The 144,179-nt window shown below is 44.2% G+C and overlaps 1 protein-coding gene and 1 long non-coding RNA gene across 4 annotated transcripts; both read right to left on the minus strand.

Moving 5' to 3' along the window:
- Window positions 1-12,936: 12,936 nt before the first annotated feature.
- Window positions 12,937-66,206, minus strand: HLF (HLF transcription factor, PAR bZIP family member). Of its 2 annotated transcripts, none has more exons than XM_032872023.1 (4): window positions 65,681-66,206; window positions 63,172-63,507; window positions 20,086-20,306; window positions 12,937-15,275 (listed from the first exon to the last, which is right to left on the minus strand). In XM_032872023.1, exons 1-4 carry the CDS (start codon window positions 65,793-65,795, stop codon window positions 15,057-15,059), a joined length of 891 nt encoding a protein of 296 aa, XP_032727914.1. In that variant the 5' UTR covers window positions 65,796-66,206; the 3' UTR covers window positions 12,937-15,056. The 2 variants fall into 2 exon arrangements, with proteins under 2 accessions (XP_032727914.1, XP_032727915.1); XM_032872024.1 differs by having other exon boundaries at window positions 12,937-15,272; window positions 65,681-66,204.
- A 1,735-nt stretch (window positions 66,207-67,941) lies between these two features.
- Window positions 67,942-94,602, minus strand: LOC116876067. Of its 2 annotated transcripts, none has more exons than XR_004384315.1 (3): window positions 94,534-94,602; window positions 90,475-90,621; window positions 67,942-68,073 (listed from the first exon to the last, which is right to left on the minus strand). It is a non-coding gene; the product is annotated as an uncharacterized LOC116876067 (long non-coding RNA). The 2 variants fall into 2 exon arrangements; XR_004384316.1 differs by lacking the exon at window positions 94,534-94,602 and adding an exon at window positions 93,217-93,247.
- Window positions 94,603-144,179: the final 49,577 nt, after the last annotated feature.

Here is a 144,179-nt window from a genome sequence, read left to right on the forward strand (position 1 = left end):
ACTCTTTGCCAGGCAGATACCCAGTAAGAGTCCAGAAGAACCCACAGATCAGTGGCGACTTGCAGCCAGCTTGGAAAACTGAGACTACCCCCTCCAGTCACTGTAGGACTCCTAAGTTCCATCCCTACCCAAACACAGGGAAAGAGAAGAAGGTGGAGAGAGATCTTGAGGGAAACTTCCCTGGACATTTGTAACTTGAATTAATTGAATTCTTAACCCAAAGAGATCAAGTTGAATGGAAAAGGCGGTTTTAAATGGAAAAAAGAAGAAATTACATTTAATTGGCCAATTAAGTTTTCTGGGGACTCAAATAAAGATGAAGTCAATTATAGATCCTTTTAAGAGCTACATTTTTTCCCCTACCACTGAATTGCAGTGTAAAAATTTTGACCTCTCTATGATAATGACCTTATACAACCACAAATAGATTTAGAGCATACAAGTCATTTTCACATACATTATCTTTTTTGAACCTCCCATCAAAACAAAATAGAAGTTCTTATTCCAACTCTACAGATGCAGAAAACAGGCTCAGTGATGCTAGGAGTCTTGTCCAAGTTCCACAACATAGAGGACGGCCTCCTCCGCGCCCATTTCAACTACAAGCTGGAGATTCTCAATCTAAATAGTGGTTTGCAACCAGGACCATTTCTGGAGACAATTTTGGTGGCCACGCCTTGGGAGGGGGTGGGTGGGAGGAGTGCCATTGACATCTGGAGGGAAGAGGCCAGGGGTGCTGTGACACATTCTATGATGCACAGGGTGGCCCTCACCAGAAAGAATTTTCTGGCCTAAAATGTCAGTAGTGTGGAGGTGGAGAAACCCTCTCATACAGGGGATTCCAAGGGAGGATATTGTATCTCTCCTTTCACATTGTAAAAATGGCCAAGGACCTAGAGCCAAGGCAATTACAATTTAATAGGGAAGACACAACTAATAAACCTTAACTAGCCAGAAACAGCCTCATAGGAGCTTCCTTTCCAAGATTCTGTGAGGGATGGGTGGGGCAAGTCTTGTTGGAGGATTGAGAGGAAATTGTCTTCACCGTGGGGGGATGGAGTGAGAAGGGGCAATGGCGGGGGGGCATAGGGGGTAGGGGAGCACCCAGGGATGTACTCAGAATGGGTCATTTTAGCTTCCTTTTCTCTGTACAACACAATTACTTTAAAACCAATAATAGTGGCAGAAAATTGCGAAATTTTTCTCTCCTTGAATGTCATACACATAATCACATCAGTAACAACAAAAAAAATATGAGGAAAAAGGGGAATAGTACCAGATTAATACTTTTAAAAATTTTACCGATGTATTTTCTTGTAAAGGAAAAACGTACATACCTGCACGTTTTGTCTGTTGCAATTAATGAAAAAGAATATTACAAATTCTATGTTTGTCCCTTAACTTTTGTAAATTTGTCAGTGATTTTGTCAAAATTAGTCTTTGCAAATTCATGTTCAGTAGCCAGATTTGTCAGGCCTATTTTCTTTACTCCTGGTTACTCAAACAATTTTTTTAAACCAATTTTAATTTCAAAACTCTCTTTCACACAAAGTAACAGATTTACAAACAGGAATTTTACAATCTTCATCTGGGCAAGTTTGGCAGAGATACATAAAATAGCTCACTTCTCAATAAATTCCAGAAATTATAGTACTTTCCATGTTTTTGTTTCCCTTCAGGATTTATCTAAGAGTGTTTCAAAGTCTCCACAGTTGAAAATTCCCACTAAAATACCTTCAGCAGAAAATTCCTCATAATTCCTATCATATTTGGTAAAAACTGAAACTTTTTCTACCGTAAGAACAGAAAAATGGCTGAAAAACAGAGAACACTGACATTAATTTTTTTAAAAAGATTTTATTTATTTATTTGGCAGACAGAGATCATAAGTAGGCAGAGAGGCAGCAGAGAGAGAGAGAGGAGGAAGCAGGCTCCCCGCTGAGCAGAGAGCCCAATGCGGGGCTCCATCCCAGGACCCTGGGATCATGACCCAAGCCAAAGGCAGAGGCTTTAACCCACTGAGCCACCCAAGCACCCCTTTTTGACATTATCATTTTGAAAATCACTTCAGGGGTGCCTGGGTGGCTCAGTTGGTTAAGCGTCTGGCTTTGGCTCAGGTCATGATCCTAGGTTTCTGGGGCTGAGCCCTACATCTGGCTCCCTGCTTAGTAGGAGTCTGCTTCTCCCTCTGCCCTTCCCCTCCTCTTGTAGTCTCTCTGTTTCTCTCTCTCTCAAATAAATAAAATCTTAAAAAATAAAATAAAATCACTTCAAACAATGTACTCCTATTGTCCACACCTAGGGCTAATCCATCCTGCTCCAAGCCCCCCACCCAGACCTTGGTATGCATCTGTCCCCGGAAGCATTGTTTGGGGGAAGGATCAATGTGGTAAGGCAGGCTTCATGGAATCAGTGTTCTGAGATCAGATCATTGTTTTTCTTTTAAACTTTGTGTTTTGTTTTTGTTTGTTTTACTCTGCACAAAGAATATAAAAATACAGAAATGCAGGGGCACCGGGGTGGCTCAACTGGTTAAGCATCCATCATCCGCTTATGATCTCAGGATTGTCAGGTGGGGCTCTGCCCTCAGAGTGGAGTCAGCTTGGGATTCTCTGCCTCTCTCTCCCTTTCCCTCTGCCCCTCTCCCATTTGCTGTGGCCATGCACTTGCACACTCTCTCAAATAAATAAATAAAATCTTTTTAAAAATTAGAGGAATGCATTAAAGAATAAGGATTATACATTGCATTGGTTAGAAATTAGGTTTGGTTGCAATCCATATCCTAATCTGTGCCCTCAAAGATGCTGACATCTTAAGTTGTGGACAAAGGTATCATCGTAGGGAGTTAGTCATTGTAAGACAGGGGTGGATGGAGAGCTTGGGTTGGAACTGGGGCGGGGTTCAGAGGAAGGAGTGGCTGCTTCTAACCAGGAGCCTAGAGATTTCATGGGAAAAGTGACATTGAAGTTGTCTTGAAGAATGGGTAGCATTTGGACACTTAAAGACCTTGCTAAAGCCTAGAAGACTGTATCCTGAGGGAGTCCGGCTCTTCATGCCTCCATTTATCCATCAGCAAAGCCAGGATCAGATCATCTTTGCCCCTTGGGTCCACATAGAAAATAGCAAGAGACAGGGTGCTTGATCTGTTGAAGGAGGGGTTGCTATGCTTGTATTTTGCTGTGTGTGACATTCAGCAAGTCACTTTCCTTCCCTGGACAATGTTCTTGTCTGAAAAATGAAAGGATTTGCCAGACGAAGTATCTCAAAGGCATCCTCTGACTCAGACATTATTGTGTGATCCTAAAAGTGCCTTGGAGTGGATTTCTGCCAATGGGAACAGGGCTTCCTGTTCACACAGACATGTTGGTGAATGGGGACTGCTTAAGAGAGTCAACCATGGTGTTTGCAAGTCAGTCAGGGGGCCTGGAAGTCTGGGCTTCTCCCATCCCATCCATCTCTCTGGAGCCTTAAATCTCCACCCTTGATTTTTCCTATGGTCTTTCCCACCTCGTTTCCACATCCACCCACTCACGTCCCCCCTCTACTACCACACCCAAGGGGGAAAGAGGGAGAAGGGAAAGGTAGAAGGAGCATGTCTGTCTTGGTGCACAAATAGCTCCATTCCAGGCTTCCCACTGAGAACTGTGAGACCAAGGGAAGTCTCATCTTCCTGCTCCCCTACCTCCTCTCTGCTTTTAAGTTGCTTTTTCTCTATTTCAGGGATTCATGTTCTTTCAGAGGAAAGAAAGGCACTTTGGTTTTTTGAGGGTACCTTTTCATAAGGCTTTGGTATGAGTCCACTTCCCTCTGTAGTTCTGGGGAAGCAGCAGGGGGCCGGGGAACCTGAAAGAAGGGTGAAGGGATTTCTGCAGGGCCTCCTGCCCGGACAGGAAGTAGGGAGGGTGGAAGACAGGGAGGGGCATCTTCAGGCTGTCTAGAGAGCTCTGTCAAAGGACGCTCATTTGCAGGCCTTCAAAGCTACTAAGAAAAAAAGATAGGGAGAGAATAAGGTTATAGGTGGGAAAGATTCCTTTTAGGAAAGGCAGTCCTATCTCAGATGGAAAATCAACGGGGTTCCTCCGGCACCAATTATGACCTTTGATCTCAGAAGTGGTGAGGGAGAGGGGAAAGCCCCAGGGTGCAGTCTGGAGAGTCAGCTCCCTGACCAAGGCATTTATTATTTTCTTATTTATTCAGAATTCATTACTTATAGCTGAGGAAGCTGGGGTGTGTTTATAGGGCACTGAAGAGATGCAGGAGGTGGACCGAGATGAGAACACCCCCCCCCTCCACCCCAGGCAGGGAATGGAAGGGAGGGACGTCAAAATATACTCTGCAGCACAGACTGCCCCCTGCTCTCTGAATTTGGACAAGGCCTGCTCTGGCTAACCCTCCGTTTCCTTATTTATTCTCCGAGGAGCACCTCACAGGGGTGCTGAAAGGGTCAGCTGACGGAGGACACCTGAGGGAACGTTCCGCTCTGCAAGGGTGTTCAGACCAGGCGGGATCCTCATCCCGCTGGAGGGAATCCTTTCCCTTCCCCGAGGGTGTCCTCCTCGGAGTGAGGCATTCATGAGGACGTTTTTCCTTCCTAGAGCGTCTCTCGAGCCTCCGGATGCGGCCGAGGGACAGGACAGGAAGGAAACATGGACTGTAGCTGCACTCTTTGGACTCCCGCTGGAAGCCCATCTGCAGGAACCCCCCCAGGAAGACCTCATGGTCCCCAGCCCGCTGGCGGCTGCAGGTTCAAATCGAACGGCACAGATCCCCGCTCTTCATGTCCTGGGATTCATTTTCAGTCGTGGCTTCAGAATTTCTATCTGGAAGTGGTCTTGGGGCTGCAATCTATGGGGGGTGGGGGTGCATCCAGAAGAACGTAAAACAAGCATCCCAGGGTTACGTAAGCACGTGCAAATTTGGGGAGGCTTTCACATGTGAGTGATTATGGGGTTCAAAAGTCCATGAAGCCCCTCCACTCTATCAGTGTATCTCTGAGTGAAGGTTCAAGATGGGATCAGGTTCTTAGGTGCAAGGCTGATGTTACTGCGTGGGCAGGAGCAGAAGTTTGCAACCCTGGGGTGTACTCCAGCCTCTACCAACAAGTGCCTGATTCCTCATCTTAAAAGAAGGAGCATGGATGCGAGATTCCCGGAGATTTATTCCTCAATCCACTCCCTCTCGGGTACTACGTTAGGGTAGAAACCTTGCAAGGAAATCTAACCTCAGGGATTAAAGTGCCAAGTGCTTCAGCCTGTGGTGTTATTCGTTTGACTTTCAAAGCCCAGAGAGAGGATAGGAATCCTGGACCACTCCCAGGAGCTCCTTATTCATCTTCTGCCAGGTCAAGGTGGGGGAGGGGGTGCGGTTGGGGGTTGGGCAGCATGAGGGACCGAACCAACACTAGTTGAGTATCTATTACTCCAGCTTGCTACGTGCTTTATCTATGCTATCTTGCTTAGCGCAACCAACATTGAGATGGCCTGAAATGACCCCGAGGTTCAGAAAGACGAAGTATAACGTTACCAGCTAAAAAGCGCTTCTCTGCAGCGAGTGCTCGAGGAGTATTTGTTTCTGGAATAAACGGATGCCAGGGCTTGAACCCAGGTTTGACTCCGCGCCCAAACAGGTACTATTTCCAGGCCGCTTCCTTACGCCCGACTTAAAGAGGAACATAGTGACTGACCTGCGAATGCCGCACGTCGCGGGTCAGCTTGATCTAGAAACACGGCATTCGAGGGACGGTCTCCTGAGACTGCGCCGAAACCCCAGCAACGACTTTCGCGCTCCTGCTATGCTAATGACGCACGCAGACTTACGTGCTCCTGCTATGCTAATGACGCACGCCGCAAAGCACTTTGGTTGATTCCAACCAAAGGAAATTTTTAAACAGCTAACCTCTCGTGGCGCCCGTGGTTGCAGGAAACAAAAGTCTGCTCAGGTTGGCCCAATAAAAGGTGTAGTGGTGGTGGTGGTGGTGGGAGTAATTATAATGCTGGAGATCGTACGGAATGCAGGGGAGGCTGAACGATTTAACATCAAGAAAAGCAAAAATCAGAGTGGCCTAAACTTTGCGGGTTTACGAAGATTCTTACTCGTTTACATGGTCTCGTCCACTGATTTATTCCGTCCCTCCAGGAATGTTTGGAGGAGGGTTTTGCAAACCGCAGCGGGCACAGGCATCACCTGGAGATCTTGTTAAAGCACAGATTCTGATCCAATAAGTCTGGGGTGGGACCCGAGAGTCTATGCTTCTCTCAGGCTCCCAGGTGATGCCGATGCTGCTGACGTATGGACCGCACTTAGAGAGCAGCAAGAACTAAGGTCATTGACTCACAAGATGCAGTTGGAATCACCTGAGAAAAATTTTTTTAACCTTGACGCCTGAATTCCACCCCACCCAGCAGATTCTGATACAACCGGTTCGAAGTATGACCTGAGAATTAGGATTTGTTTTTTTGTTTGTTTGTTTGTTTGTTTGTTTTTTAAGCCTCCCCTCCCAGGTGGTTCAAACAAACGAGCAGCAGAGTTTGATTTGATGGAGGCACTTCTCTGAGGGTTAGAGGTCCATCCTGGTTTTAGGCAGCTGTGGATGGATATGGGGCTTATGAAGTACAAGCGTATCAGCCACAATCGGGAGTGTATAGGGTTAATGGGCAAGAATCAGCATATCTGGAATGATAAAGGACTTGGAGTCCAAAAAGCATGAGTACAAATTCTGGCATTCCCGCTCTGCTCCAGAAATTCTGGGTTCAGAACTCTTTTTAAGCCTGAGGGTGTTTTAAAAAAAAAAATTTTTTTTAAGTGAAAGATGGAAGCTGTGATTTCTGATCCACATTCCCCTTGGGGTCTTTTGAGGCTCAGTGAGTGTTGTTCAACCAGGGGGCACAGAGGAGAATAAACTTGGAGAGCTTTCTAAGGAAGACAGGCTGGCCTTACCCCCACAGAATTCTGCAAATCTCAGGGTGGTGCAGGCATGGGTATTTTTACAAGCTCCTCCCCACCCCGGATGATCCTTCTGTGCTTTCCTGGCTGTGAACCATTGATCAACTGAGATCATGTCATGAAACCTTCGAGCTGTCCTTGACTCTTCTACCAAACCCCATGGATTCCAGCTCCCTAAATAGCTCTTGAATCTATCCATCCATCTCATCCCTAGAGCCTTATTCAGAGACTAATGTAGAAAGTTCCCTCGGCCTCCAATTCTTCCTAATTCCCAGCTATCCATCTTCCGAGTAGCTGCCAGTATCATCTTTCTAATCCAGGAACTGCTTATGTCATTCTCCTGATCAGGATAAAGTCCAAAGGCCTTAAGATGGTGTGCAAGGACGTTCATGGTCTGGCCATACCTCACTTGCCGTCACTCTCCCCCCTCATATGCCACACTCTGACAGTCCTATCACTCCCAGGGGAGTTCTCAGCTCTCAGCCTCTGTGCTGCTACTTGGAATATCCCTCCCCATCTTTGACAAACTCCTGCATTTCCTCTCCCTGCTCCACAGTCCCGTTCCCTGCAGAGCCCTCCCACACCCACCCTGCACCCCATCAGAGGTAGAGGGAGGCTTAGGGTCACTTCTGGTTTATTAATCTTAGGGTATATTTCAAAAGATGAAGAAGTGCCTGAGGAAAGTTACTCAAAAAGTTATCATTCTATTTCTGTGAATATATATTCATTTAGTGACAAATCAAACATCTTCATTTGAGGCCCTTCAGAAATGTAAGACATGGACGAATGACCTCAAGCTACAGGTGTCAATATTTAGCACCATTCAGTACCCTGGTTAAAATAAAGGTCTGCGAAATACCAACACTATCCAAGGCAGCATAGTTGGCTTAAAATTAAAATTAAAATTCATGCTTCATGAATTTTAGGTTTATAAAATCCGTCTCAGAAGCACAGTTTGGCTCAAGAAGTGGCTGCACTCTCTCCCCCGTTTACTCATCCCTGCAGAACTGGAATTTCTCAAAAACATAGCAGTGGCTCTTGAATCGAGTATTTGCAGAATGAAAATGCACCCACTTAAATATGCAATATAGAGCCCAACTCTGTTGTAGCACATACCAGAGAAACCAGATCAAGCAATATTTATTAACAATCACTATGACTATTACAAAAAGCAAGTGTTTGTTGAATTCCTACGACACCGTGAGCACGTTCTCACTTAATCCTGGTAACAACCCTACAAGGAGAGGACTGTGATACCCACTTTACAGATAAAACTCAGGGTGATTTGGTGAATTGTCCATGTTGCATGGACGGTGATTAATGGGTCTGGGATTCCAGTCCAGGCCCACCTGCTCCCCGCTCACCCTCCCGACCACGGCAACTGCCTTCTGCCTTTGCTGAGCTCTGAACAAACAGTGGAGTGGAGTGGTGTAGAACACAAACTCTCAAATCAGGCTTTCAACCTGGGTTTAAATTCTGCTGACTTCTTTCTTGAGCCTGCTCTTCATCTGCAAAACAGGGATAATAATACCTCCGATTTCATACCATAAGGATTAAATGAGATGTGGCAGGTTGAAGTAGTTTAGGACTCCGTGACTGTGAGCTTGTCCTGTTGTTTCCTGGCACTGAGCCAGGTTTGGGAGGCTGAAAAGCTAGAGACAGGGGCCTTTAGACCCAAGTCCTCACTGACTCAAAGCCCAGAAAGGCAGAGGAACCTCACCACCATCTTCACTCGGGCCTTTCTTCTCTAAAGGGTCCTTTTGCTTTATTAGCAAGAAGCCATCTTCTGAGTACAAAGGAAGATTTCAATAATTCTCACCCGGCTGGCTAAAGATGCTCAAAGAGACTTCTAAGCCAGTGATTTTCGAAGCGGGAACTTAATTCATATGCTTTGAAGAGGGGGGTTGATGGTCGGGCAGTTTGTCCTATTTTAAGTGTGAACAGATGAACCATCCCACTTGGGCAGCGCGTGATAGGCCCTGGGGATGGAGTGCTTGTGAATGATGGGGCTTCCTATCGGTTCCTGCCATGTTAGAGGCCAAAGCCTCTCTAGGCGTGGGGAGGCAGTCCTCTCCCCTAAGAGATTTGAAGTTGCCAGATACAAAATCGGTCGCACAAAGAGAATCTTAAGGTCATTGTACCTACTCCCCTGAGAGAGGAGAAAGGTGTTTGATCATGAAAGTAGAAGGCGCCTGGGTGGCTCAGTCAATTAAGTGTCTGCGTTCAGCTCAGGTCCTGATCCCAGGGTCCTGGGGTGGAGTCCCACATCAGGCTCCCTGCTCAGCAGGGAGTCTGCTTCTCCCTCTTCCCTTCTCCTCTGCTCGTGCTCTCTATCTCAAATAAAATCTTAAAAAGAAAGAAAGGAAGAAAGAAAAGAAAGAAAGAAAGAGAAAGAAAGAAAGAAATAGAGCTGAACCGTCACTTGTAACTGCCTGATCTAAATGGGAAGCTGCCACAGAGTGGATGGATACCGACCGCCCTATGTACAAAGCTATGATCCCTTAGGGTTGTCAGAACATGAAGGCCCATCCATGTAGCACCCCTCATTCCCACACCTCCAGCCACCTGCTCCTTCTTCTGAACAGGAGAATAGTTTTCTGTCCTCTTTGAAGGAACAACAAATCTAAGAGAGTGAATTGGAAAAATTCCTCCCAGCCCACAGTCCCCTCCCTGGGCCCCCAGGGCAGAGCTTTGTTGAGGGCCAATGGTGTGTATTATAAAATCCCTGCAACCCTCAGAGGGGGAAATTACACCTTCATCTCACAGATGAGGAGATTCGGGTTAAAAAATGCTTTGTGCTGTGCAAGGTCATACACCTGCTAAGTGACAGATTTGACTCACCGAGCTCCTCACCACAGAGTCCCCTTCTCTCGTGCCCAAGATGCTGAGCTCCTTGGCCTGGGCTGCAGCCCACGCAGTGCTGGTGTTTGGAGCTTCCCAGGGGAGTGTGGTGGGCTGCAGGGCCGGCTGCCACCGCGCTGCGTCAGCCCTGCTAGAAGGCCGTAAGTGGGGGTTTTCATTCCATCTCGTGTCACAGATTCTTTGGGGGAGTGCGGGAAGCTGTGGCTCTCCCCTATAGAAAAATAGGTTTATACGCAAAAAGTTGCATACAATTTTAGGTAATTATGGAAATTTTGAAGCTTCTGCCTGGATCCCCCAATAGTCACGAACTCAGATTAAGGTCAAGTCTGTGAATGCTTGCTTCCAACTCCTTGGCCACACATGGGAGTTAGCTGGAAGCCCTTAAACAATTCATTTTCTTCCTACTGACTCAGAATTGCTGGATCTGTAGTCCTGGGGTATGTTCCCAGTCAATTTGTATACATCCAGCCAGGACTGGTTTTGGGGAAGCAGCTCTCTAATAATGCCCATCCAATGGGCCAGAATTCATTTCTGTCACCTCTGGCTATATAATGTTAGACAAGTTGCTTAACCTCTCAAACCTTCTCTTTTCTCTTCCATAAAATGGGAACAACAATAATAGCCCCCACCTCACAGAGTTGATATGGGATTAAATCAAATATGCCATGTAAGTGTTTATCATAGTGCCTGGCACAGAAGTACTGAATAAATAGTAATGCATCACTGATGACATGGTATTATTATTTATCATCGATGTAATTAATCTCTATAAATGGTCTCTTGGTGATAGGATTGGGAACAGAGTCTAATTTCTAGTAGACTATCAACAAAAATACATGAAAGAAAGGAAAAAATTCAAAGTTTATTAAGCATTAATGACAGACAGATAAAGGTTTGGACTTAACAGCATAAACACCACCAATATCATGGTGTAACAATTAAACTGACCTCATGTGAATTTTTACCTGCTTAACGGATGCGGTCTTTGTGGTGTTGCCAGAAGGATAATGGTTATGGTTACTGTTAGGTTTGGTAAGGTGCTTCCAAATTAAAGATTTATGATTTGACTTAAATATTTACACACACACACTCTCTCCTCTACACATACACACACTTGGCCCACTGCAAAATGTAGTAACTTCAGTTGCCAAGTCCAATTCAGTCAAGATCTAAGATAAGGCTTTGCTCATTTTTAAAGTGACATTATTAATTGTAGAGAAAAGCAGAAAGAGACCACAGCCTCTCCAGGGAGCCCCAGGAGCCTTGGCAGGAAGCTGGCACACTGGGAACAGAAGAGGTTTACCACATACACAGTCTCCCATCACCTGCAGCTTGCTGACCCCGGGTTAAATCCCGGCCTCTGCACTCCACTCAGGTAAGCAGGCCAAGAGAGCCTGCCTTGGGATTGCTCTGATGAACTCTGCTAAAATCTGAGTTTTCCTAAAAGGAACATTAAGGGGGTAATTAGATAAAATATCAGAAAAAAATAAGCATAATTCTGCATATTACAGAATGCCCATTATTTTATTTGCTGGGTAGGGGGGATGGGGGAAAGGGGCTCCACCTAGAATTCTTTTTGACTCTTCCAAAATCAGACCCAAGACCTTTTAAATGCACCTTTAGAATTATTGTGTGTTTTATGTGGCTCCTGGGTGGCTCAGGCAGTTAAACGTCTGCCTTCGGCTCAGGTCATGATCCCAGGGTCCTGCTCAGCAGGGAGTCTGCTTCTCCCTCTGACCCTCCTCCCTCTCATGCTCTCTCTCACTCACTCACTCTCTCTCTCAAATAAATAAATAAGACCTTAAAAAAAAAAAAAAAGAATTACTGTGTGTTCTCTCACAAAACCTGTAATGACTCACCGGAGGAAACTGTGGGTTACCTTAGTACAGCACCCTACCCCCCCAGATCCCATTCACACTCTCCTGGAACCAACAGTCATTCTGCATTGAGGAATGGCTTCACACAGGCCTGTCGCACTGGAAGATGAAAGGCCCATCACAGTCTTGCCCACTGGGTGTTTTGAATGGTCAGAAGGCGGCCACTGTCTCAAAAGGAGGAAACAATCATATACAGCCCTCCCACCCCGTCCCTATAGCCTCAAGTGGCAGGAGCAGCAGGCCAGGCCAGGTTGATTAGTTTTTGCCTTCCTCTGCAAGTCTAGTCCACAGAAAGGATAGCATGACCTTGTCAGGAAGTCCTGGGCCACTCCTTCCAAATTGTATCTAAATGATGTTGGCATGATGTGATTTGGATTCATTTTTAATGGCCAAGTAATTAATCTCTGAAAGATGCTTATGATGAAAAGGTGAAAAATGACAACAGGATTTTTAATAGCTGCAGTCTGCAGAACTCATTTGACCCTGGTTGATCCGAGTTGTTCCAGATCAGGCCATGGCTTCCCACGTCATTTAGCAGAACTGCCTTATTTACTAGTTAATTGCCCTAGACAGAAAGCAGGGAGTCCAGGAATGAGCGTTCATGTGTGTGTGGTGACAATGACCTACATAGAAGGCCTGCGTACAGACTCCAAAGTTTCTTAAATTTTAGGATGAGGTAGGTTTTCTGAAACCTTTCCTGGCACACCAAAGGATGAGTTTTATTATGACCTTTTTGTTTCTTCCGCAGAGAACATTTGCGATCCTCGTTTGATACAAACCACCTAATTCCAAGAATGACCAGTGCTCAAATGTAGTTTTCTCAGCTACCATTTCACTGGGCAGTGAACTTGGATGGTCCACAGTGCATTGCTTCTCCACTTAAAGATACTGCTGGTCTGTGTTTTAGTAACGACTGCCTCTTAATAATTTCTTGGCTGTTGGTCTTTTTACCTATAAAAACGCCAACTTTGTGCGTCCACCCGTGTCTCTTACCGAAAACCACTTACTCGGTTCTGCTGGAGAACTTGGCTGAAGGTCTTATTTATTTTACTAGTTGTATACCGGAACAAAGCATTTTGATTCTAAGCCTCTCCCACATCAGTTGTCAGCTGTGACCTGGGGCAAAATGAATACCTAGTAGGAATATCCTGCTGGTCAGGTTTCCCAAGATGAGGACACTGTGACAGAAGCTTTGCTGCTGGAGACCACCAGGTCATTAAAGAATTAGATACTCTGGAGGCAGGAGACTAGAAAATCCCATTGATGAAAGGGTGTTTTAATCTAGCACAAATTGTTTCTTTGCAATAACAGCAGAATCTCTTGACATTACACAACTTTGTGAAACAAAAGAACAATCATCTTTGAAGTCAAAACACCTATCAAATTAGAAACCATACACTTAACACCGATATCAACCTTATATTGCATAAGACGCACGTGCCCACAGAGGAGAACAGAATTGTTTGGGGTGCTTGCAATGATATTTCATTCCAGGAATTCGTAACTTTGAAGTGAACATTTTTGTGACAGATGCTTTTCCTAAAAAAACACTGTATCATCCAATAAATATTTGACTAACATCCACTTTGTGCTTTTGGGTGACGTTAACTAACTTCTTTCTGAGACCTAATAGGAAACAAGAAAGAACCTTCCATATTTTAGAGCAAGATTCGTCACACCAAGCTTCGATACTGTCATAAAATTTTAATTTAAAGCAAAAAACATGCTGATGTATCAGTGATAGGCTTAAAATATTAAAGACTTCAAAAACCCCCAAGCTCTTCTTCTCTGTACAACATTGATGAATATATATCTTTGCTATATAATTTTAAAACATGGAATAGTTTTCCTTTTCTCTTTGCTATATATAATATATGTCTTCCAAAATACATTGTCAGTATTTATATCTGAAAAATACTGTACAAAAAAGAACTTCCTATAATTACTCTGTATAAACATTAAACAATTTAATAATCTCTCCTTTTGGTCTATAGTAAACATTTAAATTGATTGGATTGACCACAGTTTGTGACAACACCCTCCTCTTCTGAGATACACCAGTGTCTTTTACATTCATTTTTCAGAAGTCCACTTTATAAGAGCACATACGTTCAAAAAGCAAACAGAAAATAAGAAACATAAGCTCCAGAATCATTAATTTATGAAGCATTCAAAAACGACACCACTAGGAAAAAGGGTCTTACAAAACATCAACTTATTAACTTAATTAACTGATTTTTAAAAACAGCAAGGTATAATTCACAAAAATATATATATTACAAAAAATGGGGAAAACTGAATCTTAAGTAATTGTTTCGAGTATCAAGAGGGATATGGAAAAAGGCAACTAGAAAAGGGGGAGGGTGGGTGGATGGGGGAGGGGAGAAAACAAAACCAGACAGATCAATGTCAAAAGCTGTTCCAAGATGCAATTGTTTTTGGCTCCTACACTGATAAGTTAACCCCTCGTTCTGAGACCTGGCATTTCCCTCTGCTTCCCTGTTCTGGGGATGTTCTGGGCATGCGCAAATGCATTACTGTAATTTTTGTGTTGTAAAAGACAGTGAAATTCTTAGGTAGGGAACATATCCTATGCCCACTAGTAATACTCAGGCAGCATGCTCTAGCGTACAGTAGGATTATTGCTTTAGGTACAGACAGTGCAAAAACACACTCTGTGTTCTAGAATAGTATTCTTACTTATCTGGGGTTGGTAGAATTAAAAGGAAACTTAGTAGATAGCAGTAAGTAAATATGGGATCTAGTTAATCTAAACAGCACTTTAAATTTGAAGACAATTATCACCAAAACTGAAAATATGAGGAAAGCAACCTATAACTGAGAGAGACAGCTGCAGTGTAGTGCTAAGTGATTTTTGTGCACCTTATTAGCATGGTAACTTACAGATTAAACAGAAACAAGAGCTCGTAGTCTTGACAACTGAGATCTACTAGTTTACCAGGACCCTGCATGATGAAGCCCAGCGGAGGGTCCTGGAAGAGTAGGCGGGAGTCACCAGGGAGTGACGCTGGAAGGGAGAGGAGCGGAGGAGGAGGGAGAGGCAGGAGACCCACGGGTGTGTGTGTGTGTGTCAGGGGGTGTCTCCTCAGTCCAGTAAAAACACGGCACCTTTCTTTTTCGGAACTGAAAGACGACGAGAGGGCTACCTTAACATGGCAAGTGCAAAGGCACGCGCGCGAGCCTTGGACCACACGGGAGCACAAGCAGGCGCGCGCACGTACACCAGAACGTGAGTCAGTTGTGTTTACGCCTCCGGTAAAGTGCTGATGTCAGAAAGGTTGCTTCAGGTGTGGTGCTATCGGGCGGGAAACACATTGTCCATCTATTCGGAAGCCAGCCCACAAAACCGCCAACCTACAGGGGCCCGTGCCGGGCCTCGTACTTGGCAAGTATGTTCTTGCATTTGCCCAGCTCCTTCCGCAAGTCAGCCACCTCCTGGCGCAGGGCCGAGTTCTCCTTCTCCAGGAAGGACGCCCGGATTGCGATCTGGTTCTCCTTCAGCCTCCGGGCGTCGCGGGAGCGCTTGGCTGCCATGTTGTTCTTCCTGCGCCGGGCCCAGTACTTGTCGTCCTGCTCATTAGTCACAGGGGGAAGGAAACAAGACGTTAGATTTCAGCCTCGGGCGGGTTCACGGTGGTGCCCAGGCACCAGGGACCCAAGCCTCTCACCTCGCGTCTCCTTCCGGGATGGTCTGTGCGAATCTGTCTGACTGCGAGGGCTGTGTGCCCAGCTTCCCTCCCGCAGCAAGAACGCACCTGTCATGGTGCGCCCCTCCTTCCTCTCTGCCCGAATATGTGCCCGACGAGGGGGGCCCCATAAGTTGCATGAAAGCAAGCAGCTCAACTTCACAGGCTAAACTACCTTCAGATCTCTCTGCGTTCTTTGATGAAAATGTTATTTTAAGAACCCTTTCCTTCCATGGGGGCTCCAATGCTTGTTGGTAGAAGTCCACAGGATACTGTTGCAAGGCGACTTGGCAATGTCTATCAACTATTGAAATGCAGAGCCACTGACAGAGCAACTCCCCTTCTAGGATCTCGGCCTCCGCCCATCTGCACGCGTGTGCACACAGACAGGGGCAGAGAAATTTTACTGTGGCATTGTTTCTAATAGAGCTGGGGGGGGGAACTCATCAGTAGGAGATTTAATAACTACATGATGGTGGAGTCATACAAAAGGATACTCAGCAGCTGTTAACAAATAATGATCCAGCTGAACCCAAAAGATGTTCATGATAAACCACGACGTGGGTGGAAACCAATGCAATTTGCTGATAAATATGTATGGCCTCATCCCACTTTGGTTAAAAAATCACAGGATTGTATATTCATAGAAAGAGGCCCGGGAGGATTTATACCAAGCTATTGAAAGCAGTGCCTCTACAAGGGGAATTGGAGGAGGGATGCCAAGGAGAAAGGTCGGAGCTTTCACCTTTTCTATCTTTCCGATGTATGTCTTGGTAATTAGAAACAAATCCAAAAAACAACAAGAAACCAAAAACTTCCACCTACCACTGATCAGTATGCTCATATTGGTGGCTAGCATTTAAATAATTCACCCTAATTTCCTGTTTAACTCTTCTCTGGGCCTTACTCTGCCTCGGTCCTACTTAAATGTGCATCATGTCCCTTCCCGCTCTTCACTGCTCCATCTGCCAAAAAAAGGAAAACTTTCTGAGGAAGACTAAGAAATGTAAATCTTCTTTTAGGCCTCACCCATTCAACTCTGGTCCCAGCTGGCGTGTTTTGCAACCCTTTCTCTTAAACGACTTGCAACAGCAAACCCCTCCATCCTAGCTAGGCCAATCCTTCCAGTTACGCAGTTACAGGTCACCCAGAATAAGTGGGGTGCGGACAGTTCCTACCCTGCCCCAGGACTACAAGGGGCATTTGGCTTTGGGGGAGGTCACATGGGTTGGGACCAAGGCTGCAAGGAAGGGCCAAGGCCAGTGGAGAAACCTCATGCCGGTCCATTCCCCTGGGCAAATGTGTGCCCCGCACCAAGACAGGAAGCCAGAGAGAGTGCGCATGCGCAGGCACCTTCTGCCCGCCACTCAGTCTGGCACCGGTATCTTATTTACAAAGCTCTCCCAGCCTTCTACATGTTTCATAATAATATGTAACAAAGTGAAAAAGTGATCTTCCCAGTAGCTGGCACTAGCATCCTTCTTTTAGAGAAGAAGGCTGTGCTCTGAAGAATAGCTGGGTAGGTCAGCTCGGGGCAGGTGTGCCGCCGCCACTGTCGTCTGTGCTTCAGAAAAGGGGCAGGGGACTGAAGGAAGCGGGGAGAGGCCAGGCCAGCTGCATGGGGTGAGTTGGAAGGAGCCGAAAGAGAGTCAGATGCCTCCAGAGTACGTAGGAGGACCTGATGGCAGCTGTTGGGTTACTTTGATGTTAAGGCCCAATTCCACCCCCCCCCCCCCCCCCCCGCCCCGGACAGTCTGGGTAAATTTACCACAGTCCATGTTCCTTAAGTATGTGGTTTCCAAGATCATTCAAAAGAGGAGCTTAGAATGTATCAGAATCTGACCCAGGGGACCAGGAGCCCAGGAGGTAAAGGAGTGCATGAGAATGAGCCCCTGGGAGATGGCAGAGGCTGGGGGCAGGATGGAGGGAAGGGAAGGGGGGTGACTGCCATGGGCCCTGGACTTAAGAGGTGTGCGACTGGGTGTTAACAATCAGGGGAATCAGCAGCTGACCTCAGGATAACAACCAACTTTTCTGTCTCTTGGAGCTCTTCTCCCTTCTAAGATGTTTTTAATTCCCAGCCTCACCTGTCCACATAAGCAGGGGAGCTAGGAAAGGTGTAGAATGGGGACCATTTCAGGTGGAAGGGGAGCTGGGAGGAGGGGTGCAGTGGAGGACGCAGAAGGCAGGAATGAATGATGGATGGAAGACTGTAATGGACCAGAAAAGCAGCTTGTCCCCCTTTGTTACCATGGAATGGGTAGGTGAGGGGGAAGCAGGCTACTGAGTGGGACTGACAAATCTGGCACTACATTCCTGTCCTCTTCTCCTCTATGCCCAGAGCCATCTGGCTACCCTATTGTCACACCCAACAAGGGCCCACCCAGTCCTGCCCCATCATCTTCCTGAAGGTCTCGTGTTCCGCACTGCCTCCCTCATGACAAGTCAACGATCCCTTTTTCTTGCCAGACTAGAAGTTCCTTGAGAGTAGGAACAATGGCAGTTCTGGCTCACCTCTCTATATCCCCAGGGCTTGGAACACACAAGCATTTGAAAAATATTTGTCAAGCAAATGAATGAACAGTTACAAGTTTGAAGACGTCAAGATGATTAAACAGATTCCTCGGGTAGGAATCCCAGGACCAACACTGCTTACTTCTCCCAGGAGATGCGCGCTAACCCAAGTGAATGGTTCCAGGGAGGGTTTAGGCAGCTGTGGGGAAGACCATTTACTGGCAGGGCCATTTCGCTTGACTGGCATGCTCGTGCCATGCTGGGGGCCACAAATACCTCTCCCCCCCAACTCCAGCTCAGTCCTCTCTGCTAGAAGGAGAACTGTGTTACAGCTTCACTTCTCGTTTCCACGTGAGATCACCGTCTGTGGCCCTGAAGCTTCCCTCACAACTGAAGATATCCAAGGACACTTGGCAGGAGAACGTTCCTGCCTGCTACCCACCTGCCATGGGGAAAGTTCAGGCCCGGCTGTGACAGGAGTACTATGCATAATTCCAGCACACAGTTTTCCCATGGCCTCTTGGTTGCCAGGGTGACCTGGGTTATTCAGTAAGCCTGCTCTTTGCTTTGAACTTGTAAACCTGGAGACCCTGGCAAGGTCTGCCTACAAGTCAGAGCTACCACTCAGGATCATCCTTCCAAACGCCTCTCCGTTCAAAAGCAGACCCATGCTGTATGGCTCCCCAGTTGAGTTGAAGACACAAGCTTTAGGACACACGCACGATCAGATGGCTAAGACGAGGAAAAGCATCCAGTTCAAAGGAGAGACTCAGCTGCCAGGACCTGATCGCCTGGCTCTTTCTCCCCTCTTGCTGTCTGACCACCAGTTCCCGGACTTATTTAGATTTCACAGTGTGTCTACTATGAACTTCACTCTTCAGATTCTTAGGGTGACAGCTACTAGTGACAGCCAACATGCTGCAGTGACATTTCTGGAAACCGGAAGACTCAGGGACCAGGCCTTCCACAAACCAGCGGTGTTCACCTCACTTCGCCTCTCTCCCTGCTCCATTTCCTCAACTGCAAAATGGTAATTTTGGTCTAACGAACCTCTGAGGTCCCTTTCAGCCCCACATTTGATGAGTCTGCCTCACTCAAGATAAATCTCCGGTATGTAGGTAACAGCAGTGATTTCAATCTGATTTCCTTTTCCCCTAGTGCTCTTTCTAGATAGCGTAAACAGGTTATCTGGTCCAAACTGGTTCTAGGACCACGTCCCAAACTCCCATGTGCCCAGCCTACAAGTGACTCTCCATCCACATCACAGTTAGTTTTGAGAAATGGGGGATCAGAAGCTAGAAAATGTTTAATTAAGCCTGATTTCAAGGCCTCGAATGCATACAATCTATCTCTATTGTCCATATGATTGGAAAGAACCATAAACACAAAAAGTTCTAAGCCATGGCTAATCAAAAATGGTTCTATTTTGGGATTAGTGGACATGGCATAGTTTTGGAAAGAATCCTCTTCCCAATTATTGTTAAATATGTCAGATTAATTTTGTTTCAAGTTGTATCAGACTTTGTAAGGTAAATCTATTTTCCCTTCTAAATAATGTGTCCTTTCAATACAGCAGCAAACACCTGGAATTAACCTTTTCTTGAGACAGTCAAGTGATCATTATTAAAGACACAGAGTAAACATTACATATAAATATGTAAACGAACCCACAAGCTTCCTTAAGAAAATCCCACCCAAGTCATCCAAGGGTGGAGGGAGATCCCATCTCTGGTTGTTACTCCTTGGGATCTATAAGGCAAAGGCAGCAAGTGGTTATCAATTTCCCAAGGGAAGGTAACCCTTGAAGGACTTTGTGGTCCAGATGTCCTTTGCAAATAATTTCCTTTCTCTTTCCAACCCTGAAAGATTTTGGTTTGATTTTATTGGGCTTTCACAGGCTTCCCTGCAGATAGTACCAGGTTTGTTTCCTTCATGGGTTGTAAATCATTCCAACATTTCATTACTTCTCCTTATTTCTGTGCTATATCAAGACATGAAAGGCATATTTCAGAAGATACCCAGGGAGAAAGCAACTTGCCTAGAGTCACATGCCAAGAAATAGGATAAGAAATCACAAGTTCTTTGTTCACTGGCTTATGTGATCTTCCTGGAGGTCATGCTTTTTATCTGCCTCTTGATCCCACCCTCCATGTGCCCAAGCCTGATGACCGGTTCCAATTTACCTTCAGATCATCGGGGATGAAGACCTTGCGTGCTTTCTTGATCATGGGCTGTGGCTTCAGTTCCTCCTCTGAGAACTTGCGTTTGCGCGGATCGAACATTTCCTGGCCAGGGATGCTGGAGAGGGCAAGGTCTGCGGGGTCTGGCTCATAACCCACCGGGACCTGGATGGTGTCAGGATCGATGGGACTTGGTGTATTGCGGTTTGCTGGCAACAGCTGACCTGGAATAAGGCAGGAGCTTTCATTCAGAAACACCACGGGAGCCCCATTAGACAACTACTTCATGAAACTCCAGGAAGAGAGGCAAGAGTCTTCGACTTACTAGATGACTAACATTGCTTATTTTATTCATTTCCGTCATGTTACTAAGAACACAGCAGGCTGACTATGACTTGACTCATGTCAGATCAGGCAAAACAAAGACCCACATGCATGTTTGCAAACTAAATTTTAAAAAATTACATGCATTCAGGGGCGCCTGGATGGCTCAGTGGGTTAAAGCCTCCGCCTTCAGCTCGGGTCATGATCTCAGGGTCCTGGGATCGAGTCCCGCATCAGGCTCTCTGCTCAGCAGGGAGCCTGCTTCCTCCTCTCTCTCTGCCTGCCTCTCTGCCTACTTGTGATCTCTGTCAAATAAATAAATAAAATCTTTAAAAAAAAATTACATGCATTCATTCTTTCCTATAACACATTCATGAAGCACCAACTATGTGCTTCTGATTTTTACCTTTAAGGCATTTTCCAGGTGAGTCAAGGAATCAGACCCATAAGGAGTCCATGTGAAGGGACACGAGTACAGTGAAGGGGCGGGGGACAGAAGTAAACCCAACGTGCTTCCAGTGCGTGGGGGACAGTACCTAAGACAAAGGAGGTTTGGGACACTTTCTAGAGGTGACAGGTGCAGCTAAAACACGAGACAAGTAGTTATTGGCAAAAAAGGTAATCCAGGGACAGAAACCAGCCGGAGGGTGATCTTGGCAAGGGGCCACTGCAGTGTTGGGTAGCCACAGCACTGGCTCAGAGCGCATGATGGAGTGATGGAGTAGAGAGAGGCACAATACAGGACGTGCGGTCAGGAGGGTGCGCAGTGGGGATACTAGACCAGGCCCTGAATGCCACCAAAGGATCCTGAGCTCTGAAAGGACAAGCAGAGCTCAAGTTTGGAAAGACGGCTAAGGCAGCGTGAGGAATGGCCTGAAGGAGGCACAGCTGGAGACGGGAGCTCGGCATCCAGACTGCTGTGATGACCCCCGCATGCAGCAGCGGGGACAGTGGGAAGAGGACAGGTTCAAGAAGTATTTCACAAATTAGAAAGGACACACCGGGGAGGACCTGACTTCCACGTGAGGGTTCTGCAGGCCCAACCGCTGAAATGCACAAACGTCGTCCCCCAAATAACGGGATATGTCCTCCTGGTGAAAGTGAACTTAGTAACGGCCCACGATATTGACGTGGACGGCTCTGAGTGTTAACTTCTAATTGCCTCTGAATTTTACAATTGCTCCTTTCACACCCACAGAATAAACGAGAGGAGACAGCCTGGTGGTGTTTGGCATGCCGCTCCCCTGACTCCTCAATGCTAATGGCTGGACAACGTGTGAAAGATCCTTCAGGTTTCATTAAAACCTACCCCAGGTCGAAGCATGAAGCCTCTGGCTCCTGTTCTAGCTGAACTGTAAAACCACGCTCATCTCTTTTCTGGAAAGGCCCGGTGGGGAGCCCGCAGAATGAATGTTCAGGGTGACCTTTGAGGTCCTCACTCTGCTTTGAGCTCTCTTTGTATCCTGCTTGCCAAAGAGGAAGAGCTGGGCCCCCGAGGCATTGGCAGAGGACAGAGATTTCTCATTAGCCAAGCTGCCGCGCAGCGACGGCTTCTAGAGACTGCTGGGTTCAGTATTGGATGGTGTCAAGCTAGATTTGATCTTGTGCCTCTTGACATTGCCTCAGACAATGAGCCATATCTGAGTCAAATGGGGATTTTATTTTCCCTTTAGAAATTCTCTTTGAACTTAGTAACAAAGCTTCCCAAAGCTCTATCGCTCCTGGCACCACTGCTCCGCCACCTCCCCCACAACCCAGGCACACGCCCAGGCATATGCACCCTCTCCTACCCTCTGAAAGTATCTCGTAATTAATATTTCCCAAACCTAATTGCTCTAAGTTACTTCAGAATCTGTAATGATGCTGTATTACAGTGTTCTCCTTTATTGCTTTATAAACGTTAAGCTTGACACACACACACACACCCCTCCTCTACTGGACAACAGGGCCTTTCATGTTTTATCTACTTTATGCCCACCCCACTCTTTGCTGTGGTACCTACTTTAGAGGTCAGCATTTACAAAGAGTTCTCCTCATTTATCGGGGGCCCTCTGAGACCCTGGGTTCTGACATTCATTTGTGGACATTCTAACAATAACACTGCACATTCAGGCAGAAGCTTTCTTGGCATTCTTTCTCTCCAGCCCTTTCTTCCATGGAAGTAGGTCATGCCTACCTGCAAAATGCAGAAAACCTAACTGGACCATAGACGAGGTCAATGGCTTCCCCAGGGTCAGATAGCAAACGGCAAAAGACCCAAGCGAACCTGAGAAACACAACCAGGTCCTCTTTCTCCCCAAAGATACCCTCGTGCCATCTTGTTCATCTTATTTTCTAAGGAGTGGACTCTGCTGGACTCACTTTTCTCCCTTTTATCCAAAAACGCCAACGGTGCCATTGGGTCACGGAAAGGAGGATCTTTATTTCTTTGTCCTACTTTTGTGGATTTTTTAAATTTTAATGGAAGAATTCTCAACCTAAGAATGTATCATTACATAAATTTTGTAAATTACCAAAGATGTTCATTGCAAAATTCCAACAAGTGCAGAAATAGGTCAAGAAGTTCTCCTCTCCTCTGTCCCCAATCCATCTTACCTCTCTTCCCAGAAGTGACTGCCCTTAACTGCTTGGTGTGAACCTTAGTTTTAACACATAAATGATTTAACCCAAGTAGATTATACTACCCACATATATCTTGTTACTTTTTCAATATACCATATACAATTTCCCATGTTAGTACAAATAGAACTACTTTGTTCTTTTTAAAGGGTGAATAGTACTGAGGCACCTGGGTGGCCTTCGGCTCAGGTCATGATCTCAGAGTCCTGGAACTGAGCCCCACACTGGGCTTCCCGCTCAGTGGGGAGTCTGCTTCTCCTTCTCCCTCTGTGATCTCTCTTGCTCACTCTCTCAAAAATAAATAAAAAAATTTTTTTTGAAAATTTTAAACATTTTATTTATTTGAGAGAGAGAGCACGTGTGTGCCATGTGCAAGAGAGTGACCATGACTGGGGTAAGAGGCAGAGGGAGAAACAGACTCCCCCCCAAGCCCGGAGCCACCTAGGTGCCCAATAAATAAAAATCTTAAAAAAAAAAAAAGGGTGAGTAGTATTTACCTACTCATTCCCAACTGATGGATTTTTAGATGAGTATTTTTGTAGAAGAGATTCCTAGAAGTAGGGCTGCTCATCCAAAAGGTATGTACATTTTATATTTATAACTGTACTGCTAAACTGTCATAGCTACTTACACTTCTTGTACCAACATTTATGAGTGCATTTCTGCACAGTATTAATTTTTAAAATGTCGGTCTGATAGACAAAAATATCACTATAATTTTAATTTGCATTTCCCTTATTACTAGTGAGACTGAACAGCTCAACTATTTTTTATTTTTTAAGATTTTATTTATTTATTTGACAGAGAGAGACACAGCGAGAGAGGGAACACAAGCAGGGGGAGCTGTTAGAGGGAGAAGCAGGCTTCCCGCTGAGCAGGGAGCCCGATGTGGAGCTCAATCCCAGAAACCTGGAATCATGACCTGAGCTGAAAGTAGACACTTAACGAAGGAGTCACCCAGGTGCCCCTGAACGTCTCAACTATTTATTATTTATTTCTTTTGCTATGTACCACCTCTTCCTGTCTTTTGCTCCCTTTTAAATGGATTTCGTTGTATATTCATTTGTAAGAACTCTATAGATTGGATATAATCCTTTCGTCTGATTTATCTATAGAAATTATTTTCTCCCAGGCTATTGTTTGTTTTCTAACTTTGTAGATTTTTCCAGTATTGGAAAGACCTTACATTGTAATGTAGTGATATCTTGAAATCTTTTCCTTTATGGCTTCTAACTTCTTACCTTCTACCCCAAAATTATATTACATATGCAGACATATGTATAAATCTCTATGTGTATATATATGTATACTACTCTACACTTTTCTCTAATAGAATTATAATGGATTTGTATTTTTAGAAGTGTGAATCACCTAGGATTTAGTTTTGTTTATAAGCAAGGAATTTTACTTAATGTTTTCTAAATGTCTTAAGTATCAGTAAGGCTTGATACTTGACAAGGCAAGTTCTGCACCCCTTACTGTTCTTTTTAGAAAGTTTTCTTTGGTATTCTTCCTTTTTTTTTTAATAAAGTTTCCTTTTTAATTTTTTTATTGTTTATTTTTTAAAGATTTTATTTATTTGACAGACAGAGATCACAAGTAGGCAGAGAGGCAGGCAGAGAGAGAGGAGGGAAGCAGGCTCCCTGCTGATGTGGGGCTCGATCCCAGGACCCTGGGATCATGGCCTGAGCTGAAGGCAGAGGCTTAACCCACTGAGCCACCCAGGCGCCCCTCCTTTAAAAAAAAAAAAAATCTGATTTATTTATTTGTCAGAGAGACAGAACACCCAAGCAGGGGGAATAGCAGGCAGAGGGAGAAGCAGATTACAGGCTGAGCAAGGAGCCTGGAGTGGGACTTGATCCCAGGACCTTGGGATCATGACCTGAACTGAAGGCAGACACTTAACTGACTGAGCCACCCAGGCATCCCTGAAAAATATTCTTTGGTATTCTTATACTCTTCAAGGTGCATCCCAGAATATACCAATTAAGTTATATTTAAAATTATTATTGAGATTTTTGTCAGGTTTTTCTTTTGAGATTTTTTTTAAAGATTTTAATTTATTTATTTGACAGAGAGAGAGAGAGAGATCATAAGCAGGCAGAGAGGCAGGCAGAGAGGGGGAAGCAGGCTGCCCACCGAGCAGAGAGCCCAACGTGGGGCCCGATCCCAGGACCCCGAGATCATGACCCAAGCCGAAGGCAGAGGCTCAACCCACTGAGTCACCCAGGTGCCCCTCTTTTGAGATTTTTGAATGAAGATTGCATGAAAGCTATGAGTCAATTTGGGGACAAGCGAGGTTTTCAAAATATTGAGTATACCCATAGTATAACTGTCCATTTTTATTTTTCTGGTCTTTTACTTACATCTAGCAGTTAAGGCTTATAATTTCCTTCACTTTAACTATTTACGTTTATTGCTAGGTATATCTCTTAAACGTTTTATAGTAGTTGTTCCTAGTGTAAAATTTCTAGGATACTTCCTAATTGGTTATTGCTGGCATCGAGGAAACTGCCGGTTTTGTTTTTCTTTTTTAAAAGAGTTTATTTATTTATTTGAGAGAGAAAGAGAGCACGCACGAGAGAGAGCATAGGAGGGGAGAAGGTCAGAGGGAGAAGCGGACTCCCCACGGAGCTGGGAGCCAGATACGGGACTCCATCCCAGGACTCCGGGATCATGACCTGAGCCGAAGGCAGTCACCTAACCAACTGAGTCACCCAGGTGTCTGAAACTACGGATTTTAAAATGCTGGGTTTATATACAGCCAGTTTACTCTCTTATTAGTCCTAATTGCTCTAACATTGCCAACTTGGTTTTCTAAGAGAAAACTAACATGATCTTGTCTGCTCCTCTAGGGACAATTGATAATTATTTGATAATTATCCTTTCCGTGTTGATAATTCCTACTTTTACAGAACCTCACTGCATGAGCTAGGCTCTGCAAGACAAGGAGGAGTAACACAAGTAAAGACTAGAGATTGCTGCTTGTCCCAGCCTTTAATGGAAAAAGTTTTTAATACTTCCTAGGAAGTGTTCAAGGATGAAGGTTTGTTTTCTAGCGACCTAACAGGTGCAGTCTGACAAACGAAGACAGTTCCAACGTATTGTAATGAGAGTTGTTTTTTTTTTAATCAAAAAACGGTGCATTACATTTCTTCAAATGCCTTTTTAGAATCTGTTGAGATGATCGTGTGGTTTTCTCCTGTATTTGTTAAGTGTGAGCCCGGGGTTTCTCCAAGACTTGCTTTGAAAGATCCACCCCATGATCTAGACTGCAATTTGCAGGCACACTATTTTCTTCTTCTTCTTCTTCTTCTTTTTTTTTTTTTAAGATTTTATTTATTTATTTGACAGACAGAGATCACAAGTAGTCAGAGAGGCAGGCAGAGAAGAGAGAGGGGGAAGCAGGCTCCCTGCCGAGCAGAGAGCCCGATGCGGGGCTCGATCCCAGGACCCTGGGATCATGACCTGAGCCGAAGGCAGAGGCTTTAACCCACTGAGCCACCCAGGTGCCCCTATTTTCTTCTTTTTAAAAACATCTTGATGAAAGTCACTTCCAAAAGAGCCAGGGAGGATTTCTGGAGGAAAGGGTGGAACAAAAGAACTTAAATCTGGAAGAAGATTAGAAATTACCTTCAAACCCAGAACAGGCCTCCACTTTTGTCACAGATTAACTGTGACTAAACCTCCAAATAGTGTAACCGGAGATTGGTGATTTCTTATGTGCTTTAACAAGAAGTAAGCACCTTGTGTTCAATTAGCTGATTGGCCAGAAGTCACCAGTGAATGGGGATGGCAGCAATCTGTGTCCTGGGTCCTGATCTCTTTCCAAGTCAATAGTTTGTTTAATTTATGGTGTCATCAAAGTGATAATAAGTCTAGCTGTAGCAGCTAGTTCATCCTCAAGGCTAATTGCGACACCTCCAACATTTTGGTTATGCTTCTTGTTCAGGCAGTTAAGTAAACCCAACCTTAGATCCGCAGCAGTCATGTCAGGACAGGTAACACTCCAGTGTTTATCACTGGCAAGCATTATTCTCTATAAAGGATGGCTGAGGAAAGAGAAAGTAATCTGGTTTTGGCTGGAGCGTTCTCTGTTAGCAATGATGGGTGAACTTGCTCGTAATTCGAAGACTGTTCCCTGAGCTTGGCCCATGGTCTCTCCTCCCCATAACCAGTTTGTGGTCCATTGGCTTGCCGTCACCTTCTGGACCCTGGATGGCCATAAACGGATATGAAATCGCACCATTTACCCCCTTTGCACCCACTGCTTTCAGAAGAAAACCACCATCAGGGAATCACAGCCTATTTCGCTACAAAACACCCCTGCTTCTGAGAAGCCTTTCCTTTACAGGGAGCCAATTAACTTAGAAGAACGCAGTAACACTAGCGAATCCCTAAAGAGTCCTCACGATATGTACAGGGATTAAATAAAAATCTCACCAGTACCTCCGAAGGATATGGGCTTTGTGGACCCCGAGGCCGATTAGCCTGTCCTGTTGCAATGGCAGGAACCTCATCTCTTGTTCATCAAGCAAGTCTGCAAAAGCAGCTCCATCCTTATGGTCAAGGCCTCACCCTCCCCTCCACCCCTGTTTGGTTCCGTGTGGCTTTGCAGGTCAGGCAGAGTCCGTTGCCCTGTGCCTTGAATCTGGGCTGGCATTGTGCCTTGCACTGGCCAACAGAGCGTGACGGGCATTAGAGTGTCGGCCCTGAGTCTGGACCTAAAGAGACTGTACGCTCCGGCTTCTCTCCAGCACCCGGTCACCAACCCCCAACACATGCTCGGTCCAGCCTACCGGGGAGTGAAGGGGACATGGGCACACGGCACAGGCCAATCCAGGTCTGCTCCCTTGAGACATGAGCCCAGCCCTGCTCAGAGAGAGCCACCTGATGGACCCATAGAATTTCCGGGTAAGTAAACAAGAAGCCTTCATCTGTGCATGTGACTATTTGGCAGATATAATGTTGAGAACAGAGGATTGACCTGCAAGGCTGAGCTACTGCCCACAGGAAGCTACTTACATAGTAACACTAAGAGTCTAGCAGGGTTTTCGATGTCCAGGCTAGCGGTTAAAGCGTGAAGGGAGTTAGACTTGGGTTGGAATTCTGATTCTGCCACCAGTATGTTACAAACTCAGGTGCTGGTGAATAAGGGATCAGAAAGAAATACCCCGCCATTTCCTAATAAGGTCCATTTTAAGGAACAAGAACTCTTCGTGCTCCCCCCTCCCCTTTCTTGTATTTCCCTCTCTGAGTTTCGGTTTCTTCATCTGCAAACGAAGATTACTATGCCAGCCTCATAGGGTTGTGTGAAAAATGAATGAGATAATGTATATATAAATAAAATGCTTCACACAATGCATAGTACCTGGAAAGTACTCAATAAATTATCTAGATATAAGCACAATTACACAATATAGATACTATAGTCACAGATACTTAAAAAAAAAAATGAAAGACTATGGCCCAAGCCCACCCAGTCTCCCCCAATGACTGCCACAGCCCCCTAACGGCTCTTCTTCCTCCCATTCGTGTCTCTACAATGCACTCTCCACACAGCTACCAGAAGGTATTCTAAAAATGCAGACCTATGCAGGGCACTCCCCCATACCAAAACCCTCCAAAGGCTTTCCATCGCCACATATGATAACATTCAAGACTCCCCCTCACTCAATATGCTTAGCCATGCTGGCCTTCTTTCTGCTCCTCATACACCCCAAGCAGGACCCCACCCAGGCCTTTTGTGCTCAGCCTTCTCTCCCCCTAAACCCTTCCTCCCCTGCTCCCTGTCTGCCTAGTCCTTTTGCGTCATTTAGACACCAGCTCGCAGCATCTCCTCGAGCCTGTGACTTGCCCCCGCACCCCACCTTCCTGACCACCCATCTGGTCACCTTTACCACAGCCATCTCCACCCCAAATTGTCTTTTGTGTTTGCTTGACGTGTGCTGACCGCCTCCCTCCACCAGCCCGGAAGCTCCATGGGCCAGGGACCCTGTCTCGTTTGCTGCCGCAGCCCCGGCTTCTATATGGAACTTGCATACAGGCGGCCCTCGGTACACACCACTGAGTAATCAGAAATAAATACCCCCAGATCCTAACAAGGACTATGTCAGGAAACAGGGACTATTTTCTCTTTTTTATTACATTTTGCAAATTGTCTACAATGAGCATCTTTCATTTCCAAGGTCAGAAACCAAAACATTACTTTTTAAAGAATGGGCTCTGCTTCACTTTGCACATAATCCCTCCAGGAGCCCGTGTGAGATGTAGCTGAGAGAAGGCCACTCGAGTCCCTAGAAAAGAAGAAGAGGAAGGAGAGGAGGAGACAGAGCAGACCAAAGAGAGACAGGAGAACAGGGCAGAGGAAGAACAGAGAGAAGAAGGAGGAGGAATCAAGAAACTAAAGCAGGAATACAGGATGAATGAAAGAAGTGGAAGAAGGGGGGAGGGAGGGAGGGAGGGAGGAAATGTGGGAGGACAGAAGGGCATAAAAAGGAAGAGAAGGCAGAGAGAAAGAGGGAGGAGAGGAAAGAGTCAGTGGAAGACTAAAATGGGGAATGTCCTTCTGGATCCCAGCTGCTGGGAATCGGACATGAATAGTTGACACTATTCAAGTGTCCTGAGCCTTACACGGCAGATACACGGACGTGAGGCACAAAGGAATCTCCCTGTGTGTGTGTCAGAATCAGACAGGGCTCCCAGTAAGTGCTGCCCATGACCACTGAACAGGTGCACCAAAAGGCTCACAACAAAGATGGTTTTCATCCAAGGAGCTCTTCGCCCGCGACTCCCTTCACACAGGAAGACCATCAGCAGAAATCTGGGTTAGGCTTGATGCTGAAACCCAACTTGGTCCCTTACGTGGGACCATCAGTGCCCATGTGCCATCCTGTGGGCTGGCAGGCAGGCATGCCCCACCCACTGGGTGATCACAGTCATATGGGTGGCTGACTGGGTGGGGCCCTTACTTCCCAGCAGGCCCCTCTGACGGACCGCCTCATCTAATCCTCACCATGGCTGTGTGAAGGTGGAATTATTAGTATCCTCCTTTCCCAGATGTGGAAATAAAGAAGTAGAAACAATTTAAGACAAGCTCAGATATGCTAAATAATTTGCCAAAGGTTGCCCAACTAGTAGAGGAAACAGGGACTCCCCTCCCCATTTTTCTGACTCTGAAGCCCAAGTTGTTGTTGTTGTTGTTGTTGTTGTTATTTTTTTAATTTTTTAAGATTTTTTATTTATTTATTTCTCGGAGACAGAGGGAGAGAGAGTGAGCGAGCACAGGCAGACAGAGAGGCAGGCAGAGGCAGAGGGAGAAGCAGGCTCCCCGCCGAGCAAGGAGCCCGATGTGGGACTCGATCCCAGGACGCTGGGATCATGACTTGAGCCGAAGGCAGCCGCTTAACCAACTAAGCCACCCAGGCGTCCCTGTTGTTTTGTTTTTAAAAGACTTGTGTATTTTAAAGAGGGGCAGAGGAAGAGAGAATCTCAAGCAGACTCCATACTGAGCACAGAGCCTGATGCCAGGCTCAATCACACCACCCTGAGATCATGACCTGAGCCGAGATCAGGTGTTGGATACTCAACCTACTGAGCCACCCCCGGCATCCCTGAAACACAAGAATGCCCCAGAAGTTGAGGCCAGAGAACCTAGCCCTGCTACAGGGCTTCCGGAGTGAGAGTCCTGCGTCGGGACCTTGGCTAGGAGCCTAACATTCCACTGAACCATCAGCCTGCCTCCTGGGGGGGCAGATCGTGTCCCGCATTTTATGGATGAGGAGACCTTTGGTCAGAGAGGCGAACCCACCTGCATCATGTCCTGCAGCTGGAAATCTGGGGAGGGCGGGGTCAGGTGGAGCTCAGACTCAAGTCCGCTCAATCCACAGCCCATGCTTTCTACTCTGCTTTCCTCTCCGAGGAGCAGACAAGGGTGGGGAGACCCCCACAGGTTCCCTTCTCTCTAGCCCAGCATGGGCAAGCAGCAGATGGACCCCCAAAGAGGTGGGAAGAGCCCATGGACAAGAGCCCCCAGGAAGTTATGGGCAGCCAGACACTCATTTCCTCTCCCTCTGTTCTCTCTTCTCCTCCAAGTTCTCTCCTCTCCCCTCCACCACCTCCGTCCCCCTGAATGGCCGGCCTGTGCTGAGGGCACATCTGCCTCTGACAGTGCCACTGCTGGCCACAGGCTCAGGGCTCCTGTCCACGTGATGTCTTGCTCACTAGCATCTTTAACGAGCTTTGGGATGGCCAAAGACCATGCCTCATGAAGAGAAGGACGAGGATCTCTGGAAGAAAGGGTGTCTAACATACTGTTGTGTGGATAGGACGTTGGCTTCAAAGGTCACTTCATGGGGGAGGCGTGTTTTCTACCTCTACGCCGTTCAATGATCACTATGCCAGTGAGGGCTCGGTCTGGGTTTGGGCAAAGAGAGACAGCTGGAACTCCCTAGGCAAAGCCAGCCAGCCAGCCGGAACTCTCTTCTGAGACTCAGCTCTGGCCTTCATCCCTCTGCTTTGTCCCATCCTGTGAGACACCGTGGTTCATCAGAAAGCTTAGACAGACTTGGACGCAGCATGGCTTTGCCCTACACAGCAATGTGGCCTGAGGTTGTCCCTGCAGCTGGCAGAGTCTTGTTCCCTCATCTGCCAAGTGGGGCTGGATGAGGTGGGCAGTGGGGCCAGGCCTGGAGTCCACGTGTCCCTCCCGCATGCTCCCCAGCACCTGTTCTCCTGTAGATGCAGCCCCAGCATCCGTGTCCCCACCCAGTGACCCCATGTCCAGGACAAGCACTTTGCCCTGGGATCGTGCATCGGGACCCGAAATGGCCCTGACCTGACTGGGCAGCTCCGAACTTGGCAGGAGCTGGGACCGGATTAACCAGGCCTCTCATGCTGAGCTGTTTATCATCGAGCTTCTTGCCAACGGTGTCAGCAAGAAACCTGCCTGCTTGAACCGCCTGCAAGGTGAAGCCAGAGGAGCTCCAACCACAGCCTGCTGCAAGTCAGGCCAACAGGGGGCAGAACTGATGCTCTAGCTAGAGGTCAGGACACACGTGGGCCCACCAGCCTTCCTGCCGTGGCCCCTGAGGCCAGGCACCTTCCATCTCCTCCCCTGGGGGCCAAGAGCCTCTCCCCATTGCCTCCACAGCACCCCGGGTGCAGAAAAGTCAAATATGGGCCAGAAATGAACTCAGGGCCGAAGACTGGGGCCCAAATGAGGTAGGTGTATCTCTGATCGGGCAATCCTGGGATGGTCACGGAGGGTCGTGAACAGGGAACAAGAGGTCCTGTCCTCCTCCCACACACTCATACCCCACCCCCACCGCACCCCAAAGTGGTGGCGCTACGGCGGGAAAAGATGGGGCCCCCTTGCCCATGCAGGGAATGCAGGGCGGGGTGAAGACCCAAGAGCTAGAAGGTGAAATCCCAGCCACCTGCGGGCTAGCTCCAAGTCTTCAAGTTGTTTTGTATGCCAGCTCTCCCTACTGAAGGACGGGAGGCCCAATCCCTCCCAAAGCTGCCACAGGGCCGGTGGGGAGTGGCCAAGGATGGCCATTTCAAGCCTCCCCGCCACTCCACACCCCAGAAGACAAGCGACAGGAGACACGTGGAGAGGACCAAGTGGATACTGATGTGTGGTGTCAGACCCCTGCTGTGGGGTGCATGGTAGGGGGCGCTCCAGACCCACCCCGTTCCACAGACAAGCGGTGGCTTCCGCCTGCACTCACGGCTGCCCCTGGACCCGGTCCAGCGGCACGTTGCACCCCTGTGGCCTCACCCCACCCTCCTGACAGCCCTGGGAAGTAGGTAGGACCAATGGACGTCGTTTCCAATGGAGAAAGTGAGCCACTGAGCAGCTTCCCTCGGTCCCCGTGGGATGAGGATACTTTCTGATCAAGCAGAGAAACAAGCTTTCCCAACCTAGAGTCTATTTCCGGAGGCTCTTTCCATTTTTAATGACAGCGCGCACCACTAGAATCAGCACCACCCAGGTCCCCGGGGTCTCTTTAATTTTCTGAGTTGGTGAAAATGTGCAGGCCTAGTCATTAGAAACCAGCAGTTTTCAAAGTGCTGCCATGGCGAGTTATTAAACTGTCCATTCTCCTTGGGGCGATGTTAAGTTTTTTGTTTGGACTTAGGGGAGGGAGTGAAACAGGAGACCAGATAAGGGGTGAGGCTTGCCAACGGCTCCCTGCAAACCCAGGCACCCGCAGCAAACAAGCAGCCCACACTCTCCCCGAACAACACCCTTCCTCCTCTCCCCGACCCCCAACCCAAACCAAACAAACATAGGAAGAAAAACAGGATTGTTTTAAAGCCTGAGCTTCCGGATGAACATGAATAGGATTCAGGTGTGTCTGTGGCTCTGCTGCTTCTCAAGGAGATTCACAAAAATTCTTTCCTGTGCACGACTCCAAGCTGAGCACCCAAAAGTAAACATGCTTTTCCAGAGCCTCCTTGCCTTGGCCCAGGGCCAGGGCTCTGTGTGGTTGTCTCCTACCGAAGTTCACAGAGTCCTGGCCTGATCTGGGTGTCACCGCACATTGCCCCCAGGCTCGCTGTCACCTCCCGGCCAGGGTATTTAGACCAAACCCATCCTCCAAGTTCCCAAGGAGCAGCAGCCTCTCACGCCTGCCAACTGTCCATGTCTCCATCCCATCAGGCTTCAAATATCAACCACACACCTCTCATGTGGGAGGGAGACGTGAGCCATGGATCCGGATCCCAAGAGTCCATCCCTTACAGAAACTGTAGGAAGACTCCTTGGGCTTCCCTTTGACCCCCCATTAAATAACAGGATGGGAGGCTGGAATGATAGCAAAAGCTCATTCCAGTTCTGGCAATAAATTATTCCTACGGCTCATGGGGGATTTTCCCTTGTGGTTTAGATCCCCGCTCGAGGCCAGGTGCAGGCCATTCTACAGAGGACTCGGACAATTGCAGCACCTTCCGAGCCAGTCTCTCTGCTGCCTGCGATCCTGTCGGCTGACATGGCCATCAGGTTACTCTTCCTAGAACATCTCCAGGATCAAAGGTAGCCAATGGCTCCCCACTGCTTCCCAGTTTAACCGTGGACAGTCAAGGACCTCCTGACTCAGGCACACAGCCTTCACCCTTGTAGTCTCTGCTCGAGCCAAGCTGCTCTGCCTTGCTTCCCAGACGTCCTTGCTTCACATCCTCTCTACCTCTACCTGTCCCGTCACCCACCAAAGCTGGATTCAAGCCCTCCTCCTGCTGACTGCCCCAGTGTTGGTGGCAAATTTTAATTTCCCTCTCAGTGTCTAGATCATATTATACGAAGCACATGCCAGCCTAGAATTTTTACCAGATCAAGTCACTCTACAACTTCTAAGCAATGACCTATTCTCAAATTAGACTGGAAATCATTTCAGGGAAAAGCCTTGCCGATGCCTTGCATAAAAGGTGATTAACAAAGGCTTGCTGATTAAAACATTCATTTGCGGGGACGCCTGGGTGGTTCAGCGTCTGACTATTGATTTCAGCTCAGGTCATGATCCCAGGGTCCTGGGATCCCACTCCGTGTTGGGCTCTGGGCTCAGCAGGAGACTGCTTGAGGTTCTCCCTCCCTCTCCCTCTGCCCCTCCTCCCATGCCTTCTTTCTCTAAAATAAGTAAGTCAATCTTTAAAAGAAAACCAGAAAATATTTATTTGTGTAACAAACATTCACAGAGCAGCTATGGAGCCACTATGGACGAGGCTCTGAGAATTTATGAATAAAACCCAACCCCTGGGAGCAGACTGGAGGCGGAAACAATGACAAGCAGATGATTACAATACGCGTGCTAAGCGCTCTGCCAGAGCCTTGACTGGGGAACCAAAGGTCGGAGTTCAAAGGTTGATCATTAACCCAGATCCCTGCAGAGATGGCAGGGACGTCAGGAATGGCTTCTCTGATGGAGCTGGCATCTTGGCGGACTCCCAGAATTGGCCACCCAAGTCAAGGCACCAGGGGTGGTCAAGGCAGAAGGAACAGAATATGTGCAGGCATGAAGATGTGAGGAAATTCACGGGCCAGTCAGGGAACTGAATGGCTGGTGTGGCGGGAGCTCAGAGGGCAGAGAGAGGGGTAGAAAGAGTGGAGACCAAAGCCTGGCTTCAGGTACTCAGATCCGATCCTCAAGGGAATGGGAGCGATGGACGAAATACTGCTGTGGCCCTGAGGGGATGAGGGATTCACGGGGAGACTGGAAATGAGGGTCTCCCCCCCATATGGTGGAGGACTGAGGAGGTCTAAGAGTTACTGATGAGGTGGGTTCCCCAACTCGCATATGGGGAAAAGAGAAGGAGAGAGCAAGATAAACTTGTAGGTTTCTGGCCTGGATGGCTGGAAAGGAGGTGATTAGAAGTCACTGGAAATAGGAAATACAGTGGAGTGAGCATATCGGAAGGAAAAAAAAAAGGGTGTGGGACCAGCCCATCTGGGGTGCCTGTGCATTCCAGAGGAAGAAGCTGGAGCACATGGATCTCAGCTTTGTCCACAAGTCTAGGCTTTGGGAGAGCAACCCTAAAGACACATAAACTTAATGATCTTGAAATCCCCCCAGGAGAGGCACTGAGCATGAAGAAGAGCAGAGAAAAGATCCTAGGGGAACACTAACATTTTAGGGACATGTAGGGCCAGGGAGAAAAGGACTCCACGGATGGTACTACAGAGACAGAGGAGGTAAACTAGTTTCTTAGGCAAGCTGGTGAAATGGGACTGACCAAAAAGATGGTTCTCCTAATTATATTGTGAATCCCTGATGGGCAGTCACTGTGCCTCCTAATCAAGGAGCTACATTATTACCTCCATTAAACAAATGAGAAGCAATACAACAAGGCCGATCAAGTGATTTACTCAAGGTCAAATAGTTGCAAGGGCCTCCATCCGAATTAGGGCTAGCTCCGGGGCCCTCACGCATGCACCCAGATGCGTCCACAGCAAATCAGGGGCCAAAGGCTGGCGTCTGAGAAATGCCTTCAGGGAACACGTCCCATCCCTTTGCAGGAGGCAGGGATCCTAGGGTTCTGGCGCACGTCTGGGGATGTCAGGTGTCTACTTTCCATTCTCTGCGGGGGTATTATGTCAGGGGTGCTTTCAAGGGCGTTCCTGTGCTGAGCAACCCGTTTGCTGTGTGTCCGTTGCACCTACCGCCTTAAGTTCCCAGAACTACTTTTGTATCCTTGGTCTGGCAAGCGTATGTTGGGAGCGCATGAGCAGTGGAGGTAGGGAGGGTGGTGGGTGAAAATGCCTGGAGAGGTTCCCTCTCTAGCCCCCGATCAGAGACGTCTGTACCACAGGCTGTGTATGTAACACGGAACAAGGACATCTTCTCTCTCCTCATTAGTTAATGATAATTCTGAAAGGTTGCTGGATAAGAGTTGCTAGGCAATAGGAACTGCTGAGGGGGGGTTATGCTAAGTCAGGGATGTGGATTCTTGGGGGGTGGGGGGGACTCAACTGAATTCTACGGAGTCAGCTCTTATCTAAACAAAATGGACGTTGTACCCTGAGCATCATCTCATTTGGGCTGAGGTGAGCAATCCCCTAATAGTGCTGGCCCTTGTAACTGCTGCCCTCTCCGGGGGGGTGGCAGGGGAGTGGGCAGGGGGGCACTTCAGCTTCATGTAAGTGTTCCCTGCACAAATCTTGTCATTGCCCAACTGGCATACACCTTTGTGATGAGGTGTCACGGAAAGAATTCCGTTATAAAGAAGTGACAGCTCAGTCTCAGTCGTTTAGAGAGAGGGAAAGGCAAAGCTATGGAGTAAAATATATAGTTTACAGCAGTCTCCTGGTTTTTACATTCAAATGCAAGCCAAGGCTTGGAAAAAGGCATACACTCCCATTTTCTTAAATAAATTCAAGTCCCACCTAGGGGGGACAAAAAGCCAGACAGCCACTGATTCACATGAGGAATAAAAGTGGAGGGGTTTATTAAATCTAGTTCCTACCACCATGTTGGTGGTGGGGGGGGAGAGACAGGTCAGTTTTCACCCATATTTATAAGCCTGCAGTGAGTCAGCCTAGAGTCCTACAGTTCCTTAACATACACTACCATTATATCCTAGACCAGACAGTTTCTTAGAAATGTGTGGTTTCAGAAAAATTGAAAATTTTCCACCTTGCACAAAGGGTTTGTAGCCAAGCTAAACCCATCTGGCTCCTGCCTAATGTGGTCTATGGAGAAATCAGCATGGGACAAAAATCTGCCTTTATATATCTCATGGGGTGAGATCTGTGTGCCTCTTGGGTAAACAGAAACTAGACACCAAGCGATTATCAAACACTTTCTCCTTTAGTTCCTCAAGCCAGTGCCCACTGGGACCAGGCTTGCGAAGGGAAGTCCCACCACAGTCTAAGTGGACCAAGAACATTCCAGTACCTCAGAAATCCTTGGCTGTTCCAATGTGTTGACAACCGTCCCCCACGCCCATGCCAATCAGCTCAGATTTCCTAACACAAAACTCCCTTCATAGAAGGCAAGTCTTAATCATCAGGGTGAGTTGGTTGAAAAGGACACCAACTCTAAGGATATGTTGGGCAAATAACAGGTGGGAGAGGCAGGAGTTGGAACCCACTGTTAGATGAAGTCAAATGGTCCTCAGGTGGGTGGGGGTGTGAGGGCTAAAGGTGTCATGTGGCTTCCTAAAGCCACACAGCAAGGGACATAGTCTCTGGCAGCCATTCAGTAGACATATAGAAGAGGATGGCAAGGTATGGCCTCAAGGAAGAAGATAAAAAACTGAAGGTTGGTGAGTTTTTTGTTTTCTGTTTTCTGAAACAGGCTATGAAAGGTCATTAACTAGAATAATTCCTTAGGATGGATAATTCTTTTTTTTTAAAGGTTTTTAAAAAATGTATTTATTTGACAGAGGGAGATCACAAGTAGGCAGAGAGGAAGGCAGAGAGAGAGAGAGAGGGAAGCAGACTCCCTGCTGAGCAGAAAGCCTGATGCAGGGCTCCATCCCAGGACACTGAGATCATGACCTGAGCCGAAGGCAGAGGCTTAACCCGATGCGCCACCCAGGCACCCCAGGATGGATAATTCTTAAAACCAGTTTCCTGGAGAAAAAATGTCTATTCTCTCTCTCTCTCTCCCCCTGCCCCCCACACTCCCCTCCTTCAATCTATTGAAGCTAACTAGGCAAGAGAAAGGAGACAATTTAATTCCCAGAGCTGGCAAGCCATGTACCAGCCTGGGGACTTTTCATACTGAAATCAGAGAAGGAGGTATTGATTTTTAATACCCACAAACTCTACCTACTTCTGATGGAATCTGAGGCCACACCAAAAGGAATGAAATGATTCTTTCTTAAAGGCCTATAAAAAGAAGAAAGGGGTTATGGCTACATAATGAAAGAATAGTGAGAAAAGAATGAAACTGTACCTAGGTGTTCACTCTCTGCATCTCATAGCTTGAATCCTACACTACTTTAATACAGATTCGTTTAACATTTATATCTAAATAAAGATCTCTGGTTCAACAGGAACGTCACAGAAAATGGATGGTTCCATTTCTCCAACTGACCAACCACATTAAGGCGTGTCTCATTGTATGGATCTGAAAGGGCATGACCAAGGCATCATCATTTAGGAGCATAAGATTAAAATCTTAATTTTACCCCCTTTAGCTAAGGCCATAGTTCCCAACCCCAGCTAGGGACCAGATTCACCTAAGGAACTTTTAAAAAATACAGAGGCTCAGCATCCCTCCTATTTCAGTAAGAAGCTCTGAAAAGGGGACCTGGGCTCTGTAGTGTTGTTGTGTTTCATTCGTTTTGTTTTAATGAGAGAGGAAATAGTCTTCTCACACACTTTTGCTGAGAGTATGAATTAGGACAATTCCTTGGGGTCCTCCTATACCCTTTGATCAAGCAATTCCACATCTAGGAATCTAAACTTTAGATATGACACCCAAATGTAAAAACAAAAACAAAAACAAAAAACCCAAAAAAGGGCATCCAAGGATGAAAATAAGCTAAAGGTACTTGCTAAATAAATTACGGCATAGATCCTGACAATGGGATTCCATGCGGCTAGTGGGTCTATATATGCTCTTGTGGAATGATATCCAAAAGGTATTAAGTAAAAAGGGGAAGCTGCATAACATTATGGATAGTATACACATACTATGTGTAGTATACACACTTTTTTGTTGTTTTTTTGGTGCACATGTGTGTGAGCTGGTAGGGGTGGCAATGACAGAGGGAGAGGGAGCAGCACAGAATCTTAGTCAGGTTCCACGCCCAGTGCGGAGCTGAAGGCGGAGATCTCTCTCACAACCCTACGATAACAACCTGAGCCAAAATCAAGAGTCAGACCCTTAAATGACTGAGCACCCAGGTGCCCCAGTGTGCACACTATTCTACGTATAGTATGTGTACACAAGTATATTCCCATACACACACACGCTTATAAACACAAAGAAAATGGAAGAGTGTCCAAGAAACTGTTGACGCTTAAATCTGGGAATGAGATAGAAGAGCTCAAGCTGTACACTTGTACAGTTCTGACTTAATTTTGTGATCACAAATTACTTTTGTAATTCAGTATTTTAAAGTAAATTGTTTCAAAGAGCTCCACTGGCAACTCTCATATGGGGCCAAGGTTGAGAACCAATGATCCAGGGGAAATAGCCCCTGTGGATATAAGGAGATCAGACACGCAAACTTCTTAAGGAAACCCACCGCCCACGCAAGCACAAGTGTTAACACCATGTCATACTTCGGACTGGCCAGAAGATGGAGCCCCAGAGGCAATCATCCAGCTCTTCAGTCAAAACTTGTCAAAACCAATTTTTCATTAATCCCAGTCTTTTTACTACTCTAAGGATGATTTTATGTACACCCAAAGTGTTCTTTCCTGCTGTTTCCATAAACAGAGGTTTACACACATTTATGTCATACTTTTTTTTTTTTTTTCATAGAAATCCACGGGCTGTTCAATATATTCAAATACAACACTGGGAAGATGTTTTCCTGAAAGGAATTGGCAATGCTTGCTCAGACCACCCCCTCCTCCTCAGCACTGTCTCCCTGTTGTGTTTGCTCTGGTTTACTCATCTCCTTATCTTATTCCAGAGTCGAAGCCACAAAGGCAGGCGGTAATCAGCCATGTGGGACGTTTGTCCTTCTAAATCTATCCACACCTTTGGCCCAGAAAGTATGGGGCACAGGGCAGCCCAGGGCAAGTGCCACGAGTTTTCCTGCCCTCCCACTAACACTGATTTTCTGCAAGTGGGTGTGTTGCCACAGCAACTGTCAAATCACATCAATTATGCCGCCTCTATAACCTCCCAACATCTTCTTTAAACACACACGCGTAAGACACGTGGCTGGAAGCGCCGAGCACCAGGCCCCTTACCATACAGCAAAGTTTCCTTTCTCTAGGTTGGAGGGAGTTTGCCTCTTTGTGGATTAACCACCGTATACATTCTTTTTAGTCTCTTGTCTTCCCCTCCTTTTTTTTTTTTTTTAATTCCAGTTCAGTGTTATCACATAACACTATGATCTGAATTGTTTCCAGTGCACTTTTTTTTCTCTGCATATTTAATAGAGACTAATTCTTAACATCAGTTAAGAAAAACTCAATGAGTCACTTAAATGCATTCTTCCTATTAACATAATTTTTGCTCATTCTTCAAGACACAGTCAAGGGTTCTCTCTGATAGTCCCTATACACCTCATTCAGAGCTGACCACTCTTGCCTCAAGAGCTTCTCAAGTTCAAGGGCCAGTATCTTTCTCATCTCTGAATCCCCAACACCTAGTTCAGTGCCTGGTAAGCAGTCCATTCTCAGTAAAATATCTGGTAAGAAAATGGGTAAATGCACTCCAAAACAAATGTTCATCTGCTTGTGATACTCCATTAATTTTTATTATGTTGTTAAGTAACAGGGATCATGATGGGATGACCAGGTATCAGATGTGCAGTTAAGATCTAAATAACAGTACAAATCGCTCTTAAGAGGGGGAATACAGAAAGTTCATTCCTAAGACTTTTATACCATCTTCTTTTTCATTCTTGTTTTTTTCTGATCCAAGAAGTGCACTGAAAGGGAGGCTTCTCCATATGGGGAGAAGCAACAAAGCCCCAAAGAAGGAAGCGACCACATTCCTGGAGTCCTCAGCAGGCAGCCTGACATCTGGTCCGCACTCGGGGAAAAGAGGCCATATCCTCACGCGGAGATCTATTTTTGCATTCCGAACTGCTGATGTTTCACTCATACAACTCGCCTCACACACAGGAAGGGGAAGGGAACCAATATTTACCAAGTGCTGGTTGCATGCTCTCTGCTGCTTCACTTACGCAGCCCTCCAGGATATCTCAGCCCCTTGTCCCGAGCCTGCAAGCAGCTCTCACCAAGCATGTTTCTGAGAAGCACACGGAGGCGAACGCAGAGCGAGCGCCTCCAACTGCTTGCATTCACCCAGCTGATGGCAATGCAGAGCCGATGCCCAGCATCTCCATGTACCCATGGGTGCTTCCCCCAGGATGTCTTTGGGTGGGGAAGGGGGAAAATCCACTGGTCTCCCTGTTGCACTGGGGCAGGTCAGCGGAGGATGGGCGGCGGGAGGCTGAATCCTGTCTTGACTCACAAAAACCATACGGTGGGCTGATTTCAGAGGCATTAAATGTTCCTACTACCCCACTAGAGTATCCGTATGTCTTCCTGGGTCTGCCTGTTTATCATTTCATAGTGTTTCACACTTAAAACTATATTGGAAGGCAGGGTGGATTTCAGAGTCACACAAAAGAGCAGAATTCATTTTTCAGTTAAATCCTTCTTGATTTATCAGTAAAGCCTGTATTTTGAAAACCAGCCTGTGTCCTTGAACATCAGACTCCCTGGCAACTGGCCGAGAACTGAGTAGGCCACGGACACGCAGTGGGGTCTGATGGGGCGTCCCCTTCCACATCTAGCTGCCCGGGTCGCATGTGTCACTGTGTTGTACCCCTGACACCGGTGTTCAGACGTTCCATGACTTCTGCCTTCCACAGGCTAAGCGCCCTCCGCGGAGAGGCAGTGGCGAGTTCCAGCATCTGACCACGTGTGCTCATGTTCCCACCCTAGGTCCTCTGAGCATGTGCCGTTCAGCTTGTATCCTGTTCTCTGGGCCCGTTTTCTCACCGGGGAAAGGACGCCAGTGGTGCCTACCAAGTGCTAATAATAGTAGTACCCAGAGGTGGCGTTTAGTTTTAATGACATCATACACATAAAGCACTTAGCCTTTAATGACATCATACACATAAAGCACTTAACAAGTGCGAAAGAAGGGTGAGCTAGTCTCGTGTCTTTTCTGCCCATCCTGTCTGTTGGGAGCCCTATGTTCAGAGAAAAAACTGGCCCCCGCTGCCAAATGATCCTCCAGATCTCATCAGTCAGGAGAGAAAGAGCAGAGTGACAAGCGAGAACCCCAGGTTGCTGGGGGCAAGTCGGCATCACAGGGCACTCCTGGAGTCCTCCGGCTGCACGCCAAGCCCTTCTTTTAATGTTGGTTTTGCGTATTTGTCTGTTTGTCTTTGGCTTAGAGGAAGGTCAAGGGTTAAAGGATGTCCCTTTTACTTTCAAAGGGAAACACCCAGGAGGCCTGCGGAAGAGCCTCCCCACCTCTGATAAAGTGCAACCTGAGAAAAGGCAGCAGCGTTCTACTGAACCGGCCTGGCCTTTTTTCTAGACTAAAAACAGGATGACTTATTAATACCACACAAGCAAGGTGCTAGGAGGGAGTTAAGAGCTGAGGAAACAGGGTTGGAATGATTTCGGGGCTGCTTTAGGAATTAAGACATTTCTCTTTTTTAAGAAGTTCTCCAAGGCCCCAAAGCGCCCTGTAATGTTTCAATTCATACACAACTGGGTACATACATTTGCATACGAATACCCAAGGTCAGCATGCCCCATTGTTATTTTTGGGAGACAGGAGAAGGGTGACTGCTGTATACTATTTTTTGTATTTAAAACTTTTTCAAAAAATACCTCAGTGGCTTGAATAATCTCTGCACTCTTCCCATCATTTCTCCCTTCCCCCAACCCAACATGGAACTCCGCTACTTACCCCGCTAAAATCCCAATCAAGAATCTGGTGGATGAGTTTTCAGAGCTCTCCCAGGTGACTGGGAACGTGCAGGCTGGAGCTGGCCACTTCCAACTCTGCCTGTCATCGAGGGAGGGAAAATTGGGGGAGGGGTCAATTTCCACTTTTATTTGTGAGCATAGAAATGCTCTTGTCTGAAAACATTCTTCATCCTTGCCTATTACAGAATCAACTGGAAAACAGCAAAAGGTTCACATGAAGACCAGCTCACCAGAGCCTTCTGAGACACTCTGGAGCTCTCACCGGGTCAGCAAGGGTGTGTGTCTACACCTTGCCTCCTCTGAGACCACCCTGACTCAGCTCTGTCCCAGAGGACCTCACCATGCCATCCTATCCCTTTGCAAAGGCTCCCCATGTTCAACACAGTCCTGCCAGCACCCCTGAACATAAGAAAGTCAGCGTACATTCTCTTTTAAATCACTTATAATGAAAGTAATGTCTTGGTTATTTCAGCAAATGTTTCCTGAATGCTAGCTGTGGTCTAAAGCATGTGTTTAGGTGCTGAGGAGAAAAGCCTCTGGAAACTCCGAGTCAGGTGGGGAGTCAACAAGCACCTAACTGCAGAAGTGCTTTGGGAGACGAGAGCATAGGATTCAACACACCTTCATGGACTTCATTTCATGTAAAATGAAAAAAAAAAAAAAAGTTACAAAACCCTATGGGATTAAAATACTCACACTGGTAAGAGGACAGGCCAGACTCAAGACCAACCATTTAACCTACTGATTTTCAAAGCAGTGCAGGTATAGTGCGTTCTGAGTGATAATAGCTCTGCTGTTATAATGCATGAAGAAATGCACAGTGCTTGTCTCAGTTAATTATAAAATGAAATTACATTCCCTGAACCCTTCCCCAGAGGAGGGTAGGGGGTAGAGGGCTGGGGGAAGCGTCTGGCTGGGTGGCAAGTGGCAACTAGCCAGGGCTTACACATTTACCATGGCTAACATACCAAGCAGAGAATCCGCACGAGCAAGGGAGAACTGACACCTGATGCTGACCACAGGCCATCTCCATCATCTGCTAGAGCTGCTGTCCCTTGAAAAGGAAAATGCGTTTAAAAAACACAGGTCTGGCTTATAAGGGGAAGGGTAACAGAGCTTCAAATAAACTTCTGAACCTCAACCTTTTCTCAGTACTTTCAGGAGACTTTTTTTTTAGGAGACCTCTTTGAAATGGCAGGGCGACCGTCATCTCCCCAGTAACCTTCTCTAACCTCACCTGGAATGACTAATGTGATTGCAACAGTATTACTCTGTCAAGGAGCACTCGTTCCAACCCCCACTGAGCTGATGCCTCTACCAGCCATGTGAGAACCTGGCATTTTTAAAGCTAATTACCAGCAGGTTTTTGCGACAGGTGGAATGTGTTTCTGTCACTTCCCTTCCTCAGAGTAAGCAAAGGCTTCACCAGGTGACCGGCAGGAGGCTGCAGCCTGCTCCCTGAGTTTCTGGGCATCTTTTACAAATGAGGGGGCTTCCCATTGGTGGACTGTCCTATGAAATGGCCCCCTGGCACAGGCACCCTGCTGGAAAATTTCTTTAAATCTTGATTCATTGTTGCTTGGCTGGATGGGACCCACAGCAACAGCAACCGTCCAAGGCCGAAAACACTAGAACCAGAGTAAGGCTTAGCACTTGGGAAATCCCTGCAGAATTTATGGGCTGGCATGACAGGGAAGGAGGAGTTTATTCTCAGTCATTTGTTACAAGAGGGGTCTATTTCATTGACAGAAGAGAAGTTAGCATTATTCCCATAAATCTTTGCTTTTGAATCATTTTCATCTTTCCTAAGGAGGGTTTAAAATTCCAGAAGCGATTTTATTTTCAAACCCAAGTCAGGCACCAGACAGCCACCTAGAATAACTGAGCAGGAGGGGATACCACAAGAAGTCTTTTCTATCACCTCTCCCCTCCGATTCCTCTTTTTGAGATTAGATCTGTGTTTTCCTGAAGGAAAAATGATCAGCTTGGTCCCTGAGAAAAGGAAGCCGGAGATAGGACCAGAGGTGAAGGGGGGGTGGTGTTGGGGCTGGGGGTATTACAAAACGGTGAAGTACAAGGGGCGGGGGAAATAAATAAAAATAGACCAGGGAGGGAAAACTGAATGGAAGAGGTCCATTTGTTTGTTTTCACAGTGTTTGCCATTCCAGGAGGCTTGCTGAGGTTCCTGCCTTCAGTGGTTGGCCCTGGACCAACACATAAAAGTCTTAGATCTTTGGAAAGAAAGATTTGGACAACAAAGTTGTTTTATCTGGGAGGGTAACTAGTTTACTCAAGAGTTCCAGGACTTTGGTTTTGATGTTATTACCTCAGCCTAAGCTCCTCGGTCCCAGGCGGTCCTGGCTATGTTTACTGATTTAACAAGGGAAACAAGACATCCCAGGAGGGAGAGGGGCGTCTCTCAGGCCCAGCCTCCACGTCCGGCTGCATGGCCTCGTTACCTGTGCACCCCAAAGACGGCAAAGATGGGGAAAAGTCAAATATTTTTTAAAGGTCCTATCTCTCTGCACTCATGAGAGGGAAACAACACTTTTCTAACTTACTCCCCAAATAGACACTACCGTGGATGTTCTGCCAAGGACTGATGCGAAAGTGTGTTCCAAAGTGAAATGTAAGCTTGGCCTGGCGCCCAGCTCTCGACTGTATTTTGCACAGAGGGCTGCAGGCTGGTGGTACCGAAGGAGCACATTTCCCTCCACGTGACTGCAAGAGCCAGGCAGCCCAAGCAGATTTCTTTGTGTTAATAAAATGTGATCTCTAGACGGTACACGCCAGCAGCCCTGGGGAAACGTGAGCCAGGGAGAAGGACCCAGGGAAGCCCACGGTCCCGGCTGTGCAAAGGGACGGCACTGCCGGCAAATTCACTGGTTTCAAGGTGAGGCATTCCAGGCCTGCCAGTGCAAAACGAGAGCAGAGTCCCAGAGGAAAAGGCCTGTCAGGTGCTCAGGAAAATGCTGCTAGAGAAAGAAAAATAATGCATGGAATCCCATCAAACATGAGCCCATACAAATGTTTATTCTTTCTTGGTAGTCCTTCCTGGACACCTTCTCAAGGTTTGCAATGTACCTGGGATTCTGGGCACCTCATCCCCACGGAGGTTACCCCAAATATGGCAGCTTGACTCCTAGGTTCAACGGTATTCTGATCGGGTGTAAAGGGCGGCGAACACATACTTCTATTCCCTCACCCCACAGGAGCCCAGCAAATGCAGTCAGCTTTCTATGAACACAGGCAGCTATGGGGAGGGAATCATAAGTCACCAGAACAATCACCATGGGAAGGCCTGGGCCGTGAAGACCTCGCTTCTGTGGCCAACTCCTGCCTCGTTACCACTGTGGCTTTGGTCCCTTCTGACCTCAGGAAGGAATCACTGCCCAGTGCATCAACCTCTATCTTTGGCGGGGAGGGTCACCAGCTAAGGAGGAAAAGGGGGATTAACCTCCCCCCTCACTGGGGCTCTTTTAACACAGCAGAGATCACTTAATCTCTGGGATTTTCCAATTCACTATGCCCTCTGGTCAACCTGATCTTCCCAATGTGGAAAGCACGTGGAGGCTGGAGGTACCAGGGGCAGAGCGTCAGGGACCACAGGGAGCTTCTGAACCTCTCAGGGACTATGCTGGAGATTCCAGGCAGTACTTCATGGCCCAAAGGGTTCCTGTGGTTGAAAGGAGTGGAAAGTCCTAGAAGATACTGCTCTTCTGCTCACCTCCCCTGCAGAAGCCCAGCCCCAAGGGTCCTTGACCACCGGCAGGCAATCAGCCATAACCAGCTAATTATGAAGCAGCTGAGTTGATGAGCACTTCCCAGGCCCAGGTGAGCCTTCACCTTGGTTAATCTGCAAACCAGCTAATCAGCCTCAGGATAATTGAAAGTTAATCGTATGCAGAACTCAAGTGCAGTCATTGGAAACATCAAGAAACCACAGTAGCAGAGGAAGCCAGGTCCACTCTCTGCGAACTCTCTCAGTCCACCCTCTAGGTTCCCCACAATGTTTAACCTCAAGGCCACCACCCCACTGCCTCAAATACTCCCGGATCCACCCCCTGTCACACAGTAACCTTGATCCCAAGGAGCACAGAGTAAGTTCTCAATAAAATGTGACCGCTATTACTCCACCAGCTCAGTGCCTGGATCTAAAGCTAGGAGGCATTTGGCTGCCTATGGGAGGCGCACTTGGGGAGCTGTGAGCAGCATCACAAGTTCAAACATTACCAGGAAAACAGCACAAACACATAAAGCTCATTCTAAAAGGGAAGAGAAAGAAATAGACTTTGGAATATCCATTCCATCAGCCTGGATAATGGAAGTTCATCCCGAGCCCAAGCAGACTGGTAAACTTTCCAGTGCCTTCTTTGAGAAGGTGGTGGCACAAGAATCACAGTGTGGGGTACTGAGGGGCCCAGCCTCCTGGTCATTCCAAGGTCCAGGTTTCCCAGGGAATCTGCAGCCGTAACTGCTGGCCGCACCTGCCAGGCTCAATAGTTTGTAGCAGCCTTTGCTGAAGCAGTGAGCGCCCACCCAAGCCCGACCTCCACTGCAGTGTCCACTGGAACCTGATGGGGATTGTTGTGTTTACAGCTTCTGTCCACCTTGCAACTCCTGCCCCCTGATCGCAGCACAGAATCAAAAGATATCCCTTCTTCCATTCTATCAAACTCCCCAGGAGCCTTCTGCAGAGCACAAACTAGTATGTGCCAGGGGCTCGGAAGAGCACTTTTCCAGGACACCAGAATCCGTACTGGCCTGAGTCCTTGATCTTCTGCCCAGCGGAGGGACAAGTACTGAAAGATCTTTCCAACCTGCTCTGTTGGGGCAGCAAATACCTGCCACAAATACTGTCCCACCTGTGCCCGTGACAGACTTCCCTAATTCATCACAGAACTCTTTCCGCTGAGCTCAGCCCAGGCTTCAGTCTTTCCAGAGGACATTCCAGGCACCTAGCAGTGCACCACAGCTGGCTGGGAGCTGGAACCTGCTGCCGTGGTGCCCGGGGTGGGGGGACAGAGGGGACACATAGCCCTGGATCCAAGCGTGCAGGGGAGCAAGCTGAAAGCAGAGCTGGCCACTGCTCTTCTGGAGAAGTCACCATCAAAAGAGCTAGCTGTGGGCCTCAGGGATCCACCCCACCCCACCACAGTTTAAAAAATTTATTTTGTCTGCCTAATCAACTGCTGCTAAAAAAATCCAACTCCGAGCAGTAATTCCAGCCAGATAACCTGCTTACGGGGGGACTTGGGAATGCCAAATACCAGAAGCCAGAGGTTCCCATTCAGAACGTAGGCCATTTTCTAAGGGAGAAACTAGCTTTAAGGCTGTTATTTTTTTCCCAAAGGTGTCAAATGTCTTTTGCTTTTCAGCTCAAGTTTTTTAAACCCCATCATTCTTTATGAGAGCCAGAAGGTCTGATTCTTAATCCACCTCCTTGCCTGGGAGCAGTACCATCAGCCCAAGAGGCTCTGCATGTTTTGCACCAAGATTTGAATGTTAGTCTTCCAGCTCCTAGTAGTCTTAGAACAGAGTCACAGAGCTAAAAATAGCAGCCATGTTTTACAGACAAGAAAACGGAGGCCTTGAGAGATTGGGTGACCAGGGACACACAATCTAATCCTGGCAAACTAGCTCCAGAACCCCAATTTGGCTGACTCCAAATTCAGTGCCCTTTTAAATGCCCTTCCAATTGCTGCTACATGTTCTATCTCTCTTTTTTTAAGATTTTATTTACTTATTTATTTTTTAAAAGACTTTATTTATTTATTTGACAGACAGAGATTACAAGTAGGCAGAGAGGCAGTCAGAGAGAGGAGGAAGCAGGCTCCCTGCTGAGCAGGAAGCCCGACGTGGGGCTCGATCCCAGGACCCTGGGATCATGACCTGAGCCGAAGGCAGAGGCTTTAACCCACTGAGCCACCAGGTGCCCCTAAGATTTTATTTATTTGAAAGAGAGAAAGAGAGAGAGAGAATGTGGCTCGGGGTGGGGGTGGAGGGCAAGGGGCAGAGAGACAAGCAGACTCCCCACTGATCAGGGAGCCCAGCATGAGATTTAATCCCAGGGCCCTGAGATCATGACCTGAGCTGAAGTCAGAGGCTGGACTGAGCCACCAAGGTGCCCCAACCCCTCCTGCCATTTAAAACCCAATGAAAATAATAATGCTAACCCAATGTATACTTTAATTTGAATTTACTTTGGTCAATTTTCTAATTACCTAAATTATATTTATGACAAAGTTATAAATTAGAAGGATATAGATTATTCTCATCTTACAGATAAAGAAGTAAAACCCAAGAGAGGTTGACAACTTGCTTAAGACGTTTCATAGCATAGCTGGAACTATAAAGTAGATCTTTTAGTGCACCTAAAGAAACATCATGGGGCTTTGCAAAGACTCAGCCTGACAATGCAGAAATCTAGGAGTCCCAACACTGAACTACAAGTACCTTTTAGAAAGTAATCTTTAAATACCAGACTCCAGGGGGCTGGGCGGGGGGAGGCGCTGTGTAGTTCAGTAGATAAGCGTTTGCCTTTGGCTTGGGGTCCTGGGATGGAGCCCCATGTCAGGCTCTCTGCTCAGTGGGGAGTCTGCTTCTCCCTCTCTCTCCCAAATAAATAAAATTTTAAAAAATAAGTACCAGGGGGCACCTCGGTGGCTCAGTGTGTTAAGCCTCTGCCTTCGGCTCAGGTCATGATCTCAGGGTCCTGGGATCCAGCCCCACGTTGGGCTCTCTGCTCGGCGGAGAGCCTTCTTCCCCCTCTCTTTCTCTGCCTGCCTCTCTCCCTACTTGTGATCTCTGTCAAATAAATGAATAAAAAAATTTAAAAAAAAAAAAAGTACCAGATTGTCACTCTGAGTTAAAACTTATACTGAGTGACAACTGTGAACAGGAACAATCCCAGATCCCTTCACTGATTTGCCCATTTAATGTAATTTATCCCCATGACCATCCTATGATTGGCTGCCACATTCCAGGTTAGGAAAGGTGGGGGAGGGGCTCATAATTTAAGTGACCTGCCCAAAGTATCATGGGTTCTCAGGAGACCTCCAACTCCAAATCCAATTTAGTTTAGTGCCTAGAGGGTCCAACCATAACATGCTCGTGCTATTAGGACTGTGTTTCTTTGAATATCTTTATCAGAGCTTGTTATTTCTGCCTTGAAGATGATTTCATTCTGATCTCCATGGTTTTTGGCCACGGAGACATGCCCAAATTTATTTTTAAGCTGCCTGTAATGAGAGTGGAAGGGCTGATGAAGAAAAGAGAAAACATACTTTGGCGACATAGCCACAATATGCAATCCTCTTGAGAGCAGACTAAACTCCAGGAAGCAACATCATTTCTAATATGAGCTGATTTCCTACAACCTCTTCCATTAAGTGCTTAGCACCATCCTGGCTTTAACACATAATGGGCATTGCTATGATTTCATATGCATTTAGCTGATTTAAACTTAGGAGCATTGTGCCCACTCTTTTAGGAAAGCACAGAGATATTTCATTAGATATAAAAATATGCTCAGGGAGCTCTAGCTAGAATCCAGAGGGGGAAATCTTACTTAGTTTAATATACTTCGTTAATCTTAGACAGGACTGTTGTACCTTGAAAAGCTTTATCCTGCCACACCCATATGTACAGTACACTAAGTACTATAGCAAGAACTATGCCAAGAACTCCACATCTCTAATCTGGTTGAAAAACAAAGTCATATCAGGTTAATCCCAATTCTTAAATTAATCAACTTCTTGTCATCTTCCTTGTGTAAAAAACTATTTTCATACTTTCCTTCCAAATAATCTACTTTGATTTTCTCAATTTCCTCACATTCCCATTCTGCTTCAACAGAAGTGTCCATTTTTCCTATCTGGAGACCTCCATGACACTTTTCCACCTTGTAGGGGGAGTTAAGAAGAAAGTGTCTAAGAGGTTTACACTAGGGGGAGCAGAAGGCCAGGGACCTGGCTACCACTGGGTCCCACCATCCTGCTTCTCCCCACCCAACAGTCCCTCACCAACAACTGGGGCAGGGGTGGGGGGATGGGGAGGCTGCTAGTTCTCCACTGCATGACCCAAAGGTGTCACCTAAAGAAAAAAAGAAGAAACCCAACTCAGAAATCTTATAGCATGTTGGAAATGCTTGAGAGTTCCCAGGGAGATGTCTATAAGTTCCATTTCTTCCTTCCCCTCTCCCAAGCTCCTTCAGGCACAGGGTCAGATGCTGGTAGGGGGATGGAGATGAAAGACGCAGCCCCGGCCTGTGGAGCATACATCTAGCAGAGCCATCCAAGGAAGCAGGTGGTTACACTGCTACACGACCACAGCCAGGGTTTAGAGGTGGAGTAGATCTTTCCGTAGAAGTCGACACCCCGGATACTTAGCTTTTGCCTCCTCATGACTCTTTCTTCCCTACAGTGACGCGGAAGGTGGGGAGCCATTTCTAGGTCATCAGTGCCATAGCACGAGACATGCTCCTACTCAGGCGTCCATATGATGATGAGGGAGGCAGAGGAAGAGAAGAAAGAGTCAAAGAGAGGTCCCAGTGATGAAAGCTACCACTCCTATATTGAGTACTGCTCAAGGGCTTTGAATGTATCACTTTGTTTACTCCTCCAGGAGTCCTCTGGAACAGGAATGATCTCCCCCATGTTCAGAGCAAAAAACAAGATAGAAAAGTTATAGAGCCAAGATCTAAGTTCAGGCCAGAGGTTTAACCCCCATTTTATGCTGCTCTTTGATGCACAGAATAGTTAAGAATGAGGGGAAGCTGTGCCAACAGATGATCATTAGTCAAATTCAAGGAAAAATAAAACAAAACAAAACACCATCCTTGGGGATTGGTCTAGGACATCCTCTTCGATGGTAGGTAAATGAACAAAAATGCTCTTTGCGTTCCATACACTTAGTATATAGGAAAATTTAAGTTTAATGAATATAAAAGGTAAGTGTGGTGGAACAGGTGGGGGAGGGAGGCAGACGGAGAGAAGCTGCCACAATTTGGTGGGAACTCCAATCAGTACTGCTGTCGGTGTCCAAAGGACAGATAGTCTCCTGCCACTCACTAGTACACACTACAATTACGAACAATCAATTTATATTCACACAGGTAAGGCCTTTAAAAACAAGTTTGTACTGAAGTTAAATGTGCCTAAGATTATATTTGCACAGTTAATCTGCTTGGTGATATCTTTCTTCATAAAGAGGAAGTAAATTTCAGCTTCATCAATAAAGGTCAAATGATCACAAAATCTGAATCAATGCGGTGTGACCATCAGGAAAGCTGAAGGGTAGGAAGAGAAACAATATAACTAAATTCAAATTGCTTCTTCACACCCAGTTTCTGAAGTAGTGAAGTTTCATTCATCTTCAAACTTGTAAGGAATGCAGTCACTAAATGCTACTAAATGGTCTGTTCGGTTTGAGGAAATTTCACTTACAATGCTGAAAAATACTTACTTTTTGACATGATGTAAATATTCTCTTAAAAATCATTTAAGTGGTTACCGGCCATTTGAAATAAACATACCCTAGATTCTATCAGGAAAAAAAGGACACCGACGCCTGCCCCTCCCCACCGCCCCCGCCCCGGGCATCTTAGGAAAGTATATTAATATAAAGAAATCAACTGTAATGAAATAAATTCTATGAAATTCTTTACGAAGTCAGTTTTATGAATTTATCCTCGGAAAGTCTATTAAGGCTTTTTACTTCTCTTTACGCTTTCTAGATCATCACTCTTTCCTCTCCGAATCTTTCAGTGGCCTTTGGCCTCTTAAAAGCAATACTATTTTGACTGGATCTGAGATCCCCATCCTATTTTTAAACTTTTCTCTCATAAAAGCCTCCATAATCTCCTTAGCGATACTAACTAATGAAGCCCATAGCATAATGAATCGATTCTAAGGTGGACCGGAGTCTTCTGTTTAATCCTTAGGGCAGATGGAGTTGAACTGTGTCACTCTCCTTAGAAGTACTCTTCATATCTTGGGCTACTGAGATCTCCATCTGGGTAATCTGATTACTGCATATCTACATGATCTTGTTCTTCTGGTTTCTAGCACGGGTTCCTATTGGTCAGGACCGGGTGGCATCCTTCCCCAAACAAACCTTCCGTCTCCCCATTCAGTTCAGTTCAAGAGGCATTTATCGTGCATGAATGAACAGCCTCGCTTCTTAACTCTTTCCATTAAGTGTAGAAGCACTTACAGAGCAGCAACGAGACTCTCCTTCTCTGCTCTGCTGTCCGGGCCTGGATTCCATGGCAAAGACAGCGAATCAGACTGTTAAACCCAGAGCTAATTAGGAAAAGAAAGCATTGCTCTTCCCCACTTGAGGAGTTTTCTGCCAGAGCACTTATTTTTGCTGATCCATTTATGCAATCCCACTTTCTAAGAGAACATTTTGTCACAGATGATTTAGTGTTGTAGCTCCCCGGAGCATCTTTCTGTAGCAGGCACTCATTGTTTTTAGGAATCTACGGTCTCCCGGGCAAGATTGGAGAGGGAAAGAGGTTTCATTAGCCACAAGCCATCTCTCAGTATAAGACCTCAAATTCCAAAGCATTCTTCCAAAAATCATTAATGAAAAAAAAAAAAAATCCCAGATTAAACTTCTAAAAACAAAAGTTTCAGGAACCTCACGTGACAGTGGAACTGTGTGATTTTTCAGGACAGAAAGCAAGACTGGAGGTTCCCATCATGAGTGCAATGGGTAGGGAGTCAAGACAGTAAGGACATTTGTTAAAGTCAGAAGAGAAAGAAAACAAACATTTTAGGAATTTCCACCTTCAGTCCCAGAGTATGTATCCACCAGTAGCCAATTCCACAGAAACAAGTACTGTGCGGTTTTCCAACAGACCCTCAATTCTGCCAACACTCCTGTAATTGTCTACTGCACATGGCCGGAGGTGAAACTGCACACAGTGACTGTTATTTGTTTATTTAAGTTAACTGGTTTGGGTTCGGCAACTCCTCCAGCTTTCTGTAATCTTGGCTTCATACCAGAGTACACTTCAGTGGTATTTGGGCAAGTCACCTGATGCACGTGCCACTCCATCCCACCGCCACCCAGGCCCTGTCCCCACAACACACACAAAACCCCTTTCCTCCAGCAGCATTCCCAAAGCAACACACCCACCCCATAGCCACCATATGCAAGCATGATGGGCAATTAATACCGGTTTCAGGGAAGAAGGAAGCCACAAATACAAGGTCAGGACTCAAGAATGCGAAACTATAATGATTCCTTTGTCTCTCAGGAGTAAAATTAATCAGCTGGCCAGAAACCTGGCTAAGTATTTTTAGCTGGATATTACTGCTGCAGGTAATCCTTATAATCAACTACTATTTGTATCATTGAGGCATTAATGTCTTCTTTTTCTCACATACATATATACACACAGAACAACAACAAAACCACACTTGGAAGTCAGTTCCGTACACTTGTTTGCAAACCTAGTAAGCTTATAAAATAGAGGCATTTAAAAGTGATGAATGTTAATGGGCTGGGTTTATTAAAATCTATTTCTCTACTCCTATGAGACCAGGCCTGCTTTTGGACTTTTAAATTCTGAACCATTCAAATCCCTCCAACTATTTTCTTGCCAAAGAGTGTTTCCCCCAATCACTAAAATCATAAAGCCCAAAATGATGGGCTTTACAAGTGAAACCTAAACCCTGTGTTTTTGAATTACTTTCTCTAGATCATTAGAACATTGTGTTTGCAAAAGCTGTTTGATGTTCAAGGGAGAGTATTTATTTTCAAAATAATAATAATAAGGAAGTCCCAGTTTGCCAGAGGAAACTATTGTGAAGTATCTAAAAATGTTTCAGATCCAACCTTGAACCCGAGTGGAACCGGCCACATGCCACTTCCCTCCTTGCAAACCTTCAGTGGCTCCCCACTGCCTACTGGATAAAGTTCAAGCTGCACAGCCAGGCATTCCTGAAGCTGCCAGCCTGCCTGGCACCTGCCTCTCCAGACTCCTCTCCCTGACTCCTTCATACGCATTTCCTGCACCAGCCAAACTGGATCTACACCTTGTTCCCTCACCGCCCCGTGGGCGTTCCCACCTCTTCAACTCTGCCTCACCGGCCTCCCACTCACCATTCTGGCTCTCCACCTCTCATTCCCAGACCCAGCTCCAGCTCCAGCGCTTCCAAGAAGACTTGCCTCGGGCACTCTTACCCCAGGCAGTGGCTGCTTCCTGTGAGATCTGTTGTGGTTTCCTATTGCCTGCACTGCTCCCTTATTTATTTTTAAGCGTTCTACTCACTTACTTGATCACTATTCCACAGCCTCTTTTCAGTAGATTTATTGGAGGCCTCTCTGTCCCCATCTTTTGGCACCAAGGACATGCTACTCTGTCCTGTCACTCACCCTTTTACCTAAAGGTTCTATCTTCCCTACTAAATTGCCATTTCTTTGAGACCAGAAGCCAAGCTATACCCTTGTCTGTCTTCCCCCAGGCACACCTCAAAGTGAAAGCTGATGCTATTTCTGGGGACAAGCCAGGCTGCTCCTAAATCTTCCTCCGTTGCTCCTTAACCTTCACATTGACAAGAGAAAAGTAACAGAACAGACTCATGCGTGGTAAAGGCTGGCCCCCTGTGGGCCAGGGGCCATGCTGGACCCTTTGCGCATAATACCTCTCCAAAGCTCACAGAAACCCAACAAAGATGTTACCTGGCAGATGAGAAAAGGAAGGTACAGGAAGAGTAAGGATTTATCCATTATAGGACCCTTTGGGGGAAAGAGGAATTATTATTCTGGAATGTTTTGCAAAGTCTTGCATGTAAACGAGAGGGGGGTGAACTAGACTTCTCTCCTACTCCAGCACCGTGATAGGCCTTACAGCTTCTTTACTCCTGAGGTCCTTCCATTGCCTTCAAGTCAAACTACGAACGCCTATTATTAAAAATTCAATGGTAACATCAACTGATTGATTTGCTGGCAAATATGTCAAGAAGAAACCTCCTAACTGGGAACTTTGAACTGCGTTTTGTCTGTTTTGATTTTTAATCTCTCGAGCAAGGAGGAACCATCACAGGTTCCAGTGAGCTACCCCAGATTACCTAAAACTCAGAGGCTGAGAGGGGCAAGCAAGACTGCGCAGAGGAGCAGAGGAGAAATTCAAATTCCTTGACCAGAGGCCTTAATGCGCTAGGAGAGACAGCGTCTGCAGACTCACCGGGAGACCCGTGCTAGGTCCTCCCAGGAGAAAGATGAGATGGCCGTGAGGACGCCACTCACAGGCAGTTAGGGGCCGTTGCTGAGCGCTTCCTGCGTGCCAGGCACGGTGCCAAGCACGCGCTCTGCACTGGCTCACAGGACCTTCCCCAACCCCACCAGGTAGATCCAGTGATTATTTCCAAAGTTCCAGATGGGAAATCAGAAACAGATCATTTAAATGACCTGCCCCACGTCCTAAGCAAGCACAAGTCAGGGTTCACACCCAGGTGGGTTGGTTGGTTGGATTGTGAGCTCTGAGCCATTGCTCTAGGGCCCCTGCAGAACTGCCTCAGACACAGGGCCACGCGGATGGGCGCTGTGAATGGGAGGAGCTCCCCCGCTCCCCACCCTGCAAACATCAAGGTCTTCAGGAAATTGAGGTTCATTCGAAAACAATGGTTTAGGGGCTTTCGGGTCAACACATTTGCTGGAGGAATATCAGATATATGATAAGTGAAAGGTATTCTCAGCCATTTCCATTACAGAATCAAATGCAGACCCTATCCCTCCTTGTCCCTCTCCAGTATTTTTTAATCCTGCGACTTCCCCTGCTACTTCCCTCTTCCCTCCATTTTCACTGCTGAGACATAAAAAATGACTCCCGGGGAAGAGTGATCAGTTGCAGGAGAGTTTCCAGAGAAGCCTGATGAATCCTTGCCGTCGTCTCATCCTCTGGCTTTCTACATTGGGATGTTATCAAAGCTTTTCATGTCCCTCCTTGCCCACCCCTTCCTTTCTCCTCCACCTAGTTCTGTCTTCATCTTGCTATTTTTCTAGTCTGCTAGGCACAGTGCTCAACTGGAAAGACTCTGCCAAGACCCTTGGCAGGAGCCGGCCTCGAGGAATCCTGCCCGCTGCAGCGGTGCAGAGAAGACAGGGCCTCTGGGCAGACAGGCACGGCAGAGAGGGCCGAGTCTGGGGTCTGCCTACGGTGCCGGGCAGAGCAGGTTTCCCTGGTGTATGAACTGCCCTACAGGGCTCAGCTTTCTCACGCCAGGGTCAGGATTACAATTCCTGGCTGGCGCTTGCTGTAGCTCGCCTGGGAAGAGAAGCAAGGGCTGGGGTGGGGGATGGGAGCGAGCCAGCACGCCACCCCGAGCTGGGCAAGCTTGGCAGGGCACAGCCACGTGCCTGAAGCACACGGTCATGCAGGCAGGTGGCCAGGGTTGTAGGGCTTGCACGAGAGCCAGGGGTGGGGAAGGGGTTGGGCACCGAGCGGGTGGCTCTTTCCACACTGGCAGAATAGGTGCTGCTAACCCAGAAGCGAAGCTGCTGGGTTAACACCAGGAAGTCACTTGTCCTAACCCAGAATGAAGGAGCAAAGTCAAGCAGGCTACACAGAAGAAGGATTGGGCATGCTGGAGGGAAGAAAAAAAAAAAAAAAGCATGTCCTATTTTTGCAGAGAGAAGGGGACTGGATGAAACAAATCCCTAAATGGAAAACGGGGGTTGGGAATACAGTCTAGTTCCTTCCCTGCTCCCATATCACTGACTTCAGAACAGCAGCTCCACGCCCTGTGTATTCCTGTGCCCCACACCATGCCCGACGGTCAGGTGCTAACCCATTTAACCCTGCAAAACCCCCACGGGAAGGGGACTATTTATCATCTCCACACTCCTGAGATCTAACCCAAGGCTTAAAGACGTATGGACATCGACCCAAAGTTGCCAGAAGCCGATGTGGGTCCAGGATGGGAACCCAGGCCCCCAGGACCAGAGCTAACGGTCTTCACCACCACCCCACCTTCCACAACCACCTGAAAACCCCTCTTGCCAGAAGTCGGGGAACTCCTGTCCTGTGAATGTGACAACAGGTCAAAGTGAAGAGACAATGACAAGCCTGTCCTTTACAGGGTGTGCTGAGGAAGATACACTCTCACAAGAAACAGAACAGCTGCCTGCCTCCAGAAGAAAGCTGACTCTCTCCCCTTCATGATGTCCTTGATCCCAATGAATGCAAAACACTTCCAAGATACTTGAGGTGTGCTGCACAGCAACTATCCATCACGAAGCTCCCAACCTGCAGACATCTCAGTGTGCTGGAGGGGAAAATACAGAACTGCACGCCCTGAAGGGGAGGGAGAAACTGAAGCTTCATCTCCTGATGTTGAGAAGAGCAAAAGAATCCTGTCGCCTGGGCAGGACCTCCCACAAGCCCAGACCCACCAGCACACAACTCCCCTCTGTCCTTGCTCAGACCCCACGGCCAGCATGCTCCTTCCACGCCAAAACCAGATCATGAAGGAAGGTCAGCAGAAACAGAACACACATGCCATCTTGCAAAGGTACAATGGGTTCTCCCACACCTCCCCACCCTTCATCGGCCGCCCACTTATGCCCTCCTCTTCCCACACACCACCACATGGAAGGGTTTTCACTTCACTCCGTAACCAGCCTTCATCATGACCCGCTCTCTGTGCTCACAACTAGAAAGACAGCCTTCTTAATTCTCAGCTGAATATGGGTCTAACAGGGGTAGGACACCCCCAAGCTATTCAAAGAAAAACCACCAGAGGAAACGATTTCAAATCTGGCTTTACAAGCATGTGATTTAAAAATAACTCTGCCTTTGTCTGCTACAGATGACTTTCCCTAAAGGGACTGCTGTCCTTAAAGCAATCGCTCAATTCTCTGGGCAAACAGATTCTTATTTTTTCCGTACCCAGCGCATACCTCCAGGAGAGCACTCCTGGGTACCATCTCTGTTAAGATCTGAAAGGCAAACTTCACAGCGGTCAGGATGACTCCTGCCAACTCCGATGACCTGAGACCATCCGGAATGTGGCACCCTGGATGCCAGAGATGATGGTGCAGGTGGCTACAGCAGCCAGCAACCACCACTCTTTCCTCATCAAGACGTCAGCCCAGCCAGCTGAGCCATCGCCCCACCTCCTGTGGCTGGTGGGGGGATCCCTGGGTTATTTCTTCAAGGAAAACTGCATTTCTTAGATATTTGATTTATTCTTTGATCAGACAGCTAGAAGGAGGAATAAGGATGGCGGGCACAAAACAGGAAAGGGGGCTGGGGGGCCATGATGGTAAGAGGTAAGATAATTCGTAAGAGCGCTCACCTTGTCGTTCCAAGACACACTTGGGGTAGACCTAGAAATGCATTAGTTGTCAGCTTATGGCTTAATTTCCTTTCAACCAGACAGGTGGCACTAATGACACCAGGCTACCGAGCATAACTCAAAAACCGCATGCTGAGCAAATACAGAAAACAAATGTTTAATAAAATTACTTTGCAATTATCTCCCGATTCGCTGGACGTCATAGTTTCATCAACTAGCAGCTTCTAACCATGCTCTTATTAATGTGATCTTTCTTCTTGGCAACCTAATGTTGCCTGACCTTCTCAAAAGTTTTGCCAGAAAGCATTACAGGAGGCTAAAAGCATCCATGTGCGTGTGACAGGATATCGAGTTATGCCCAGATTTTGCTGTCCAAATTCAAAGTCTCTATCAGTAGTTCCCAGCAGGGGTGATTATGCCCCCTGGGGGACAGCTGGCAGTGACTGGAGACATTTTTACTTGTCACAGGGCAGGGCAGGGCAGGGCAGGGGGGGAGTGACTGGCATTCAAGGGCTCGGGGCCAGGGACGCTGCTGCACATCCTACAAGGCTCAGGACAGTGGCCCACAGCAAAGACTTATGCGAAACCTTAACAGTGCCAAGGTTGAGAAATCTTGATCTAGACTGAAATGATCCAGTTCCCAGAATGCTCGAGGCTACACACGTGCTCTTCCCTTCTGGGGACTTCTTTTCCTCAAAATTAACTTGGTATTTCTGTTCTGGTCACGACTGTGATTACATGAACGATTGAGAACTTTCTTCCTTTTCAGTTTTGTTTGGGACACATCATCCATCCATCATGTCCACATCCCTTAGACATTTATTTTGCATTATAAGCTTTATAATGACCAACACGGTATGAGTTGTTATGGAAGAGTGTTACTGTCTCTGCACTTGGCACTTGAAGAAGACCTTCAGGTTTTTCCCCCTTCTTGTGAGGAGTATTGAGTAGTACTGAGTTTTCGATGTGAAGATTATTTTGAAGTATGTTTCCATTTCCAAAAAAAGACATTTAAATGAAGAGCTTATTTCTAGATTCCAGTGCTCTCTTTAATCCTAGTACCTTTCCCCTGTAACCTAACAAAATGATTTCTGCTGAAACTCAGGAATTCTTTGTCACCGTTTGCAAATCTGATTGGGGCACCCCAAGAGATTTTTTTTAATTTTATTCTTTTCTTCTTAGGCAGATTTTATTTATTTTTTGCCTCCCAAATATTATATTTAATATTGCTATATTTTTGTATTTTTAAAAATTCAATTAATTAATATATAATGTATTATTAGTTTCAGAAGCAGAGGTCAGTGATTCAGTCTTATAGATTACCCAGTGCCCTCCTTAATGTCCATCACCCAGTTATTCCATCACCCCCCACCTTCCTCCCCTCCAGCAGTCCTCAGTTTATTTCCTATGATTAAGAGTCTCTGATGGTTTGTCTCCCTCTCTGATTTCATCTTGTTTTATTTTCCCCCCTCTTCCCCTTTAAGCCTCTGTTCTGTTTCTTAAATTCCACATATGAGTGAGATCATATGATAATTCTCTTTCTCTGACTGACTTATCTCACATAGCATAATACCCTCTAGTTTCATCTATGTCATTACAAATGGCAATATCTCATTTTCTGGATGGCTGAGTAGTATTCAATTGTGTATGTATATATACATACATCTACGTATATATATACGTACATCTTCTTTATCCCTTCACCTGTCCATGAACATCTGAGCTCTTTCCAGAGTTTGGCTATTGTGGACATTGGAGCTAGAGCAATGCAGAGGGGCACGCCAAGTTTTTGAGAGCCATTGGTCAGCACTGATTCTAAAAGCCCTGACAAATGGCTTCTAAGGAAGCTTCCAAATCCCAAACCCTAATTCTTGATTCTCAGTAGGAACCAAGATGTGGGGACTCAATATTTACCTGCCTTTCAGGAAAAAAATACATATTTCCAACCTGGCAAACATCTTGTATTTGCCAAGGGATGGAGAAATTAAGTGTTAGGACTGGTACGTACCAATCCAGTAACTATCGGCCAAAATCTCTTGATGTTTCTTTCCAGAAGGGGGGAAGGTTTTATACTGTTCCTAAGTATTTTAAGAAGGTATTTCAGAAGACAGGATTGAAATCAATGATAAAAGTTGACACAGGTACAACAATGACTACTGCTCATTAACAGAACATCTACTGCTAGTCATTGGACCCTTTATACATACTACATGTAACTTTCACATTAACCCAATCTTATAAAAATTATACTCTTCTATACAAAGGTAAACTGAGGCTCTCAGAGGTAACATCACTTCCTAAAGCTACAAAGTGGTTAAGTCTCACTCTGCAGAGCAGAGCGACTGAGATACGAGGCACCTTCTCATTGGGGCTCCAGCCCCTTCTCCCTGGTTTCAATGTTTATTCAGCTGATTATCTGTTCCTGGGAAGAAACAAAACCATGGCACTGTGCACTGCAAGGAATAAGGGGCTTGGGGTCACACCAAGGAGGATACTTCCCAGCTTCTGCAGCCTTCTGGGCTGGGAAGAGGTTAAGATTTAATTCCATTCCAGCCAGCGGCCTTGAGTTATCACTCAGAGTAGGTTCTGGAGAAGGGGGCTGGCACAGAAAGAAAGACCTGAACTCCGGTACTAATATTTCAAGGCAGGGGTGTTCGTTTCCTCCTTTGAATCATTTCCTTCCATTTTAGTCTTGCTCTGCATGTCACAGAAATTCTACACGAGGCAAGGACACGGAGTTCAGGAATGATCTCCAGCACAAATCCTCCATTGTCCTGCTTTCTGTGTCCCCTGCAGCAAAGGACCTCAGCTCAGTGACCTTCCTGGCAATTTTTCTGGCTCAATCTTTGATCCTGGTTACCTGTGCACGTGAAATGCGCTTTTTTCCTGTTCATTTTGCACCACAGAGTGTTAACAGCATGAAGCCAGGGCCAATCCACCTCAGCCTGTGTTTCCATCTGAGCACTGAGCAGTGGGTTTTGAAGTCCTGGACAATTCGGGTGATGTTTTATGTAGTATTTCAACACTGCTTACAGCCGACCTTGCAGGCTTCCAGACATGGATTAAGTGTAATGAACAGATGAAAATGGAAAAAAAGATACTGGAAGAACAATTTGGTTTATAGGAATAATGGGGTTCCAGCCCTGAAGAAGGCTAAACCAAGCTTAACAGGGAGAGGAGCTTTTACATTCAATTTCTCAATCAAGGAGAATGCAAGAGGAAAAGGTTAAAAAGGTGATCGGAACCACACCCCTAACTCATATATTTTTTTCCCTTCCAGGTGAGAGAAAAATGAATGTAGGTGAACCACACACAGCCTTGGAGAGAGTCTACCCACATCGTTCAGCGAGATCCTGTATCTGTGTATTTGGGGAGGAGACCAAAGGGCAGGAGAGAAGGGTGCCTACAGTATCTAAACCATTCACTGTAGGCTGGGGTTTCTTCAATGCTGTCCTCAGATCAGCTGCATCAGTATTCCCTGGGGTTCAAAATGCATATTCCTGGGCCCTTACCCCAGCCCTGAAAAATCGGAATTTCTAGAGGAGGTCCACAGAATCTGCATTTAGTTGACTCTCCCGGACATATGGATGCCCACTGATGTGGGACGATCAGGGCTGTGAGTGAAATACAAGCTTCCTCTTTCAGGCCAGCCTGCTTCCCTGTGAGGGTATTTGTGCCCCCCACCCCGCCCCAGCCCTGTCCCTCCCTTTCACCCTCTTCCCCATCTGAAGGGAGAATCGTTTTAGAATTTACCTGGTCTGATGGGGCTCTGCATGCAGTTCGGGGATGGGATGCCAGGGTGAATGGGTGCAGACGCCCGACTGCTGAGGTCCATGACGGAGGGGGCTGCGGAGGAAGCCGGCTGCAGCCCGGGAGGGTGAGGGCTGTGGTCGTGCTGGGATGGGCTGGGGGGAATGCCATTTTCCGACAAAAACTCCTCCAGGTCCATGTATTCCAACTGGAAAGTATCTCCGTCATAGGGAAGGGTTTTGTCCCATAAGGTGGGTCCCAAGAACGCCGACTGGGGGACCGTTGGGCTATTACTCTCATCATCCAGCTTCTTTTCCTTATCTTTATCTTTACTAAACGCTGCAGAAAAGGGGGAAATTTGGACTTTAAAAAAGAAAAAAAAGTGTCGCTTTTTAAGTCACCCCTCCTGGCCTCTGCTACAAAACACCACGTTCAAAATGTTCTCACAAACACCAGGATTCTTCTCTGGCTGCTGGCTTTTGTAGATCTAGAGTTAAAAGTTCAGACAGGACATGGATCTCTGCCTGTTTTTCAACATCTTCCTATTTACTTTGGAAAGAAAGCTCTAGTCCTAGTCCTAGTCCTTGGGACAGGGTTACAAGCTGATCTAGGATATAAACAAGGGAATGCAGTTTTCAAGTACATGATTTGAGGAGAGAAATAATTTAGATCTACAGTGAGAAAGTAACACCTGCAGTTACATACAAATGCTGTGATTTTTAAAGAAAACAGCCAATAACCAGGCATGATTTCTCTTCCAGGAAATTCATTACAGTAACAATATGAGGTCATTCAGACGTAGCCAGTGAGCTGAGGATTCTAATTTTGGTAAAGTAGGGACTCTCCACCCTCCTTTGAAAGCATGCATTGAGCACCTACTATATACCTGATACTTTCCACATATTGCCTCCAGAAATCTCATAATAGATCTGCAAAGAGCTATTATCCCCATTTGTAAGGAAGACACAGAGGCTCTAAGACCTAAAAGAACTGACCAATGCCTCATGCTGACAGAAGAAAAAACTGAGAATTTCCCGAGCCTGCATATGTTTGTTTAGAAAGCCGCTGGGGCACATTGTATTTTACAAAAGGAGGGTTTTTGTTTTGTTTTGCTTTGTGTTTTTTTTTATTTTTCCCCTCCCCCTCCCCAAAGCTTAAGTATGATCCAATTCACAAAAATTACACATGTATGCAATCTGTCAAAAGCACAGCTATTGGAAAGGTGATTACATACCACTAAGAGAGGTATGCAGCTCTGTCCTACCTGGAAGAACCTCTCACCCCAGGTTGTCTTTAAACCCTGCTCTGGATTTTGCCCATTCTAGTACTCAGGCGGGGGTGGAATCTGGGATTAGGGAATCTGGTTTCTGAGTTTCTTCCTCAGAGAAACACAGCCTCCGCTGCCATCCATTCTAATCCTCTAGTCTCATCTCCTGAGAATTTGACTTAAAACACCCACAGATGCAAAAGACTGCAGGCAGCACCTTCCTCCCAAGTGCTACTCCTTAGAGGAGAGTTAAAAGGGAAGCTATACTTTACAGAACGCGAACCAAACCCCTCAACTCTTGCAAAGCAACAAGTTGTCCCCCTGCTAGAAGAGAAGATGCGAGTACTCCCAAGCTATTTGTAGCCAAATGATCTTTCAAGACTTTTACACTCAAAGCCGCATGGTTCGCATTGGCTACTGTGACATCGAAGGCATGAAACCGCATCAGCCCAATTGACAAATCCCTGGCGGCACTAGCTCGGTTGGGCGCCTTCTCGCCCCGACCCCTCCTCTCCCGCTCCAGCCAAGGTTGCCTGGGGGAGGTTTGGGACTTACCAAGATAGGGTTCAAGCCAGAGGAGGCTCCAGCGCGGTTACACGTGAGCCTACTCCGCTCTCCCCTCCCACCAGGAAAAGTGCACGGGGAAAGTGTCAGAGCTGGAGGCGTGCACAGCTTCCCGCCCGGAGACCACTCCCCCCTGCCAGCCCCGGCCCCCACCCCGCTTTTCGAATTACCCCTGGCAGGGAGAGCACGAGGCTCCGCTCACACCTCGCGAGCTCCGGACGCCAACTAACACACAAACAGTAGCACGAACCAATACACAGGCTACGCTGCGGGACCCCCCCTTCCCCGCCACAACAGAACCAGGCCCTCTGGTTTCTCCTCCCCAGCCCGCGAAGCTCTGCCCTCGCGCAGGCGGTTTCACTCCGCGTTCGGGGAAGCCTCCATCTAGGGAGCACTGACCTGTCAAGTTATGACTCCCACCTGCGCCGGAGGACCGGGACCCAGAGAGCCTGGGTCGGTCCCAGCACTATTTTAAACGTTGCTCAGTGAGGGATCCCCCCCCCACCTTTGGAGGAGGGGGGGTGATGGGTGGGCGCTTTAAATTTCAACAAAGCAGGGATAGGGTGCCAGGGGACAGGGAGGGAGGGGATGGATGCTCCAGCAGGGTTGCCCGGCCAAGGAAAGGGACCCCAGGAGCGTCGTTCCTTCCCAGAGCGGGGCAGCCAGGAAGGCAGCGCTCACCGTCTTCGTGATGAAGGGGGAGCTTCAGCGGGTTCTCCAACAAGGACCTGAGCACGCCGTAGGGAGGCGGAATAAAGGTGGGATTCAGGGGGAGCGGTCGGGACATTTTCTCCATCGCGATGCACTCAAATTTTTTTCTTTAAAAAAAAAAAAAAGCCCAACAGCCCCCCAAAATGTTGCTGAGCTTTTTCCTCCGTCCTTTGCCAAAAGTACTCGCTTTCAAGGCGGTGGAGACAAGAAAAGAAAATTACTTATATCTTTATAAATACATCTGCATAAAAAAATAAAAACAAAAAACTTTCGGGTTCCCAGTGCAGATGGTCCCCGGAGAGCGCGCCAAGTGCCCGCGGGCTCCTCGGCGACGTGCAGGATGCTCTCACCTGCCTCGAACCCCTCGTCCTGCAAAATGTTCAAAATTGCGAAAAAGAAAGAAAAAATATGCAGATGGCTGCAAAAGGGCGGAAGGCACCGCGCGGCCCGGCCCCCACGCGCCAGCACCCGAGGCTGGGCGCCGTCCCACCCCACCCCCCTCCCCGCGCCGGCGGCCGCTGCTCCCCCGCGCTCCGCGGCCCCGCAGCGCCCGGCTCAGCGCATCCGGCCGCCCATGTGCCGCGGCCCTGACAAGAGTGACGTCAGGGCCCGCACCGCGCGCCGATAGGCGTGCAGGGGCGGAGCCACGCGCGGCACCGCCCGCTTGCCCCACCCGCCCCGCCCGCCCCGCCGCCACGTGTTTAGCGTCGTCGCGCGCGCGGATTTTCCAAGATCCTGCAGAGCTCTCCCAAGGTGAAGTGACAGGTGCCAGATCCCCTGGATCACCGATTTGGGCTGAGAGCTCAACTTTTTCAGAGTAGGAAGAGGAATGAGGATTTTTTTTTTTTTTTCAGTAGTTTTCAACATGGAAATAATCTGGGAGTAAAAAAACAAAAACAAAAACCCAGATGCTCAGGCAGCATCCCAGATCAATTAAATCAGACCTCTGGGCTGACATCCAGGCATCATTAGTTTTTGAAGTTCCCCAGGGTGGTTCCAACGAGCAGCAAGTTTGAGAATGACTGGTTTAGTTCGAATGGAAGGTAATCCTCTCGAATGGAAGGTAAATGCTCTTCTAAATATCTCTCCTGGGACGCCTGGGTGGCTCAGTTGGTTGGACCACTGCCTTCGGCTCAGGTCATGATCCCGGACTCCTGGGATCAGGTCCCGCATCGGGCTCCCAGCTCCACGGAGAGTCTGCTTCTCCCTCTGACCTTCTCCTTGCTCATGCTCTCTCTCACTGCCTCTCTCTCAAATAAATAAATTAATTAAAAAAAAAATCTCTCCTGGCCACAGGCAAGCTTAACACCCTCTCTCTTGCCCGGTTCCCAAAACTACTGAAAAATAACGACTTGCTTAGAAGTTCTAATGAGATACAAAGGTAGAGTGAAGAGAGAGTAACAGAGGGAGCGCTGTCATCAGTTTCCCATGCTGTCAGGAGGGCATTCAGAGGGATACACATTTTCCCGAGAGTGAATAAAGGCAGAGGAGACACACACACACGCACACACGCACACACGCACGCACACTAAATGGGGTTTCAGAAATATGTGCTGTAGGAGAGTACAGATGACTGTGCCCTGGTCAGGTTACAAGGTTTGCACAGTAATTAAAATAATTCTTTAAAGTATTCCTTAAGAAGGGTCTCGGGGGATGCCTGGGTGGCTCAGTTGGTTAAGTGGCTGCCTTCGGCTCAGGTCATGATCCCAGGGTCCTGGGATCGAGTCCCACTTTGGGTTCCTTGCTCAGCAGAGAGCCTGCTTCTCCCTCTGCCTCTGCCAGCCACTCTGTCTGCCTGTGCTCACTCTCTCTGACAAATAAATAAATCTTAAAAAAAAAAAAAAAGATTCTCGGGCTTCACTGCCATTGCAGTGGCTTCAGCATCTGGCCCTGAGGGTCCCAGCACAAGGCAACTGCAGTTGCTGGAGCCCCAAGGCTGTGGTATGCGAAGCCTTCTCCCCACAGTGGGGCTGGACACTGGCCTCAGGCCTGGAGAGCTCCAGGTGGGCAGGCAGGATCTTCCCACTCTCCCCACAACTCCATGCTAAGATCACAGCAGCATGATCTGGGAAAGGATCTGCAAGAAGGTATAGGCACAAATTAAAGAAAATGTTCTTTCTATGAGACACAAGGCTATCTCTGAGGTGGGATGTGGTGGTCTTGATGGAGTCTCGATGAATTTTCCTGAAATTCACCCCAGGAGAGAAGTGTAAGAGAAAAGGTACCTGAAAGCCAGGAGACCAGGAGCCAGGAGCCAGGAAAGCCAGGAGACCACACATGGGCACCAGGCATGGTGACTTCTATTGAATGCCTTCTCCTCTCAGCTGGGCTGTGATCAAGTGACCTCTGCAGTTCTCTTCACTCTAAAATGATAATGAAAAAATAACATTCTGAGATAGTGTGATGACGTTTCAAATTTCAGCCAAAGTCTGAAAAAATCAGCCTCTTAGCTAATGCCACCTACATTTGTTGAGTCCCAACTGTATGCCAAGGACTATGCTGGGACTGGGGAGAAAAAGATGTATAGGACATAATTCTAATGGAATAGGTTATGGCCTGACATATGCAAACATTATAATATAGTCTTTTTTTTTTAAGATTTTATTTATTTATTTCTTTATTTGACAGACCAAGATCACAAGTAGGCAGAGAGGCAGGCAGAGAGAGAGGAAGGGAAGCAGGCTCCCTGCTGAGTAGAGAGCCCGATTTGGGGTTTGATCCCAGGACCCTGAGATCATGACCTGGGCCGAAGGCAGAGGTTTTAACCCACTGAGCCACCAGGCGCCCCTATAATATAGTCTTAATAGAGCAAAAATGTGTACACGAAGGTGACACAGGTACTTATATGAGGAGAGGGATTCTAGAGAAGGTGTCTGAGCTGGGCACGGAGCTAAAGGACTTTCATGAATTTCCCAAATCCCGAAATTCTATTATATTGTTTTTCACAGAAGAAAGGACTCTTCCACCATCCTTCAGAGAGGAAGAGGCTATTTTCCTGCCTTCATTCCTCTACCTACCTATAAACACATTAAGTAGGATAGCTGAGAGCATCCTCTCGAACTGGTCAGAAACAGATTACAGATCCCAGGTGTGCACAAGGGTAACAGTCCATTAGCATTTCCCATGAAACCTCTATCAGTTCAAGTGATCTCGTTTCCCAGAGCGATCTTGGTCCTTACCATTGGAGAGAACCTAACACTGTGGCTTGAAATTCGATTTCTCATTGCAAATGGACACAATGGCATCCTGATTGATCAACCAGTCTCTTGGGAATTTGGTTCATACAATTCAGCTCTTCTGATCAACTCTGGACATGGGCCACACTGAGGACTGTCCCATGAGACCAGGATTTCAGGATGCACAATATTTGTACATGCAGAAGTCAGAGGGACAGGAATAGGAGAAAAGGAATTCCAGAAGCAAATGGCACGGGGGGAAGAGACAGAGAAAGGAAACCGGCAGACACAATTTGTGAACATGTTTTCATTTCTCTTGGATAAAGAAATCAGAGTGGAATTGCTATAACGTGGGGTAGAGATATGTTTGACTTTGTAAGGAACTGCCAAACAGTTTTGTTTTCTGTATTAGGTGAATTCTCCTGCATGGCCAGCAGCAGTCGAGAGTTCTGCTCGCTCTGGATTCTCACCAACATTTGGTAGTGTCGGTTTCTTAAAATTTGAGTCATGTTAAGTGCGTGGATAGCAATGTCTCATTGTGCTTTTAAGTTAATTTTCCTGATGACAAATGATGTTAACCGCTTTTTCATGTGCTCCTTAGTCATTGTGTATGTCCCTTTGCAAAGTATCTGTTCAAGTTTCTGGCCCATTTTAAAATTGGGTGTCTAGGGGCGGCTGGGTGGCTCAGTGAGTTAAAGCCTCTGCCTTCAGCTCAGGTGATGATCCCAGGGTCCTGGGTTTGAACCCCACATTGGGCTCTCTGCTCAGCAGGGAGCCTACTCCCCCCACCCTCTGCCTGCCTCTCTGTCTGCTTGTGCTCTCTGTCAAATAAACAAAATCTTTAAAAAGAATAAAATTGGGTTGTCTTATTTTTATTGAATTTAGGAGTTCTTTACATATTTGGGATACAGGTTCCCTTACCAGATATATGTGTTGTGAACATTTTTTTTCCAGCCTGTGGCTTGCCCATTAATGTTTTAACATTGTCTTTCCATGAGCGGAAGTTTTTAATTTTGATGAAGTTCAATTTACAAATTTGTTTTTTATGGTTATTACTTTCTGTGAACTAAGAAACCTTTGACCACTCGAAGTCTTGGAGATATTTTCCTCTAAAACCTTTATAGTTTAAAGTTTTTCCATTTAGGTCTATGATTTATCTCAAATTAATTTTGTATCTAGAATTGAGGTAGGGGTTGAAGTTTTTTTTTTTTTTTGTCTCATGAGGACTTCCAATTGTTCTAGCAGCAATTGTTGAAAAGAAGTTAATTTCCCCCTTAAATTATTTGGTGCATTTATATGACTGTATATTTGCGAGTTGTCCAAATCTTTTTTTTTTTTTTAAGATTTTATTTATTTATTTGACAGACAGAGATCACAAGTAGATGGAGAGGCAGGCAGAGAGAGAGAGAGAGGGAAGCAGGCTCCCTGCTGAGCAGAGAGCCCGATGCGGGACTCGATCCCAGGACCCTGAGATCATGACCCGAGCCGAAGGCAGCGGCTTAACCCACTGAGCCACCCAGGCGCCCCAAATCTTTTTTTTTTTTTTAAAGATTTTATTTATTTGTCAGAGAGAGAGAGAGACAGACAGACAGTACACAAGCAGGGGGAGCAGCAGTCAGAGGGGGAAGCAGGTTCCCTGGTGAGCAAGGAGCCTAATCCAGGATGCTGGGATCCTGACCTGAGCTGAAGGGAGATGCTTAACTGACTGAGCCACCCAGGTATTCCTGATCAAAACCTCTGCCCTTAAGGGACAAAATATTCAAGGATAGAATAATTTTATTTTATAAGTTTCCTAGGCTCTGATTGTTATCAAGCAACAGAACAAAGTTCATCAAAGTTCATGGCTAAAATAAATGGCTTGCTTTCAATGGCTCATTTGGTTTGTTACAAGACCTTCTACAAAGTTGTCTATATTAACTTAAAAGCCTGGAGGCAGAAGCAATGGCCAACTTGCTTTTTATGTACACAAGCAAATATTCATCTCTTGGAGGCTCCTGCTTACCACTATCAATATTTCAATACTTTAAAGAGAAAAAGAAAAAAAAAAGGTCAAAATCAAATACTTTGTTGGAAAAAGCCAAACTAATAAAGACCATAAAAAGAACATTTGACAAGTCAGCGGAAAACTCTTCAAGGAGGGAAGGATAGTAGAGGCTCCCGAGGTGTGAAATGGTTCTAAAAATAGGAATGATCATAGAAGAAAGGTTTCTCAGAATCAACTTCTTAAATGATGCCAGCACAGCCTGACTCTGCTCTGAAGCTCTGGAAATCGGCTTCTGCCCAGCCAGTGGTTTCCACCTGTCCAGTCATTTCAGGATTTTGAGTAGTGGGGTTGGGGAGAGAAGTCTTTCTCTCAGCCCAGTGGGCGAGGATGTGAGGCGGCCATTGTTGGCCCCAGCGCCACAGGTCGGCAGAAAGAGCTCATTTGAGGTGTAAGCAGTGTCTGTGTTTCAGATTCCCAATGGGTGTGAAACCTTGCTGAGCATACAATGCCTGCCACTGTACCTTACCAGGGGCTGGGAGCCTGGGGTGGAAAGAGCCCAACTTTGTGGTTATGAAGGGCTTTATACACCACCGAGCCAAACCTCTAGATGAACCTGTTTATCTTGTTGCCAGAAAGGGCACTTTGTCCAGGGAATTAATTCAGACGCGAAAGGCATCACATGGGAGTTCAGCTGGATACGCCTAACCCAGCTTGTCCTCCTCCTTCCTGAAACCTCTAACCCAGCTAAAACACTGAAAAGGAAAATTATATCTCACTGCCTTAATTCCTGGAGACCCTCAAATCTATTTGCTTGAGACAGGAACATGCAAATCCGAAACAAACAAACAAAAAAAACACCAAAAAACCACGTGTTGAGAATGCTAAGCTCTCCTCCAAAGACTCATGTCAAAGACCATGGCTAGGCTTTCCTACCTCTTCTCGGAGTCCTGTGGTGCTCTAGTAAACTCCAGTGAGAAAGACTAAGACAGACATAAGGGGCAGCAACTGAAGGGTGTGTGTTTAAGAGTTAGAGGCTTTATGTAAATGGATAGGAAGGTAGTAGGAGGAAAAGAGCAGAGAAGAGAAAGAAAGAAAGGATATGTGTGGTAAAAGGTGAGGAAAAAGATCAGTGCAGTGCTTTGTAATGGAATGGTTTGGGGCCAGACATCGGTATTTATTACTATCCCTACCAAAATAATAATCACAGCAGTATGATGAGAAGAAGGCACATTTATTGTGTGCCTAACTGGGTTCTGGCACAGCATTAAACACTTAAAAAAAATTTTTTTAGATATTTTATTTATTTATAAAGATATTTTATTTATTTGAGAGAGAGAGATAGCACAAGTAGGGGGAGTGGCAGAGGGAGAGGGAGAGGGAGAAGTAGACTCTCCACTGAGCAGGGAGCCCAATGTGGGACTCGATCCCAGGACCCTGGGATCATGACCTGAGGCAAAGGCAGACGCTTAACCGTCTGAGCCACCCAGGTGTCCCCTAAATACTTTTCATATATTATCTCATTTATAACTTTCAACCCTGATACAGAGTATGTAGAATTTTTATCCCCATTCTACAGATGAGGACAGTGAGAGTCACAGAAATTAGTGACATGCCATGTTCCTATGGCTAGCTAATACATGGAGATGCTATGAGTTGAAAACAGCTCTGCTTAACTCTGAAGCTTGTGCTCTTAACCTGGATACCGTAAGTGAATAGCAAACATCCATCTAATAAACTCACGGGGCTTCCAATCGGTTCAAATTCTGCCCCTGTCCTGTAACCTTGGATAACCTCCCTGATCTCAACCTTCTTTGTGTGAAATATAAACTAAGGCCTGTGTTTCCCAGCTCACGGAGTGGCTAAGGGGACTAACTGAGATCACACATCTGTAGGTGCTGGGTAACTTGTGAAGGGCCAAGCAAATGTGATGACTTGTTAATTGGGGCATATTTGCATTTTCTGGAGATGCTCCCACCTGTGAGTCTGCATCTCCGTGTAGTCTGTGATCTTAGAGGCTACTTTCCATCCAAACGTGTGTCCTTTTTTCTTCACTTCTTTCTCTCTCCCACCAGGGCAGATACCTTCTACTGCTCCCAGGACCCAAAAGAAATGGGAGTTTGAGATTCAGTGGGAAAACAAAATATAGCAGATTTCAAATAGCCCCTTAGGCAGAGTAGGGAAGGGATGCCCATTTCCTTTATCTTCCTAAGGGATGAGAGGAATAGAAATTTGTGGATTAATTAACAAGGGAAAATTATGTCAAATCAAGGAAATATAGCTGAAGTTAGAAACAGAGGAGTAATAGAAGCATACAAGCACCAGGACTCAGAATTTAGTATTGCTCAGGATCCAGGGTTGATCAAGTTTAGCAAAATTGACTTACATCAACCACACTCTAAAATACAATTTTCCAGGGTCACCTTTCAGGGACCGCCTTCAGCCCAGGTCATGATCCCAGGGTCCTGGGATCAAGTCCCGCATCGGGCTCCTTGTCCAGCAAGGAGCCTGCTTCTCTCTCTGTCTCTGCCTGCCTCTCTGCCTGCTTGTGCTCTCTCTATGACAAATAAATAAGTAAAAACTTTTTTAAAAATCTTAAAAAATATATAATATTCCAGCTATGTGTTAGGCTCTTTAGGAACAATAGAAATACGAGACTAGATGGCCTGAGGTGGTGGATTTCTTGTTCAGCTAATCTGGTGGACAGGAGGACTACGGAACTGCTAGGAGCACGTGTGTGCTCATGGGCCAAGTACAAGCATCCTGCAGACCTGGGGAGAACTGAAACAATGGCCTCTCACCATGCAGGTATAGAGGAGCAGCTGCCCTCCATTCACTGTGCCTTCATCCCATGACAGAGGTTCTGATTTGTAGACATTGTTGCCATCCTAAATGAAGGTCTTACATTGGGCAAAGCCTCACAGGAGCCATCTCATAAGTGACTGGCCAACCAAATGCCTATAAATGGGTGTCTTTGTTGGGACATCGGTAACTGGTCTAATTACTAGAGGCCAAGGCAACTGGTTAAACTGAGACAAATGGCACAAACCGTATGCAACCAGATTCATTTGGCATGGATTTCCTTTAGAAAGAAGCTCTGGGCATATTGGATATGTTTGAACTTCAAGTAGTACTTAAAAATGTGTGTCAGCTGGACAGTGAGCTCCCTGCCCGGTAGGGACACTCTCCTTGGGAGCGTTTTGCTGAGCACCAAATCAGAGTGAGGCAAGTGAGTCAGATGGCCTTAATGACATCAGGCAGTGCCAGCCAGGTGCACACGGCCTTGCTGTGACTTCTTTCCAATTGAGTAACTGAGTGGATGTGGACATTTCCACCGTGGACTCACAGCCAGGGTGAGAGGAGCAGGAGGAAGCATCCTGAAGATCTGTTCGTTATGTCTGGTAGGCATCACATCTGCTGGGCTTTGCAAGGGGCTAGAGGTAGTATTCCTGGTGCTTTGGATTCTGCATTTACTAGGTCCCAGGCACACTATTCCTCATCTATTACTGACTTCTTTCTTTCTTTATGGGAGTGGGGTGGGGGGCACACATGGAACATTAAGATCGAACTTTTAGCAGGTCTGCCTTCCAGAGACGGTACCCTAGTCTCTTCCCCTCAGTGCACAAATACTCGTGGAAGTCTCCCCTGGGCCAAGTGCTATGCTGGGTTCTGAGGAGTAAAGCAAAGAAGAAGTATGGAGTTCCTTGCAGTCCAGTGGGGAGACAGCCCCTTAACTGATGCCTATCTCCGTGCGATACATATAATTGATAGATAAAATGGGAGCATGAACACGGAAGTGATTAACTGTGTTAGAGGGGCTCAGGGAAGTCTTCACAGAGGGGCCTCAAGGAAGGTTCTGAAGACAGAAGTAGCTCAGGGAGGAGAAGAATGCCAGGTACAGGGGCACAGGCACCACAGAGCCTGGTCAGAACTACAGGCTGTTCAGTTGCTGGAATCCCAAGTTGACGAGAGGAAGAATGAACTTTCTTCTAGCACCTTCCACAGAGTGCTGACTAGACCGGGCCCCGTGCTACCTGCTTTGCATGCACCGTTGCCATCTTGCGTCAGAGCAGCCCTGTGAGGCGGGTGTTAATACTTCTTAGTGAGGAACATCCTTGGTTGTGTCCTAAACCAAAGTTGCGCTGTCCCAGGCAAATGGGGCTGGGGGTTGGAAGCATTTTCATTGACTCTTCACCGTCTCCTGCTTCTCTCTTTGTGCGGACTTCATTCTCTCCCCGCAGACCGGCCTCGCCTCTCCACTGGGGTGCGTGACTTCCAGCAGCAATTCCCAAGAGGAGGGACTCTTTGGTGGACAACATCACAAATGAGCACTGCATTCTTCATTTTACAGATGAGAATATTGAAGCTTTGAGGGGTTGAGCAACACATTGAGGTCACACAGCTTATAAGCAGCAGAAAATGGAAACCAGTCTAAGTCTCTCTAGGTGGTTCTCAAACGGAGAGCGTTTGACCCCCTCCCGTGGGGTACATCGGGCAATGTCTGGAGATATTTCTGTTGGTTAGAACTCCAGGGTCCTGGGGGGTGGGGCTACGTCTGGCATCAGGTGTGTCGAGGTCAGGGATACTGCTAAAATTCTACAGTGTACGGGACAGCCCCCCAACAAGGAATTAATCTGGCTCAAAAATGTCAATAGTGCTGAATTTCAGAGACCTTGTTCTATCTGAACACTGAGCCACCACTACCCTACGAATGGCTCCCCTCTCCCAAAGGGCCCTGGTTGTCCTCCTCCCCACACATTTATGGATCATCTGTTTGGGTACTACAACCTCATCTTGTTATGTTTTAGATTCTTATGTTTCCGAGTCACAGAGTAGCTGCCTTGCTTCCAGGTGCTGGATTCTACTTCCACCAACCACCTATAAATGCTGGCAGGATACAGCACAATGCATGAATGGTACTCAGACCCTTTTACTTCTTTTATCCAAATTAAAGCTGATAGTCTAGTCAAACGCCTCCAGACTCTGAGGATAATGTCCTATCTCCACCCAGAGCAGTTTTTCCAGGAGGACAACTGGATTTGCAATGAGGTGAACCTATTCTTTCATCTCTCCTCTCCGTTGTTTTTGGCCAAGGATAAGAGGGCAATCTGGGGCCACGGAAAGGTTCTTCTGGAGACAGAGCTGATGAATTGGCCTGTGTTCTGTGCTCTTTTTAGGTGATGGTCAGCCGGCCATGGCCACGGGAGGAGACGAAAGGGAGGCTCAGGACAAGTTTATTATAGTCAGGTCCTAGAAACCAGACACAGGACACACCATGCAGGACCATGCAAGAAGCACCACCGCTGGGCAGAGGCAGAGCAGTAAGGGGAGAACCAAGGCCAAGGCCTTGTTGGAGTTTACATAGGAAAGCAAGGCAGGGCAGGGTGATGAGTTTAGGATTAGTTAGTTTGAATAGTTCTGGTGGTCCCTAGTTGCCCAGCACCTGACTCTGGGATGATTAAAGAACTTCAGGTTTGGGGCACTTGGGTGGCTCAGTTGATTAAGGGTCTGCCTTTGGCCCAGGTCATGGTCCCAGGGTCCTGAGATTGAGTCCCACATAGGACACCTTGCTCAACAGGGAGTCTGCTTCTTCCTTTGATTCTGCAGCTCCCTCTGCTCAAACTAGCTCTCTCTCTCTTACTTTCTCTCTCTCAAATAAATAAAGTCTTTAAAAAACAAAAACAAAAACAAGAGCAAAACAAAACAAAACAAAAAACCCCAAGAATGTCAGGTTTCCAGGCTGGATAGAGAAGAATGGCTCTGGACTGGTATGTTTGCATATCAAAGGGATACTCCCAGCTGAGTCCTTTGCTGCCTTTAAGAAGTGGTTAGCCCCTCCGGGGACAGCGGGCTTCTCACACTATCCCAGCCTGAAAAATGTTAAGATGTCAAGACATCATAATAGAGAGAAAATAAAAATAAAAACAATATGGACTGACTAGTACAATTTTCTGACTCAACCAAGTAAGTAAGCTTAGACGCCACAACGGTGCAGTAAGTCCCAAATATCTAAGACTCTAATTCTCTTTGTAATGTAACCCTAATTTTAATCCTTCTTTCCTCCAACCTTCAAATAAACCCAACTCATCTTCTTTTTGTATTACATCCTTCCCGTAATGGTACCAATTTACCCAATCACTAAGTTAAAAGCTGCAGAATTGACCCCCCTCCTTATCCTCCAATTTGGCTTTGAGAACAAAATGTAGTTCTTAAAGTCAAAGCCAGAGCCTAACTATTTCTCAGAAATACCCTCTCCCATCAAGAAATGGGTGGAAGACATGAACAGACATTTCTGCAAAGAAGACATCCAAATGGCCAACAGACACATGAAAAAGTGCTCAATATCACTCGGCATCAGGGAAATACAGATCAAAACCACAGTGAGATACTACCTCACACCAGTCAGAATGGCTAAAATTAACAAGTCAGGAAATGACAGATGTTGGCGAGGATGTGAAGAAAGGGGAGGCCTCCTACACTGTTGGTGGGGAATGCAAGCTGGTGCAGCCACTCTGGAGAACAGTATGGAGGTTCATCAAAAAAGTTGAAAATAGAGCTCCCCTATGACCCAGCAATTGCACTGCTGGTATTTGCCCTGAAGATACAAATGTAGTGATCTGAAGGGACATGTGCACTCGAATGTTCATAGCAGCAATGTCCACAATGGCCAAACTATGGAAAGAACCTAGATGTCCGTCATTAGATGAACGGATAAAGAAGATGTGGTGTATATATACAATGGAATACTATGCAGCTATCAAAAGAAATGAAATTGTGCCATTTGCAATGACGTAAATAGAACTAGAGGGTATTATGCTGAGCGAAATAAGTCAATCAGAGAAAAACAATTATCATATGATCTCCCTGATATGAGGAATTTGTGAGGCAGGATGGGGGGTTGTGGGGGGTAGGGAAGATAAAAATGAAACAAGATGGGACCAGGAGGGAGACAAACCAAAGAGACTCTTAATCTCACAAAACAAACTGAGGGTTGCTGGGGGATGGGGGGGTAGGGAGAGGGTGGCTGGGTTATGGACATTGGGGAGGGTTTGGCCATGGTGAGTGCTGTGAAGTGTAAGCCTAATGATTCACAGACCTGTACCCTTGGGGCCAATAATACATTATGTGCTAATAAAAATAATCAAAAAAAAAAAAAAAAGAAAGAAAGAAAGAAAGAAATACCCTCTCCCTTGGGGCAGCTGGGTGGCTCAGTTGGTGAAATGTCTAGCTCTTGGTTTTGGCTCATCAGGTCATGATCTCAGGGTCTTAAGATCAAGCCCCAAGTCAGGCTCTTTGCTAGGCGCAGAGCCTGCTTATGGTTCTCTCTCTCTCTCCCCCCTCTCCCTCTGCCCCTCCTCTATGCCTCTCCCATGCTTGCTGTCTGTCTCTCAAAAAAAGAAAGAAAGAGAAAAAATAAATACCCCCTCCCTTCCATCCTCAATGCCATGCCTAAATGAAGACTTTTTCAGCTCTCCCTTAGAATATCCCAATGGCCTACTTACTACTCCCCTAGCATTTTCCCTGTTCATCCCCACCCCAAAATAATCATCTGCTGAAATCATGTCTCAAAAGTACTGATTTTATTTTTTCTTGCTTATTAGACTTCAGTGTCTCCATGCTACATATAGAATGAATCCCAACCTTCCTATGGTGCAGTAGACCCATTCCAGTTGAGCACCAGTCTCCAGACTAATGTAAGGCCCCTGCCCACCCCCTGCCCTACACCTATACCATGGCCCCACTAGGAGGAAGGCACACACAGTATACAGGTGGGCAGCTCTGGAATAAGACCACAACTAGAGTTCAAATTCTGGCTCCACCATCTGTTAGCTGGGTGACTTTGGGCAAGTCACTAGGCTTCCTGGTGCTTCAGTTTCCCCAAGAGTAAGATGAGAATCATGACTGTACCAACCTTACAGGTGGGGATTAAGTGCGTTAATACACACGAAGACCTTAGACTCGTGCCTGGCACAAAGTACAAACTCAGTAAATCAGAATAGTTGGGTTTCACACTTCATGCTCACTTCCTTTCTTCATGTAATGAGCACCTCCTCAAACTTCTAGGCTCCGCTTAGCTGTCACTCCTTGCTGAAACCTTCCCAAAGCCCCCAGAAAAAGTGAATCCTTTCTTGGATTCCTGAAACCCTTGCTTACATGTTCATCACCCCCACTGATCCTCTAGGATATGGCTCTTTCCTTTTGATGTTTGTCACTGTAACACCGTACCTACTACCTAGAAGACACTCAATAACTAGATGCAGAAATATGCAGATTTCATGGAGACAAGACCAAAACATACAGTCAGTGGCCTGGGTCACCTAAAAGTGCTCATTAGTTTTCCCAAGCATTGTTTCCTCTAACTCTCACATTTCAATTATTCTTACATGCCTACTTCAGAAGGAGTGAGAAATATCATTTACAGAGTTCAGCAGCTTGGTCCTTCCTCCTTTGCCTGTCAGCTTTTATCCCCAAATGAATGTTAGTCGTGTTTGTTATCAATGCTCCCAGATTCTCCATTACCTTTCCAGCTTGGGTTTCTGTTTACCTGCCCGGACTAAACCCTGACCATTCAGCTCTCCTTCCTCATTTGTTTCTGCACACAGTGATTCAGAAGGTTTCCCATCCAGTGAAACCTGCCACCATGTTTTTAGGCTTATGTGTCTAGTTGCTATGCAGTCAGTGCTTAAGTAATTATAAGTCTCCAATTACCAGTAATCTGAGTATTTCGTATAATTGTCTAATAATCCTGTGTTCTTTGCTAAGAAAAGGGCAGGTAGCCTATGGAATTTCCTTTTTTTTTTTTTAATTGAAAAAAAATCTTGAAATAGTGGGCTCTTTGGGCTATTTTTGCTTGGATGACAGAAGCCACACTCAGTTGTTCTTATCAGTAGCTGTCAAACTTTATAGATAAGAGTTAGAGGAGTTCATCAGAATGCAGATTCCCAGGCCTGCCACTAAGGATTCTCTTTCAGTAGACTGGGTTAGTGCCTGAGAATCTGCATTTTTGATAAGGTATCCTGTTTCCAAGGGCTCCCCTAACAAATTACAGTCAACTTGGTTTCTGAAAACAACAGAAATTTTCTCTCACAATTCTGAAGGCCAAAGATCAAGGTGTTGGCTGAGCCATGGTCCCTCCAAAGGCACTTGTGGAGACACCTTCCTTGCCTCTTGTGGCTTCTGCAGGCTCAGATGTTCCTTGGCATTTGTCTAAAGATCCTTAATTCCATCTGCAAAGATCTTGTTTCCAAATAAGGCTCCCTTTCACCAGTTTAGGACATGGGGAACATATCTTTTTGAGATATGAAATTCAACTCACTACAGGAAATTATTCGGATGTGTGGAGTTCTGGAATCCTACTGCCAACAATGCTACCCTAGATCAGTTTTAGAGTTTATCTTGACATTAATTCTCACACTATCTCAACAGTTCTACAATAGGATACTATGAGTTGAAAACAATAAGCCAAAAAAGAATGAAGGCTCTCCCCCCTGGCAGAGCATATCTTCCCTTGAGCATTGCTATGGCAGTGACAGGGAGGGGAGGAAAAGCAGGAAGATATCCCATATTGTATATGCTTCCTCTCCCTCTCAAAGCAAAGTTCTAGGATCAGACATTGCCTCTTTGTCAAATGTGCTGGACCTGCTGCCTGAAACACAAATATTAACTATATGAACGAATGAACAAACACATAAAAGAATGGATATATTTCCTCTTCTTCCAACTCATTCGGGATTTTGTATATCGAACCTTGAAAAAAATATTCAACGTTTTCTCTCTATAATCCTTATCCTCGTGTTCTCCTCTCTAGAGCTTATCAGTATAATTTCACCTTTGAGATAAGAATCCTTCTCTTTCTCTTCCTGTGTGTTAGTCACCTTCCCCATCCTGTTTCAAACCAAAGAAGTCTTGAAAACAAAGGACCTACAACAACACCTGCTTTTTCTAGTGAGGTATGGGTGTCTTCATTTCACCGTTGCAATCTGCCTTGTCTACAAGAGTCCCGTCTCCTTTATCATACGTTCACTTCTTGGACACCTAATCCTGAAACTATCAGTTACAAATTCCCTAGCTGGTGCCCCCTCTTTAGAAAAGATGCATTTCACCTATTATACGGCCCTCAATCCCTTCTTCTCTGTGCAGTTTCCGGGTCCTAGACCTTTTCCAGAAGCTATGATCTTCTTTGACATTGGGATCAGGGCCAATTACTGGTTCCATCTCAGAGCTCTGTCTCCCTCTCCTAACTCCATTCTCAGATCCTATCCCAATAGCAAAGTCTGGCCAGAAGTACCTCCTTACCGGTGTCCGCCTCTCCTATGCTTGGACCCCTGCTGTTCATTCTCCCTTTAATGCATCCAGTGATTTGAATGAATCTCTCAAATACAATGTGGCTGAAGCCAAAAAGATCAGATCAGCCTCCCCAAGAGTACGTCTTCTGTACAAAGTTTCTATGGGTTTACTTTTATTTATTTATTTTTAAAGATTTATTTGACAGAGAGAGATTGCAAATAGGCAGAGAGGCAGGCAGGGAGAGAGGGGGAAGCAGGCTCCCTGCTGAGCATAGAACCCAATGCAGGGCTCGATCCCAGGACCACTGAGATCATGGCCTGAGCCGAAGGCAGAGGCTTAACCCACTGAGCCACCCAGGCGCCCCTCTATGGGTTTAGAAGCCAGGTTAGTAGTGGCTATCCTTGGAGGTATATGTGGGGAACTGACAAATGTTTAACAATTGGCTGTCCCAAAAAACATACGTGTTTTATAGTATGGTCTGATTTCTCTGATGTAAATACCCTTATTCTGGCCATTTTGAGGCTACTAATGTGATCTCAGTTAATACGGAGTTGGGATGGACTGTGCTATAGTACAATATCTGTTTGTTTGACAAATTCTTTTTTTATTTTTTAAAGATTTATTTGTTTATTTATTTGACAGACAGAGATTACAAGTGGGCAAATGGGCAGGCAGAGAGAGAGAGAGAGGAAGGGAAGCAGGCTTCCTGCTGAGCAGAGAGCCTGATGCGGGGCTCCATCCCAGGACCCTGGGATCATGACCTGAGCCGAAGGCAGAGGCTTTAACCCACTGAGCCACCCGGCACCCAAAGTCTCTCTCTCTCTCTCTCTCTCTCTTTTTAAGGTTTTATTTATTTATTTGACAGAGAGAGAGACACAGCGAGAGAGGGAACACAAGCAGGGGGAGTGGAAGAGGGAGAAAGCAGGCTTCCTGCTGAGTAGGGAGGGAGCCTGATGTGGGGCTCGATTTCAGTACCCTGGGATCATGACCCGAGCCGAAGGCAGATGCTTAACGACTGAGCTACCCAGGTGCCCCGTTTTCCAGATAATCTTAAAACTGTGTAATTGTTTGTGTATGGCCAGCCTCCACCCCCTACCTCCCCCCGCCACCTAAAGTGTAAGTTCGGTGAGGCCGGACATCCTATGCATCTTGTTCATCTCTGTGACCCAAGCGCCTAAATCATGCTCAATAAATGTTAGTGAATGAAGCAGCTAACCCTCGGGTTCCATGGGGGGAATGCAGGGAGGCCATGGCCCCTGGGATGTATGTGGACCTAAGTAATGGGAGCAGAGAAATTGGCCTAATGTGGTGATTGTGAAGCATCTGGGGTCATTCCTCAGCGGCTGCAGGTTCCACATTCTTCTGTTTTCACACGGAGATGGAGTTCAAAGTGGCAAAGATCATGAGAATTCCCTTCTCTTGACTCCTAATCTGGAACTCACCTGTCTTTCTCACTTGTTGGAAGCTCAGGTAGGAGGAACAAGAGTTTTTAACCACAGATATGGAAGAAAATCTGGCTTTATTTATAACTGCCTTGTTCAGCATTCTTTGACAAACAGCCAACCCTCCAAGCCTCAGTATTCTCATCAATGAAGTGGGGATCATCATGACGGTTTCTAGGGCTCTTGTGAGGAATGAAAGAAACAACATGAAAGAAAGCACCCATCTCATTGTTAGTATTTGCTAGAAACCCCACTGGTGGCCTTTTTCATCCTGGAGTGGCAGCAGCTGGTGGGGGTTAAGCACACATTCCCAATCATGGCTCTGACCGTTGCCCAGTGCAATTAATGCCCCGGCAGTGGGTTGCTATTCACAGGCCTTAACAGTCTACGACAAGAGTCATGCTAACACATCGAACTTCTGCTGATGAAAATCTAAGGAATCCATTCCTGAAAGTGCAATGGAAAAACCCAGGCACACATCTGATGACAAGCTATCCAGAACAGTGAAAAGGCAAGAAACCAATAATGCCTGACTTTCCCAAAGAAAGAGAAACCTTACAATGTCAAGAATATAACAGCTCCTGACATACATGTTTATTGATACTATCCTCTTAAGAACCACCTTTCTAATTACAGGTGTTAAATTTCCCATTAAAATTCAGTCGCACTGACCTTAGGGCCTCTAGGCATGAAAAGGAGGTGCTGAGTGAAGGAGATGGGGAAAGGTACCGATATATTTTTAGTATACACCTTGATCTAAACACTGCTAGGTGTTAGTCTCCCTATGAGACAGGCATAGTCTTCTTCAGATTAAGAAGTTCACATTTAAGGGGCACCTGGCTGGCTCAGTGGGTTAAGCCTCTGCCTTCGGCTCAGGTCATGATCTCAGGGTCCTGGGATCGAGCCCATCGGGCTCTCTGCTTAGTAGGGAGCCTGCTTCCTTCTCTCTCTGCCTGCTTGTGATCTCTCTCTCTCTCTCTCTCTGTGTCAAATAAATAAATAAAATCTTAAAAAAAAAAGTTCACATTTAAGTGTGAAAGGAAATATATTGGTTAGGCAGGATCTAAGATGCTGCGGCAAAGAGATCCCAAAAGTGGAGAGGTTTCAACAGGTTACAGTCTATTTCTCTCTCATAGAACTGTCCATATGTAGGTAGCCTGGGATTAGTAGATGGTTCTGCTATCCTCAAGAGGATACAGCAGAGGCAGCAGGAATTGTGATTCAGAAATGGGAGCCTCTTTTCTTTTAACGGAATGGTCCAGCAGTACCACACATCATTTCTGCTGACAGCTCTAAACAGCCATGATTTAGATAATATAGAAGTTCCTCTCTCCAGCATCAGCCCGAATGTAAGCAGTCCGGAAGGAAAGAACCACTTTTCTCTTTTGAAAGGTGCAAGCTAGAAACTGTTCAGGTCACTTCCACTTGTGTCCTGTTAGCCGGGATTGGATAACCTTGTCAAAATGGGCTGCAAGCAAAGCTGGGAAATCTGCCTCCCTAAAACCGGGCAATTTTATTAGGAGAGAAAGAGGAAATAGATGGTTTCTGGTAGAAAGTAACCCTCTTTGTCATAGGAGGCCAGCATTGAGATTTGTGCAAGCCAACAACAGTGTGTGACTAAGTTTTCACAAATTATTCTGGACGCTGGAGGATGGCAACTGAGTGGACACAAGTATTAGGAAGGAGACCAGTGGTGAGATGAAGGTAGCCTGGTCCAGGGTGGTAGCAGCTGAGGTGATGGGAAGTGATCTGACTCAAGATACATTTTGAAATCACTCTCAGAAACCCCTACAGGATTTCCTAAGGGGTTAAATGTGCGATGTGGCAGAAAGGACTTAAGGCTCTTTGGATGGATGGTTTCTTGGAGACCTGCAGGGTTCAGTTCAAACACTGTCATTGCCCTTGATCTGCTGCTTTGTGGTGGGCACGCTGTTACATCACCCTGGTTTTTCTTCCTAAAACATATCTCCATCTGAAGTGATGCTAATTATTTTTTGCCTCCTCCCACTAGAAAGCATGCTCCATGGAGCAGAAACTTTGTCCATCTTCTTCACCCTGTTGTTGGCTCTGGAACAACGCCTGGCTGGCACATAATAATACGAAGAGTGGTGGCCTGGGGCATCTGAGTCCTCAGTCGGTTGAATGCCTAACTCTTGATTTCAGCTCAGGTCTGGATCTCAGGGTTGTGGGATCAAGCCCTGCTTTGGGCACTGTGCTTAGCACAGAGTCTGCTTGAGATCCTTCTTTCCCTCTCCCTTTGCTCTTCCCACTGCTCTTTCTCTCTCTCTAAATTCATAAAAACTTAAAAAAAAAAAGTGGTGGCCAACATTTATTTAATGTTTGTTGAATGGATGAATAAGCTATGATAGTTGGTGCTTTTCAAGACAACAGAATAAAAAGAAAAATTAAATAATATAACAAGAAAATGACATAATGGAAACCAGAAATTTATACACTGGATAATCTTCGTTTAAAATGATTAAATACTGACCAGTGTTGTCACATAATCTTTAAGGAATTCCTGTTCCAAAGTTTACAGTTTGCAAGCCCCCAAGCAGAAGAGTCGGATTACTTTAAAAGAAGAAATAATCAGGCTGATCTCAACACTTCTCTTCACAGACCAATAGATTAAAAAAAAAAAAAAAAAGCAATCTCCAGAGACTTAAGGGGGGAAAGATGTGATTCAAAAATTCTAAAAACAATCAAGATGTCATTTAAATATGAAGAACTCTGAGAATATATCATCCATATGTCTCTTCTGGAATGAAAAGATGTATCAGGGCCACTGAGCATGCTTAGAATAAAGTATTTATTACAGGGGGGATGTTGAAACATATAAGGATTACCGGTAAGCACCGAAGTATATTCAACATAATGTGAATTTTTAAATAATAATGGTCATAAGACATGTTACAATTGCATATAGAAGCTACACAATATAAAATAGTAACAGAATATTGATGTGGCAGCTTTAACAGATATAAATTAATAGTGGTTTAAATAAGATAGTTGCTTATTCCACTGCTCCCAACCCCACCTGAAACAGTCTAATTGCAAACAGTCCAAGGTTGATTTGGGACTCTGTAATATCAGGAACCAGGTCCTCTCTCTTGTTACTCCCCATTCTCTAGATGGTGGCCCTCTTTGGCTTGGTTGAGTTTGGCTCACCATCATGTCCACTCAGCCTATATTCTAGTAGCAAGAAAGGTTAAAAGAGGAAAGATGAGCAGGGGGTATACTCATCTCTTCTATGAGCATCCAGTTAGTTGGCCACCTGCCAGCAAGGGAGGCTGGGGAAATAGTCTCTAGCTGGGGGTTACATGTAGCCCTAAAGCTTCTGTGATTATAAAAGTAGAGAAAGATGTTTGTGGGGAAGGAAGAAACTGAGGATGAAATGAAATGATGTGTCAGGACACATGCTTAATACCTAGCCCTGCAGTACACTAGCTATCCAGTAATTGTTAGGCATTCTTTTAAAATGAAAATAATCTTACTTGTTTTTATAAATAAAAATGACACATGCTGGTTAGAAAGTCTTCAAACAATATAAAAGAACACACAAAAGAGTAAAGTTCACTCTGACCCCTCCCTTCAGAGATAACTACTGCTAACACTTCATCTGTATCTGATCATTTAACAAGTGTTTCTTTGAATCCATTCCAATGTATAGTTACTTTTTTTTTTTTTTAGTTTCTATTTTGTTTATTTCTGCTCTCATTTTTATTATTTCCTTCCTTCTACTGGTTTTGGGTTTTGATTGTTCTTCTTTTTCTAGTTCCTTTGGGTGTAAGGTCAGGGATATGTAGTTATTTTTATAAATGTTTGCTGGAGCAGAGGTTGGTGGAGTAACTGGGAGATGGGCATTATGGCGGGTACTTGATTTAATGAGCACTGGGTGGTCTATGCAACTAGTGAACCACTGAACTCTATCCCTGAAACGAATAATACACTCTATGTTAATTAATTGAATTTAAATAAAAAATATAAATGTATCAACACTTTAAAAAAGAGCATGCATGTATTTTCTACTTACAGGGTAAATCACTGATATTTATATATATTATTTCAACCATATTATGTTCTACATTTTTCTATTATGTTTTTCGGTACAAAAAAGATTTATGATAGTTATACTTCAAGGTAATTACACTTCGCCTTGATTTTGAATGTCTGACATTAACCTCACAACCCTTCCTTCCTTTCTGCTTCCACTTTCCTAAACATTCAAGGTTGATACAAGACTCTGCCCCAAGCAAGTTCAGGATTTTAAGAGGTTAATTTTTTTTAATTTTTAATTTTTTAAAACACGTTATTTATTTATCTGAGAAAGAGAGTGAGAGCATGAGCACAAGTAGGGGGAGACAGGGAGAACCAGACTGCCTGCCAAGCAGGGAGCCCCACACAGGGCTCAATCCCAGAACTGCAGGATCATGACCTGAGTTGAAGGCAGATGCTTAACTGACTGAACTACCAGATGCCATATATATATATATAAATATAAATATATATATATATTTTATATATTTCTATTATATATATATTTCTATTATATATATATATTTCTAATATATATATTTTAAGGCTCAATTTTCTTTTGCCTTCCTTCACAACAACTAACGGACAGTTTACAGCCACCTGCTCTGTAGTTTACCCATCTTAGATTCTGTAAGAATTGAGGTCTTGTAAGTCCTAGTATCCTGTTGGAATCCAGGTCCCTCGTACTGGAAAAGATGGTGCCAAATTGTAGCAGCAGGTCAACTCCAGGGAGTAGAAGTTTTCACCGTTTCTCAAGGAAAGCTATTAAGTCACAGCTAATGGGCAGTTCAAAGGAAGTTTAACGGCTTCTTTCTTTTTTCCCCTTGAGATGATCGCATTTGCCTTAGTATTTGAACACATTTTGTGCTTCACCTCTAGAGAAGTGGCCACTTCCAAGTCGGCATATTGTTATTTACCAATGGGCAAATTAAGAGCTTTCTAAATTTAGTCTAACTCCTTCTGAATTCTCTCATTAAGAGGAAACAATGAAGAAAAACCAAATTCTTGCTTCTTGTACCTATTTTTGTTCCCAAGGAGAGAATAACGATGATGCCAGGAACTACTTGAGGATGCCTGTTATTGCCTATTATATCACACATACCATCTCTACGCCAAACCTCAGAGCAACGAGCCCCATGAGGGTGACTCCTACCCTCTCCCGGTCAGAGTCCTGAAGCTCAGAAGGGGTAACAGCAGTTCCACGGGGCGACCAGTCATGGTAAGAGTTGCTGGGGGTTGACCCACTTCTGCTTGACTCCACAGTATCTGCTTGTTCCACTCCTCCAAGAGCTGGACTTCTGGAGGAAGCAGGAAATTCTTCGTTTTTCTATGTTGTGAGTAATGTTTCCTCTTTTACTCTCCTTGAATGTTCTTTCCTGGTGTCCAGTGAGCACGAATTCCATATGCAGCGGCAGAGATGCAAAGAGGAAGGAGTGGAAGCCTAGAACCTGTTTAACTTACAGTTCAGCCAACACATGTAACTTCTTTGAATAAATCCTCCAAGGGTGTTAATGGAATCAAACCCCCTGTGATGTTAGTGCTCTAATTCCAGAATGTACCTCAGTGTTTTAACAAAGAACACAGATACCCAATACTGCTCTCAATCTACTGCCAACACCAATACAAAGCTTTTCTGTCATTTAGAGGAATCAGCTCCGTAGCAAAACATTCTACCTAGTGGAATAACTGCAATCAGAATGGCAAAATCGGTAAAATTTTATGAATTACTTAGACTTTTTTTTTTTTCCCCCACAACCAACTAAAACTTCCAATATGTAATTTTGGAAAAAAACAAAAAAACAAAAAAAGAGGTGCCCTTCCTGATTGCAGATACATTTTCATTATGGGAGCTGTATAAGGTGTTTTGGTATCATTGGCTATGGGAAGGAAGTTAAGTGTTTGGTCCAAACCCGCAGCTTAGAGCTGCTGGTATAAGACATTATACCTGCAGAACTTTCCACACATTGAGGTCCTCCAGACTCACTGATTCAAATTTCTGAGAAGTGGAGTCACAGGCGTGTGTATTTTTAAACAGGTGATTTTGATGTGTATAACAGGTTAAGAACCTCTGGGCTGGAGCAGTGCCTTCCCTGGGCCAGCACTCCGAGTAGCAATGATGCAATAATAGTGGCTTCCACTACCAAAAATTCTTCCCTTCTCCTTCCCCACCCTCCCCACCCCGTGTAAAATCAATCAATCAATCAATCAAGGAATTGTACAACGAAATAAACATGAGGAGATATACAAAGATGGCAGATACAAATCATCCCATTCTCAGAGAGCTGAGGCTTCATTGTCTGCTGTGAATACCTGATACACATAACCATGTGTGCGCTGGGGAAGAGTTTTTGAATACAATAAATACACTTTTTACTAGCAAAGCCCAGTGAAGAAACCAAAGCCCTTTTTTTTTTTTCATCCGGTCATATGATGAGTAGACAGAAATGACTTAGAGATCATGGAATCCAACAGCTTCATTTGACATGTGAAGAAACAGCCCTGAGTGGGGAAGTGACTTATTTCATGCCACACAGCACAAACCATGCATCTCAGGGACCTACCTAGGAATGCAAACCAAGCTGTCCCATTCTTTTTTGGAAACTTGCTCGACTGACGTTAGAAAGAACACAAACAGCTGCTCAACCATGTCTAGAAAGGAGAGATTCTACTCTTCGATAAAGCACCAGCAGTCTAACCAAGAAGTGTTAAGGGAGAAAAGAAAAGTCAGCCTGAAACACGTTCCTTAGAAAAGCCACCCATCTCCCCAAAGAGTAAAATAACCAAAGCCACCTCTACATTCACTTTCCTGTCATCAATGTGAATTGCTCTCTGAGGACAGACCTAGCCACAACTTCATTGCGTGCTGTTTTCTGGATCTATACTTGCTCTTCCAAACTCAGTCTCTCTCTTTTCCCCGGCACCTCCCCCTCCCCCAACACACACACACACACACACACACACACACACACACACCCCAAACAAAAACCTTAAAGATGGGAACTAGAACAAGGGAGAGGATCTTATTTTAAGGAATCCTTATTATATCATTAATGTCTATGGACCCATTGTGCCCCTCACCTCATTCATATCATGATGTCCTAGCCCCTAGGACCTCAGAATGTGACTCTATTTGAAAAAAGGGTCTTTATGGGCGCCTGGGTGGCTCAGTGGGTTAAGCCTCTGCCTTCGGCTCAGGTCATGATCTCAGGGTCCTGGGATTGAGTCCCGCATCGGGCTCTCTGCTCAACAGGGAGCCTGCTTCCCTCTCTCTCTCTGCCTGCCTCTCTGCCTACTTGTGATCTCTCTCTGTCAAATAAACAAATAAAATCTTTTTTTAAAAAATAAACAAATAAAATCTTAAAAAAAAAGAAAAAAAAAGAAAAGAGGGTCTTTAAAGAGGCCACTTAGTTAAAATAAGGTTGTTAGGGTGAGTCCTAATCCAGTATGAATGGCGTCCCTATAAGAAAAGGAAATTAGGACACAGATGCATACAAAGGGAAGCCCATGTGAAAGCAGGAGAAGATGACAAGTCAAGGAGAAAGGTCTCAGAGGAAACCAACCTTGCCAACACCTTGATCTCAGAGTTCTAGCCTCCCAAACTGGGAGCAAACAAATTTGTTTTGTTTCAGATACCCAGTGGTATTTTGTTATGGCAGCCCTAGGAAATGAATTCACTGAATTACTGTATTCATCTGCCATGGAGATAAGTTTTAATCTCAATCTTTAACAAGTTCATGCTCAGAATGGAATGCCAGTGTCATCATTTTGACCCCTGAGTTAAAATGAGGACCCAGGCTTGGATCAGTTAGGGTGCTTCTGCAGGGAAAAAAAGGGAAAACCCACCTCCAGTAACTGAAGTGACAGATGGGATGTATTTGTCTCAAACAACCAAAATGTCCAGAGATAGCTTAGACTGCAAGAACAGCAGGGTCAGGGTGTGGCCTCTTCTGCCTCTCCTTGTTTATCAGGCCTGTGGTTAAGCTGACTCCCCTGAAGCTGGAAGGATGACATCAGTAAGTACACACACTTCTTCACCGCCATCCAAGAAGAAAGAATGGCATCCCATAAGCCCTGAAACAAGTCCAGGCCTTCTCTGATGGAACCAGTCATTGTTACACTAGTGTCAACAACTAATGTTCATTGAGCCCTAAATACGTGCCAGACACTCTTCTAACTGAATTTGCTTCTGCTGAATTAACGCCAGTAATCCTCATAAAAAGAGCAATGGTACTACCCCAATTAGTTAATTCAGTCGAGACTGACTCCTGGAGCTGAGGAGAGGTAAGCCCGCTGCCCCTAAAGTATTCAATCATTTCACAACATGCAGAATGGATATTAAGGAAACCCCGCAGCATGAACGAAGCCATGTCTCTGGAAAATTATAAATGCACCATGCTTCAGTTATCCGTCATGACTCAGCTTAATACAGGCAAAAAGCAAGATCCTCTCTGCTTTCATTGTCCATATGACCCAAATTATCCTTTTCCTCTATGTTCCTCTGAATGTCAGAGGATTGTTTTCTCCTTGTAGGCACAGATGCCAACGGAGACCAAGTGCAGAAGCATGTAGGATTCTGGAGATTTGTTCCCAGACATGTCACCAGCCTTCCTCCTGCAAGTTATAGTGGCCTCTTGGGTCAAATCTGGGCCTCTTTGAATCTGCTGCTCTTGTGACATGTGTGTGGAAGCCTCTTGGCTTGTTCTGACTTGTGTGGAGCTACTGTCTCTGTTACTCCCCTTTTTTTTTTTTTCCTGTTACTCTTGATTTACAGTAAGAGATGAGCAATCAGGGACACCTGGGTGGCTCAGTTGGTTAAGCCACTGCCCTTCGGCTTGGGTCATGATCCCGGAGTCCTGGGATCGAGTCCCATAGCCGGCTTCCCCTGCTTTGCGGGGAGCCTGCTTCTCCCTCTGCCTCTCCCCCTGCTCATGCTCTCTCTCCCTGTCAAATAAATAAATAAAATCTTAAAAAAAAGGAGCAATCAGAGACAGGCATTTGGTGCTGCTATAGTTTGTCTCACTCCTTTCCTCCTTCCAAACCCAACCTTGCACCTGCTGTGTGGTTCACTGTAAAGGATAAATGCACAGGTCTGATAGTCTCCATTTTTCAAACTTGAATCCAATTTGAATTTTATCATGGGTCACAAATCCCAGAAATGCATGTATTATGATTTATGGCATTCGACTAAATCAGGTGTTAATCTCATCAGGCTTCACTGATTTGAAATAAATAATGGGCGACTTTCTGCCCAAATGCTAAACAGTTCAGTGCTACCTTGGCACAACTTAGTGAAACTTTTTGGGAACATAATTTGATGATGCTTTATCAAAAGTCACCAAATATTTGTATCTTTTATATAGTCATCCCACTCCTGGAGGACTTATTTAAAAGTGCACGGGTAAAAGCATTATGTGCAACTACGTTCATTAAAGACCGGCTTAGAATAACGTAAATGGAAAGAGTACACATTCTAACCATAGGCATGGCTAAGACAATTATAGTAAAAGGCTCCTTGAGGGAAATATTATGTAACTATTAGTAGCTTCTTTTGTTTGGAACCCTTTTCCACCCCCTCTGCCTTACTTTTCTGCCAGCTAACTCCCACTTAGCCTTCAAGACTCAGGGTGCCCACCCCATATTGGGGCCCCTCCTCCTCTGTGCTTATGTAACACCTGGGCACACCTCTGTGAGGGCATTTCTAGCCCATCCCATTGATTTGGCTTGTCAGTCTCCTCAGTTGATTGAAACTCATTGAGTTAGATTCTGTCCTTGGCGCAACAAGTTAAAAACCAGAAGGGGCGGGGGCAAGAGATAATATTATTCCTAACACTAAAAACTCAGGCTTCAGCTGATTTCAGTCAGCCTTCCTACCGACCCCACCCCTGCCCATAAACACCCAGCCCCATCAGCGCCACATTCACCTCCTCAGTCTCTTGCGGAAGGTGAGAAATCCGCTTAAAATCCCTCTACAGGGAGTGTCTTTGGGGGGGGGGGGGGGGGCGGGGAATGCGTAGGAGTTTGGAAATGGGGCCTGTGGAATATTCCTTCAAAACTCCAGGAACCGCTACCATTCTTTCACATTTCGTTCCACAAAGTTCGTTTCCACGAACGTCTGAGTTACCTTATATACAAATGGGGGCTGCAAACGGTCGGGTGATTCGGTTTACACTGAAACGCGAAGCGCGTTCCCTCCTCGCAGGCAGCACTGCTTCAAAGAGCAGGAAAGGGGGCTCAGCCCAGTCCCCGTGTCAGGGATTTCAGGTCGCTTCTCCTCTCCCATTCTTTTCCAGCCCGGCTCCCTGGATGCTCCGCGCCGCGCTCCCTTTTGCCCGCCCGACTTCTGAGCGGAGCGCTCCGGAGGGAGGAGAACCGGCGAATCCTCGCGGGCTCCCGGCGCTCGCGGGCCGGGGCCCGCCCCCACCCGCGCCCGGCCCCCGCCCCCACCCGCGCCAGGCCCCGTCACGTTGGCTGCAGAGCGCATCCCGGCTGCACCCCGGCGGGGGGGCGCCGGGGATAGCTAAGGGGAGCAGGTCACGTGAGAGGAGGAGTCTGACCTACTTTCCCTGGCGGCAGGCGCCTGCGTACCTCCGGGCTGCACGGCGACCGGGAGGCTCACGTGGAATCGCACGTGCCGGGTGCTCCCGCCCGGGGCCCGGGGCGGGGCGCGCGCAGGGCGGGGCCGCGTGGGGAGGCGGGCTGGGGCTGCGGGACCCGCCCGCAGGGCCGCAGAGCTCAGGGGTCCCGCGTGCCAATCCCGCAATCCTCGCCCTTGCACCCGCTGCTTTGGAGAGCTGCTTCGGCGCCCCGGGGGGCTTCCCACAAATTCATGGACTTTAGTATTACTGAACGCACAAATGAAAACAGTTCCTGCACATATGCCCTTTAAATCAGCAATTCCACGACTGGGAATTTGTCCTACAGATGGGCTCCCACTTCTGTGAAATGTCGCTCCAGAAGGATAATCATTACATCACTTTGATAACACACGCGATGGGAAACAGTCTGTCCAACAATAAACTGGTCAAATTCGTGGGAACGTAAATTATGATTGGGCATATTTGGAATTCTCTGCAGCTGTTAAAAAGAAATGGACAGCTCAGTAGACATTGGTACGGAGAGATCTCCAAGATCCATTCTGTGATCCAAGAAAATTTACATGGAGCAGAACAGCGTGTATGGGATTCTGACATTTGTGTGAATAAATACACATATATGTTTGTAAATGTATAGAATAGCTCTGGAAATATGTGTAAGAAACTGGTAAAGGAAGGTATGTTGGATGACTGAGGAGCCAGTGGGGAGGAAAGAGACTACACATACACACTTTGTAACCTTTACATTTTGTATTCTGTGTGCCTAATTTATTTTTAAATACATATTTTAAAAACGAAGAGTTATTTAGCACCGACTCTGGGCTGGGTATCAGGTTTGATGTAAATCATTTCCTTCTAGAAAGTTTGTCATGTATAGTATCTGCAGCATTTCCTATTCTGTTCAGCTTGTATCTTAATGTTTCAGGCTTTCTGATCAACTCTGATAAGAGATTTTTTTTTTAACTTCCAAGATGAACAACCCAATAGGTCCTCTCCAAGTTCTTGGAGGTACTCTCCAAGTTCAGCTCTTAAGGGAAGACATCTTAACTAAGGGATTCTCAGCAACAAACATTTGCACAATAAAGCCTACACAACAATATTGCATTGGTAATTAACCTTTGCTCTCCCAATTACTCTCTGAGTTTGTATAGCAGCTATTATTGTCACTGTAGTTACTATTATGTATCAGTTGTAATATATTTGACTGCAACTAACAGAAAATCTAACTAAGTGGCTTGAGCAGAAAGTTCCTTTAATTGAAGTCCAGGATAGGGTGGACTTCAGGAATAGTTTGATTCAGCTGCCATACCTTTCATGGTGGCAGCTTCATCTGAAGCTGTGGGAACATGTCACCTGATGAAAATGCTTCTTTCCTAGAAGCAAGAGCAAACATCTCATAATTCATAATTCATTGGCCTACGTTGGATCAAGTACCTGGTAAATCAGGGAGAACTAGAAAAAACAAACAAACTGGGTTTGGATGTTGAGGAAGCAATGATGATGACCCTCACATCACTTCTACTATCATTGCTATCACTATTATAGTTGACCAGTGAGCAACACAGGGGCGGGGACACTGCCTTCCCACACAGTCCAAGATTGATGTATGACTTTTGACAACCTCACTCTTAACTATTAATAGCCTAGTAATACTGTTAATAATACTATTAGTAGCCTAATAATACTGTTGACCAGAAGCCTTACCGATAATACAGTTGATTAACACACATGTTGCATGTTATATGTATTATATACTGTATTCTTACAATAAAGTAAGCTAGAGAAAAGAAAATGTTAAGAAAGTCATAAGGAAGAATACATTTACAGTACTGTACTGAATTTATCAGAACCCCAAATTCAAGTATATGTGAACCTACACAGCCCAAACTGTGTCATTCAAGGGTCAACTGTATTTCCCCCCTTTCCAGGTATGGATGGGGTGATAGTTCTTGGCCTCACATTATGCAACCAGTGCATGTGCATTTTCCCTGTACCCCTTCCTGATGAGGGACAAAAAAGCAGCAATGAATTAGGGGAAATCATCTCCACGACTAGGGAAACAACTTGAGTTAGGGTGAGTGATCAAATGATGTCATTTTGGCAGATCATATAAAGGAAGTATACAAGAACCACACTTATGTGCTATTTCTTTATCTACCCCTCCAGTAAGTATTAGACTCCTACTGTATATATATGGACACACATGGGCTCTTGGAGAAAAACAGAAGACATTCACAACCAAGACCCTGGGCTCAGAGGGAATATGGTCAAGTCAGGCAGATAAGATAGATGCTTGGAAAATGTTAAGATAATGATATGAGACAGCATGTAATTAAGTGTCTAAGTGGACGATAACACAGTGTGGCAGGTACTCCCAGCAGAGGGAGACCACATAGGAGACTGGTGGAACAAGAGAGCAGATAGAAGAGGGCCTTGACAGAACAATCAGATTAGGTAAGATAAACAGTGGAGAAGGGAAGGGCTGTATAGAGGGTCAGACAATATCTGAGCAAAGTAGTGGAAGTCAGAAAGAATCTAGTATTCTCAAGATCAGAGGTAAGACTTACTGGCACAGGGTGTTTGTGTTGAAGGGGAGTGAGAGATGATGATGGAAACATAAGGAACCATGTACCCCAGGTTTATATTCCTTGTGCACAGAGAGGCAGATTAATTATTTAAACTGTACTGACTCTTGCTCCCACCTGCTCATGGTTTCCGAAGCTCATCCAGTTATACAAAAGAGTACTCAAGGGTCTTCCGTGTGTGCTCACACACCAGTCAGCCAATCACAGTCACCCTGTGGCAGCTGCCAGGTTCCTCCCGTCCTGTGCTGGTCCCCCTCCTGTCACCCTTTCCCAGGAAAGCGGGATGAAAGGTTGGTCACCACCACCACCAACCACTTGACTGGTTATGTGGGGAAGAGAGGGAGGAGTCAAGAGCGATTCCAAATGTCCTCACCGTGTCCACTGCACATTATGTCAGCACATCACACCCAGAGCATTCCTTTCACTGGCAGGTTTGCACAATAAGGGGAAGGACCTCCTCCAGCACACTGGGTGTTCAAAATCTCAGCAACGGTCAACCCAAGATCAAGGTGTACTCCCAAGGGCAGAACCTGGACTAGTGTGAGGCAAATGAAGGCTCAGTTGCACAATCTGAGGAGGCACCTACTCTGGGGTCTCACAAGCGCAGCTCTACGGGAATGGCGTGCCATTGCCTTTGCTCCGTGGTCTGGAGAGGCCAAAACTAGAAACCTAAGAGTGTCCGTCTGAGACTTTTAGACACACAGCATTTTAAGGAAGTTTTAACAGTTGCTAGTGACAGATGTTGATTTTGATGGACACCCATATATTTATCTGTTTTTTTTTTCCTCTTTCTGTTTCTTTCTTATGAAAGTCCTTTTTGCTCATTCTTTTTTCCTAAAGCCCAAATCATACATAGACTTTGAGTTATGAATGAGATGTGTGAATTTATATGGAAATATAAGTTGTATATTCATCTGATAATTGAACATACATGCATTAAAGAGTCTGCAGGTATAGACCAGGGATGCATTCGTTGTTGGGACTGTGAAGAAAATAAACAAAAATCAGTGGAAGGCTTGCTTTCCAGGAAATCTCAGCCCATTAGGGGAGATGGTCTATAAGGAGAAGAGAAGCTTGTCAACAAATAAGGGTAGTAAGCAAGTACAAAAGTTTATCGGGATTGGTAGAACATAAGAGTGAATGGGGGATGCCTGGGTGGCTCAGTTGGTTAAGCATCTGCCTTTGACTCAGGTCATGATCCCAGAGTCCTGGGATCAAGTCTCACACTGGGCTCCTTGCTCAGCAGGGAGCCTGCTTCTCCCTCTGCCTGCTGCTATCCCTGCTTGTGCTCTCTCTGACAAATAAACATTAAAAAAAATGTTTAAAAATAAATTTGAAAAAGGCAGATAGAGAGTGAATGGCTCTCTCTACCATAGCTGGCAGTGTGTGGTAGATAGGAGGAAGTCAAGAAAGGGCTTCAGGTAGAATGTGATACCTGACATAGGTCTTCAGAGGTCAGGCCCCACATCAGTCAGGCATTGTGCTAAGTAGTTGGGGTAGGGAATGGTGGGGTGTTAAATCTCAGATATCAAAAAAACTTACATTCCTCTTGGGAACAGGCCTGAAGACAGAACATTGCAAAAGTCCTGAGAAGTGATCAATAGGGATTTCTGCCCCGTGCTTTGAAGGGACAGGAGAAAGGGCCAGGTGCCTTGTGTGGGAAAAGGGAGACAAATTTGGGGTATGACAAAGCTATACATTCCCCTGGTATAGACAGCTTACAGATTACTGAGCAGGCTTGAGCACATTTGCATAAAGAACCAAGTTTTTCAAGGGCTGGAAACTCCCATTTTCTTTCCCCTTCGATGTTCAACATTGTTTGCAAATTTCTGATGCCTGAGAGAGGGCTGACTGATACTAGAACATACAAAAGGATAGCAAAATGTCACAGTGATGGAGTGGTAGTGTGGTTGATGGTAGGGCCTTGATGGTAAAATTGAGGATGAAGCATGTGTTCAAGGCTGAGCCGTCTTATCACGAAGGGAATACTGACTTGAAAGAATAAAGAAGTATTTTTTTGCTCGTACTGTGTATCCATTGCAGGTTGGAATGGACTTTGCTCCGTCCTGTCATTGTTCTCAGTTGGGGACTGAGATAGAAGGAACAGCCATTATGTGACAAATTGCTCGTCTTGGCATAGGGAAAACAGAGCTCTGGTGGGTTCTGCATCTGCAGTGTTTCAAGAAACATTCCAGCAGGGAAAAGCTGGCCATTGTTTCCGGTCACAACCCATTGGCCAGAACTAGTCACGTGGTCCCACCCAACCACAAATGGTCAAGTGAGCACAATTCTACCTGGTGCCAGGAAGGTAAGGGAATTGGAATATTTGTGAATAACTACTATGCCTGTGGCATCCTTCTTCTCGAGCTGACTCACCAAATTCAGTCTCCTGGAAATACTAGGAATGATATTGATGGCAAGAATAATACTAAACACTAATTCTCGAGTGCTTGCTACTCTCTTAGAATCGAGGTAGACACTAGTCTAAACACTTTCCCTGTAATTATTTAATTCTCCCAATAAGCTAGAATCACAGAAAAGGTGATCCGAGGGCAGGGAAGAATAACCTTTCAGCAGCAAGTGTCAGGAAAATGAACCTATTTTATAAACCAGGTCTGTGAAGTGGGACAAATTGATTTTATATATATATATATGCCCACTTCCACTTTGTAAAGGAAGAATTCAGTGTGTAACAAAACCAGGGAGGTGTAAATTCAAGAACATGAATAAATGAACAAGGGCACTATTTCTTGTACTCCATTGTCCACAATAATAGTTATTTTATCAGTTTTTGCAAAACATTTTATTACAGGCTATCCTTATCCCCAGCAACCACAGGCTCGTCGAGGGAAACGGTGATTAGAACGCTTTCCTCCATATTGGCTCAGGGAGCATCCTTAGAGGAGCAGAGTCAAGAGTGCTTACTGTGAGATACTGTTTGCAGAATTCTAACCCAAGGGACACCTGGAAAAGGTGTGTGTGTGTGTGTGTGTGTGTGTGTGTGCGTGCGCGTGAGAGAGAGAGAGATCAGGCATGCTTCTGTATCTCTAAATGCATTTTCTTTTTATGTTTGCATACTTTGCTTGCTATAGTCTGAATGTTGGTCTTCCCCAATTCATAGGGGAAGTCCTATCCCCCCCAAAATTGTATTAGGAAGTGGACCTTTGGGAGGTGCTTTGGACATGAGAATAAAGTCCTCAGGAATGGGATTAGTGCCTTATAAGAGAGGCTCCAGAGAGATCCTTACCCCCTTTTACTGTGTGAGGACACAGCAAGAAGGCACCTGTTCTAACAGGAAGGGGATCCTCACCAGAAGGCCACCATGCTGCCACCCTGATCTTGGACTTGCCAGCCTCCAGCACTGTGAGCAATAAATTTCTGTTGTTTATAAACCACCCCGTCTGTGCTGTTTTGCTAGAGCAAAGACAATGCCTGACTATTTATAAGCAGCTTATTGAGAGTCTCTCCTTTATATTTTCTCTATTTTCACAGCCCCCAAAGGGAATTACTTACCAAATATTTCTGAGAAATTGCTGCTGATTTGGGAAAAATGTTTTATGAATTGCATGCAAAACTGGTAAAATAATAATAGCTAACATCTGAGAGCTTATTATGTGCCAGGCACCATGCTAACTACTCTATGTGCGATAGAGCTTTTTTTTTTTTTAATTAAGAAGTTTATTTTTTAAAAAATTGAGATGTTTATATTTCCCTTAAAACACTTTTTAAAATTTAAGTTCTAGTTAGTTAACATACAGTGTAATATTAATTTCAAGAGTAGAACACAGTGATTTAACACTTACGCACAACATCCAGTGCTCATAGTAACAACAGCCCTCCTTAATGCCGATCACCCAACTAGCCCATCCCCCACCCACCACCCTCCATCAATCCTCATTTTGTTCTCCATCATTAAAGTTTCTAATGGTTTGCTTCCCTCTCTTTTTCCCCCTCCCATATCTTCATCTGTGTTGTTTCTTAAATTCCACATGTGAGCGAAATCATACAGAATTTGCCTTTCTCTGACTTATTTTGCTTAGCATAATACATTCTCGCTCCATCCACATTACTGCAAATGGCAAGATTTCATTCTTTTTTTTATGGCTAAGTAATATTCTATTGTATACATATATACCAGATACTCTTTATCGTTTCCTCAGTTGATGGACATTCAGGCTCTTTCCATAGTATGGCTATTGTTGATAAACACTGGGTGCATGTACCCCTTCAAATCTGAGTTTTTGTATCCTTTGGATAAATACCTATAGCGCAATTGCTGGATTATAGGGTAGTTCTGTTTTTAACCTTTGCGGAACCTCCAAACTTTTCTCCAGAGTGGCTGTACCAGTTTGCATTCCCACCAACAGTGCAAGAAGCTTCCCCTTTCTCCCCATCCTTGCCAACATCTGCTGTTTCTTGTGCTGTTAATTTTAGCCGTTCTAACGGGGGTGAGTTGGTATCTCAGGTTTTGATTTGTTCTACATGCAACCTTCTTAATCCTCAAAAGAAACCTACGGGGTAAGTAATGCTATCTACTCATGTTGACAAAGGAGGAACTGAGGAACAGAGAATTTAACACTACTGGTTGCCAGAAACAGGGTCTTACTGACTGCTCGGCCCACACTTAGGAACTCTCTCCTATCCTGCCTTCTCAAACCTTCCTTTTGCCCACCTGAGTCTGGCACTGTGTTCTAACCCTGACCCAGCTTTACACCTCATTGTCCTCTACCCATCTAGACTTCCTGCTGCTGGCTCTTCTGCTGTTTGCTGAACATCTCTACGTTGATTCTCCTGACTTTTCGCTCATGGCTCATTCTGTCTTCTTTGCCTGGTTGGGATAGAGAAATGAGTAAGATAAGATGCCTGCTCCTGAGTATCTCGCAGCACAGTGACAAGGTAGGCACATAAACAAATCATTTAGATACAAACCAGGGTAGAACCTGATGCTTTATCAGAGGAGGCATGGAAGGCCCACAACCGGTAAAGCCTGGGATGTGGGCATGTGGTGTGTCTGCACGCGGCGATTGCATCCCTGGGTGGAACTCAGGTTCTTCCCCTCCACCACCCTTTGCTGCCCTCAGCTCCCCTCCATGTTGGGCTTTCACTGTCTACCTTATGGGATCAGAAACTCAGATTTGGAGGACTCCTCCGTGACTGTCTCTCTTCAGTGGTTTTCAGACCATCCCGTATGACCCTTCAAGGTTCCCAGGGGCTCTAACAGGGACAGGTGGAGGTGAGTCAGTGGGGCAAAGAGAAATCCAGCAGGAAAGATTAAGCCACATCCCTTTTAACTTCAACAAGGACAGCTGTGTTTTTATTTATTTGTGTTCATTTTCACATAAGATCTCACTTAAAGGGTTAGGAAGCTGGAAGAGGTTTGGGCGGGGGCACTGATTTTATCTCTACACAGAAGAAATCAGGAAGAAAGGGGCTCTTCAAGAGATCAGAGTCAGAGATAGCTAAGACAAGAGCCTGGGCTTTCAACTTGGGTGCCACAGCACTTCCAACTGGGCCACACTGCCTGACTGTGCAGACGGGAACCTCTGCAGGAGGCCCCCAGCTTCTCCCTAAAGTGACTGGAGACAGGTCCTGTGAAGGGTTCTCTTTGGGAATGGAATGGAGGAGTGTGAAAGAACTTTGTGGCTACTGCTTAGCACCTCTCCCTGGCTGTTGGTTAAGGTGTTCTCCTGTAGAACATGAGAGTGTACTAGAAAAGAATCCAGGAACAGGAAGGTGGCAGGAATTAGCGTGTTTTGAAAGAGAAATTGCTTAAGAAGTGTCCCAGGAAAAACAGAAGTAAGCAGCTTTTCCCTGGGCACAAGGAACTCAAGTAGCTTTTAGGATAATGCTGTATACTTCATTTGTTTGCCGACTGCCCACGGGGGAAATAAATCAGCCATTGGCCGTGCCATAAAGAAGCCTACAGGCCAGTGGGGAAGTTAAGGCATTTACATTTGCCAGTATAACAGGAGGGTGAAAGAAACAATGCTGTAAGAGATAGAACAGGTGCATGTGAGCTAGACATTTGTGAAGGGGAAATCACTGGTACTTCCTGGTGCCGGCTTGCTTTGACCTGGCACCCGAAGCCAAGTGAGCCATCACGAGATGGGAAAAAGCACTCCGTAAAGAGGACACAGCAGGAAACAAGGCACAGAGGCAGGTCCTCACTACATCTGTATGGGGAGTGCGAATACTTTAGTCTGTCTTACTTGTACACTCTGAAAGGTGGTTTTGAACTCTATCCCATTCTTTCCAGAACTTCAGGGGATGTCCTCTGAAATAGGTGGCCCTATTTCTTGGAATGTTAAATGGGGCATAGCTGACAAGGTTGCTTTTGGAGGATTTAGTTTTCGTACGTTATGAGAGGAAGCAAGGATCAGGGAGAGATAGTAGACTTCCATCCTCTCATCAGTAATAGCTCATCGTCTCTTCCGTTCCTTCCCAGAGGGAGAAGGTGAGAGCTGATGAGCTGTGGGGCCCAGAAACGAGTCTGGAAAGGTGGCAGGCGAATGGAATTCCCTGAGAGCTCTGTCCCCACTTCTAACTTCGGCAAGCAGCTTGGAGACCAGCCTGAAATCATCAGGAGTTAGAGCCTTCTTCAGCCAGTTTGAGAACAGTGTTTATTGTTCCTTTGGCACTTCCCCAAGCCAGCCACCTGACATAACTCACAGAGCAGAGAGGGGATGGAGCACGGCAAATGGAGGGCACCTTCCTCTCCCCTAGAGAGAAGGTAAAAACGTGCCAAAGGTGGGGAGTGTGTGACCAGGTGGACAAGGGTCTTCATTCAGACAGCCTCAAGGTAGAGACAGAGCCAAGTGGAATCTTTTTGGGCCAATTTTGATAATTTATCTTTTCCTTTTAAAAAACATCCAAGGGTGCCTGGGTAGCTCAGTGGGTTAAAGCCTCTGCCTTTGGCTCAGGTCATGATCCCAGGGTCCTGGGTTCGAGCCCTGCATCAGGCTCTCTGCTTAGCGGGGAGCCTGCTTCCTCCTCTCTCTGCCTGCCTCTCTGCCTACTTGTGATCTCTCTCCATCGGATAAATAAACAAAATCTTAAAATAAAAATAAAAATAAAAAATAAAAAACATCCAAATTAGCATGGAGTTATACATGATATTTTCTTAACATTGAAAAACAAAAATCCCCTCTCTGTACTTTTAAAAAGTTCTTACATGCATTCTTCAATAAACCTGCTATAGAGTAATATTCATTCTCATGGTCAAAACACCTTAATATATTATAAAGTACAAAAGGTAGCAATAAAGTATGAATCAATGTCATAAATAAATATATATACATAAGATTAAGGAAGAGAAAAAAATGAATGAAGATACACATACTTTTATGCTTATCTGTCTTCTCCAAATTTTCTGCAATGGGTATATCTTTGTATTCAGCAAAGTTTTACTTTTGTAAAAACCAAGGGGGTTCCTTACCTTCTTCTTCCCTGGGAATAAAGGGGGAACATTCATTCAGAGGATATGGTTTCAAGTCCCTTCACCTTTATTTCTCAAGACACACCAGCATGTTTAATACATAGAAACAAGTCCTATCTCAAGATGTGGTCTGACTATCACAGAGCAGAGAGCGGCAACAACCTAACTCCTTGCACCACGAATGTGGCAATATGACTCAAGTTTATGTTGATGTTTTGTTAACCTGTCTGATGGTTAGACTATTTGTGTTGTACTTCTAGCAAACTAAGGGCCTTCATTTTCCTTATGTGTACCAAGACTGGTGAATGCTTCAAGCATTCTGTGGTCAGAGAAGGTGCTGATATGGCCCTGGGGACTGAGCTCAAAGAAGCTAGAGTATAAACCAGATGGGGCCAAAGCAGGGAAAATGGGATCATAGTAGCAGAGGGGAGCTCATGGTCGGAGCCAAAGGGGAAGCGTTCAGCCAATGTCAAGAAAAGGAGAAAGAGGGGCGTCCGGGAGGCTCTACCTTCAGCTCCGGTCATGATCCCAGAGTCGTGTTGGGGAGTCTGCTTCTCCTTCTCTCTCTGCTCCTCCCACTGCTCAGGCTTTCTATCTCTCGGTCACTCTCTTTCAAATAAATAGATAAAAAAAATCTTTAAAAAAATGGAGCAGGGCATCAAGAGCCTTGATAACAGACTGGGTCAAAGAAAATGAATTAGCCATGACCTTGGGAAATAGGACTCTGGACCTGTGCTCTTGGAAGATGTCAGGGACTGAGTTTTCTAGGATATTCGCTTTGCAGCTTGGGAGGGGTTTGGTCAATTTAAAGGAATTTAGTTTGGGGCAGAATATGTGATTAATATGCGGAAACCAAGTGCATGCCTTGATGCTTACCTCTATTAAATTCAGTCTTGCTATATTTGGTCCATTTTTACAGCTCAGTAAGAAATCTGTGGGACCTGATTCTGTCACCTATGTGTTAGTTCTTATTTCTCCCTCTGTCTTTGATCCACGGGTTTGATCATTATGTATTCCACGTATTCATACCAAATCCATTGAAATCCATCACCAAAGACCCCTGCTGCATCCTTTGGGGATTGCCATTCAATCATAGGCTAACGTCCCACTACTTCCCCTCTTATCTTTGAGGATAACCTGAGAGACCCCATGAAATCCTTCATTGTAGAACATTTCCCCAGATCCATTAGTTTAATGACCCTAACCAAAAAAGACATGAGATGAATTTGACAAGACTTATTCTAGTGAGCAGATTATATCTCATCTTAGCATTTCCCCCTCCAGGCTAAGCAAGCCTAAGGGCTCTAATCTTTTCCTAATACTGAAAAGGAGAATAATAAATTGCAATAAGTGGAGTGACAATAAGCTAGATTCATCTTCAGTTGGGTGATGTACAAATTTCCATCCCCAAATATTTTTATTGTTGTCTAGAGTCACTTTGCTTGAAGATTCCACTGTCTGGATATCCAGACACATACCCACAAAGTAACCTTGTCTTGGTACCAGATCTGGTCTGGGACCAGTAATTAGCTTTGTTGGTCTAGAAACTCTTTGATCAGTCCTTAAGAATTGAACAGATCCAGGAAACCCAATCCCTGACAAACATACATTCAACACATTCATTTATTCATTTGAAAAAAAAAAAAAAAAGCTTCTTTGTATCTACTTGGTGATTGGCACACTGGTTTTGAATGCTGGGCTATAGCAGCAAAGAAGATAGTCTTCGTCCTCGTAGAGCTACATCAGTGGGAAGAGGTACATGATAAATAAGTAGGCAAATAAATAAAAAATGGAATCTTAAATAATTGTAAATGTCAAGAAAAAAATAATGCAGGATGGCGGATAAAAAATGATGACCTTCTGGCTGATGGACGACTGATGATGTTAATAAATTCATGTGTAATATGGATTTCCTTTCTTGTGGCCAGTGCTTGTGTCCTCACTCCTGGGCTTTAGTTTTTACTTACAGAGGGCAGGAAAGCTAGTTGGAATCCATGGTGATTTAGAAATCAAGGAAAGCTAGAAGGATGGTAGGAGAGCCAAGAGGATGGTAGCTTACCCTGTCGTGTTGAAAACTCTAGTAGACCCAGTGGAATGGTAGGAAATGACATATGGAAGGAAGAACATTACATACCTGTGATTCAGCAAGAAAAAAAATGTAAACCTAAGCTCAAATGACATGTTACAGACATGATCTGATGTAGCCTTTCCCTCCACTTCACCTCCTAATCCCAAGTCAAAAGTGATGAAGACAACGAATGTGCAGTTCTGGGTTCTTCTGACTTAAATTCCCTCACTGTGTGGGTGCTGTTGAGCCCACCCCATCTTTGGTGTGTCACTTGAAAAGAAAAGGAAGGCACTGGAGACCTCTTCACTCACGCCAACATGTATTTTTCATCTCGTTTATAGCCCGTGTTGTGCTTTTTGACTAATATAGCAAGTGAAAAACAAAGAAACTTCAGCTGAGTCTGCTTTATCAATTTCCATCTTGAAGCCTTCACCAGCCTCAAAGAAGTCTGGGCTAGCTGAGAATAAAAAATAATAAGCTACAATTTAAAAAAAATTTATATATATATATAATTTATTTATTTATTTTTATTTCTTTTCAGCGTGACAGTATTCATTGTTTTTGCACCACACCCAGTGCTCCATGCAATATGTGCCCTCCCCAATACCCACCACCTGGTTCCCCCAACCTCCCACCCCCTGCCCCTTCAAAACCCTCAGGTTGTTTTTCAGAGTCCATAGTCTCTCATGGTTCATCTCCCTTTCCAATTTCCCTCAACTCCCTTCTCTCCATCTCCCCATGTCCTCCATGCTATTTGTTATGCTCCACAAAAAAGTGAAACCATATGATAATTGACTCTCTCTGCTTGACTTATTTCACTCAGCATAAGCTACAATTTTTAAGCATTTTCTCTGTGCTGGCACTATCCTACATGTTGTACATGGACTCGTCTCTTTTAATTCAACAAGACAATCAATGGTGTACTGGTTAAGATGGTTAGCTGCTGTATCAAATATATCTCCAAAGGAATAATGGTTTACACAAGAATTTAATTTTTTAATCATGCATATAGTCTAAGTGGTTCCAGGTTGGTAGAGGGCCTCTGCTCCACACAGTCACTCAGGTATCCAGGATGTTAGAAGCTCTACCACATCTAACCAGTGGGAAAGTAAAGAGGATGGAAGTTTGAATATAGGAAGTTTTTAATGGGTCAGGCCTGGAGGAGTTGCAGACTCTTTTTGCTCATATACTACTGGCTAGAAGTTAGTTGGATGGCCACTGCTCAAAGTTCAGGAGAGACTGTGAAATGTAGTCTCACCATATTCCCAGGAAGAAAAAGCAACAAGGAACTGTTACTATTATTTTGATTTTACATATGAAGAAACCACGGTTCAGAAAATTTAAGTATCTTGTTCCAGACAGTAATTAAGTAAATAAGTAAGCAAGTAAGTAGGTAAGTAAGCTAGGGTCATGAAACTTCCAATTAGGTTATTCCAACTCTAGAGACATTCTTCTTTTTTTATTTTTTTTTAAAAGATTTTATTTATTTATTTATTTATTTGACAGAGAGATAGATCAAAAGTAGAGATGCAGGCAGAGAGAGAGGGGGAAGCAGGCTCCCTGCTGAGCAGAGAGCCTGATGTGGGGTTTGATCCCAGGACCCTGAGATCATAACCTGAGCCGAAGGCAGAGGCTTAACCCACTGAGCCACCCAGGTGCCCCTCTAGAGACATTCTTAACAAACGTGCTGTGTGATTCCTTGAAGGATAGGCAGACTGTGGTATATCTTCCACATATACAACCTCTCTCCCCTGGGTAGGACTGAGCACACGATATCAAGTTTTGCCTCTCTGATCCCAATTTATCTACACTTTTTTGGCTGACCAACCCCCATCTATAGCCATAGTCTTCCTTTGCATGAGTTAATATCTATTAATCTGGAATCAACTTAGCTTTTTCCTCTGTCCAGGAAAATTTTCCATATCATATTTCTGCATTGATTTTGCTGACAAACTCAGAATTCTCAGGTGTACTTCATTGTTTCTTTCACTCAGATGACTCTACCATTTTTTTTAAAGATTTATTAATTTATTTGTCAGAGAGAGAGCGAGAGAGAGCGAGCATAAGCAGGGAAGCAGGAGGGAGAAGCAGTTTCCCCACTAAGCAAGGAGCCCAATGTGGGACTCTATCCCAGAACCCTGGGATCATGGCCTGAGCCAAAGGCAGCAGCTTAACAAAATGTGCCACCAGGCGTCCCCAGATGATTCTGCCTTTAGTCAATAAAGTCACTGCAGAGAATTAGGCTATTTCTAGGCATCATTTTTACACCTATGCATTCAAGACAGTCATGCCAGCTTTCTCTTTTGTTGTCACTACCATAGGATGTCCTATTCACAGCTGTTACTCCTCTGAGGTCCCTGAATAACCTGGTTCTGCTTGACTATCTTTAGTCAGTATTACTGACCTCATGAGCACCCTCTCATCACAGGGGTAAGCAAGGCAGTGACAGTACAGAGGATCAACATTTCACAAAGGTTTATGCCTACATTGCAACATCGTTCTCAATTCCTTCCCAGTTCTGAACACACACTCACTCCCAGCATAAAACCTATCTCCCATAACATATACAAGGAGTGTTTTCAAGATAGGAGGAATAAGTTTGACTTAAAAAAAAAAAAGATTTATTTATTTGAGAGAGAGAGAGCTCACAAGTAGGCAGAGAGGCAGGCGGAGAGAGAAGGGGAAGCAAGGCTCTCTGCCGAGCAAAGAGCCCAATGCGGGGCTCAATCCCAGGATCCTGAGATCATGACCTGAGCCAAAGGCAGAGGCTTAACCTACTGAATTACCCAGGCGCTCCTAAGCCTGACTTTTGACACCAATTCAGAGGTGCTTGTCATCAGGAAACCAGATGATCTAGCCTTTCCATCTCACGGAATGATGCTCAGAAATATAAATGTTTTGGTGCACCTGAGTGGCACAGTTGGTTAAGCTCACGACTCTTTATTTCAGCTCAGGTTGTGATCTCAGAGTCATGAGATCAAGCCCCATGTTGGGCTCTGTGCTCAGCAGGGAGTCTGCTTGAGATTTTCTGTCCCTCTCCTTCTGCCCCTTCCCATTTGTGCGCGCTCTCTCTCTCTCTCTCGCTAAAATAAATAAGAACCAAGATGCCCTTCAACGGATGAATGGATAAGGAAGATGTGGTCCATATACACTATGGAGTATTTTGCCTCCATCAGAAAGGATGAATACCCAACTTTTGTAGCAACATGGACAGGACTGGAAGAGATTATGCTGAGTGAAATAAGTCAAGCAGAGAAAGTCAATTATCATATGGTTTCACTTATTTGTGGAGCATAACAAATAGCATGGAGGACAAGGGGAGATAGAGAGGAGAAGGGAGTTGAGGGAAATTGGAAGGGGAGGTGAACCAGGAGAGACTACGGACTCTGAAAAACAATCTGAGGGTTTTGAAGGGTTGGGGGGTGGGAGATTGGGGGATCCAGGTGGTGGGTATTGGAGAGGGCACGGATTGCATGGAGCACTGGGTGTGGTGCAAAAATAATGAATACTGTTATGCTGAAAAAATAAAAAATTTAAAAAAATCTTAAAATAAAAAAAAGAACTACAAATGTTTTTAACCATGAATAGAGTATGTAATTATGCACAAGGTAAAATTAGAGCTCTATCTATATTTTATTTTATTTTTTTAAAGATTTTATTTATTTATTTATTTGACAGAGAGAGAGAGAGAGAGCACAAGTAGACAGAGAGGCAGGCAGAGAGAGGGGGAAGCGGGCTCACTGCCGAGCAGAGAACCCGATGCGGGGCTCGATCCCAGGACCCTGAGATCATGACCTGAGCCGAAGGCAGAGGCTTAACCCACTGAGCCACCCAGGTGCCCCTCTATCTATCTATATTTTAATCAGAAAATCCTTTAAGAAGAAAGGGAATGCTGGTTGTTCCTGCAATACACCATTTTAGGGAAGGTAAAAGCACTATCCTGAAGAGAAAGTGTAAAGAAATTAACTGGATACCTTTCCCCTTTAAGTTGGAGACCCATTATAGTTTACCCCAATTCTGCTTAAGTATTCCCATTTTCAAAGCTCTGTAAATAGTAAATACATTGTGTAGGATGGGAAGTATAAAAGTGATGTCACTCTACTCTAAAATTGTGAATAGGTTCCTTACTATTCAGTAGGAGGAAAAATATGCAAAATATACAAAATGTACCCTCTATTTATTATTCTGACCATGAACTTCATTGTTCATTGCCTATAAAGTTTTTTAACATGAATATTCAAATCTGTAGATTGAATATAATATAATCGATATGACTGACCAATTTGGGCTGATGAAATTCCATTTTCATAATGACCCTTTATCCCTTTTGGAAAAAAGGTGGTGAGAAGTGGAATGGACAGTAGGTTTGTGTGACATGGGGATTAAAAGATTTGAGAAAGTTAAGTAGGGGGAAAATACCTTGGTGAAAAGGTATTTCCTCCACCTCGCCAGGTGGAGGAAATTATATTGATATATAATTGATACATATATCAATATAATTGATATATCATATACATATATCAATATATACATATATCAAGACAAGAAGGTTCTGAGATGCTGGGTAGCCACTGGTGGGAATGAATGCTTTTGAACGTGAGCCTCAAGGTGCCCTCCAGATGCTTTTCTGCATATGAGGAGATTATCAGAAGTTTATTGGAAAAGGAAGATAATTAGAACATTGGACTATGTGCTCCATGAAGTCAGTGACCATCATTGTCTTGTTCTCCACTGTGCCCCCTAGTTTCAAGCCCAATGCCAGACATGTGGTAGCTGATAATCAAATATTTGTTGAATGAGAGAATTTGTTGAATACAAATATTTGTTGAATACATTTGTTTTCCTCCTTGAAAGAAAGAAAGAAAGAAAGAAAGAAAGAATGACAATGACAAAAGCCAGGCTAGTTCTTGGGGCTGCTTGTAAAGAAGTTATAATATTCCTGGGGAAGAGGGCGCCTGGGTGGCTCAGTGGGTTAAAGCCTCTGCCTTTGGCTCAGGTCATGATCCCAGGGTCCTGGGATTGAGCCCCGCATTGGGCTCTCTGCTCAGCAGGGAAGCCTGCTTCCTCTTCTCCCTCTGCCTGTTTGTGATCTCTGTCTGTCAAATAAATAAATAAAATAAAAATATTAAAAAAAATATTCCTGGGGAGAGAACCTTCTGTGTCCTTGGGAAGGCCAATTTAGGGTAATGACAGCCCTGAGGTTGAGAATGCAGCAGAGGATTCCCACAAACAGTGCACAAAGGTTCCCTTTCTTTGCATCCTTTCCAGTACTTGCTATTGCTATGAGATGATTGTTATTGCTATGAGGTTGTTGTTATTGTTAACTAAACTTATATTGGTAATCACTTTGCAATATATACATATATCAAGTTAGTATGTTGTATATCTTAGGATAATACAATGTTGTATGTCTATTATTTCACAATAAAAGTGGAAAAAATAAGCCATGGCAATAAAATTTCTTTTTTAAAAGCCAAAAAACAAAAACAAAAAAGAATGCAGCAGAGGTGGTCAAGAAGAGGTCTGATGGTCAAGGCTACCATATGGTAAACTGAGGTCGCAGCATGACAGAATGACAAGACAGCAGCAAGAAGCAAATGAGTGAGCCCCATCCCTAGCAGGACCTTTGAGGGGGAAGGCAGGAACCAGAGAATTTAGGGACTGATGATTCTACTGGGAATATGATATCAAATTACTGTGGATCATCACTTCTACCCATAGCAGTAACCATATGTCTCTCATCTTATCTTCTCCCTGGTTTCTGCTTTGCTCCCTTGATGCTAATGTGAAAAATGAAGGTAAATAAATAAATAAATAAATATATATATATGTGTGTGTGTGTGTGTGTGTATACATATATATGTATACATATATATATACATATATATACTGAAACTTAAGTCCAATTCTGCTTTGTGGAATAAGAACCTTTCATAAATCTAGTTTCTTTCCTACACATTAGTCCTTCAAACAGAGAATGTATGACAGGAAAAAATTCCACTTTCCTTTTGTGTCAGAAAGATCCAGAGATTATTTCTCCCTACTTATATTGTGGTTGTGGGAGAATTTTGTTCAAGTTATACCTTATAGTCCCTCTTCACCTTCTTGAGCCTCAGAGGAGAATTTAATTAAGACACCTCAAACTGATTAATGAACAGAGGTGGGAACTTGTTCTTCCCAGTTTACTTCTCTGACAATCCAAAGTCATTTCAGGTTGGAGGCAGACTAATCTGGCTTTTTTGTTGTTGTTGTTGTTGTTATAAGGTTAAAATGTGTTCACTGTCCAATATGTAGGGTCCATGCGGATAGAATTTTTTTCTTTGTCATTCAATACACACTGTCGAATTTATAAAATTAAAACTACGTGGAAACAGATTATTTTCTGAATGCTTAAATATGGTTCTGATCCCACCAATAGTTTCCTCCGGGTAAGACTGCCCTTATTTCCACCCTTTGTTCCTGGGGGTACTTCTGGTATAGGAAACCAAAGATCTGGAAGAAATCTGTCCCCCCCACCCCAACCCCTGGACCTCCATCACGTCAGCTCACTTAGAAGTGCACTTGTTGGTAATTAATGGATTTGTATATGTCTGCGGGAGAGTCTCCTTCCCCACCCTTCAGCTCAGGAAACTGTAGAACGGCTGGCTTCCTTCTTGTTGGCTCTGAGCGGAGGGGAACTGGGTGTACATGTGGTAACTTTTGTTAGATAACTGGAGACTGGAAACACACACACATTACAGATTAAAACTTAGAAATATTAAATAAGGTTTGTTTTCCTGCTTCCCACCATGATCCTATCTCTATTGACTTAGGATTGAGTGCTTCAGAGAACACTGTCAGAAAGGAGACTTAGAAAGAATAGAGGCAAATTCTTTCTTTGCTTGTTTTTAAAAAAAAAAAAAAGTTCCAAAAAAGACTCTTAAAACTCGGAGCAGAGGCACTATTCTTAAAATCTAAGGCCTTTTATTTTTGCAGGGGAGGTGTGAGATGAGGTGGTGTTCTGTCTTGTTTTTAAAGGCTAAAACTCTGAAGGAAGCCAGATAAAGAGTTAATTCCCTCTACAACTTTCTATAGAAAAAGGTCACAGCCTGGGTGAAGAGGAGCTTCCATTAAGGATAAAGGAGCCTAGCTGACAGTCGTCCCCAGAAACGGGTCCCCTCTGCCCCTGAATCAGCCTGGAACCGACCCATGATAGCAGAACAGAGCCCAGAGACATGGGGGCACATCCAGGAAGAGGAGATCTGTATTTTCTTCCCTAGATAAAACCTGAGTGGGGAGCATTGCTTCAGAGAAGTCTTGTATACCCACTTTGGAAAGTAGTTTACAAATGGGGATGGGGCAGGTGTCAGTGGAGAGGGCACCCCTCCCACCCCCCACACCCAACAGGCTCAGGACACCTGAGAGGCACACAGCATAGTAGCCCAAAGTTCCACATGCCCCTTAGAGGGACACAGTGGGGCTGACAGAGGAGCTGGGCCATCAGAGTGAGGATGATGACCTCTGTGGGTCTGTTCTCTGGAGACAAGGCACAATGGAGCATACATGCTGGTAGATACAGAAGGAACCCAAGGTAGTGACCAGTGTATACATGGTGCATTACACCCCAACAAATTCCATCAGACATGGGAGGTAAGCTGTAGACCAGACACCGCACCCTGCCAAAGTTCCCCTCAAAGTTAGACGCCACATTGGGGGCAGGATGAGCAGAACACAGATGAAATCTTAGCCTGAAGTACCTGGAAAGAAAATCACTTAACTAATTGACTGATTTATCTGATTTAATAGCTTACGTGTTCTACATCAGACAGAATGAAAGCTCTGGCTAGGTATTAAACAAGTCACAGAAAAATTTTACAGTGTTATATTCTTTGTGTCCATTGAGTTTTATGGTCTGATGATTAATACTCACTATTTAAATAAGGGCTCTTGGGGGACAAAAGGCCTGCTCAGAAACTGATTTCTCTTAATTTCCTTTACAGGTTTTTTAATAGAGGCATGATTTGCACTTTCCCAATTTGCTTGACCCCCTTAATGACTTTTTTCTTTTTTCTTGTTTACAATAACTGTCATGTTGAGCATCAGCATTTGAATGATAGAACAGAAAACAACCTGATTCTGCTCTAAGGGCTGCTCCTGCAAACCCATCTGAAGGGTGAATTCTTTCCTAGTCTCTTAGATACAATCCAGGATGGGACCTATGACATTTCAGGCTTCCCTGAGATAACTAAAAAGTCTTTAAAAAAAAAAAAGTCTTTGGTCACTTTAGTCCTCAGAACAAGCAAATAGTCAAAAACTAATTTGATGAAATTAAATCAATTTGAGAAAAATCAAGTTAGATCCCTATTTTAGAGTTACCAGAAGATGAATTTTATATAGATAAAATATTTTTTCAAAAAATTGAAACACCAGAATAAAGCACTGGCAGAGAGTAAGCTAATTAGGGACAGACGAGGACTGCTAGCATAAAAGCAACAGGAGAGGTTGTTGAAAAAGATGGTTATATCCAGCTACCAAAAAACGTAAGTGACTTGTCACCAACACCAAAAACAAAATGTAACGGTGTCCGACAAACTGGAAAACCCATTTACAAACAAACAGAATGAAGAATGAATAGCCCTAAATTAGAAAAGGAAAAAAAAGATTGTAATTATATGAACACTAACACTGGTATAAGAGTGTGCAAAGGACCCACATAAATTGGCATGATTGAAATGAATGATGCTTAAGGCTGATGAGGGTGGGGTGAAATCTTGGCCCGTGTCCCCTCTTATGGGAGTTACCCAGTAAAAAATGTCGTGTGTGGGGGGGCATTTCACAAGAAGTATCCCATGAGCTTTAAAATGAGCATTTCTTTGACAACAAAAATTCCATTTCTAAGAATCTAAAGAGATACAGGATTCCAAATTTATGATTAAACCTGGTTACTGTTCATACATGACTTATGATGCTGACTCACTAGAAAGAGTATATACCGGCAGGGATAAGGGCTCTTCAATGAATGATGATTTATGTCTAATCTATGATGGGTAGTATGTAGCCACGTTAAAAAATCCTCTTTTAAAATAGCATTCCATGGCAGGAGCACTAACAATGGTATAATGGTATATTATGCCATTACGGTATTATGGTATAATGGTATAATGGTATATTGGTATATTGGTATATTATACCAATGGTATAAGATTAGGTGGAAAAGAACAGGATACAAATGTCTGCACAATGTGTGATACCAATTTTACTACATACCTGTGTGTTTATGGATTTGTGGGTATCTTCATAGAAAGATTCTAGAAGAAAACACACAGAATGTACACAATGTCCATGTATATTTTAAGCGAGGAAAAGGAAATCTACCTATCAAGAATTAATCTTTTTCCTCCTTATCTTTCTAACTTTATGATTTTATAATCTGATGAAAACATTATAAATTGGCACATCAAGCAAAAACCATAATCTTATTTTTTGGCATTTATGAGTTTTTCCTTTGAGTCCTATCAAAGAAAGGAATGCAGGACTTTCAGATGGCAACTTGCCAACATCACAGATCAGGATTTTAATGAATTCCCTCCTTCTGAGGCCTAATTTAAGCCCAATTTAAAGTAAACAAAACAAACACACTACACCATAAAGGGGAATGAGCACTTCTTTGTTGTGCAGGCTTTGAATTTGGATCTCTTTATAAAATGAAAAATAGAGCAAAAAATTAGCTTAATAAGCTAGACTTAATAAGCTCAGGCTTTTTCCATTAAAGGTTTAATAACATAGAATGTCATTAGAAAATGTAGGTTTGTCAGTGATTCAGTTTTCTTCTGCCTGAATGTTGACCAGTAAATATTCTAGATGCAGGGGTCAGCATGTTTGGGAGATAATCTGTGGTTCATCAGTGACCTCAACCCTTTTCATCTCACATCTTTCTTACCTACTAAACACACATGCACACCCCCCGCCACATACACCCTAACATTTTTTTTTAAATTTTTGGTGATCTTATTCACCAGTCTAAACATTACATCCAGCCTGCCTCTTAATGATGCTCTGAATCCCACAGAATGAAAACCCTATAACTGACACCAAGATGAGAATCCTCTTGGAAGAGGGGAACGAGTGGCGGGACGGACGGCGGTGTTCTCAGCAAGCTGAAACTGTCTTTCAGCCCATGACATGACCTGCAGGACAACACGGATATAACGTGCTTCATCTGTCTTAGTCCAGTTGAGCTGCTAGAGCAAAAATGCCATAAGCTGGGTGGCTTATAAACAACAAGGCATTTATTTCTCACAGTTCTGGAGGTTGGGAAGTCTAAGGTCATGGCAATGGCCGATCCAGGGTCTGGTGAGGACTTAACTGTCTTCACAGGGTGGAAGGGATGAGGGAGTTCTCTGGGGTGTGTTTTACAAGCATACGAATCCCATTCATGGGGGCTCCACGCTCATGACCTAAGCACCTCCCAAAGGCCCATCTCCTAATTACCATCACACGGGGTGGGGGGTGGGTAGGATGTTGGCATAGGACTTGGGGGTGAGGGACACAAACGTTCGGTCTGTAGCACTGTCCGAAGCATCAGCAGCAGATGGGAAAGAGCATAGACCCGTTGGTCATGAATCCCAGGCTGCTCACTTTTTTACTAAGAACCATGGGCCACTATTTAAAACAACGGGCCCCGATGAGTAAGCTGTGTGCTTGTCGTATTTGTCTCTCTCAGCTTTCACCTCACCCTGTGAGGTAAGTGTTTTTTGTTCCAAATGGGCAGATGAGCAAAGCGAGGCCCAAGAAGCTCACCTGCCTGCTCACCTCACTTATTTGGGTCTTTCACTCCCCAGCTCAGGCCCTTCTCCCATCGCTGCTCCTCTCTCAGCTAAGAGGACAGCCCTGGGTGTGCCTCGGTTGGGTCTGGGCATGAGGTGGTAGCTGTGCCATCCCCCAAGCGCCTTCCAGCACAGCCCTTGACAAAGAAGACTGGAACCTCTCCCGCCCTCTTCTCTACCCAGACAAACTATTAGAAAAAACTTCATTTCTAGGGCTTTTGTTCTTTGGTGTATCATTGGATCTCCTCACAGAGTCATTGTCTGTTGAGAGTTGAAAATAATTAGGATTATTTTCCTTCAAAGCCTTCAGCCTTCTCTTCCTTCCTGATAGCTCTTCATCTCTCCCCTTTAAAAGATTTATTTACTTATTTGAGAAACAGAGAGAGGGCCTGCATGAGCAGGGGGAGGAGAAGAGGGAGAGGAAGAGAGAGAATCCCAAGCAGACTCCCAGCTGAGCGTGGAGCCCGGCTGAGGGCTTGCTCCCATGACTCTGAGATTATGACCTGAGCTGAAATCAAGAGTTGGAACTTTAACTGACTGAGCCACCCAGGTGCCTCCTCCCATTTTATAATATGACTTAAAGTCACTAACTTCTAATAACTAAAACTCATTTACACAGATATATTACCTCTCTCAGGCCTATTTTGCTTTTAAGGCTCATGTAATTAATTGTGGAGGAACAAGGTTTCCTCACTGATCAATATATAATCACTAATCAATATATAGTCTACTCTAGTAAGTCTAGAATGGCTTTGTACTTTTAAATAGATTTATAGTATACTATTTAATGTAAGCACAAAAATGTAATTAACCACTCCTTTACATGGGGAACACTGAGATAGTTTCCAATTTTACACCACTAGAAAGAATGCTTCAGTATATTTCTTTTTATCTGAGTGCCAATATTTCCATAGAGGAGATTCCTAGAAGTGAAATGATATGCGTATTTTAAAGTTTGGTAAATACTGCCAAATTGTCTTCCATAAAATTTGCATCAATTTGTCTTCCCACCAAGAGTACATAAGAGCTCCTATCTCCTCACATCCTTGACAAGGATGTAAATAAATATTTGTTAATTTAAAAAATTTAAAAAAACTATCATTATTATTTGGTTATTGGATTTTTTTAATGTCATGAGGCAGGGCATCTTCAAATAGGTTTTTAAATTTTTGTTTTTATGTAAATTGTCTATTCACCTTGCCCACTTTTCTACTGGACAATTTATCTTTTTATTGACAATGTTAGAATTTGCTTTCCATCTCTCTCTGGGTCTCTATGTATACATATACATGCAGGCTGAAGAAATATATATATAACAGATATATCTGTCTCTCTGAATCTGTCCATAAGAGATGTGTCTATGCACATAAATGTCTGAGATTTATATCTTTCCCAGTTTATTGCTTACCTGTTTATCCCTTAACACTTCTTATGGTATCTTTTGCCCTACAAAAGTTTTATTAAAGGTAGACTATCTTTAATTTGTTTTTACTTTGTGTGTTAGCCTAGGGAGGATTTCTTTAATCTTCTTCAATATTATGACTGTTTGAATCTTTAGATATTTAATTCATCTGGCATTAATTTTATATGAGGTCAAATGCCTCCTTTATATATAGTACATAATAAATATATAGTATAACCAACAATTTTATTTTTTTTCCTTTATATGAATCCATTTGTCTTTTCTTATCTCAGCATCATACAGTTTAATTTTGCCTAATTAAAAAAAAGTTTCTTGGCTATTTTCTTGCATTTACTCTTCTGGATAAAGTTTAAGATTTGTCCAGTGAAACTTCACTCTTCACAAATACTAAGGCATGATTCTACTTCTGGCCATCAGACACTAACTTGTTTAAACAAATCCTTTCATTAGGAAGGACGAGAAAGGCTGGACAAAACATTTTTTTTAAATCTCTTTGAAAGTTTTGGAAAATCACCAAAATTGCAAGATATATAAATGTAGATGTAGATATAAGTAGACACATTTTGGAAAAATTATATCTGTATCTGTATCTCTATATCTATAGCTATATCTGTGTGTGTGTGTGTGTGTGTGTGTGTGTGTGTGTGTGTGTGTTACCTTTTTGAAAGTATTGGAGAGATCCCAAAGCAATAAGTACTTGAGATGGCAAAAACTCAGAGAAAGGGGAATCCACAGAGTCGAGTCCAACTGGTGTCAACTGGTGGCTAAGAGATTGATTTCTTTGTTTTGATTCATATGAAGGATGTGCCACCAAAAATTGAGTACAGGTTCCATCAAGGAGGACTGGCCTTGGTTACATAGAGAGCTAAGGTTTCCAGCCAAAATCCTTGAAGAGCTATATTTTAGGAGTAAATGTAGCCTGAGATAGACTAACCCTAGCTCTCATTGATTAAAGCCCAGTTGTAAGGGATTCAGGTGATTAAGGTGATCTACATCTATTATAACTGTTTTCACAAGTAAAAATAAAATCTTTTCTGAGGAAGATAATATCTTTTAAAGTCCTGAATTATCTCTATAATTTTTCACACAGAATATTTAGAATTCAATTTAAAAATGAGACAAAGAATAATTAACAAAAAAGAATCAAACAAAAAATAAGAAATAGAGATCCACAGATGATCTAGATATTGGAGTTATCAGGTGTGAACTTTAAGTTAACTATGATTAATATGTTCAAGAAATGGGATGATAAAATAGAGAATTTCAGTTGGAAACTAGAGACTATGAAAAAGGACCAAATATAAACTGTAGAAATGTACGGTAAAGTAAATGAAATTAAGAGCTAAAGAGCTTAACGTCAGATTAGCCACAGCTAAAGAACAAATTAGTGAACAGGAAGATAGGTCAGAAGAAAATATCCAGAGTAATACAAGGAGAGAATGGCATTAAAAATGGAAGCATATAGGGACATGGTGTAAAGGTCTAACATATATATAGCTGGAGTCCTAGAAAGAAAGGAAAGAGAATATTGGCAGAAGCACATTTGAAGAGATATTGACTGAGATTTTCCAAAAATGACCAAAAACTCAGATCACATTTTTAAGAAGTACTATAAACTCTAATTATAATATGTAGCACACAAACAATCCCTCCTCACATCTATAGATAACTTAGTAACACTGAAAAAAAAAAAAAAACCCAAAGACAAAGAGAAATATTAAAAACCAGTCAAAGAAAGAAAGAAAATAACTGCCTTCTGAAAAAGCACAACAAAGATTTAGGGCTGACTTCCTAATAGAAAAAATGGAAGACAAAAGATAATGGAATGACATCAACTAAATTTGAAACATATATTATAGCAACCTTTTCTTGAATACCACTAATAAGTTCACCAAATAACCAGCTCCATTTGGGGATACATGTGACTCACAGAAACTTCTTTTCTTAGCTTATGTTAAAATATATCGGCCTATAATTTTCACTGTTTAAGTTTTATCCAGAGAATTTCAGAGAATTTGGAATTTCAGAAAATTTGGAGCTAATTTTTCCTCTATTTTGTTGGGAAGGATAATTCTCAACACCTTCTGGAGCTTAAGAAACATTTCAGACTTACTGAAGGTCTCCTACCATCTTTCCTTTCTGTAACCACTGAGCATCTATTTTGTGTAGGTCAGCTCTCCTAACTGATGTGAATATGGTGATAACCAGGACATATTCACTATTGGAGTTCATAAACTGGAGGGTTGGAAAGATTGTAGACAGTAATTGTAATGCTGTGCGATAAATTCAATCATAGGAGTGAGTACAAGAAGCCACAAGGGTATACAGCAGGGGTATTTAACTCAACATAAAGAAAGAGGACATCACTCTCAAGGAACTGATACCTGAGATGAGACAGGAGCTATATATTTTTCTTTTTAAATGGAAATGCAAACTATGTATTCTAGATGTAGAGAACCATACATGCAAAAGCATAAGAAAGTGAAAGAACATGCCATCTGGTCTGTCTTATTCTCAACTACAGCAGATGAGCTCCTTCCTGAAGTCAGCAAATACAATTTCCAGCAGCTCCAGAATTGCATTGTTCCAGTTTAGCAAACTCAGTGGAAAGAAGTTTCTTCCTGTGGTCCATTTATCACTTTCCAGGCATGAATGCTTCTTGATCTTGCTTGGCTCTTATGCCCACTGCCCAGACTATTTAGCTTTGGTAGAGAAATGAAGTACCAGGATCGCACAACCTTGAACCACAATTAGGAAAGAATCAATCATTTCCAGCTCCAGTGGAATTACATGGAGTAGGGGATGAGTAGGATCCCAAGGGATAAGATGCTGGTCATAAATAAGTGTTGCTTATTACATTCTCTCAGCCTAAACAGCAGGGGTTATCTGCGACCCTATTTTCAAGAGTTTTTTTGTATGTTGCTATGGAAAGAGCATGGAATTTGGAGTCTGGACTCTTGGCCATGTTTATTTGTCATGCTGAACAAGTCACTCTTTTAAACTTCAACTTCTGTGTTTATAAAAATATGTGCAATGTCAGACTGGCTATAGTCCCCAAAAATTTAAATTTAAATTTAAATGAGATCATTCACATATAAGCACCAACCACAAATCCCAGTACACAACACCTATTTATTTCCTTTGTTTTTCTTGGGCTTTCAGGCATCTAAGAGATCAGGGCCAGGAGTGAGAATTGTCCATAGATAGATCAGATATTCCCAAGAGTTGAAGAAACACAACAGCAGACTGTGGAAAGGGCTGCATTGGGGGAGAGAAGAGCAGAGATCTGGGTCATGGTGGAGAAAAGGATTTGTGTCTGGAGTAGACAGTACCTTAACTTTTGAATTGGCTCCATCATCATTTGTGTGTGTGTGTGTGTGTGTGTGTCCAACCATATCTATGTGTCTTACTCATATTAGACAAGTTAAAGATAAATGATTGCCATTGGTTCAACATGACACTGAAGAATGAGGACCAAGAGAAAAAGAGACACATCTTGCTTGAACAAGGTACATGTAATGCTCCCTTCACATGGAGTGTTTACCATGTATGTTAATTATCCTGCAGCATAACAAGAACTCAGAACATTAGGACATATGCTTCAGATTAGGTTTGCTGCAAATCCCGTCTGGTGACAGCAGTCAACAGTGTCTATGCAGACCCAGCCTGGCTGGGTTACTGCTCTTGCAACAGGGCTCTCTGCTTAAAAGTTTAAAAGAGAAAGAAAAACTGCTGACAGAGCAAATACAGCAAGAGCAGGTCTCCTAGTGAGGCTTATCTTGGTCCTCCCTGTCTTTGCTGTGAATTTTTCCTTCACTATGACCTTAGCAGTTACAACCTGATTGGTCTTCTTCTTGCCTGGAATATGTTCAAATTTCCTGGGCATGCTGAGAACAGAATTGGAAGTTGATAGTAATGAGAAATGCTATAATTATAAGGCATCTTAATATTGAAAAAGAAAATGGATCTTTAAATTTATTTTCATTAATAACACAAGATGCTGGCATCCTGGAATGTAGCTCTCCTCTCCTCTCTCCTCCTCTTCTTCTCCCTGCCCTTCTTTCCTTGCACCTCTCCCCTCCCTCTTTTCTTTCCTTCTCTTTCTTAATTTTGATCTTTATTGTTTGAATAAAACATAGTAGTAATACACAATCATAATTTTAAAATGAACAGTACCATCATTATGTAAAAATAATAATAATAAAGTGTAGCTGCCTTTAAAAATTGCTTTTGTAATTACTGCTTTAAACACCAGTGTGACTGTGGGGGGAAGCTTATTTCTGCAACCACAGCTTACACGCTGCCATGGTAACATCTGGGCTGTGAGTGAACAGTGAAGCTTGTCATAAAAATCAACTTTGGCATAGGGAAATGACAGTGAATGGAACAATTTTAACTACAGGGGTACTTCCATTAGACAAAGTATATGTACAACTGTCTCCAGAGAGGAAAAAAAAATGTCAGAGAGCCTCCTCCCTGGGACCATCCTTAATAAGATGGAGAGCAGCGGACTCTCCATTGACTTAGAGACACAGAGTGTGGCCTCTGTTTACTTAGCCTTTTCCACTATCTTTTAAAAATAGTTTTGTTTTTGTTTTTAACATACACATTATGTTTGTTAATTGCTAAAAATGTATGCTGAAACTGCTCCTAGAAAATGGATTTTCTCCAGCAAGTTAATTTAGCTGTACATTCAATCAAATTTGAAATCAAACTATATTTCTCCTTAAGGGTAGATTCCTCTGAAAATCATCTCCAGACTTTGGCAGGAGTAACTTGACTGCAAGACAGAGAGAATAATGAAGCTGGGAGGAGGGTGGAGGGAGGAAAGACCAGTAGATTAAGTACCTGTCAACCTCAGTTTGAGTTCTAGTTCTGTCCCTTATTAATTTGTGATCTTGGGCAACTAAGAAGACATATAAGTTCTGTGTTTCATTTTTCTCCTCTACTACAGAGAAGACAATAATGGTAAAAGTATAAGGAAGTGCTCTGTGAGTTACAAAGTGCTATACAAATGGCAGTTATTACAGGAATTAAGTCCCCTTGAGTTTTAACTTTCTCTTTACAGAGAAAGGCTCTTATTTAGGAAGACCTCCTAAGATAGTTTCACTAGCCATGACTGAGAAAAGAAAAATGTCCCTTCCATTGTAAAGCATGGTTTGGTCACATTGTTAATACATCAATTCACATTCATTTATTTATGAATTCAGACATTCACTCATTCATTCTTATAGATGTCTGACATTTATTCAGATTCTAGCAAATAAAAGGCACTGTGCTAGGCAGAGGAGATATGATGAACAAGAATAACTTAAGCTCTGGCTTTTTGGATCTTTCCTTCCCCTGGGAGATAAAGGCAAAAAAAAGTACACAAATAAAAAACTAAATTACACACTATCATAAGTGCTACAAAGAAACAAAGAAGGGAATTAGAGAGATTTTACAATAGGAGGAGAGTGGGGCTAAATAGATATGATCAAAGGTCTATCACAGGAATTAATGTTATAAAGGACAGAGGTAGGGGAAGTATTCAGGAGAAACAGCATGTGCAAAGGCCCAGGGGTAGAGAAGAATTTGGCTTACTGAGAGAGAGAGAACTGAAATTAGGCCAGTATGTCTGGGTCATGTACGCCAAGGGGAGACAGAGACAAAATGAATGTGGAGACACAGCTAAAAGCTAAGTTATGCTGGGCCTCGGTAATTTTATTCTGTATGAGATGGAAAACCATTGAAAATGTTTTAAACAATGGAGGACACAAGTAGCTTCTTGGGCTACTCTACTGTGAGTCTTTTTGAGTTAGAATTCTAGTTATTTTGCCACATACCTTAGCATACTTGAACATACAAGTAAAAAACAAATTCTGGTTATCACCCATTAAGGGAAATCTGAAGATTAGTCTGAGTTCATTTTCCTATTGCTTTAGACATTTAGGTTGAAAGCAGGAGTTGGTTTTATTAGTGGAAGGTAACTCCATCTTCCATTTGTAGTATGATGGCAAACTTACGATTTTGATGGTCTTTAGAACTGAGGAACAGGAAAGAACAGACTGAGGCTTTTCATCAGGAAGGCATGCATATAATGAACTGAAATTCTTTGAACTTAACTGCATCTAGGGAAAAAAAACATTGCTGGAGGACTTTGTTAGCGTCCTATACGTTTTTTTTTTCCCTCCTAAGACATTCAAGAATTCACAGAGTACAATTTTCAGCAAGAATATGAATAAAAGTTTCTGTTCTGTTGTGCTTTCTGTTTTAAAATTTTTGTTCTGGGCAGAATCCTGTCACTGAGCAAGAAATGCTAATTGGACATTTGATTCATCTGGACAGCTGTGAATGGAATTTTTGCTAACCAGCAGCAGATGTAGACCTAAAACAGCATGGCAAATAGCCATTGGCATAGATGTGATGTTAGCTGCATGTGCCCATGCTCCAATCCACAAGCATCTCAAAGTCTTTTTTTCCTTGAAAGACGCTTATTAAATATTTCTGTAAATTAATCTTAGTGATTGTAAAGGGCCAACCCAATTCATTGGCACGGGAAGAGAGAATCTGTCACAGTCTTTTTTAGTACTCCAAAGAGTGAGTCGGTGAAGTTAGATGGGAAATACTTGCTTTCCAGTTGAAAACGCAGAACAGATGCTGGCATTATTAACAGAACATTGCCTACTTGCAGTTCATGTCCTGGATGGAGCTGTCTGCCACTTGGTCTCCAAGTAATACCCTTAAGTTTATTTAAGAATAAAAGCCTTTGGAAATGAACCACCCCAAAACAGGAATTCAGTACATTCAGAAGATGATACTGATCTTTCTTTTTCTTTTTCTTTGGATATTGGTCTTTCTTGTTTGCTTTTAAGTCTGATGAACTGGTGAATTGATTTTATATCAGATGTTGGTTTATTTAAAATAGTCACAATTAACCAGGAGTGAATCTCGAAAATCACTCATGGAATTTATGATAAAGGAACAAAAAAACATGGGTTCTAGCTCCAGAGCTTTTGGTTTCAAAATTCTTCCTTGACAATTTGATGTGCACCCATCATTGAGACTCTCATCAAAATAAGACTTTAAAAAAATTGCTTAAGATCTCTATCATTAGTTCAATGTAGTGTCTATGGACAGCACACTCACATCATCATCACACCACACTTATGTATCATATAGTTCCTATAACTAAAGAATGAGTCAAGAGGAAATCAGAGGGTTTGGCATTCCCAAATCCAGCTGGCCTGTGATCCTCCCTACACTGTCCTAGCTTGAATTTCTAAAAGAAATCAGTCAACTTTTCCAATGTAGGTTCCCTGGGCTTGGTTCCCACTGTGTGAAACTATGCCCCACTCTCCCTCTCATTCTGTGTAAAATAGAAGATTTTTCATTGGTCACTTTCATTTTGGCAGGAAACCACATTTTCCTATGGCCACTTACATCTTTGGAAGGTTTCCCTCTATGAAGAACTCCTGACAATCTACATGGAAGCACATTAGAAATGGTACAAAACAGGGGAGCTTTGTTTTGTCTTAGATCTTGCTCTTCTCTCCTACCTGCCAAGAGATTCTGGTTTAACTGGTTGGGCCTGAGGTGTTTAACTGTTTTAACATATTGATAGCTTTCCAGATGATTTTAATATGGCCAGATTTAAGAACCACTGGTCCATAGCATCCTAGTTCAGTATCCACAGGTCTGAGGATCTGCCTCATTATTATGATTAAGAATCACCAATAAAGAAAATCATTGGCTGGATTTATAAACATGCTGGGATGCATGCACATTCTTCATTATAGCCTTGTTATGGCTTGGCTATTTATACATTAACATGCAGATCCAACTGAGTTGTCCAACATTTATAGAATGGGACATGTTGTAGGGAGTGGCACATGGTAGGCAGGGATTGGTCATGATGGGCCTTATCTGCCATCATTAAAGGTATGCATTTTGATCTATAGGAAATGGAGAACGATTGAAGGGGAGAAAGATGTAGGCTCGTCATGTATCATCTTAAAAAATGCAAGTCATCGTGACTGATCATCTGTCCATAGACACCAATCTGAGCCAAACCATACTGAAGGGATTCAGGCAAGAGATAATCTACTTAAGAAAATGCAAACCATCCATTTATCCATTTATACACTGAATAAACACTTATTGAACACCTACTATGTACCAAGCACTAGGGATACAGAAGGATTTCTCAACGATGGCACTATTGACATTTTGGACAGACAGGATATTGGGGGCAGGGAGGGGGCAGCTGTCCTGTGCACTGCAGGATGTTTGACAGCATCCTTGTCCTCTACACACCAGATGCCAATAGCACCTTCTACCCTCCACCATGCTTAGCCCAAGCTGTGACAACTGAAATAAGCACTGGCATACAGAGATGAATAAGGCATACATCCTGTCCTTAAGGAGTTTATAATCTAATCTGGCAAAGAAAATATGGGCATAAAAAAGCATAATTAAGGGTAAAAGTATCATACAAACTGTTAAGAGAGCTAATATAGAAGGAAAGAGTATCTCCATTTATGGTAAGCAAGAAAGCCTTCATGGAGCAGAAGAGGCTTTTGAACAGGCCTTTAAAGATGTTCTGGATGCATGAAGGTGAACTGGAAAAGCCGACACTCAGAAGAACCCCTCAGCTCCACAGTCCCATATAAGGCACTCTTCTTGTGTAAGTCACCATATGAGTATAAGCTGCTTTGGATCCCACTAATTGGACCAGGGTCGGCACCTAATCAATGTACAGGTTGACTAGTGAACCATAAGGTGGCTTGCCAGAAATGCTCTGATTGTGGGCTTTCCATCAGATTTTAACTTTTCTCATCCATTTTTCACCTAGCTTGATTTTAAGGTGGTATGCACAAGTATGACTATTTAATGTTCAGGTCTCATTTTGATTGGTTGATACTTGGACTGCACAGGTCATTACATATCATGAATATGCTCCTGAACTCTCCACCCAAGGACATCATTCAGATTGTATTCTATGGGAATGGTGCCCTTAGAGTTGTGAAAGTCCCCCTGCTTCTACCCGCCCCCCTCAATGTATAAGGTGGATTAGAGGAGTGAAAGCCTGACATTTCTCTGCCAGACAAATCTCTTGTCTCTTGTTCTCTTGACCTCCAACCTGCCTGACCCTATGATGGGTGCTTGTACCCCTCTGTCTCTATTTGCATCAGTAGACTGAGATAGTTCAGAGAGGATAGTGGGAGAGCCCACAGCATTTCCATGAATAAAATGGATATTTCAATCTCTGCTTCTCCTTGGGTATATTCTTTAAAACCTAGAAGAGCAGGGACAAGTAATTAGATGCTTTGTACTGTACTCATGTTCAGATTGGGTTTCCATGGAGCCATGTAGCAGCTTTAGAGTCAGAAACGTGGGACAAGGGATAGGTCAGATAGGAGGAGCTCCAGATTCCTGACTGTCACTCTGTTCCCTTGACCTGGAATAGTTCAGCTATCTAACTATCTATCCATCATCTATCTGTCTCCTGAGTAAGGTGTAATTTGGAGGAAATAAAATAAGAATTTCTACTGTTTAAAAAGAGTTTCAAAAGTGCTGATATAATGGTTTGATTGTATGGCCTCAACTTCTCATTCTGTCATCAAGACTAATCTTCTAAGAGCCAGCCTGCCTGGGCTCTTATCCCAGCTCTGTCACCTCTTGTGATGTAATTTGGGGCAAGTGTAACCTCTCTGTGCCTCATCCTTCATCTCTAGAGTGGAGGCCACAGTGTTAGCCTCATGGGATTTTTGTTAGGGTTCAATGCAGGCATATGTGTAAGGCATTCAGGAGGGTGCCTGGCACATTGGGAGCATCATGCCGGTGGAAACCCTGATACAGCACCATTTCCCAAGAGCAGGGGGTCTCCCTTTTCTTTTAAATTCCTCCTCTGTTGGCTGCTTGTGTCTGGATTTCTCTTCCTGGGAGAACTAAAAAATACCTTTCAATTGTCAATGCTTTTCTTTCTGAGAGTGGTGATGCCTTATTCCTTGCCTGTCATGCACACCTGCTGTAGGGATTCATTAGGCCCTTTCCCGAGATCAAATCTTGGTGGGTGAGGGAGGAGCCCCAGGAAGAAGAGATGGGGGGCTCCAAAGTCAAATTTCTATTTCTCCCACTTTTTCCAAGTGATAATTTCAAGTCCCCCAGCTTAGAAACTTGTTCTTTTCTCTCCATCCTTTTGGTCATTCATATCACCAAATTGCAGATGGCCTTAGTATGGCTCTAATAGCCACCTCTGCCTTCCCATTGGTCTTTCACCAGCCAAGTGCAGGTTCTCATCATCTCTCTTTTGGACAGAGGTGCTCATCAGGCTCCCCACTGGGTTACTTAAATTTGGACTTATCCTTCTCTAAACCATGATGGACATCACTGACAGGTTCTACGGCTGGTTTTTCTCTCAAACTGTGCTCAAGAATCAGACAATCCACACTTTGTTGCCTGGCTTAAAATCCTCACAGTTGGGCTCATTTATTCAACATTATTTCTGACCCCAGACTTATGAATCCTATTCTGTATTCTGACTCCCAGGTGGCTCACATGCACATGACAGTTTGAGAAGCACTGCCCTGGGGTATTCAGAGATCATTACAGGGAAGACTTGGGTTCTAATACTCCCTTCATTGCTCTCCAGCATGTGACATTAGAAATGACTTATTCCTCCTGAGTCACAGCTTCCTTACCTGGGTAGTGGGAAGGACATATCTGTACTCATTGTTTTTGACTTCTTGGACATAAAAAATGGAATTTGAATGTGCAGGTACTCTGAAAACTGGAAAGGGCCCCAGTCACTTACTATATGTGGCTGGGGAGGGGACAATGACCTTCCTTCTGGCTATCGCTTGTGAGTTTAACTTTACCACTGTATTCTTTCTTTCTAGCTCTGAGTGAACTCTACCGTATGTGAAGATGTGAACAAGTCAGCAGATGATGCATTTATTTTTGAACACGTTAATTTCTTTATCAGCTCTATTTATTTTCTGAGGACATCGCTGTATTACATTAATGCTTCAAGTTGTTAACAATACCACCTGGCACTGCAGGCATCACTTATATTCACAGCATAAAAGCCCAGGGGGTAGCATGGAAATTGCCATCCAAACCCCAATGCTGGATTCCCTCCTTGGCATGCTTTCCATCTCCTCTTGGGAGAGCAGGGCCACCATTCCCTCCTGTTTTCAAAGCTTTTTATTTATGATGGGATCTGGCTTCTCTGAAGTTTATTTTGTTTTTCTCTAGTGGATTTTGAAGTCTTGGGGGAGCAGAGATCCTTCATAATTTCTTTCTTATCTCTGTTTCCTCAAGACTTAGCACATAGTAGGAATGCAAGAAATACCTGCATAATTTGAGTGGTGGAGGAAAATACGAAACCTATCATTTTATCCTTATTCACTCATTTTCTCTCAGCATCAGTGGAACTTACAGGTAAGCCATCTTTGCCAGTTTAGATTAGATCTTGTGCTCCCATAAGCTTTCATGGTACACTTCAAAATACTCATCACTCATATATGCACGCATCTTCAGTGAATGTCTCTCCTGACAGCTCGTGTACTCTCTGATAGCAGGGATTGTCACTTACTCCTCCCCATATCCTCAAAGGCCCAGAACAATATCACATACTAAGTGTTCAATAAATATCAATAAGTGTTCAATAAAGTGTAGAATTAATATGAGTGGTTTGACATAGATTCCAATTTCTGAAGATTTCTATTGTAATATTGTGATTTCTAAGAGATACATATTTGGGGAGGAGAGGCAAAATGGCAGTACTGGACTGAAATGAAATCAGGTCACAGGAGTTCAGCTCGATAGTTATCAAACTATCCCAACACCTACAAACCCAACTGGAAATCGAAAAGAAGAAGAGCAGCAATTCTAGGAACAGAAATTCGACCACTTTCTGAAAGGTAGGACATGTGGAGAAGTGAATCCGAAGCAACAGGAAGATAGACCGCGGGGGAAGGGGCTGGCTCCTGGCAAGCGGCAGTGCACAAAATCAGAACTTTTAGAAGTCTGCTGCACTGAGGGACATAGTTCCAGAGGTTAAGCAGGGGTGGAGCCTTTGCAGGGACAGTGTGGTCTCAGGATCTGCGGGGTCACTGAAAGATCAGGGGTGTCTGAGTGTGGCAGAGCTGTCAGGTATTGGAGCTGGGAAGCTGACTACAGAGATGGAGCTGAGGAGTGAGCTCTCAGTTCAGGGTTACCTTAAACCATGATCTGTGGCACAGTCGGGGCACTGCTCTTTGAGCAGGGACCCCACAAGGGGCAGATCCAGGAGACTCACCTTCCTCCTCTGGAGGCAGGAATCTGCTGAGTTTGGAGACTCCAAACAGAGCTGTGCGCCAGAGACAGAAACGCTGGGTCACAGGCTGGGTCAGCCCAGAGCACGGCCAGAGACCAGGGAGATGGGAGGGATTGACCCCTTTTCTCTGAGGGTGCATTGAGGAGTGGGGCCCCAGCTCTTGGCTCCTCAGGGCTGGAGACTGGGAGGCCTCCATTTTCATTTCCGTCCTCCACAGCTCTACAGAAAGTGTTCAGGAAACAAAAGCTACTGAGAGTGAACCCGAGCAGATTACTCAGCCTGGCCCCTGGCAAGGGCGGTGCAATTCTAACTTGGGCGAAGACATTTGAGAATCACTACAATAGGCCCCTCCCCCAGAAGATCAGCAAGAACATCCAGCCAAGACCAAGCTCACTGATCAAGGAGAGCAGAACTCCAGAGACAGGGGAAAGCAATGCATGAAATTCATGGCTTTCTCCCCATGATCCTTAAGTCTTACAAAGTTTAATTAAATTTTTTAAATTTTGGTTTTTTCCTTATTCTAATTTTTTAAACTTTTCCTCTTTCCTCTTTTAACATTTTTAAACTAGTTTATCTTAACAATACCTTTCTTAAAAAAATCTTTTTAAACCTTCATTATTATAATCATATTTTATCCTTCATTGTATTTAACCTTATATTTTGTATACATACAGGGTTTTTTTTTCCCCTAAAAAATTTTGGGATACAATTTCTTCTAATAGATCAAAATATACCCTAAATATAGCACAGGGCTTTGTTCTAGTCTCCAGCCTGAGCACATTCTGCTCCCCCACCCCACTGTTTTTTTTCTTCCTTCTTTTTCCAACCAATTGATCTTATCAATTCCTTTTGTACAATTTTTAAAAAAATTTTCATCTTTACAGTCATATTCCATCTCTTCATGGTGTTTACCCTTACTTTTGTATATATATAAGTTTTCCTTTCTTTAAAAATTTGGGAGGTAGTTTCTTCTAAGAGACCAAAATACACCCAAAATCAAGTAGGTGGCTCTGTTCTATTCACCAGTCTAATATATATATATATATATATATATATATATATATATATATATATATATTCCTTTTTTAAAAATTTCTTTTTACCCCCTTTCTTCTCCTCCCAGTTTGGGGTCTCTTCTGATTTGGTTAGTGTACATTTTTCTGGGGTCTTTGCCACCCTTTTAGTATTTTATTCTCTCATTCGTATATTCTTATCTAGATAAAATGACAAAGCGGAAAAACTCACTAAAAAAAAAGAAAAAAAAAAAAAAAGAACAAGAGGCAGTCCTGATGGCTAGAGACCTAATACAGACATTGGTAATATGTCAGATCTAGAGAGTTCAGAATGACGATTCTCAAGGTGCTAGCTGGGCTCGAAAAAGGCATGGATATTAGAGAAATGCTGTCCAGAGAAATAAAAGAACTAAAATCTAACCAAACTGAAATTTAAAAAAAGGAATTAATGAGGTGCAACCAAGAATGGAGGCTCTTACTGCTAGGATAAATGAGGCAGAGAGAGAATTAGTGATATAGAAGACCAAATGACAGGGAACAAAGAAGCTGAGCAAAAGAGGGACAAATAACTACTGGACCATGAGGGGAGAATTTGAGAGATAAGTGATACCATAAGATGAAACAATATTAGAATAATTGGGATTCTAGAAGAAGAAAAAAGAGAGAGAGGGGGGCAGAAGGTATATTAGAGCACATTATAATAGAGAATTTCCCTAACATGGCAAAGGGAACAAGCATCAAAATCCAGGAGGGACAGAGAACCCCCCCTCAAAAATCAATAAAAATAGGTCCACACCCTGGCATCTAATAGTAACACTTACTAGTCTTAGTGACAAAGAGAAAATACTGAAAGCAGCTTGGGACAAGAAGTCTGTAACATCCAATGGTAGAAATATTAGATTGGCAGCAGACTTATCTGCAGAGACCTGGCAGGCCAGAAAGAACTGGCATGATATATTCAGAGCACTAAATGAGAAAAATATGCAGCCAAGAATACTATATCCAGCTAGGCTATCATTGAAAATAGAAGGAGAGATAAAAAGCTTCCAGGACAGACAACTATAAACTTCCAAAATTGAACCAGGAAGAAATTGACAACCTGCATTGATCAATATCTAGTAACTAGATTGAAGCAGTGATCAAAAACCTCCCAAAAAACAAGAGCCCAGGACCTGATGGATTCCCTGGTGAATTCTACCAAACTTTCAAAAAGAAATAATACCTATTCTCCTGAAGCTGTTTCACAAAATTGAAGCAGAAGGAAAACCTCCAGACTCTTTTTATGAAGCCAGCATTACCCTGATTTCCAAAACAGGCAAAGATCCCACCAAAAAGGAGAATTTCAGACCAATATCCCTGATGAATATGGATGCTAAGATTCTCAACAAGATCCTAGCAAATAGGATCCAATAGCACATTAAAAAGATTATCCACCAAAGGGGTGCCTGGGTGGCTCAGTGGGTGAAAGCCTCTGCCTTCAGCTCAGGTCGTGATCTCGGGGTCCTGGGGTCGAGCTCCACATTGAGCTCTCTGCTCAGTGAGGAGCCTCCTTCCCTGTCTCTCTCTCTCTGCCTGGCTCTCTGCCTACTTGTGATGTCTGTCTGTCAAATAAATAAATAAAATCTTAAAAAAAAAAAAAAGATTATCCGGGACGCCTGGGTGGCTCAGTTGGTTGGACAACTGCCTTCGGCCCAGGTCATGATCCCGGAGTCCCAGGATCGAGTCCCACATCGGGCTCCCAGCTCCACGGGGAGTCTGCTTCTCTCTCTGCCCTTCTCCTCACTCATGTTCTCTCTCACTGTCTCTCTCTCAAATAAATAAATGAAATCTTTAAAAAAAAAAAAAAGATTATCCACCATGACCAGGTAGGATTCATCACTGGGTTTCAAGGATTGTTCAACATTCACAAATCAATAGATGTGATAGAATAAATCAATAAGAGAAAAGAGAAGAACCACATGGTCCTCTCAATTGTTGCAGAAAAAACAGTTGACAAAATCCAGCATCCGTTCCTGATTAAAATGCTTCAAAGTATAGACAAAGAGGGAACATTCCTGAACTTCATAAAATCTATCCATGAAAAACCCACAGCAAATATCATCCTCAATGGGAAAAAGCTCACAGCCTTCCTGTTGAGATCAGGAACACAACAAGGATGCCCACTCTCACCATTCTTGTTCAACATAGTATTAGAAGTCCTAGCAAGAGCAATCAGACAACAAGGAGAAATAAAAGGTATCCAAATTGGCAATGAAGAAGTCAAACGCTCTCTCTTCGCAGATGACATGATACTTTATATGGAAAACCCAAAAGATTCCACCCTCAAACTACTAGAACTCATACAACAATTCAGTAATGTGGCAGGATACAAAGTCAATGTACAGAAATCAGTTGCTTTCTTATATACTAACAATGAAAACACAGAAAGGGAAATTAGAGAATCAGTTCCATTTACTATAGCACCAAGAACCATAAGATACCTGGGAATAAACCTAACCAAAGAGGTAAAGGATCTGTACTTGAGGAACTACAGAACACTCATGAAAGAAATCGAAGAAGACACAAAAAGATGGAAGACCATTCCATCCTCATGGACTGGAAGAATAAGCACTGTTAAAATGTCTATACTGCCTAGAGCAATCTATACTTTTAATGCCATTCCTATCAAAACTCCACCAGTATTTTTCAAAGAACTGGAGCAAACAATCCTAAAATTTGTATGGAATCAGAAGAGACCCCGAATTGCTAAGGAAATGTTGAAAAAGAAAAACAAAACTGGCAGCATCATGTTGCCTGATTTCAAGCTTTACTACAAAGCTGTGATCACCAAGGCAGCATGGTACTGGCATAAAAACAGACACATAGACCAGTGGAACAGAGTAGAGAGCCCAGATATGGACCCTCAACTCTATGGTCAAATAATCTTTGACAAAGCAGGAAAAAAATATACGTTGGAAAAAAGACAGTCTCTTCAATGAATGGCGCTGGGAAAATTGGACAGCTATATGTAGAAGAATGAAACTCGACCATTCTCTTACACCATACACAAAGATAAACTCGAAATGGATAAAAGACCTCAACGTGAGGCACGAATCCATCAGAATCATAGAGGAGAACATAGGCAGTAACCTCTTTGATATCAGCCACAGCAACTTCTTCTAAGATATGCCTCCAAAGGCAAAGGAAACAAAAATAAATATGAAAAATTTGGGGGACTTCATCAAGATCAAAAGCTTCTGCACAGCAAAGGAAAGTCAACAAATCAAAGAGGCAACCCACGGAATGGGAGAAGATATTTGCAAATGACAGTACAGACAAAAGGCTGATATCCAGGATCTATAAAGAACTTCTCAAACTCAACACACACAAAAGAGATAATCATGTCAAAAAATGGGCAGAAGACATGAACAATCACTTCTCCAATGAAGACATACAAATGGCTATCAGACACATGAAAAAATGTTCATCATCACTAGCCATCAGGGAGATTCAAATCAAAACCACATTGAGATACCACCTTACACCAGTTAGAATGGCCAAAATTAACAAGACAGTAAACAACGTGTGTTGGAGAGGATGTGGAGAAAGAGGAATCCTATTACACCGTTGGTGAGAATGCAAGTTGGTGCAGCCACTTTGGAAAACAGTGTGGAGATTCCTTAAGAAATTAAAAATAGAGCTTCCCTATGACCCTGCAATTGCACCTCTGGGTATTTACCCCAAAGATACAGATGGAGTGAAAAGAAGGGCCATCTGTACCCCAACGTTCATAGCAGCAATGGCCATGGTCGCAAAACTATGGAAAGAACCAAGATGCCCTTCAACGAATGAATGGACAAGGAAGATGTAGTCCATATATACAATGGAGTATTATGCCTCCATCAGAAAGGATGAATACCCAACTTTTGTATCAACATGGATGGGACTGGAAGAGATTATGCTGAGTGAAATAAGTCAAGCAGAGAGAGTCAATTATCATATGGTTTCACTTATTTGTGGAGCATAAGAAATAACATGGAGGACATGGGGAGATGGAGAGGAGAAGGGAGTTGGGGGAAATTAGAGGGGGAGATGAACCATGAGAGACTATGGACGCTGAAAAACAATCTGAGGGTTTTAAACGGGTGGGGGGTGGGAGGTCGGGTGAGCCTGGTGGTGGTATTATGGAGGGCACGTATTGCATTGAGCACTGTGTCATGCATAAACAATGAATTCTGGTACACTGAAAAGAAATTAAAAAAAATTAAAAATTTAAAAAAAAAAAAAAAAGCTTCCAGGACAAACAAAAACCAAAAGAATTTGTAAACACCAAACCAGGTCTGGAGGAAATATTGAAAGGGGTCCTCTAAGCAAAGAGAGAGCCTGAAAGTAAGAGACCAGAAAGGAACAGAGACAATATACAGTAACAGTCACCTTACAGGCAATACAATAGCACTAAATTAATATCTTTCAATGGTTACCCTGAATGTAAATGGGCTTAATGCCCCAATCAAAAGACACAGGGTGGGGCGCCTGGGTGGCTCAGTGGGTTAAAGCCTCTGCCTTCGGCTTAGGTCATGATCCCAGGTTCCTGGGATTGAGCCCCGATTGGGCTCTCTGCTCAGCAGGGAGCCTGCTTCTCTTCCTTTCTCTCTGCCTGCCTCTCTGCCTACTTGTGATCTCTCCTGTCAAATAAATAAATAAAATCTTAAAAAAAAAAAAAAAGACACAGGGTATCAGAATGGATAAAAAACCAAAACCCATCAATATACTGTCTGCAAGAAACTCATTTTAGACCCAAAGACATCTCCAGATTTAAAGTGAGGGCGTGGAAAACCATTTATCATGCTAATGGACATCGAAAGAAAGCTGGGGTGTTAATCCTTATATCAGATAAATTAGATTTTAAGCCAAAGACTATAATAAGAGATGAGGAAGGACACTATATCATACTCAAAGGGTCTGTCCAACAAGAAGATCTAACAATTTTAAATATCTATGCCCCTAACATGGGAGCAGCCAATGATATAAACCAATTAATAACAAAATCAAGGAAACACATTGACAATAATACAATAATAGTAGGGCACTTTAACACCCCACTCACTGAAATGGACAGATCATCCAAGCAAAAGATCAACAAGGAAATAAAGGCTTTAATTCAGAATAGATGTGATCTTTTATCCAGAATAGATCACATCCTGGGTCACAAATCAGGTTTCAACTGGTACCAAAAGATTGGGATCATTCCCTGCATATTTTCAGACCACAATGCTCTGAAGCTAGAACTCAATCACAAGAGCAAAGTTGGAAAGAACTCAAATACATGGAGGCTAAAGAGCGTCCTACTAAAGAATGAATGGGTCAACCAGGAAATTAAAGAAGAATTAAAAAAATTCAAGGAAACAAATGATAGCAAAAACACAGCTGTTCAAATCTGTGGGGCACAGCAAAAGCAGTCCTGAGAGCAAAGTACATAGCCATATAAGCCTTTCTCAAGACACAAGAAAGGTCTCAAGTTCACAACCTGACCCTATACCTAAAGGAGCTGGAGAAAGAACAGCAAAGAAAGCCTAAACCCAGCAGGAGAAGAGAAATCCTAAAGATCAGAGCAGAAATCAATGAAATATAAACCAAAAAAGACAGGAGAACAAATCAATGAAACTAGGAGCTGGTTCTTTGAAAGAATTAATAAGATTGATAACCCCCTGGCCAGACTTATCAAAAGGGAAAGAGAAAGGACCCAAATAAATAAAATCATGAATGACAGAGGAGAGATCACAACCAAAGAAATACACAAAGAAATACAAACAATTATAAGAACATATTATGAGCAACTATACGCCAGCAAATTTGACAATCTGGAAGAAATGGATGTATTCCTAGAAACATATAAACTACCAAAACTGAACCAGGAAGAAACAGAAAACCTGAATAGACTCATAACCAGCAAGGAGATTGAAGCAGTCATCAAAAATCTCCCAACAAATAAGAGCCCAGGGCCAGAGGGCTTCCCAGGGGAATTCTACCAAACATTTAAAGAAGAATTAATACCTATTCTCCTGAAATTGTTCCAAAAATAGAAATGGAAGGAAAACTTCCAAACTCATTTTATGAGGCCAGCATGACCTTGATCCCAAAACCAGACAAAGATCCCATCAAAAAAGAGAATTACAGACCAATATCCTTGATGAACATAGATGCGAAAATTCTCACCAAAATACTAGCCAACTGGATCCAACAGTACATTAAAAGGATTATTCACCACGACCAAGTGAGATTTATTCCTGGGCTGCAAGTTTGGTTCAACATCCACAAAACAATCAATACAATACAATAATAAAAGAAGGAACAAGAACCATATAATCCTCTCAATAGATGCTGAAAAAGCATCTGACAAAGTACAGCATCCTTTCTTGATCAAAAGTGTAGGGACAAAGGGTATATTCCTCAATATCATCAAAGCCATCTATGAAAAATCCACAGTGAATATCATTCTCAATGGGGAAAAACTGAGAGCTTTTCCGCTAAGATCAGGAACACGGTAGGGAAGTCCACTATCATCACTGTTATTCAATATAGTACTAGAAGTCCTAGGCTCAGCAATCAGACAACAAAAAGAAATTAAAGGCATCCGAATTGGCAAAGTAGAAGTCAAACTCTCACTCTTTGCAGATGATATTATGTAGAAAACCCATAAGACTCCACTCCAAATCTGCTAGCCCTTGTACAGGAATTCAGTAAAGTGTCAGGATATAAAATCAATGCACAGAAATCAGTTGCATTTCTATACACCAACAACAAGACAGAAGAAAGAGAAATTAAGGAGTCAATCCCATTTACAAATGCACCCTAAACCATAAGATACCTAGGAATAAACCTAGCCAAAGAGGCAAAGAATCTGTACTCAGAAAACTATAAAGTACTCATGAAAGAAATTGAGGAAGACACAAAGAAATGGAAAAACATTCCATGCTCATGGATTGGAAGAACAAATATTGTGGAAATGTCTATGCTACTTAAAGCAATCTACACATTTAATGCAATCCCTATCAATTTTTCTCAAAGAAATGGAAAAAATAATTCTAAAATTTATATGGAAACAGAAAAGACCCCAAATAGCCAGAGGAATGTTGAAAAAGAAAGCCAAAGTTGGTGGCATCTCAATTCCAGACCTCAAGCTCTATTACAAAGCCATCATCATCAAGACAGTATGATACTGGCACAAAAACAGACAACATAGATCAGTGGAACAGAATAGAGAGCCCAGAAATAGACCCTCAACTCTATGGTCAACTAATCTTCAACAAAGCAGGAAAAAATGTTCAAAGGAAAAAAGTTTCTTCAACAAACAGTGTTGGGAAAATTGGACAGCCACATGCAGAAAAATGAAACTGGACCCTTTTCCTTTTACACCACACACAAAAATAGACTCAAAATGATGGAAAGACCTCAGTGTGATATAGGAATCCATCAAAATCCTTGAGGAGAACATAGGCAGCAAGTTTTCAACCTCAGACACAGCAACTTCTTCCTAGAAACATCACCAAAGGCAAGGGAAGCAAGGGCAAAAATGAACTATTGGGACTTCATCAAGATCAAAAGCTTTTGCACAGCAAAGGAAACAGTCAACAAAACTGAAGACAACCAAGAGAATGGGATAAGATATTTGCATACGACATATTAGATAAAGGGCTAGCATCCAAAATCTATAAGGAACTTATCAAACTCAACACCCAAAGAACAAATAATCCAATCAAGAAATGGGCAGAGGACATGAACAGACATTTCTGCAAAGAAGACATCCTAATGGCCAACAGACACATGAAAAATATGCTCCACATCACTCGGCATCAGGGAAATACAAATCAAAACCACAATGTGATACCACCTCCCACCAGTCAGAATGGCTAAAATTAACAAGTCAATAGATGTTGGAGAGGATGTGGAGAAAGGGGAACCCTCCTACACTGTTGGTGGGAATGCAAGCTGGTGCAACCACTCCGGAAAACAGCATGGAGATTCCTCAAAAAGTTGAAAATAGAGCTACCCTATGACCAAGCAGTCACACTACTGGGTATTTACCCTAAAGATACAAATGTAGTGATCTGAAGGGGCACGTGCACCCAAATGTTTATAGCAGCAATGTCCACAATAGCCAAACTATGGAAAGAACCCCAGAAGTCCATCCACAGATGAATGGCTAAAGAAGATGTGGTGTATATATATACAACGGAATACTATGCAGCCATCAAAAGAAATGAAATCTTGCCATTTGCAATGATGTGGATGGAACTAGAGGGTATTATGCTGAGGGAAATAAGTCAATCAGAGAAAGACAGTTACCATATGATCTCCCTAATATGAGGAATTTGAGAGGCAGAGTGGGGAGTTTGGGGGCTAGGGAAGGAAAAAATGAAACAAGATGGGATCAGGAGGGAGACAAACCATAAGAGACTCTTAATCTCACAAAACAAACTGAGGGTTGCCTGGGGATGGGAGGGTATGGAGAGGGGCGTTGGGTTATGGGCACTGGGGAGGGTATGTGGTGTGGTGAGTGCTGTGAAATGTGTAGGCCTGACGACTCACAGACATGTATCCCTGGGGCCACTAATACATTACATGTTAATAAATATAATTAATAAAAAAATAGATACATATTTGGTCATCTGAATGATCAAGTGTATATCTATTTTCTTGGCTGTTCTAATCTAGTAAGTAAAATGTTTCTCTGAGTTCTGTGAGCTGCTCTAGCAAATTAATCAAACCCGAGGAGGGGGTTTTGGGAACATTTGATTTACAGCTAGTTGATCAGAAGCACAGATAATGACCTGAGCAGATGACTGACATCTAGAGTGTGAGGGGGATGTGGGACAGGGGCAGTTTTGTGGGACTGAGCCCTCAACCTGTGGAATCTGGTGCTATTTCTGGGTAGAGAGTGTTAGAATTGAGTTGAATTAGAAAACACCCAAGTGGTTTCCAGAGAACTACTTGGTGCTGTCTGGGAAAGCTTGCCCCACTTTCCACATTAGAATTGGGTCTAGAGCCCTAATTTACCTACATTTGCTGCTCCTTTCCACAACTAATTTACTTCAACAGTAAACCTTTCTCAGTTGGAAACTGGGCCAATTTCTTCCCAGTTTAAGTTTTCCTATCAGTCACCCTCCGCCCCCTTGGCCAACTGCCTGGAGAGAAGGAAAGTAACATTAATGAATGTCTATTTGAAAAATATGTGACAAGTTAGTATCTCTACTTTTCTAGTGACAAAAAATGATGCCCAGAGGGTAAGTGTCATGACCAGATCCCAGAGCTACTAAAAGGCAGGATTTCAACCCACATCTAACTGAATTTATAGTCACTCTTTTTGCAGAATGACATTTGTCTGTGTAGGGGATGGAAGATTCTTACATATTTTCTCTCTGGCATCTGTTCTTCAAAGCCCCAACTTTGTCTGAATAGGGCCACAGAACTAACTGTTCAGAGTTTGAGAACAGTGATATTCTGAATTTAATTCCTTGTATAGATTTATTTTAACATGAGTCACCTTGTAACTCAACCATCACTCTCCCACACCAATCAATCTCTTTCCAGCTGGGGCATGTAACTTGACCGTGGTTCATTGCATCTTTCTCAGATCTAGGGCAGTGATGGCCAGCTTGATTCTTGTAGATGCTTGCTGGTGATCCTTTCATTGGTGGTAGGAATTGGGTTAAGTTTCAAAGTAAGTTCTGAGGCAAGTGTGTTTGGATTGTCAAGAAATATATATGTCCCTCTCTCCCAGCCTAGAACCTGTTCAAGTCTCATATTTCATAAAGCCTAAGGAAGAAATGGTCATCAGTATAATAATTGTTTGGCTATAGACCCATCAATAACCATTATTTAAACATATATATGAACTTATATGAACTTACACTTCATCTACTACTTAATGTTTTACTTGATTTTTTGAAGCATTCTTTCAATATCCATTCACCAAATACATTTTCAATGCCCACCTTGCACCAGGCTCTTTATGAGGTACTGAGAATGACAGGGAGAGAAATCATGGGTCCTGGCCTCAAGTATAATTCATTCCTACAAAGAGTGCTCACATCTGCCTGATAGACTCAAGGGAGGTTTTTCAGAGGAGGAGGCTTTGATGGAGATTGGATAGAGGGAATAAACATGTCTGGAGGCAGTCAGGTGGTAACTGGGAAGAGGATGTTGTATGGTTATGGTAAGGTCACGGTACCTAAGAACAAATATAAAAACAACAAATTCTATAGTCCAATCATTTCTGCCCATGAACTATTATTCAATGGCTTTGAGGGAAAAAAAGGATCCTTTTTTTTTTTTTTTTAAAGAAGAGAAAAGGAGCATCTGAAAACATTCAAAGCACAGTTGTGCTCTGAGCATCTTCTAATTGGTTTTTCCTGTCCTTGTGTGGTCATTTTGATGGAAAAGAACTCTGCATTTCAATTGCCAGAAAAGAGCCATCAGGCTAAGCAAAGAGAGAAGCCCTTCATGGGGTCCTTTAAAATCCGGTGTGGCTGCAGTGCTCTTGATGGAGACAAATGGGACAATCTGGTCACTGACAGTGGAGTGGCAACTGTGATAAAGGGCCCTTCTGTTAATGGCAGTGTCCTCTCCAACCAAGCCACAGGGTGCTCTAGATAAACGCATGTGCTTTCCGGCCCCGTGCAAAATTTTTTCTCTTGAGAGAGAGAAACAATTTCATCATACAGCTAAGGGGACTTGGGTCAAAGTTATATTGGGGGCTCTGGTTAGACTTGATGACTAGATGGGCAGCTTATTTTAAATGGTGCTTGACCATATGACTCATCCATCATTGTCTCATAACCCAGAAAGCATCGAAACTCTTCTTAGAAAAATGCAACCCAGAATGGTTGAGCAATTTACCCAAAGTCACACAGCTGATTAGCACCAGGTCTCTCTTAATCCAGCACTGACCTTATAATTAAGTACTGACCAGCCTTATTCAACATAAGTTATTTCATTAGTAATCATATACTGAATGCTTCTGGTATACTAAACACCTCATTAAGTCATGGATTATTCTCAGTGGAGAGGCAGTATCTAGTTGTGAATCAATGCTCACTGCTTTTGGATCTTGGGCTAGTTGCATAATCTCTCTAAAGCCTCAATTTTCCCATCTGCAAAATGGAGGAGATAATAGACCCTGTTGCAAGGACATCATGAAGGTTAAATGAGGTAAGGCGTGTAGAGATCAACATGGTGTCTGGGTGACTTAATACTGGGGTCACTGTGATTTAATCCTTCTGGGCTCTTCTGCCAGAAAAAAAATCTTTACTCTAATGATTATTTCTGACTGCCCTAAAACTGGTTAGGGAAGGTTTATTTCCTTTGTGCTGCTTCCATTCTAAGCTCCTCTAAATCCCCGACTGACAACTCTGGAGGGCCAAAGCTTATCTTCTTCTCAGCCATCCCCTCTCTAGATAGCTCCTTCCTCCTCTTCCAGGTTCTTGGCAGCCTCCAGGGGAGGCCACATTCAGATGCGTTCTCTCAATACATCCTCATACCCTTGGTGGGGAGCTTTGTCAACGGTATGTCCCCATTTCCTGAATCCATTCTGAGAGGAATAGGGGCCAGGCCCCAGTGGCATATCATCCATCTCTGAGCGCAGCCAGGTTTGGGTTGGCTCACACGATATGGGATTTGTCTAGTCTCGGACATTCTACAAAAGGGTTCCACAGAGCTCTGGACTTCAACAACAACAACAACAACAACAACAAAACAACCTCCACATAATAAGCATTGCTCCCAATCAGCCCTTTTGGCAAGAATCAAGGGAAGAGCACAGTTCAGCACATACTTGTGCATACTCTTAACAGCATAACTGAGTTTTCCTGGTTCCTACGGAAGCTCCATCACCTCTAATGTAACGAGTCATCTTCTCGGCAAGGTTTTTGCACATGCATGAACACCCTGCTTCTCTGGTCTCCTTTTGCAAATCATCCTCCCTGAGAGTGAGCATGTAACCTACTTTCGTGCACACCTAGTTGGAGGGAATGCTGGCCATCCCAGTGTGCATTAATGATGGCAATACGTTCCCGAGGGAGGCAGAAACTTCAGGGGAGGTCTGGAACAGATTTGGGGAATACTCTATCTGCATAAGGGAGCGCTCATCCATCAGTGAACTCCTTAGCCCCACAGTTGAGAGGCTCATTTAAATGGCTACCTTTTGTGGTTCCTTTGTCCCTTTTAATTTGAGGAATGAGCTTTTAATTATGGATCTCATAAGGAAGTTTTAGAGCGTCTTGTCTTACTCTTTTTGTCATCTGGGAAAATGAGGATGTAGCTTTCAAGTGGGGCAGGAGGAATGACTGCAGAAAAAGAGACTTTTTTTTGGTTGGTGGGGGGACACTTACATCACATCCATTTGCCATTTTAAACTTCGTGACAACTGGTCCTCAGAGAGGTTAACTGATCGGCAGAAGATCCCAAGGACCTTGTGTATTTCTTCCCAGGTTAATCTCCCTCCAAAGACCATGTGCTACAACACAGATAAAATGATTTCATCATTTTATTACCTCTTCTCCAAGTCAGGAGTTCATTTTTTTTTTTATCCTCAAATTAACCTTCTTCTCACACTTCTTTGTGTGTCCCTTTGATGTAAACATCATGCATCTTTTAGGATCTGGGACACAGCATATTTTTTCCCATTTGAATTCCAGTAAGGATATATTTTCCTTATATACTTGGCTTTTTTCCAACATTACATGGTTTGATTTACTAAACAAAACCACCCAAGCTCCTTCTAATTTGGTTCGTGTTGTATTAATATACAGTGGAACAATTAATTCTTAAAATCTCTTTTCCCTGTTGATGTTAGCTTGAAATATAGCTAGAACCTTCCTTTCCACATACTGTTTTTATCCTGAAAACTCCGATGCGTGGCATTCAGTATCTAAAGGCATTTGTCCCAAACTCCTTGTTTAATTCATATTTTTGGTCATAAATTCATTTATGTTTTAGTGTCAGCAATAATTTGAGAAGTGCTTATAAATATGTACTTGTACAATAGCAACAGGACCTCTGTTTCATGGAGAATGTGTGCAATGGGGTTGGCTTACGTAATTTTCAGTTTGGGAAGCTGCAAATTGTTGTCCATGGCTGGGGCTCAGGATTCATGGGTGGAGCCAACAGATGACAAAACAGTCTGAAACATAGGATGTTTCACCCCAAAGTATGATTTTTGCTGTGGATTTTTTGTATAGGTGCTTTGTAAGATTAAGAAAATTCCTTTCTACCTGGGGCTTGTCGAGATTTTAAAATCATAGAATGGAGATGACTTCTGTTAAATGCTTTTTCTCCATTCAGATGAA

Source organism: Lontra canadensis, unplaced genomic scaffold, assembly GCF_010015895.1.
Source record: "Lontra canadensis isolate GAN:19392208 unplaced genomic scaffold, GSC_riverotter_1.0 scaffold43, whole genome shotgun sequence".
NCBI classification, from domain to species: domain Eukaryota; kingdom Metazoa; phylum Chordata; class Mammalia; order Carnivora; family Mustelidae; genus Lontra; species Lontra canadensis.

Excerpts from the sequence above, each read along its gene's own strand:
- HLF (XM_032872023.1), bottom strand. The coding sequence starts at position 65,795 with ATGGAGAAAATGTCCCGACCGCTCCCCCTGAATCCCACCTTTATTCCG. Across the intron at positions 20,307-63,171 it reads GCAGAGCCCCATCAGACCAG|GTCAGCTGTTGCCAGCAAAC; the intron begins GTAAATTCTAAA and ends GCCTTATTCCAG. Across the intron at positions 15,276-20,085 it reads TCATCCCCGATGATCTGAAG|CAGGACGACAAGTACTGGGC; the intron begins GTAAATTGGAAC and ends GTGACTAATGAG.